General features: G+C 35.6%; 4 protein-coding genes across 7 annotated transcripts; 1 reads left to right on the top strand and 3 right to left on the bottom strand.

Annotated features, from left to right (window-relative positions):
• Positions 1 to 22,480: 22,480 nt before the first annotated feature.
• LOC137243394 (probable cytochrome P450 4e1) lies at positions 22,481 to 56,329 on the bottom strand. 3 transcript variants are annotated; one of them, XM_067771140.1, is made up of 9 exons: positions 55,903 to 56,329; positions 28,078 to 28,187; positions 27,725 to 28,004; positions 27,228 to 27,297; positions 26,369 to 26,495; positions 24,438 to 24,614; positions 24,111 to 24,351; positions 22,876 to 23,049; positions 22,481 to 22,786 (listed from the first exon to the last, which is right to left on the bottom strand). In XM_067771140.1, exons 1-9 carry the CDS (start codon positions 56,066 to 56,068, stop codon positions 22,569 to 22,571), a joined length of 1,563 nt encoding a protein of 520 aa, XP_067627241.1. In that variant the 5' UTR covers positions 56,069 to 56,329; the 3' UTR covers positions 22,481 to 22,568. The 3 variants fall into 3 exon arrangements, with proteins under 3 accessions (XP_067627241.1, XP_067627242.1, XP_067627243.1); XM_067771141.1 differs by lacking the exon at positions 55,903 to 56,329 and adding an exon at positions 39,154 to 39,582; XM_067771142.1 differs by lacking the exon at positions 55,903 to 56,329 and adding an exon at positions 38,684 to 38,858.
• LOC137243396 (larval cuticle protein 2-like) lies at positions 31,920 to 32,788 on the bottom strand. Its single transcript, XM_067771143.1, has 2 exons — positions 32,630 to 32,788; positions 31,920 to 32,564 (listed from the first exon to the last, which is right to left on the bottom strand). Exons 1-2 carry the CDS (start codon positions 32,639 to 32,641, stop codon positions 32,082 to 32,084), a joined length of 495 nt encoding a protein of 164 aa, XP_067627244.1. The 5' UTR covers positions 32,642 to 32,788; the 3' UTR covers positions 31,920 to 32,081.
• Positions 45,224 to 46,329, top strand: LOC137243397 (larval cuticle protein 2-like). Its single transcript, XM_067771144.1, has 2 exons — positions 45,224 to 45,620; positions 45,702 to 46,329. Exons 1-2 carry the CDS (start codon positions 45,609 to 45,611, stop codon positions 46,062 to 46,064), a joined length of 375 nt encoding a protein of 124 aa, XP_067627245.1. The 5' UTR covers positions 45,224 to 45,608; the 3' UTR covers positions 46,065 to 46,329.
• A 6,049-nt stretch (positions 56,330 to 62,378) lies between the features above and the next one.
• CSN7 (COP9 signalosome subunit 7) lies at positions 62,379 to 135,777 on the bottom strand. Of its 2 annotated transcripts, none has more exons than XM_067771137.1 (5): positions 135,458 to 135,777; positions 135,137 to 135,389; positions 64,799 to 65,019; positions 64,301 to 64,445; positions 62,379 to 62,587 (listed from the first exon to the last, which is right to left on the bottom strand). In XM_067771137.1, exons 1-5 carry the CDS (start codon positions 135,650 to 135,652, stop codon positions 62,511 to 62,513), a joined length of 891 nt encoding a protein of 296 aa, XP_067627238.1. In that variant the 5' UTR covers positions 135,653 to 135,777; the 3' UTR covers positions 62,379 to 62,510. The 2 variants fall into 2 exon arrangements, with proteins under 2 accessions (XP_067627238.1, XP_067627237.1); XM_067771136.1 differs by having other exon boundaries at positions 64,120 to 64,445; positions 135,458 to 135,775.
• Positions 135,778 to 138,539: the final 2,762 nt, after the last annotated feature.

Below are 138,539 nucleotides of genomic sequence, written 5' to 3'. Positions count from 1 at the left end.
GTTCTAGATTGAATTAAAGCGATCCCAGCCTTCGACCTCATATCCTTCTCTAATCTTCCCACTCACCGACGTCATTGGCTTTCTATTCTCTTTGCAATCGAATATACCTTAACTTTGCTATACTCGCGCATTGGTCTCTGAGACCGACGAAACAAATTTTTGTAATTATTTTAATGCACGAAAATCTGGATAAGCCGAGCTCTATGCTAGCTGTCGGTTTTGTGGCTTTTTTCGTTTTAGTGCACGCGCTGCGTTCGTGCGAAGCGTGCGTTTTGTAGCATTTGACGCCAATCCGTCCGTGATACCGACGCGAGTACGCCCTGATTGTTATGGTGAGGCTCAAAACTAAGCCAAACATAGATAAATATATACTTTGGTAAGTATTATTTTAAGAAGTTTATTTTGTTTTTAAGAAGTTCAGATTTTATTTTTGTTTTCCTATTGCTTAAGTAAAATATCTCAAATTTGAAGACTGATTTGTGATAGACTGAAAGTTTGTAAAGTAATTAATAACACTATTTAGTTTCATTATGCTCTAACTTTTAAAATAATGATAATATTAAAAAAAAAGTATGTAAAACAAGTAAGGAAGGCTAAGTTCGGGTGTAACCGAACATTACATACTCAGTTGAGAGCTGTGGAGACAAAGAAACGGAAAATCACCATGTTGTAAAAAGAACCTAGGGTAACCCTGGAATGTGTTTGTATGACATGTGTATCAAATGGAAGGTATTAAAGAGTATTTTAAGAGGAAGTGGGCCATAGTTCTATAGACGGACACCATTTAGGGATATCGCCATAAAGGTGTTAATGAGTATTTTAAGAGGGAGTGGGCCTTAGTTCTATAGGTAGACGCCTTTTCGAGATATCGCCATAAAGGTGGACCAGGGGTGACTCTAAAATTTGTTTGTACTATATGGTTATCAAATGAAAGGTGTTAATGAGTATTTTAAAAGGGAGTGGGCCTTTTCTATAGGTGGACGCCTTTTCGGAATATCGTTATAAAAGTGGACCATGGTTGACTCTAGAATGCTTTTGTACAATATGGGTATCAAACGAAAGGTGTTAATAAGTGTTTTAAAAGGGAGTGGGCCTTAGTTCTATGGGTGGACGCCTTTTCGGGATATCGCCATAAAGGTGGACCAGGGGTGACTCTAGAATTTGTTTGTACGATATGAGTATCAAATGAAAGGTGTTAATGAGTATTTTAAAGGGGCGTGGGCCTTAGTTCTATAGGTGGACGCCTTTTCGAGATATCGCCATAAAGGTGGACCAGGGGTGACTCTAGAATTTGTTTGTACGATATGGGTATCAATTGAAAGGTGTTAATGAGTATTTTAAAAGGGCGTGCGCCTTAGTTCTATAGGTGGACGCCTTTTCAAGATATCGCCATAAAGGTGGACCAGGGGTGACTCTAGAATTTGTTTGTTCGATATGGGTATCAAATGGAAGGTGTTAATGAGTATTTTAAAAAGAAGTGGGCCTTAGCTCTATATGTGGACGCCTTTTCGAGATATCGCCATAAACGTGGACCAGGGGTGACTCTAGAATTTTTTTGTACGATATGGGTATCAAATTAAAGGTATTAATGAGGGTTTTAAAAGGGAGTGGCCCTTAGTTGTATATGTGAAGGCGTTTTCGAGATATCGATCAAAATGTGGACCAGGGTGATCCAGAACATCATCTGTCGGGTACCGCTAATTTATTTATATATGCAATACCACGAACAGTATTCCTTCCAAGGTTCCAACGGCTTTTGATTTCGCCCTGCAAAACTTTTTCATTTTCTTCTACTTAATATGGTAGGTGTCACATCCATTTTACCAAGTTTTTTTCTAAAGTTATATTTTGCGTCAATAGACCAATACAATTACCATGTTTCATCCCTTTTTTCGTATTTGGTATATAATTATGGCATTTTTTTCATTTTTCGATATCGAAAAAGTGGGCGTGGTCATAGTCGGATTTCGGCCATTTTTTACACCAATACAAAGTGAGTTCAGATAAGTACGTGAACTGAGCTTAGTAAAGATATATCGATTTTTGCTCAAGTTATCGTGTTAACGGCCGAGCGGAGGGACAGACGGTCGACTGTGTATAAAAACTGGGCGTGGCTTCAACCGATTTCGCCCTTTTTCACAGAAAACAGTTATCGTCCTAGAATCTAAGCCTCTACCAAATTTCACAAGGATTGGTAAATTTTTGTTCCAATTATGGCATTAAAACTATCCTAGACAAATTAAATGAAAAAGGGCGGAGCCACGCCCTTTTTGAATTTTTCTTTTATTTTTGTATTTTGTTGCAACATATCATTACTGGAGTGGAATGTTGACATAATTTACTTATATACTGTAAAGATATTAACTTTTCTTTTAAAATTTGAATTTAAAAAAAAAAATTTTTTAAAAAGTGGGCGTAGTAATAAGAGTAACGTCCCTGCCAAATTTAATCATGATATCTTCAACGACTGCCAAATTACAGCTTGCAAAACTTCTAAATTACCTTCTCTTAAAAGTGGGCGGTGCCACGCCCGTTGTCCAAAATTTTACTAGTTTTCTATTCTGCGTCATAAGTTCAACTCACCTAACAAGTTTCATCGCTTAATCCGTATTTGGTAATGAATTATCGCACTTTCGATTTTTCGAAATTTTCGATATCGAAAAAGTGGGCGTGGTTATTGTCCGATATCGTTTATTTTAAATAGCGATCTGAGATGAGTGCCCAGGAACCTACATACCAAATTTCATCAAGATACCTCAAAATTTACTCAAGTTATCGTGTTAACGGACAGACGGACGGACGGACGGACGGACATGGCTCAATCGAATTTTTTTTCGATACTGATGATTTTGATATATGGAAGTCTATATCTATCTCGGTTCCTTTATACCTGTACAACCAACCGTTATCCAATCAAAGTTAATATACTCTGTGAGCTCTGCTCAACTGAGTATAAAAATATATTGCAGGGTATGAGCTATCGGTCTGTGAGACCGTACGCGAGTATAGGAAGGTTAATAACATACACAATAAACAAACAAAAAACAACCACAAAAGAAACATATCAATTTACCCTGCACCTCTTTAATTCCTTTTACAAATTGTTGATTTGAGCCACAAATACATGATCAGAATTTAGCAAACTCATCGCAATTTTTAGCATTATTTTTCTTTTTATTTATTTATTTATTTAAAATTATAGTCGACTCAAAAACAGAGCGGTCGACTGCTAAAAATTTAAAGTATAATATATATAGTATATATAAGATTAATATAAGTGTCCCCAGTGGCGGGTCGTAGTGAGGAGCTCAGAAGGGAGCTTACGCGAGGTGCTCAGACAGGGGCTTGGTGCCCATAAGAAGGCTGACGCGACGTGCTCATAAAGGAGCGCGATGCCCAGTAGGGGGAACGCGCGAACCGGTTGAAGTAACGATGTATCGAATCCATCCTTATACGATCGTGCCTGTCTTCTACGGAAGAAATAATAATTCCAGCTTTTTTAAAAAATAAATTAGCTTGTATCTCTTAGTTTAGATAGGCGAATATTGCATTACGTATAGTGGCAAAAGTACATTGAAGACTGATACAGCTATACAAGTTATTGTAGTGCGAGCACCAGATAAGCAGAGGGTTATTTTTAGCAAAGTTTCGACGACAAAGGGGTAAATAAAAAGGAACGTAGTGTTTGGAAACCCTAGGAGGAACTGCAAAAAACCATCGGCTGAGAAGGTCAGCAGAATCAATTTCTCCAATATTGGTCTCCCCAGTAATATTTTTCGGTTTTCCAGAGTGGGTAAGCTAATAAGAAGAAGTATATTTCTGTATGGTGGAAGGTGGAGACTTGAGTCCAAGTTAAGGCCACGTAATACGAATATCACAAATTGCTTTTGAAGTGACTCAAGACGCTTTATATGATTTTGAGAAACAGGGGACAAAACGCATAAGCAATACTCGAGTATTGGGCGGACCAGCGATGTGTAAAGAATATTAGTGAGATACGGATCATCGAACTCTTTAGCCCATCTCTTAACGAACCAAAATACTCCCAATGCTTTGTTGGCAATAGATGAAATATGCATGTTGAAACTCAGTTTCGGATCAAAAAGAACACCTAGATCATTTACACTAGATATACGCTCCAAAGGGGTACCATCTATTACATACGGTTTCAAAACTGGTTTCACTCGGTGAAATGTCATATGCTTACATTTAGAGCAATTTAAAGATAGTAAATTTGTTGTGCACCAAGATTGGAACGAGTGTAAGTCGGCTTGAAGATGATCCAAGGGACTCAAATCGGTAGGACAGTAAGTGTAGCAAAGTTTTACATCATCCGCATACATTATAATATGGGGAATGTAATATTATCTGTGGCAAGTCGTTTATGAATAGGGTAAACAGAAAAGGGTCTAGATGACTTCCCTGTGGTACCCCGGAAGAAACTTGAAACGATTCCGAGACATTACACTTGAAAATAACTTTTTGGATCCGGTTAGAAAGATAGCTTTTCAGCCACATTAATAAGTCAAACGGAAAGCCCAGTAAATCAAGCTTATGAATAAGTAACTCATGGTTGACGGTTTCGAATGCTTTGCTGAAATCAGTATAGATGACATCCGCTTGCTTGTTCGCTAAAAATTCTTCCATAACTAAAGAGGTAAATACTAGCAAGTTTGTAGTCGTTGACCTTTCACGAATGAAGCCGTGTTGGCATGGAGATAAAAGAGCACTGATATTTAAGTTGACTGGTAACAATCTGTTCAAAAAATTTAGGAATAGCCGAAAGTTTAGCAATACCCATGTAGCTCTCAACTTTTGACCTACTACCTTTTTTATATAGTGGTATAATAAAAGACTGTTTCCAAAGTGACGGGAATGACGCAGATCCCAGAGAAAGCTCAAATAATTTTAAAATAGGTTCATATATGTTTTCAGTGCAGTACTTAAGCACACAACTAGGAACACCATCTGGTCCCGGAGAAAGGTTTGACTTCAAAGATTGAAGACTCTGAAGAACAATATTACCATCAATAGTAGGATTCCTAATGGAATTCGAGCTATCTAAGTGATAGGGGTATTGACCGGAATGAAAACCACTGGATGAATACGTGGACTTAAAGAACTCCGAAAATAGTTCAGCAACGCGGTCATCAGTGCAAGCTTTTTTGCAACCAAAGGTTAATGAGGAAGGATACCCAGAAGTTTTCCGTTTTGAATTTACGAAACTGTAAAACTTTTTTGTATTTTGAAAAAATTTAGCTTTACAATAACTTAAGTAATCTTTATAACAAAGCTGATTAAGACGGTGGAAGTTAGAACGAGCTATTAGGTATTTAGAGAAGTTTGCAGATGTTCCAGTTTTCTTGAATCTCTTATAAAGCCTAGATTTAATGTTATTAAGTCTCATAAATTGCCTTGAAAACCAATGCGGCTTATTCGAACACAGGGTATAGCGAGTAGGAATACAGGTATCAAAGAAGCCGTCAAGTGTACTGTCAAATATGGAGATTGCCGAATCGACATCAGTGCAAGCATAGAGATCCGACCAATCATGGGAAGCCAACAGATCATTAAGCATAATGAAATTCGCTTTGTAGAAACATCTAGAACGGGGTCGATCCTGTACTTGAATCCTGCGGGGTAGACTGATATCAAGTGATATCTCAAGCGTAGGGTGCAGAGGGTCTTCTTGAAGGGATAAAGGTGGAATTTGAGTAGGGGCAGTACCCACCGAGCCATCCACAAATACTAAATACAGCATTTTGTTTCTACTATTTGGAACGTTGTTAATCTGAAGAAGAGATGAGTCTAACAGGCAATTGACAAAATCGTGTTGAGCAGTGGGAGTTAAAAAGTTTGAATCACTCATATGAACCCAACTAACTGCTGGCAAGTTAAAATCACCAACAACGACAAGTCGATCATTATCACCTAACTGCGAATGCAAATCGCAGATGGCCGAGCTATGACTAGCATAAACATCCATATCCGAACAAGGTGGAATGTATGAACAGCAAACAATTACGCTAGAGGTACCGAATGAAAGCCTAACTGCTATAAATTCGTTATGGGGGATATTGTCCAGTAAAATCAACTCAGATGAGAGGTTAGAATCAACAGCAATAAGGACACCTCCCGCTCTAGAAATACGGTCACGCCTATAAACAGCATATTTATTTGAAATCATTAAATTTGTGAAAATTCGATTTATTATTTTTTGTTATCATTGTAATATGATCAAATGATTTATAAATGAAATCGGCCAAATGTGGCTTCTTGAGTTTTAACCATTATTATTTATTTTTGCTTTTATCCGCGTATCATGGGCTTCAGCTAAGAATCTTGGGCCGAAGGATGCACAGTGGGTTGAAGTTTTATCAAAATGGCCATGAATTGAAATTTGGTACATATAAAATAGAGATCTAAGCTTTGCTCGAAGTTCCAGGGCTCTAGATTATTGGAAAGTTATTTGAAACTTGACCACACTTGCCGTATTCGGAAACACTTCGTGCTTACGAATTTATATAAAAGAAGTAAGAAAATGGAGAAAAATGTTTAATTACAATACCACACCGATGATTTTGGTTGCAAGCCCTAGGTAAATTAACATCGGAAATTAAAAAAAAAAAAAACAGTTTTTTTCAATTAGAAAAAAATTTTTTATTCCCTCCTTGGCAGTGAATTCTGAAATGAAAAGCTGCTCAGTGAAAACTCATTTGCCACGCAGATGCCTTTCGAGTCGTCATAAGACGACATCTTTCTAGCGGTGAATTAGCTAGATGCGATTTGATAGTTCACTGTTTCCTTCTATACATTTTGTTGGTTTTTTGCATGCTTCTAATTTCTTTGATTTTCTTACTAAGGGAAACCCGGGAAGAACATAGTGGTTAACGACGTATCATGTGTGCATTAGTGCTGTATCGGAGTTATAAATAGCATCTTCTACACATTTCTCAAGGCCAACTGAAAACCCTACGAGAAACTCCTTTGTATTTTTGATATTTTTTCTTTCTTTATCGTACTATTATTTAGTCAATTACTTCAGTACATTTTCTTGTGATATATTGGTGTTCTCACACTCGAGTCTTGCAGGGAAGGTTAAACGAAGCCATTATAAAGGCTTTCAAATTACTTAAGTATGATATAACATTTTTACTGGTCAAATGCGTACTTCGAAATAAGTCATTGGAAAGCGTTTACATTGGCCATTCGCATATCGCTCAACTTCCCTGCGAGACTCAACTGTGGGGACATCTGCCCATAGCAAGAAAGTGCACTGACGTAATTGATTAAATAATAGTACGATAAAAAAATACCAAAACTACAAAGCAGTTTCTCGTAGAATTGTGAGTTTGGCTTTAAAAAATTAAAGGAAACTACTATTTATAACTCTGGTACAGCACTAAGATTATGATGCGTCATGTAACCATTGTGTTCTTATTGGGTTTCTTTTAGTAAGAAAATTTCAAGGGCGTATGTGGTTCGAATATTATATTTCGCTTGCAGGTCAAATGCAGTGAAATGCGCTGAAATAAGTAATTTCGTAAATGTATAGTTTTCAACCCAAAATGACGCATTCGGTGCAGTATAAATGTAATATTACTCACGGTAACGTTGAAGACGCTGCATTTAAAAATTATGCTTCATCTGTCCCAGTTAAAAAAAAAAAAAAAACATTTTTCACCTTATTCTGGCAATTCAACCCACTGTTATTCACAAAGCGAATTTACGCTAAATCAACGGCATACCAATTACTCATAAGTTGAGCAAAAAGCAATTCATGTTTTTTTCGCAGGGGAGGCACAGGATTGTGAATGATAACTAAGTGTGATATCTTCTGCATAGACGTCAAAATTCAAAAGTGATTTGATCACCTGATTTTTATTTGACTATCGCTGTCTCATTCTGTATCTCTTTCTATCACCCGCTGAAGATAGGCGCCGCCATATTGAACACCCTGTCAAAACGCTAAAAAGTAGCCATACTGAATATCCTCTCAGGCAGTTGACAGATAAGATAGCACACTTAGTTTTCATTCACAATGAGGCACATAGCTAATAAACATTTAGAATGGACAAAAAACAGCTGGTGAGTTAAACCTTTTTTCATACAGTCATTGGGTGGTAAGTGCATCCTGAATAATGCGGTGGATAAAAATTTTGGTGTAAACTAATAGGAGGAACACATTTTTGCCGAGAAGAATATTTTACTGATGATGTTGTTAAGAAAATGTATCACACTTAGTTCGCGGGTTCGAATCGAGCTCAAGGCCTAACAATAATTATTTTATCATTATTATTGTTATGATAAAATTTTTGTTAATTGAAAAAATTATTAAATTAGAATATAAGAAAGAAAAAATTTAGACAACTGCCAAAGCTCGTTGTATAGATCCATTTCGGGAACTGCTAAATTCCTTCATCGGCAACGTGTAGGCGCCGCTGCTATAACCATTCAGCCATCACAGCGGTTTTTTGTTTGTCCTCATTAATCCTACTTCTATTCTGGTTCTTGCCAATTGATATTCACAACTCTGCGACATCTGTTGCAGAATGAATGTGAAAATTTGAAAAATAAATTTTATTTCTTTCTTATATTCTAATTTCATAATTTTTTTCAATTAAGAAAAAATTTATCATAACAATAATAATGATAAAATAATTATTGCTAGGCCTTGAGCTCGATTCGAGCCCGCAATCTTACAAATCAGTAGGCCGATATAACAACAAAAATTGTTAATACATCTCAGAGCACGGGGAAAAAGTGTCAATAAAATATGACACTATGGCGGCATTGCCAACAAACAAGTCCAATTTTCACAGCCATCCTGCAACAGATGTCGCAGTGTTGTGAATATCAATTGGCACGAAACAGAATAGAAGTAGGATTAATGAAGACAAACAAAAAACCGCTGTGATGGCTGAATGGTTATAGCAGCGGCGCCTAAACGTTGCCGGTGAAGGAATTTAACAGTTCCCGAGATGGATCTATTCAACGAGCTTTGGCAATTGTCTAAATTTTTTCTTTCTTCTATTTTAATTTAATAATTTTTTCAATTAAGAAAAAATTTACCATAACAATAATAATGATAAAATAATTATTGTTAGGCCTTGAGCTCGATTCGAACTCGCGATCTTACAAATCAGTAGGCTGATATAACAACAAAAATTGTTTACGCTTAGTTATTTAACTTATTTGGGTACAAAAACTAAAACAGAGATGCATGTTTTAATAAAACAAGCACACTAGTTTTTTATACTTCTCTAACCTGCATAAATCACCGGAACGGTGCGGTGGGCGAGCTGAAGACTGCTGCCGTCTAAGAAATGAATAATCTACTCGTTTTTCCAAAGCAGGGTGTTCGTAGAGGAAGCTTTTGACCGTGTCTTGGCAGGCTCCATAACCAAAAAATCTGCACCCCTCATTGAAGGGTATCCACATTCATCCTGAGTGGCTTAGAGCTTGCGAAATAAAAAAGAAGGAGCCAGTATTCATATCAAGCAAAATTAAGGTAGGGCATGTCAATATAAGAATCCGAAGCCATGACATAGAAACGCTACCAACAATAAAGTATCTACGGATAACGATAGGCAGTAGATTATCATTTAAAACCCATCTCGAATATGCTAAAGAAAAGGCAGTGAGATGATGTTAAATGCACGAGGGCCAAAGCAAAGACGGCACCAATTACTTGCAGGCGTCGCAAGAGAGTCAAACACCCTATGTCGCTCCTGTTTAGCACCACGCCAGAGAGTACTTCTCATACTTGCAAAGGCGTTAAATCAACATACCGCCTGTGTGGCTCCAAATTTGCAGTTCTTGTAAATTGTTTCTGACATAGCAGCGCTATTAATTAATCGCAGGAATATATCCGATCGATATATTGGCAAATAATGATTGGCGATGATTTCTAAGAAAGAAACTACATGCCTTGAAGCACGAGAGATCAGTATCCGAAATTTGCGACTAAGATCGAATAAATAGACAAAGGGGTGCTGGACATATGGGGGCATTTCCGCCATGAAACACAGGCTGCCACGAACACATAATGAAGAGTATCCCTTCCTAGCCCAGCTTCTAGTTGGTCCTGGATATTTTAAGGAGTATCTCCACCATTTCATAAACGAAGAGGGTAACATATGCGATCATTCTAAAGGTGAAGTAGTAGAAGGTGTATACCATGTTTTTTTTCGAGCGCCCAAAGTTCTATGGTTATAGATGGAGACGGCGCCTCATATTTTTTGGAGAAGATTCCACTTTCGAGACATTCCGGAGGCATATGGTCGAGAACAAGGAATAATAGATTGGGGCGCGCGACGTTATTGCAGATGTTATGAAGTAGAACCAAGTATGAAAAGGCTCATCCCGGAGATGGCGATCAAGTTACCTAAAGAGGTCCAATACACGAAGTTGGGACACAGCCTTTCCAAACAAAGAAAAGGCAAGGAAGGAATCAATTAGAAATTTCATAGGTACGGATTGGAGACATGGCATTAACTAGCCCATATGTGCTTCCTAACGATTCAAGAAATTTCTCATGCAAAATAAAATCAATTATAAAATTGTTTAGTAAAATAAAACACAGTTCTAAAATATGAATGTAGCTAGCAAGTTTGGATTTAAAAAAAACATAAATGCAAGACGCGATAACCTCCGAAGAGATTTTTGACCCAGGTTGGCTGTATATATAGGACCCATATGTCTTATGGCGATTTCAAACGTCAGCTGAAAAGGAGATGAGTTTTCACTGAGAAGCGTTTCATGGCAGAAATTTTAGCTAAATCACTTCTGAGGGGCGACCCCGATTAGGAAACTGTTTTTCTAATTCAAAAACTTTTTGCTAAATATTTGATGTTACGGGAGTTGAACCCAGGATCTTCGCTGTGGGCGGCGGAGCAGGCTTCCACCACACAAAGGCGACCACCGTATACGGGTTTTGACCCCAGTTTATCCAACGTCGTGCGGCTGAGAATGTCCTGCAACGTCAACCCAAGAGACGTAGAGCCTAGTGCTCAACCAACCTCCGTGCAGCGTATTTGAACGGTAGTACCGGGGGAAATTGGTAGTTAGACGGTAGGAGTTTTAGTACTGGTTACGGTCTCATACTGAAAATTTGAGGCTGCTGATGCTTTCTCCTATGCGAAAAAAAAAACATTTTTTACGGGTGTATCTTTCATCTTACTATCCTCCTATTAAATCAGTGATGCCGTACATCTCTTTATTGGATCCATTTAGCAAGCCCTCAGTTCTCTTTGTATTGCAATTATATCATACTTGTTAATTATTAGTATTAATTAAATGTGGTAATCATTTTCTACTGTTATGTATGTCCCTTTATAGGACGTAGGCGAGGAGTCAAGCATTCATTCATATACCGCGTCATCTTATTTAATAGTCTATCAGATAGCCTTTGGTTAGCAAATAAGTACATAAATCCACTTGGAATATGAAAAATGAGTTCGGTGAGGTGCACGAAACTCTGCTTATACGGCGCACTGTGAATCTGTGCTTACACAGCGCTTTCAAGATTATAGACCCCGTCTCCTGTGCACAGTAAGATTACATATTTTTCACAACCCCTGCCAACAGTTTAGTCTGTCCTCCAGGGAAAATGCAACTGAAGGTGTTTGCACAGTTTCAGTTAAGGTGAGAGGTGGTGTTATGTGCGTAACGTTACAGTTATTCCCACTTCAGTAACACAAATGTGGAGGCCCAGGATGATGTAAGGCATATCCATTAAACCCCACCAAAGTTCTTTTGTTACCTACTGTGCAGGCACGTTGTATCGCATTCAACATTTCAATGTCATATTTCCGGTCTAGGGTAAGGCACAATTATATCGGCCAGTATGATAATAAGCTTTTATTTACTGATTATAATAAGGTTTTGTTGTTTCAACTTGGAGAGTGGTTGTCTGTGTTATTGCCATTTTTTTCTTCGCGCAAACGAAAAGTTAATTCATACTATATTAATCGAATAAATTTGTCATGCAATCATTTGCCCTTGTCCATAGTCAATGCAATAAAGGAAACATCCTTACCACTGTTAATCGTATCAACATTATTTTACAATTAACGCCAAGCTTCTGGAAACAATTGTCGTCATTTGGATTACATATTAAAAAAAATCGACATTAAGCTCATAAAGGACATACATATATGAATGAATTACTTACTCGTTACTTTCCAAAAACAAGCATCAAAATATTTTAGTAATATTAAGAATCAGAGTAAATTGATTTCGCTTTAAAGGAAATTCCATTTGTATCTTGTCATATGCAAATGACAGATCAGCTCATTCTGCTATCCTTACAAGGGATAGCTTATAAGTTCACGTTTCTACTTACCAATCGCATGAAAATGGTTGCTGAAACTCAAAATATATACTCCTGACTAAATGAAAATTTTCATTCAAAGCATTTATATCATTCGAAAAAAGGCGTGAATACCAAGTATTTTATATAGAAAGAGGCTATTGTTTATTTGCGCATTTCAAAACAGCATATTTACGAATTATTTTTTTAATTGTTGACAAACATGCGTGCATACGTCTCGTCTCGTTGCTAGTTAAACAACGACTAAACCACTACAATGACTTTACTTTTACCAACACAGTCGCAGCTTAAACATTTTTTTTATTTGTTTTATTTCTTGTTATATTTTGTTTTATTTATTCTTTCCTCTCTCTCTGTAATCTTCTTTCTCCTCCTCCCTTTTTGCCTCTCCATCGCACCATCTTTCCTCTCCTCTCCTCTCCTCTCCTCTCCTCTCCTCTCCTCTCCTCTCCTCTCCTCTCCTCTCCTCTCCTCTCCTCTCCTCTCCTCTCCTCTCCTCTCCTCTCCTCTCCTCTCCTCGGCTCGCCTCTCCTCTATCCTCCCTTCCTCTCCTCTCCTCACCTATCCATCCTCTGACTTTGACAGATAAAAAACATAAAAGCAGTTATTGGATGTAAAAATTAACGTTCACCTATATGTGATTGAAATACGGTCCTTAAAGCTGCAAATACAATATTGTAACGAATTTACTGCAATTCCGCTTATCTCACATCTTCTACTAAGGATCGAATCACTAAACTGTTGAATAAATAACACCACTATTCAGTAATGCAAAATGGGCTTTATTAAAGTACTTCACAATAAATAACACTACTATTGCTCGACAGATAGCGTGCTTAATCAAAACTGATTCTCGCGCCTCACTGTTGTCGCCTTTTATACTGTCTGGTTTCCTCGTTGCATACTTCAAGGCTTTTCCATTCCAGAACTTACTAGTTAGTTATCAGCTACAAAATCACCAGCCACAACTCATATGCGCGTGAGTAATACTTGCACAAATTATTGCCCTCCCTTGTGAGCATCTCAGATAAGATATATGCATGTGTTTGTGCGTTGCTTTTCCACTGCGTGTACGTACATATGTGTAGACATAATGATTGAATTATTGATGTGCATAACAGTCGCTGCTTAGCATCGGCTTAGAGATGGCCGTACCCCTTAGTGCTGCTAATATTCGTTACACTGCCCTCCACCTAAGTCTGATCGTCCCGATCAGACAAATCTCTCGATCTAAACGCTGCTAGCATCTCCAAATGTACCACTCTTCTATTTTGTGGTTTCCCAATGGTTTGTATGCGGTACATGGTATCACTGATCACAACTTTGTACGGGCCTTCCCAACTGCACCGAAATTTGGATGGAACACCTTTTCGCCGGTTAGGGTTGTATTTCAGTGCCAAATCTCCCTCCAAGAAAACTTCCGAACTATTGTTCTTATCGTACCTGTGTTTCATCCTACTATTCATTATCATGAACCGTTCCCTCACACTCTGTTGTTTGGACAATGAACTACTTTGTAGGGCTTGATCTTGACGAATTGACTTTGTGTCATCAGTATCGTCTTGACGTTTTAAAACAGTAGTGCGCGCTGGCTTGAAACCACCCTTGCATTCTTTCTGGAAAATTCCATCAGTCATTTTAGTGCGTCTATTAGGGTTTGTCAATGCTAATGTTTTTCTCGGATTTTTTTTTCAAACTGTAAAATTTTTGTATCTTGTGCCTCCAACTTCGAGGACATACGTCCTTCTTACTCTTCCAGTTGAGCACAGATCTGCGATGATATCTGTGTGAAATTTGCGCCGACATTTCGGATAATCGTGCCTCTTTTGCTTCAATCTTTGCTGTTATATGGTTCTCCTGCGATTCCAGTTGTGAGTTTCCATCTTGGATGTAATCTGTGTCGACATTTCTGACATACGCGTCTCCTGTGCTTCAATCTTAGATGTTATGCGTGTCTCTTGCGATTCCAGTTGGGATGCCATATTTGTGGATATTTGTGATGACATTTCTGTTATGCGTGTTTCCTGGGTTTCCATTTTTGCCGATATCTGTGCTAACAAAGCCAATATCGCATTATTCTCGCCGCTTGCGACTGGACTCGAACTTCCGTTCTTCTCTTCAATTTGTGTTGTTGTCTCGTCCCCATCAGGATAAAAGACATACTCGTCCACATCAATTCCTTGCGACTCCATTACCTTTCGTAGCCGTGCTTGAAGTTCGATCTTATTGCCGGTTTTATTCAATCCACTGCTCTCCAACTCCTTCTTCAGTTGCTGGATCCTCAACTCACTCAACTTTGCCATGTCCAAGTTGTATTCGAAGTCTACGGAATTTATTCAACAATTCCTCTTCTGACACTAATTGTAACGAATTTACTGCAATTCCGCTTATTTCAAATTTTCTACTAAGGTTCGAATCACTAAATTGTTGAATAAATAACACCACTATTTAGTAATGCAAAATGGTCTTTATTAAAGTACTTCACAATAAATAACACTACTATTGCTCGACAGATAGCGCGCTCAATAAAAACTGATTTTCGCGCCTCTACCGTTGTCGCCTTTTATACTGTCTGGTTTCCTCGTTGCATACTTCTAGGCTTTTCCATTCTAGAACTTACTAGTTAGTTATCAGCTACAAAATCACCACCCACAACTACGTTTATAGCGTCTCATATGCGCGTGAGTAATAAATAAAATAAATAAAAAGTAAGTAATACTTGCACAAATTATTGCCTTCTCTTGTGAGCACCTCAGATAAGATATATGCATGTGTTTGTGCGTTGCTTCTCCGCTGCGTGTACGTACATATGTGTAGACATAATGATTGAATTATTGATGTGCATACAGTCGCTTAGCATCGGCTTAGAGATGGCAGTACCCCTTAGTGCTGCTAATATTCGTTACAATATGCAATATTTCGCTGTGATCGCGTGCATGTTATCAGACTTGGCATACGCTGTAAAAAATCTGTCAACTTAATAAGTAACAGATTTCAAGTGATCAAAAATTTATTTATAACATAGGATTCGAATTCCATAAGAGTTAAATTTTAGGCAGCAATTCCTATACTAAACGTTTTTTTTTCTTGTTTCAGTGGTAAGGCTGCCCCTCATGCAGCTACAGTCTCACGTTTAAAACTGAGTGGCTGACTTTATAAAAGAAGACTCATAATAAAATGCTGTATAGGGATATTAGATTTTCCTTTTTATACGGCGTATCGAACATCGACTCGTCAGAACTGCTGCGGTGTTCTTTACAACACTTTTTGTTGGATATGATTCGAATTCTCTGTGGGAAATTCCACAAATGTATAGAAACGGATTGTATCTTTGCAAAGGTAAATACTACCTCATGCTGTGTTCTCGGCTAAGGACATTACATGAACGTTTGTCATTCATCAGTACATCGGGCACTACACGGAGAAACAAGACCCGGTATTAGCTATGGTTAAAGTAGTAGTAATTATGGGAGTGGACACTTTTTTTACAATGTCACCAAAATATCATCCAGAGAGCAGACGCTTATATTGAAATATCGCCATTAATAGTCGATACAATAATCACTTACAGGTTTGCAAGCCAAAGTTTCCTTCAGGGAAAAGCCATATATTTTGTAAGTACATACATATGTATGTAGATGTCAGCTATTCTACTATCATTCCGCTTACTTCGTTTTCATTGTTTATTTTGATTTACTCGTATTTTAATTAAAATATTGTCTGCAAATGACAACAATATCGTGAACAGCAGGACCAAAATTAACAAGAGAAACAAGTAAGGAAGGCTAAGTTCGGGTGAACCGAAAATTACATACTCAGTTGAGAGCTGTGGAGACAATTAAGGGAAAATCACCATGTTGTAAAAGGAACCTAGGGTAACCCTGGAATGTGTTTGTATGACATGTGTATCAAATGGAAGGTATTAAGGAGTATTTTAAGAGGGAGTGGGCCATAGTTCTATAGGGATATCGCCATAAAGGTGGACCAGGCCTGACTCTAGAATTTGTTTGTACGATATGGGTATCAAATGAAATGTGTTAATGATAATTTTAAAAGGAAGTGGGCCTAAGTTCTATAGGTGGACGCCTTTTCTAGATATCGCCATAAAGATGGACAAGGGGTGACTCTAGAATTTGTTTGTACAATATGGATATCAAATGAAAGGTGCTAATGAGTATTTTAAAAGGGTGTGGGCCTTAGTTCTATAGGTGGATGCCTTTTCGAGATATCGCCATAAAGGTGGACCAGGGGTGACTCTAGAATTTGTTTGTACGATATGGGTATCAAATGAAAGGTGTTAATGAGTATTTTAAAAGGGAGTGGGCCTTAGTTCTATAGGTGGATGCCTTTTCGAGATATCGCCATAAAGGTGGGCCAGGGGTGACTCTAGAATTTGTTTGTGCAATATGGGTATCAAATGAAAGGTGTTAATGAGTATTTTAAAAGGGCGTGGGTCTTAGTTCTATAGGTGGACGCCTTTTCGAGATATCTCCATAAAGGTAGACCAGGGGTGACTCTAGAATTTGTTTGTACGATATGGGTATCAAATGAAAGGTGATAATGAGCATTTTAAAAGGGCGTGGGTCTTAGTTCTATAGGTGGACGCCTTTTCGAGATATCTCCATAAAGGTAGACCAGGGGTGACTCTAGAATTTGTTTGTACGATATGGGTATCAAATGAAAGGTGTTAATGAGTATTTTAAAAGGGAGTGGGCCTTAGTTCTATAGGTGGAAGCCTTTTCGAGATATCGCCATAAAGGTGGACCAGGGGTGACTCTAGAATTTGTTTGTACGATATGGGTATCAAATAAAAGGTGTTAATGAGTATTTTAAAAGGGTGTGGGCCTTAGTTCTATAGGTGGAAGCCTTTTCGAGATATCGCCATAAAGGTGGACCAGGGGTGACTCTAGAATGCGGTTGTACAATATGGGTATCAAATGAAAGGTGTTAATGAGCATTTTAAAAGGGCGTGGGTCTTAGTTCTATAGGTGGAAGCCTTTTCGAGATATTGCCATAAAGGTAGGCCAGGGGTGACTCTAGAATGCGTTTGTACAATATGGGTATCAAATGAAAGGGTTTAATGAGTATTTTAAAAGGGTGTGGGCCTTAGTTCTATAGGTGGAAGCCTTTTCGAGATATCGCCATAAAGGTGGACCAGGGGTGACTCTAGAATTTGTTTGTACGATATGGGTATCAAATGAAAGGTGTTAATGAGTATTTTAAAAGGGCGTGGGCATTAGTTCTATAGCTGGACGCCTTTTCGAGATATCGACATAAAGGTGGACCAGGGATGACTCTAAAATTTGTTTATACGATATGGGTATCAAATGAAAGGTGTTAATGAGTATTTTAAAAGGGCGTGGGCCTTAGTTCTATAGGTGGACGCCTTTTAGAGATATCGACATAAAGGTGGACCAGGGGTGACTCTAGAATTTGTTTATACAATATGGGTATCAAATGAAAGGTGTTGAGTATTTTAAAAAGAGTGAGCCTTAGTTCTATAAGTGGACGCGTTTTCGAGATATCGCCATAAGCGTGGACCAGGAGTGACTCTAGAATGTGTTTGTATGATATGGGTATCAAATTAAGGTATTAATTAGGGTTTTAAAAGGGAGTGGCCCTTAGTTGTATATGTGAAGGCGTTTTCGAGATATCTACCAAAATATGGACCAGGGTGATCCAGAACATCATCTGTCGGGTACCGCTAATTTATTTATATATGTAATACCACGTACAGTATTCCTTCCAAGATTCCAAGGGCTTTTGATTTCGCCCTGCAAAACTTTTTCATTTTCTTCTACTTAATATGGTAGGTGTCACACCCATTTTACCAAGTTTTTTTCTAAAGTTATATTTTGCGTCAATAGACCAATACAATTACCATGTTTCATCCCTTTTTTCGTATTTGGTATATAATTATAGCATTTTTTTCATTTTTCGTAATTTTCGATATCGAAAAAGTGGGCGTGGTCATAGTCGGATTTCGGCCATTTTTTACACCAATACAAAGTGAGTTCAGATAAGTACGTGAACTGAATTTAGTAAAGATATATCGATTTTTGCTCAAATTATCGTGTTAACGGCCGAGCGGAAGGACAGACGGTCGACTGTGTATAAAAACTGGGCGTGGCTTCAACCGATTTCGCCCTTTTTCACAGAAAACAGCTATCGTCCTAGGGTCTAAGCCTCTACCAAATTTCACAAGGATTGGTAAATTTTTATTCGACTTATGGCATTAAAAGCATCCTAGACAAATTAAATGAAAAAGGGCGAAGCCACGCCCATTTTGAAAATTTCTTTTATTTTTGTATTTTGTTGCACCATATCATTACTGGAGTTGAATGTTGGCATAATTTACTTATATGCTGTAAAGGTATTAACTTTTCTTTTAAAATTTGAAATTTAAAAAATTTTTTTAAAAAAGTGGGCGTGGTCGTTCTCCGATTTTGCTACTTTTTATTAAGCACGCATATAGTAATAAGAGTAACGTTCCTGCCAAATGTCATCATAATATCTTCAACGACTGCCAAATTACAGCTTGCAAAACTTCTAAATTACCTTCATTTAAAAGTGGGCGGTGCCACGCCCATTGTCCAAAATTTTACTAGTTTTCTATACTGCGTCATAAGCTCAACTCACCTACCAAGTTTCATCGCTTAATCCGTATTTGGTAATGAATTATCGCACTTTTTCGATTTTTCGAAATTTTCGATATCGAAAAAGTGGGCGTGGTTATTGTCCGATATCGTTCATTTTAAATAGCGATCTGAGATGAGTGCCCAGGAACCAATACCAAATTTCATCAAGATACCTCAAAACTTACTCAAGTTATCGTGTTAACGGACAGACGGACGGACGGACGGACGGACATAGCTCAATCGAATTTTTTTTCGATACTGATGATTTTGATATATGGAAGTCTATATCTATCTCGATTCCTTTATATCTGTACAACGAACCGTTATGCAATCAAAGTTAATATACTCTGTGAGCTCTGCTCAACTGAGTATAAAAATGTGTCACAACAATAACAACTGGTTACCCATTCCTTATATTTTTAGTGTGCCGGTGCGTATGAGTAATAAAATAAAACCATATATGTAGATAGAAACATACATGCAGCATCGAACATAAAAACAGCAGTTGCAGTTTTTATAAAATTTCGTCAATTAAACTCTTCTTTTTTAATTTTCGATATTTTAAGAAAACGTTCCCTGAACTTTGTAACTGAAACTACGCAAACTAATCTCAAAAACAGCGGAAGCATGTGTCACTGATCCAGTTCTGTTCAACGCGTCTAATAATGTTCCCCACAGTTTTGGTTTATAGGTATATAGTATTCATACACACCAAATTGTGTTTAAAAGGAACAGCGGCAAATTCAAATGGCTTAGTGAGTAGAGGCAAATTTTGTTACTTTTCTCTGAGATCGGTTTCCAACCGAAAAGTGGTACCCGCGGCGATATATTTAAATATTTCGTACCAAACCAGTAACTTTTCTTCCTTTATTAGCATATCATGGCCTTGCCGTCACAGCGATTATGTTTTATTGGTTGGACTATATTGATGTCTGCGTGAAGCTTATACAGCTCACTATTAAATCTTCTTCAATACACGCCTCCATGCGAACATAGGTGTTTTTTTTTCTTTTTAAAACAACTTCGAAAAACTATCTGCCTCCCCATATGCGCAAACAAAATTTTTATTTTTAACAAAGCATCTTTTCGCTATGGTATTAATGAATCGAGTATACAGTTTGGTAGCTATTGAGTTGGGAAGCCCGCTGGTACTCATAACTAGTGATACAACGATACGAGTACTGAGTGAGTAGTATCGATACTTTACCAAAAAATACTCGAGTAGTTTGTACTCGATGCTATTTACCAAGTGCTGAGTAAAGTATCTATACTTTACCACGATACTTGCCCCCCCCCCCATACTTTGCCGTGTAGATAGTCCAAAGGTTTAATTAGGTTCAACAAAGTACAGTTAATTAACACGATAACTTGGGGAAATTGTTTAACTCAAGATATCATAGACGATGCGGACGAAGCTGCTAATCCACCTTTCATTCAAACCGACTTTTTGAAAATGTTAGAATGGCAGCCGATTTCTGCACATGGTGGTTAAAGCAAATACTGTGTTTATTATCCAGAATAACAAAAAATTTCTAAAAAGAAAACCTGCTAGCTTGAACCTATTTATAAAAAGCTGGTAACCCAAAATTTTGAAAAAATTTAAAATTTGGAATGCCGAGTAACGTTTTCATTCGATTAAGTTTTTTCATTCATTAATTGTCAAAATTTGAAAAAGTGTAAAAACTTATTCAAAAAATGCCAAAAGAATCATCTAAACGATGTATATTGGAACACGACGACGACATATACGGGAAAAGCAACATATAATTTGGCAAAATTCTTTAAAAATACAACATTAACACACCATTCAAATCATCGAACAATCTAGGGCGAAAACTAAGAACTAACTATAACTCAGAGGATCCGTTTATCAGCCACGGCGTATACAAGCTTACCTGCGGATGCCAGCATAGTTACATAGGACAATCAGGACGGCAAATAAGAACGAGGTTCAGAGAACATATTAGAGATTACAACAAAAAAATACGGAATCCAAACATTATACCCGAGTTTAACTTCGAGAATCACATGGTCGCGAATGAATGTTCCCCAGCAAACATCAATAAACAGTTAGGGTTCTTCACATATAGGCAAAAGGCCGACGTCTCAACGTACTCGAAAACATGGAAATCTACAAACAGAAAACATTCGACGGTAGAATAATAAACGAACAGATAAACACAATTTCTGACACAATATTCGAGCCTTTAAAACTTGTTTACAAGAAACAAAGTAATCGCACAGGTACAACAGAGAAACACACAACAACAAATAAACACAAAACAATTAACACACCAAAACAACAAACCCACAAAGAAGGTCAAACGACTAAAATCACGGATTTTTACCTACCCCAGTCAGCCATACAAATCGATTGGTAAACCACCCTCGGTTCTGAATGAACACACAGCACTTACATATAACTAAATATACACAAGCATCAATTTTGACAATACCTGCCCATGTCCCTACGAACTATAAATACAGGACAAACGACAACAACAGGTCAGAACGAAAATCGACACTGATGATGGCACAACGCCGAAACCGGTTTGGCTCAAAACCAAATTTGACAAGGGATGACGGAAAATCGTTCCAATATACATCATTTATCCACCCTGTCGGAAAATCAACAAAACAAGATAATTCAATAATCTAAACCTTTTTTGTGCTTTCAAATTTGATGCATGAGGAAAAAAACTAACTTTCGACATGCTATATAATCGCAATCCGTTTATATTTCGATCAGTTCTTTTGCACAAGAAGGGTGCATTTCCTGATAACATTTACACTCACAAGGTATGACGGATTTTAAAGATATAAATTTTTTCGAGTGGGAACACGTCACGTGAAAAGCACATATGTGATGGCACATATCTTGGTATATAATGCTTGATTTTGTCCGAGTTTAAGGTTTCTTACTTGTTTTCTACTCAATTTAAAGCAAGTTTACGATCCTATTTAAAAAAATATAAAGTTTCTTTGAAATTGGTAATAAACCCTAAGTAATCACTTGGATCGAGTATAATCGATATCTTTTACTGAGTATGAGTAATATCATTGATTCTTTGATCCGAGTATTTTAAATGAGTACCTTTCTTCAAAACTTCTATCAATACTCATAACCTAACAATTTCACATTTTTGATTTAATTCCCTCTTGATCTAGGTGTGCGATATACATACATATGTAAGAGATGATGTAACAACCATACAAGCTTTATAATCAATACCAGAAAGTATGCAATTCAAGTAAAACGATCGTGCGGAAATTTGAAAATATTTCAGAAAAAATTGCCTGATTTTAGGCGTTCCTGATCACTCAAGCGAATTGGTTGGTCACATATCTAATTAGAGATGCGGCAAAAAATTTGAGCATACGTAAAACAAAAACTTAACAGAATAGCAGAATAGGCTACGCAGTTTTCTCACTTTTGTCTTGAAATATTAATTAAATTTGCTTTGCATTTGGCGCTATTTCATTGTGATTAAAAAATTGCACAGAAATGTCCCCATATCAAAACCTTAGCTATAAAACATTTTATTTTATAAATAAACTAATTAACTACATAGGTACATATATAAATATATAAAAATTTAATATATTCTACGTCTCAAACGTATATTTAAACCATTTAATGACTTTAGCGTTAAAAAGAAACCCAATCGTGTGTCATAAGGATTATTGATCTTATCATTTGGATCAGTTGGATCATGTATGCCTGTGGATAATCCATCCACCGCTGGTAGTATTTCAAAGTGTCGTATTATCTTCGATATGGTAACTTTTAATTCCATCATTGCAAATTTCTGACCTATGAGAAATTTAGAGGAGAAGTTTTACAGAAAATACAATTGTTAAACACCAATCATGTGACATCTCAATATGTAAGTGTTAAGATACCTATACAATTTCGTGGACCAGCGCTAAAAGGTACATATTCATAAGGATTTGAAGTGTTTCGCTTCTCAAAGCGTTCAGGTTTGAATAAATATGGTTGCGGAAAAGTTCGAGGGTTCGTTCCAAGAGTTATAATGCAGCAACCAAGCGCAGTACCAGCGGGAATTTGATGCCCACCTAGAAAATTTCGTAATGTTGAAAGAATTAAATTTCTATAAGTTTAAGGGCCATTTTCTCAAGTTAACCTTAAGGTTTATCCATCCGATAAAACCACTTTTTTGCACAAAAATAAAATAGGTTTTAAAGTTCATATGAGAAAATAGCCCTAAAGATTTTTAAAGTATTTGTAGAGGAATTTTTTTAAATTTTGTTTTTTCAGTATTTTTGCCTATTTAGTACGTAAAAAAAAAACAAAAAAAAAAGTTTCAGGAATCTAATTAATTGGTAGTTTCCAACAAGGTTTCACGAAAACTTATATATAAATTATATATAAAAAAATGCAAGTAATAATAAGATACTACCGATGTGCTTATTAAAACAATCCGAAAATGTTCTCGAAATAGTTAATTACTCCGAAAACAATCGCGAAATAATACCAAAATGACCGGAAAGCCACGCCAGATTAATCACTAAACGGTGCCGAAACTGTCACAAATTATCAAAAAAAAAAAAATCCCTAAATGGCAGAGAGATAGTCTCGAAGTTAGTCTCTAAACCATCCTTCAAATTCTCACAATTTTTCACAAATCATCCCGAAAACAATCGTGAAACTGTTCCAAAATATTTCTGAAACAGAAACTGACAGAAGCAGATCAGAAAACAATCACCACACAAACCTTTGAACTCCTGATCTCGAAATAGTCTAAGACTGGTTCCAAAAACAATCGCGGTATATTACCAAAATTATCATAAAACCTCGCCAGGTTGATCATGAAACGGTCCCGAAAAGTCACAAGTTATCTAAATAAAAAAATATAGAACAAGCCTTGGTGTAGTATCGAAATTTTCTCAAATGTAACCTTAAAACTGTCCTGAAACTGAAATATTCCCGAAATCATCACTGAACAAACCCCGAAACTTCTCCTAAAACTATTTTGTATTTTATTTTGTTCGATTGAGCTCTATTGGAATAATTGAAAATTCTTCTGTGCTACCTTTTATTAAACAGGAACAGCTGTCTTTTGAGGTTTCTTTTGAAGCAACACTTTTTTTCGTGTCAATTTATTCTGAAAACTTACCAATTTCTGTTTCTTCCAATAGCGTTCGTACAATGAATGGCACGCTGGGATATAATCGCAATGACTCCTTTAATATTAAATCCAGATACTTCATATCATTTAATTCTTGAAATGTGGCATTGCGTTTAACGTCATTACCAAAAATTGCTAACTGTTCTTGAAACGCACGATCCTGTATGTGCGGATGTCGAGAAAGTAGATATACCGTAAAACCAAGTGAACTAGCTGTGGTGTCATGACCCTACGTCAAAATGGAAGGAGATAACAAATTATTGTTACTAATAGCTGATGTTTATCAGTTTAGTATTTACACAACAACACACTTACCTCAAAAACAAATGTTGACACTTCCTCAAATATATCTTGAAATGTCAATGGCTTACCTTCCACTTCAGCGGTTAGTAAGTTATCTAAGAACGCCATTTTTGGACGTTTGCCTGTATCGTCAGTCTTTAATGTCGCCGCTTCTTGTTTTTTGATTAAAACGCGTCTTTTATCAATAATCTAATGAATAATACGAAGTTAAGATATTATTTATTATTTGAAAAAGTATTGTTTGCTTTTTGCTGATCAGAAACGCTTGTATTGCACAAATTTTTATTGAAACAACACCTTGACAATTTAGGTACCTCCTACAATTCTAACAATATTTTAATGCAATTATTATTTCATTTGTCAATTGAATTATTATTTGATTCACCTACCGATTAGATAGTATTTTTGATCTATTTATTGATTATTTTATGAGCATTTAATTTTTCCCAGAAAAAAAAGTATTTATGTGTGGGATTAATCAAAAACGAATATAACTCAAGTAATTTTGAAATTGAATTATCAAAAATTTCTCATTAAGCTCAAAAATTGGTATGCTGTTAAAAATAAAATTAATTATTTTATTCGAACTATGGCGATTAATACATTAATTTGCTTTTTAAACTTACTTTTCAGAAATCAAATATACAAATTAATCGATTAATTGAGTAAACAATAGCACTTCCAAAATCGCTTTTCTTTATAAAAACAAACGTTATTACATTTTTTTAATATTTTTAGTTTGATTGCTTACATTTTATTTTGTTACGGTTTTTAATATCTGTATAAGTTATGGGTTTTTGAATATTTGTCCAATTGCTTGGAAAATAATATAAAAAATTTAGTTAGTTATTCAATTGATTTGCTCTTTAAACTTACTTATGATTAATCAAATTTATTTATTATTTTAATTTTTTTGCGTATACATATTTAATTACTTAATCCATTAATTGAGTAATCTACTTTGGATTTATCAAAACTTTCTTCACACATTTCAAATAGAAATTATAAAAATAAAAAAAATAATTTATTTCTAAAATTTATTTATAAGTTTTTTTATTTTTTATCTTTTGCTTATGTAATTGATTTTTTTATTGTTTTTAATATCTGTAGAAAATTTGTATCTGGAAAAAAAAATATTTTTAAGTTTTTTTATTTTTATTTTTTGCCTATAGATGTGTAATTGATTTTTATTCCTTTTTTATTGTTTTCAATATCTGTGGAACATTTATATTTGGAAAAAATTCTTTCATTCCTTTGAAAGATAATTTGAATTTTATGGTATGGAAATAAACCATTAAATGGGTTTCACGAATATAATAAACTAAGACGATAATCATAACGATAAATAACAATTACGATTAATAATCATTACGATAAATAATCATAACGATTAATAATCATAACGATTATTAATCATGACTTAACCAGTCTGTTGACGTGGATCCAAGCACGGGACTGTAATGTGCATGTGTAGGTTGGCCTAATAAAGTTAGTCCTATCATTAAAAAGAGAGGGCTGTATGCTCTAGTCGTCTATTCTGATTGGAAACTGCCTTCAGGCATCACATGCTTTTAAATTAGGCCTTTGCACTGATAGCAAAGGAAGTGCAAGTTGGAGGAGGAACGATCGTGCACGTTTCGGGCTCGTGTCCTGTGCTTGCTAGGTTAAGAGTCTAGCTATTAGGAGCGATACAGCTATAAGTTATAAAAGCGCCAAGTGGGATAGGTCCTCAAAAGCTGCTAGAATTTCCAAGAGGACGGAGTTATTTTATTATATGGGTCCTGGCTTTCGATATGGCTTTTCAAGTTTGTTCCAGTCTGTTCTAATTTATGTGTGTATGTACTTACATATGTATAGTAAAGTGCTTGGTCCGGAAATATTTTTTTTTGTAGCGCAAAATGTTGTTGCAGTTATGCATTTGAGCAACACTACTGCAGACTTACCGCGGAAAGTTCTTTTCGTAGAATTGCCAAAGCTTTTTCCTGTTTGCGATATGCGCTAGTCCAAACGAAAAAGAAATCAAAACGATTAAAAGCGCTAAATATCCGTTGACGCATTACATCACAAATGCTAGAAAAGATGATTCACAAAAAATTATTAAAAAAATATTATATGAAAAATTAAATATATTAGGAATGACGATCTCGCGATCCCTAAGTCCCGAATATTCCGAAATTTTTGAATATAGCGTGTTTGGTAATGATAACTAGTGGTCTTTATTGCACAGAACCTAAATCTGAAAACATATTTTCCAAATAGGTTCAGCTTTTCAAGATATTCGTATCTAAAATTGCGAAAACCCCTTTTTCTGCTTTATCACAGGCCGAGAAAAATCTGAATAAATTTTGTAACCAGGAACAGGACTATACCTTCTCGAAGGTTTCGATGTAGTGAATCCGAATCTGGAGTCAAAACAGTCCCGAAAATACGTTCTTTAGGAACATTTGAGGTCAACTCGTTTCTAGAATTTTTTTTTTAAATCGTTAATCTACTTGAAATTTACGTTCGAATATCACAAAAAGTACTTTTTTCGTATTGAGGATACTCGTTTATTGTAAAATTGATTTTAATCAAACTTGCCACAAAATTACTATAGCGCAGTGTTATCCTTATGCGTTCGCAGCGGAAAATCTAATTTAAAAAAATAAAAACATGAACTACTATAACTTGTGTTTTTGTATTATATCTACATATGCATGTGTTGCAATTTTCGTCTAAAATCATAAAAAAAATTATACGGGCTTAAATTCCAGGCAAAAAGTCCCAAAAATCGTCAACCCTAATATAAGTTATATTATTTACTCAGCAATTGCTGGCACAATAGGCGAGGTGGGTCCTTGTATTGCATTCACTGGTACACCCATGGCGGCTTCTAAACAAATAAAAATACAAATTTTATTATTACTATTTCAAGTGTATGTATATACATGGAATAAAACCTTATCTCGGGTGCTGCTTCGGAAAGGCCCAATTTCTGAAAAGTTCTTAATAACGCCCTATTTAATAATTTGTTTCAAAAGCAGTCTATCGCAGAATTCGGCTTAAGAACGCCGTAACTCAGAATTTGTTTCAAAAACGCCCTATCTGTGCTTCAATACATTTCGACATTAACTGGGGCGATTACGTAACATATCTGAAATAAGATATGAAGTTTTTGAAACAATCTCTGAAAAAGAGTGCTTTTGAAAAATATTCCCATACAGGGTATTTTCATGATGGCACCTGAGATAGGTTGATATTCTACTCAGCTGTCGATATGCAGTCATCTATTGAACTTTATATTACACATTTTAACGCACCACATATAATATCTATTGTTGAGCGCGTTACAACTTCCTGAAAATCGAACATATCTTTTTTCGTCGCATAATTGTTTAGTAGCTCCATAAAACGATCTGTTGTTTCATTCATAATTTTAAGAAAATCTTGTAATATTGCAAAATGGAATGATGGTGTGATCATTTTGCGATGATTAAGCCAATGTTTGCCATTCGCTGTGAGTAGCCCCTGACCCAGCCAAGGCCAAAAGAATTTGTATGGATCATATTTGTATGTAAGTACTGTGCTAGAGAGTACTTGCTGTATAATTGATATTTGAACATTAGTAACATATAGGCCTTATTCATATTATTATAAAAATTTATTTACTCACCTCTGCTACTTTGGGATTTGTGACCATCAAATAAGCTTGCCCGCCTCCATACATACGACTCAATTCATAATTGTACTCATGAGCCCAGCGACGAATTTGAAGTAAATGATCTTTTAGAAAGTAGATAATTTGAATTAATAAAATGTGTACACTTAGTTGCAGGTACTTATTCAAGACTTTGAAGGCATTCCAGTCGTTAGAGGCGACTAAACTCCACAAATTCAAAGGTTTCAGGGGTCAAAAAATCATTCTAAACAGTCGAGCCAGAAGGTGGTGGTACCTGAACGTACCGGATTCATATTCGGCACAGGACTGCTCACATCCGCAACCTTGGGATAGTATTTTGCCTAAACAACAACAGTATCAACACACGTTGAAGACGTCAAGAAGGCGAAATCTTTTGGCTCATAATGTAACGTGATGCTGATGCTGAAACATTTTGGACGTGATGTACCTTACTAAGTAACGAAGGGTTTTCACCTGTCTTTCTTCACGCTTGTCATCTCCAATATATTTATATACAGCAGGGTACAGAAAAATAGCAGCAGCGACTTTATTGAAATTCGTAAATAAAATAAATCTTTTAAACTTTCGATACTTTAAGAAAAAACATATACGAATTTTATAGCTGAAACCAATCTCAAATACGTTTTTCAAAAAATTTAAAACTACGTAAAATTTTGGAAATGGAGTTCTCGGAAAATTTTTGATAATGCAGCTTTTTGGCCCAATCAATTCTATAAAAAAAAAATTTACACTTTATATGGGGGGAAATCTAAAACACACTTTGGAAAAAAAAAATTCAAAAATCAATGATAATTTTGAAAGAATTATAACAAGTAATTTGTTGATTAAAATTAAAAAAGTGTTCATAGTTTTAGTATAATTTTCTCGAATTTTTGATTTTTTTCAAAATCGTTTTTGAGATTGATTTGCATAAGTTTAATTAAAATATTTCTAGTATGTTCTTCTTTGAGTACCGAAAATAAAAAAATAAAATTTAAAAATCTTTGTAATAATTTCCACTAGGTACTATTTTTCTTTCACTATCACGAAACCAAACCCTCGGCAACCTTATTTACGACACGGACGTTGGAAATGTCGGCAATATTGGACGTCCATGTCGATGGTATTACGCTAGCGACTATCCAATACCCAAAAGTACTGGGTATAACGGTCGCTCAGGACTGGCATTTTGGCGAGCCCTCAGCCGCAATTGCAGTTAAAGCAAAGAGCCGTAACAAAATCCTCTAACTAGTCTGACAGCACTCGGGCCAAGGACAAAGAAATGTTCATAGCTACTAATACAGCATCCAATATGGTCGTCGAAAGAAAAAAAAATAAACACTTTGGTAGAAACTGCAGGCCTATGAAAACACCGCGCTCAAAACAACCACGAGATGTGTGTTTTATATCACCAGAGCATCATCTACACATCGAGGCGAGAATTCTGAATACTCAGAAACCTGGGCATCCCAAGGTACGGCCTCCTAGGGACTTAAGGAGCCGTCACCTCAAAACACTACGAACAAATCCGGCACAAAACCATTCAGGCGTATGAACGAACGAACAGGTCCAACCCTGTTGAAAGTGCCAGTTTTCTTGGACTGGATCGCATGGGTGGGGCAAGGCACTGCCACAACAACAACAACACACAAAAAACAAATGCTTAATCAACGGTAAACTGCCCGAACGTTACCGCACATTAGTTTGTCAACTCGTCGACCCTAATCAGTGAAAGAATGCGTCCTACCTAGGGAAACATTGGTAGTTCCTTCTTAACCCAGGCTTAAGTGAAACATTGCAATGGAACAAACTATTCTAACAGAAAATCGTGAATAAGTACTTGGGCGACTTTTCCGAAGAAGCATGGCGAAGTACAGCTAAAATAAAATTAAAAACGAATATCGTCCATTCTTGAAATTCTGGCTTACAAAAACATAGACCGACAGTTTAGTTTAAGGAAAACGTGTAAACAAAACATCAGCTGTTTTTAGAGTATTCACAATGAATTTTCGCCATTTGCTATACCATGGCGAAACCACGAACAGGTGACCGCCGGAAATCAGCTGATTAGTACTTTTTTAATATGATTCAACTTTCGGTGCAGTACGATTTTTATATTAGTCCATCAATTTACAAAAACAAAGTACATGGATTTTGTATTTATATATGTATTTATGTCACCGTGCTGCCACCTTGTAATTGGCCATGGCGGAACTATACAATGTGGCAGCACGGTGCCATATACACATATATAAATACAAATTCTATGTACTTTTTTTTTGTAAATCGATGGACTAATGTCAAAATTGTACTGCGCCGGAAGTTGAATTATATTAAAAAAGTACCAATCAGCTAATTCCTCAATTGAATGTCGAACGCTCATTGAGAGAATCTCGATTTGTATACTTTCATTGTTGCGGTTGCTCAGTAAGTAACGCCAGACATCCCTGCTTCGCGATAACAAAAAAGGAGAGGAACCAAGCCACATATTGTCTTTCTCCACATGTCCCCACCGACTCCGTAGAGACCACCACTTTCTCTGCTTCCGAAGATAGGTGTCGGACCATGTTCATACCATGATACAAACAATGGAGGTAGTTCCATTTAGTGTGAAGTTAGTCACTTGACTTTTGCGGGGACAATGACAATTTCACCAAAAACAAGCAAACAGATTGAAAAATGTTACGAATTTTTCAATTTTGATGGATTTCGTATTAACGGATACGACTAAATTACTTTCATAGTTATTTTAAATAAAAAAGAAAAAGAAAATGAGCCCCATGCCTTGGAAATATTTTAATACGAAATATCAGCCTTGAAAAAAAGGTTTTTAATAAGTTTTCCCAGCTCCCGAACATTTTTTTGGTGGAAGAAACATGAATCGAAGTATGCAAAGCAAGGAAATATAGCCTTCTTAAGTGTTCGTACGTGTGCTCAGAACATTTTGACAAAACATACACGTTTGTCAATTGTTTGCTCAAAGTAGGTCCTTATAAACCGACACCGCAATTTATTGATAAATTGGTTACAAGTCCTCATTTTTTATTTTTTTATTTATTGTATAATTCAAGCATTGCGCTTTAGGAGGGAATTGTTAAACAATTTTTTAGGCAGAACATTACCCTGTAGCTCTGCAGGTTAGACACTAGTTATGAGAGTGGTTTTGCCCGTTGTACCAGGGGTCACCTTGGGGCAGCCCCACCTATACACAGTCTGTGCCCTTTTAGCATTGACATAGATGTGCAGACTTTGAAGGTACACTTTTACTCAACATGCCATGAGAAATATCCACTTTTGGGACATGATAATAGGGCCATGCTAGAACAACAGGATTTTTCGTGTATTTTTTTTATGTCTAGGGATCAAGCTGCCATAAAGATATGACTCATTAACCAATGTACGAGTCGTTATCCACTATTTTTCAATAAAATTGCATGTTTTACTGTATTCTCAATCGATATATGTATATGCACAAAAATCGTGCTAAAGCATATTGTTATTGTCGCAGATGACAATTTCGTTTTCATTCTAAAGGAAATTTCCATCTCGAAAAACCACAATTTCGCCTTAAACAGTAATGGTAAGGCAACGCTTCTGACAAAACAACAAACAAAAATCCCCAAATACGTCAAACAATTCTGAGTGACACTACCTTCTTTTTTGTATCATGGTCCATACCTTCACAAAGGCAGCAAAGGTTTTCTGATTTTATTATTTTCGCTGCTAATGCTGATTGCGATACAGACGAAGCCCTTCACAGTATCGAATTTATACCAGTCAAAATTGACAAGATTGTATGAGAATAACCAATGAAAAACTTTCTAGAATACGAAAAATTTATTTAGCAATTCAATTTTATTTTTATTTTTAACAAAAATTGTTCTCTAGAACCTAACCAACACACAAAACATACCAATACCCTTACAATATTTATGCTGCATGTCGTAAATAGCAACAGATGATTATAATAAAGTAGACCTTTTGTCCCTCATTTTAGTTTAATAATTGCGTCGGTAATTAAACTTTTTAGGAGGGGCTGTGTAAGCAAATGCTGGCCTTGACGCGCTAGGGTTTTTGTTTGCTGGCTCCTCTTTTGGTGGATGTGTGCGTATATATTCAAGTGATCTGAGAATTGCATCAGGAATTGGTGGTGATGTTGGCAAAATATCGCCCTGTGGTTGATATCCATTCTCATCGGCTACATAAGATATTTGCATATGTTCACCTTCAGGTGAAACCCATTGGAAATTACCCTGCATATTTCCATTGGCATCACCAGATTGCGCAGATTGTATACCATTGCTAGTCTCGAGATCATATCTGAAACCATCTGGATGTACTTCGGAATGTAATACTTTAATCTCTGCATGCGCTTCATCGCTCGAAGCGTAGGAGTTAGAGCTGTGACCATGGTTCTGTTTTCCATATACAGGACTACGAATAGCAGCTGTGCTCAAGCCAATGGCGGCAATGAAGACGAGCTAAAAAATTATTGTTTTATAAACATTTCTTTTACACTTCTTTCAAGTTTAACCAAAAAACTTACATATTTGAACATTTTGCTGTACACTGCCTTTTGGAACTTCACGGCTTCAGCAAACTGTTTAAAATGAATATCTTGGAGCTCTCACTGTCATTGCTATTTATACTGCTAAATAGCTCGTGGTTTGTTCAAAAAACAAAGAGTTATACTTTGTGTGCGAAAATTGCCTTATTTTGAGGTCATAGCAAGCAGATTTATGACCATACTAATATTTAGACTTGACATGGCCAAAAATTGACTAATATTTGAAAAGAAAAAAAAAAAACGCTATAAAATAGCTCAACATGTTTGGGTGCATTTCAGCTCATCTTTATATGGATGTGTCATACGTAAACTAGCACCAGGGCCCGTGTCGTGTTATATGATCACGTATCGAAAACCAATTTAACTCAAACGATAAATATGAATATATCGAGCTTTTCTTAAAAATTATAATACACAATGAAAGTAATAAGTATTTGTAGCCACTATTTCACGAATCACCTCAATCCGAATCACCATTTTAGTTCTATTGCGATATAGAAAATTTAATTCGATCACGGATCGTATAACACGAGACGGGCACAGATTTATTTGTCTCTGACGACACTAAGACTTTCAAAACATGGCTCATGGAAAGAACTTAGCACTTAAACTGATATTGTTTTTATAAGCTTTCCGTACAATAGCATGATTTCTGTTTAGAGCATAGGATACTCGTACATCAGAACTAGCGTCGCCAGTAGCATTCTTAAGCATCAAGTGCTTAAGAATTTTATTAAGAACTTTTTTTTCATACAAATTTGCGAACCTATGGGTTTTAAATCGATCCTGTACGGCATCTCCTTAGGCAGACGAATTCGCTTAGCAACTTTTCTTGGCATAAATACACACGAAGAGTTTACCAATTGAACCAATTTCAAAAGTACACACAAACCGGCCCAAACCTAATTTTTCCCAATTGTTTTATTTGGAATTTAGCTTAATACGGCCGAAAATTGGCAAAGAAGGCAACACTGCTTCCCACTCACTTTCTTCGTCACCTCTCTCTCGCTCACTCTCTCTTACGCTGCCTGTCATTGCTATTTTTCCTTTTCCAAATTGTATTACAAAGAAATATTGTTTTCAAAACAGTAGAGTCGCTACCGTTTCCCTGGCAGCTATGAAGCTATCCTTTAAATTTTATTAAATTAGCGCGAGTACATAATTCCCGCGTTTGAGAAGTGAACCCTTCTTTCTCCTATCAGACTTTACCCCATCCTTCTCTATTTTTCCATTGCTCCTTATTGGGGGAGTAAGGGGTCAGAATATTTCCGCGGGTGGTATACCATTCCTAAATGGCGAACAAAATACCAAAAAAGGCTGTCCAATCCTGAAGGGTAATAACTCGAAAAGGAACAATGCGGGCACGTGCATCGTTTGCCTGACACTTCCACGGTCAATAAAAACTGTACCGCGGCGAGCAGCATAAGCTAGCTGAGTTCACCTTCGGAAAAGATGACAATAAAGCATACTTGACGATGCTTAGCAGTCTCTTCTCCGCTTAAGTTGCCAATTAAGCATTTTCTTTGGAGTAAAGCGGTCACTTCAGCCTTCGAAGTAGACAATAATGCAAGTTAGCAATAAAGCTTTCCTTTGGTTCGCTGCCTCTATACTTATGCTAACCTAAACATAAATATTTAAAAAATTCTTCGGTGCAAGGTCAAACAAAAGGTTGAAAACATCTCTTAATTTTTCGGTGTGTTCTGGATGTTAATGGTGATAGAAAATGCTTATCGTTTGTGGATAACAGTTGATGTTGTGAGAGTGGATTTTTGCTCACTCTTCTTTTTGAAATGTTTTGAAACTGTATGGTTGGCACTCAGATTTAGAGTAAATATGATTAGTAGCTGGGATTCCCCTTACTCTACAACGAATGGACCTTTTAGTTCGATGTGACGGACAAATTGTATACACTTCCCTTAATTGTGATGCAGGGAATCCTGGTGCTCAGAAAAGGCTGTTCACATCCCTCAATACCCGTCGACTACCACCACAGCACTACTCCCACCCGCGTTAACACTCTTACTCCTAGCCCCACTCCTACTTCCACTGCAAAACCACTCCCTTTACTAGTGTCGCTCTAACAACAACTAATGCCTCCCTTTCTCTCCCCCCAACTCCCAATCATCTCAATTTTCTCATATATGGAGTGCCCATACACAACGAAAACTCGAAGTAAAAACGAAAACTAATTAGGCGTGATTATTTTCACCACGGCGACTACAAAGCGACATCTGTAAAATTATTTTTACACATGTTCTTATGAGGGTCGTTATTTTTGGCACAACAGAGCAGCACGACAATCAATCACGAATGCCGCTGTCGCCGAATTAAACCTAATTCTATTAATGGCAAGCGACAGAGAGCGGCGTACTTTTAATTTTGCCAATGGCAAAATAGAAGTAAATAACAGATACTATGCATAAGTTAAAATCTTTCTTTTGCACTTTTTTGAACATAATATATTTGTGAAAAATTTTTCCCACCATATGCTATAATTTATATTTGCGGCTGTCGCGCTCAAAGTAATCAAGCATCCAATTGTTATCGTCAAGCTTTGCTTTTTATAAGCTTTTATTTACTTTCACTTTTGTTGTCTGTAATGAAATCTTGCAAGTTAAATTTGATACACTTCCCGGTGTCCGATTGAGCTGAAATTTTGCACACATGTATAACTCCGATGACAATGCAATATTACTTTGTTAGAATTCGATAAATTAATCGATAACACAGTTATCGGTAAAGATTTGTATTTACTTTGGCATAACAGCCTAAGTCCCATACAAACACGCCGGTACCTATCCGTGGAGTGTGATATTTGGACGTGGTGAATCACGTGTCACGCGTGGTGAATCTCATCGCTTGCGAAAAGCGGAGACACAACCCTCTGTTGTATTTCTGTGTATAACCAACATAGCTGAATTTTTAAGGCTGTTTAACCCTGTAATCTTTTCTGTAATTTATTTTGCTTTTGGAAAAATTACCTATTTGAAAAAAGCTGGCTGAAAAATATTGGCATAACAGCTTAAGTTAAATCAAGAATGGAAAATCTTTGGAAAATTTGAGCAGATGTGGCAATTTCGCGCGTCCGTTGAACGAAATATTGACAATCTGCTGATCATCGCTAAGAAATTAGCGACATTCCATCAACTAAGCAGCACTTTAGCAATACTACTGTTATTATTTGGCCGCTCAAACACACAAATATTAATTGTGCATTAAATCTAAAATATACAAATACACCATAATAATTTACACGGCCAAAGCCATAATAATTCACACGGGTCATCAATTCTTTCTCTGATTCAAAATCTGAACTACCAGCGCTACCGTCAACAGCTCAGTGTCATCACTGCCAGTAGCGCCAATAACACCAAACTCATGCCTGACACACAAAAGTCGTTTCACTCAATAGCGCAAGTAAAATGTACTACGCACTCACTACTAAGAAGCGTCAAAAATTCGCTTGGAGTAATTTCGTCAATGAGCTACCATTGAGCTGGCACCGCATTGGCGCTGGCGCCATGCAATTTACATCACTAAAATTGCGCGAATGCCCAGGCTCATGACTTCAATACTTATATTTACAATGCTTTAAACTTTAAATACACCTCTGAAGTTGCTGCGCATAAAATGTGTACTAATAAATTCCAATACGCATTATACGCAGATGTAACTGATATATGTGTTTTTGTTTCACCCCCTATACTTATATTTAAAGCTTTTATAAGAACAAGCTTCTATTACTTGTTAATAAAACGAACTAAAAAGTAAAAAATAAAATTAAAGAAAAAAAAACTTTTTTAAAAATAAGCTTTTATTATTTTGGTTAATAAAATTAACTAAAAAGTAAACAATAAATTGACTCTAAAGAAATATAACACATTATAAGTTCATTGTAAGCTTAAACGATAATTAGGCTTTTTCGTCTGCGACAAAAAAATTCTATATTGTACATAATTATATATTTTTAACATTAAAACTTTACACCTAAATTATTAAATCTTACTGTTTATATCACAGTCCTAATTGTTCTAATAAAAGCGTGTTACATTGCGATAGCAAGAAAAGGAGATTCTAAATGTTCTTAATTATACCATCAAAATTTAACACGTTTTTTATTAGAACAATTAGGACTGTGATATAAACTGTAAGATTTAATAATTTAGGTGTAAAGTTTTAATGTTAAAAATATATAATTATGTACAATATAGAATTTTTTTGTCGCAGACGAAAAAGCCTAATTATCGTTTAAGCTTACAATGAACTTATAAAGTGTTATATTTCTTTAGAGTCAATTTATTGTTTACTTTTTAGTTAATTTTATTAACCAAAATAATAAAAGCTTATTTTTAAAAAAGTTTTTTTTTCTTTAATTTTATTTATGATTGTGATCTGCAGCCGACGTGTTTAATATAATCAGGCCTATTGGTGGCCTTTATTATGTTGTTTGCGCCAATTTATAAATATTTGATTTGCTAAAATGAGCATTTGTGGCCTGTTTTACTGAGTCATCGTCGCTGCGCTCACATCACGAATAATTTTCTGAAGTCACAAAATGGTCACAAAGTCATCAATATGTCACCAAAATCGCAAATGTGGCTGTGATGGTAGGAGTAAAATCATTGTAGTGGAAGTAGCTAAGTCGGTGATTAACGAGCAACGAAACAAGACCTATGCACGCATGTTGCTTAACACTGGAAAAAATATTTATAGCATATTATAAAATTTCTATATTTTATAGTTTGCGTCTTACAAAAAATTTGAAATAAAACATATTGCTACCATTAAACAATTAAAAAATTGTATGCATGAGCGTTTGTTTGCAAAATATGTTTTTTGAAATGTGCATACAATATAAAGCCGATCTTTAGAACTTGACCTCTTGAGATAGAGAGAGAACATGGGAGCTTTCTAGAAAAATAACAAAGTAGGACATGTCCTTATTAGGGTGGTTTTGCAATACATGGTATTTTTTTTCTCCGCAATTTGTATACGCTCACTTCTAGAAATGTTCTACTAGATATAAAAATACAATTGTAAAAGTTTCAGCTCAATCGGAATTCGCCTTCCCGTGCCGAAAGAGCCTGGAAGTTTCACAAAATCCCAATTTTTATCCAAAACTCGAAAATTTTTTCTTTTAACCGCGATAAGATATCCGTATTGCAACAGGTGTATTATTAAAAGAAATAAAATTTAATAGACTTTAAAGTATATAATAACATTTCTTCTCTAAAACTGGACAGTTGACAAGATATTTAACATTTGGTGGACAAAGATTGTTACCTGGTATGGTATTTCGCTGTTCCTCACAATTTCGAAAACAATTTTACGTTTACTGATATCTTAACTTATCCGTAATCAACGGTACTTATTATAACCGAAAAAACTGGAACTTAAGAAATTGTTGTAGTTGTGTATTTTCAGACTTTGATTAATGAATACAATGTTTAACAAAATGGTGAGATGATGGTTGCCATTCTAGAGTTCACATTCGAAGCAAGAATTCATTTTAAAAACAAAAGCTAAAAGGATTAAAAAAATTAAAAAATGTTGAATTTCAATTTCAATCATCGGATACGGGTTGAGAAAGCATACACTATGAAGCATCGGGGTAAAGCCGCCGATAATCCGCCACCACCTGAAGCTAAAATTGGGTCTGCTCCTCGTCTTTTGTAAGAGTGTTATTAAAATCTTGAATTAACTTAACTCCCCTCTCTGCAGTGTCGTTTACTACTTTTATGCTTCTAAAAAAACTTTGAAGTTTCAAAACGTTAAAATACTAGAAAAATACAAGAGATTGGTCAGAAATAAACACATCAACGGAAACATTTTTAAAAACTTCACAGCTTCCTTTTTAGAAACTTGTACTCTCACTATACTTGGGGATCTTTCATCTTCTGTTAAACCCTTGTATGATAAAATATTTTGTGAAATTTTTCCCCTAAGTTCTTTTGAAACATATTTATCGAACAGACTGAAGCAGATCAATTCCGGATTTAGATACCACAAGTGATGCAAATATTTTCCCAATACCTTTCCTGATATACTTCGACTCCTTATGACTCCTTAGGACTCCTTATGTTATATGACAAATGATTTTTCAAAGTGCTAGTTTTCGTGTGGAATTTTTTTTTTCGTATGGCATTTGAAAATGTTTTTTTTTGGTTTACTCTCTTAACGATGTGCTTATTTTTTTATTTTACCAACAAGTTTGACAAATCAGCAACCGCGCCCACAACTCAAATCTTTGTTTAAGAATGAGAAGTGTTGCAGAAAATATTTTATAATCGTTATAAAAAAAAGTTAAAAGATTAAAAAAAAAGTTTTTGGTTTAGTTATTAAAGTGAACCGGTTTTCAGATTTACAAAACAAATATCAACACAAACACAAACTAGTAATCATAATAAAAAAACAATGTTAATCATTCAAATAAATACATATGTATATGCATAGGTATGTTTAGTACTTCAGACAGTTTCCAAAATTTATTAAACATATATTACTGATATAGCCAGGTTAGGTTAGGTTATAGCCATTGTACAGAAATGTTCAACAAAAAGCGACCGCCGTAGTGTGGTGCTCCGCCTACCACAACGAAGATTCTGGATTCAAGTCCCAAGCAAAGTAAAAAATTAAAAAAAGAAAGTATTTTGAAACTGAACTTTCTATGAGGCAAATCCCCCAAGTACTTATTAACTCGTTTTATTGGTGGGTCTATCTTCAACAACCAGTTTTTACGTAGTTTTTTTTCACACGATCTAATGGTAATATATTATTCACACCGAAAAGATGCCACTATCGCTAAAATGCCAAAATGTCGCGTTTTAATTTAATAAAGTTTAATTAATTGCTTGTTTTATAGCACTCAGTACGACAACTAAATCAAACCAAATTTACTAATTAAATAAATCAATTGACAAAATAAAATATCAGCATCTACGTTGAGTAGGTAAGGTTGAACTGGTCTAAGCCACACTTAGACTGAATGGCTGGGCAGGAAAGTGTACATGGAAGACATAAAGAAATACATATATATACACTAGGGTGGCCCTTATTTTCCAAAGTGTTCCGATTCTTGATCTCACTCCCTCAAAATATGCGAATAACTCAAAAACGAATATATACAAAGTTTTAGGCCAATCGAAAAAGATTTAGAGGTGGCGCAAAAAGCTTGAAGTCCTGAAAAATTACGTATTTTTAAAATTTCTTAAATTTGGTCAACCCTACTTCATTTGTTATGGGCGAAACGTAATTTATCGTGTTATTAGCAAGTTCTAGAGATACTTGACTTTCAAATAAATCTAAAACAACAAAAATTGGTCAAATAATAATAGTGATAAAATAAATAATACCTTAAACACGGTGTCATTACTTCAAGAATGCGTATATAATGAGTATACGTAAATGAGTTTGTTTCAAATTTTTTTATTACAAATTCTTTTGAAAATACATTTTTAAAACATATACATATATTTTGTAAAACTTTAGCTGACACGTATATAATATTATATTATTTCCTAGGATCTAATTAAGGATGATTTAGTATGTGATTCAAATTGTTTTTTGTAATCAGTTACAACTTGTAAGAAATATTGTTTTTCTTGTTCGTCATTTGTAAGTAATTTATTATATTCTTCCATTAGCTTTACTCCCCGTTCTGCTGTCTCGTTAACTACTTTTATATTTATAACAGTATCCTAAGCGTTTTTATAAGTTCCTGTATCCCCCCAGTATAGTTGATCTACCTCCATAAATTGAGATGATATCCCAAACCTACCAAAAAATCAATTGTATTTCCTGTTACAAAATCGTGTAGTTTTTTTTCTATGAATTTATTGATTTCACTGGGCCTTAAGTGTAACCTCTTTAAATTTTCTGTTTCCTTGTCGCAGTTGTTTTTTTTTTTTGATTTTTTCCACAATCTTTTTCTTCATGGTACAAGAGACGTCATCATCGAACAATGCCAATACAATACATTCTTTAGACAGGTGCTATAGGTGGTTACAAAATTTTTATTGCAATGTCAAATATTTTTTTATTAACATTTCTGTATTTATAAATTTTTTTAATAACAGATAAGTCTTGAAGAGGTGCTCTATGAGGATTGTTGAGTAAACCCAAAGCTTAACATAGAATTGTATAATAAACGCGCATATACTTGCTATAGAATTCTCTTCATACTCCGTTAGTTTAAACTGTTCACGAAATAAATTGATTTTTAAGCAATACAATGCCTTAGACATCCACCGAGCATGATGAGTGGGCTTTGGTACACGAAACTTTATGCCATCACTTGCTCCTAGACATATAAACGTCAAATTCAATAATTCCCTATAGTCATCTCTTACTATTTTCTTTTTCAACTATTCCTTAGATGGTTTTTTAAAATAGTATCTTTGCTATCGGTTAAAAGTAATTTCAATTCGTTATTTTGTAGCAAATCTCTAAAACTATTTTTGTCGATGTTTTTGCAATTTTCTTGAAATCGCCGAAATAACTGAACGTCCTTACTAGTATTTGCTGGAAAATAACTTCAGCAGAGCTTCATAAATATGATGACGACACGGCAGATACAAAAGTTTTCGCTCAAGTTTTTTTTCTAATAAATTTGCAGCTCCTTTTATAACGTCTGTGTTAACCTATGTCGTATCAAAACAACAGGCCACAATATCATCCTTCAGATCCCATTCAAATAACAGTTCATACAACGTATCAAGTATTCCCGAGCCTGTTGTAGCATACAATTTTGGAGCTCCTATTAACTGTTCGCCATTCCTGTAAGTAACAACAACTGGAAGTCGTTTCAACTTTTCACGACCTGTTATTTCTGGAAGTGGTTTTCCATCCCAATGCAAAGTGCCGCAATTTATCTATTTAAAAAAAACCTACTATTCAAAATTTGTTCATTCAAGAGCAGTATAGTTTTAATAAGAAAACGTCAAAGAAATTTTTTGTAGTTGTTTGCAATTTTAAAATATATATTTTCATTTCTTTATACTTTTTTTAATTTTCTTTCGAAATGCTTGTTGCAAGAACAAGTTGCAGTGCAGGCTTAAATTTGTTGTGGCATCACGCATTTCGAAAGAAAATTTATAAAAAAATATATGTGTATACTTTTTTTAATAAATAAACTTCAAGTTTGGCTTCAATGGATATATGTATTTGTGTATAAAACTGTTTATTTGAGCGTTTTTTACCCGAATACCACGATTCACTGATAAACACATTTGCACAGACTTAATTTACTTTTCGTATTTGTTTGTCGAAAGCAATATATATTTTGCCCTGTAACTCTGTTACTGACCGACCGATTTTGAAGATTGTGGCCATTTTACAAAAGTAAGAAAATACAGATCTTATTATTTTGTGGAAAAGCAGTAAATTTTCGTAGGGTTTAGAAATATGGAAGCCTGAAACACGAAATTGTAAAAATTCGTAATTTTTCAGGATTTCAATCCCTTTGCGCCACCTCTAAATCTTTTTTGATTGGCCTAAATCTTTGTATATATTCGTTTTTGAGCTATTCGCATATTTTTAGGGGGTGAGATCAAGAATCCAAACACTTTTTTCCCCCTCCATACAACGAAGGGCCACCCTAATGTACACATTAATAAATATTGTACTAATTAAGTGCAAACATTTATATGTAATTATAATTTTCGCACCGTTCCACAAATTTATGTAGTGACAAATAATACATCAAACTGATGTGTAAGGTCTTAAATTTAGCAAACAACGTCTTTAAGATTCATTGAGCAACTAACATATCCTAAAGCTTGTAACTTCCTCTTGAACAAAAGATCAATTGACATTATGGCCGTTGACTGACAGTGATCAAAAGATCAATGGACGCTATGGCCGTCGACCTAGAGTCACTCTTGCCAAATTAAAGTAAACGACTGGCATATATCCGATTTGGCTAGTATTTTTCATGCGGAAGTTCTGAGTAATAAAAGAGCTTGTTCGTTCCAGACAGTAAAAGGGTGCATTTTCTCAGATAGCTAGGCAGCACTCAGAATGCTTAACTACCCCATAACTTCATCTAAGACCGTTAGTAGGTCACTTAATGCCGCAGCTGACATCGCTAAAATAATGTTTATATGGGCTCCTGGTCAAGGAACATTGAGCGCCACGAGAATACAGACTAGCTTGCAAAAACTGGGTCACTGTTGGATTCGACGGAGTCGGTCGATATACATAGCAATTTTTAGGAGACAGCGGTATCTTGCTGGTACTACTCTGGCACCTGTAAGGTAACTTGGTCGACTTATGATAGCATCAGAAGAGGGGACCAGCTAAATAGGTCAAGAAAAGAAATCTTTATGATCCACTATGACCTGACACAGGTCGCTTGGCCTGCGCGCTAAGAGAATTGGGATCCCGTTGAACAGCATTTTTTACTACCTTAGTAATGTAATGTGCGGAAAAAAATCAAACACGATATATCTCTGCATTGTAAATGGCGATACGAAAGAAAAGAGAAGAGAAAACAGAGAAAATGGGAAGAAAGAGTAGAGAAAATAAAGAGAACAAGAGGAAAGTGAGAGTAAAAGTTAGAATAAGGGTAATATTTTGAGAAAAATAGTAAGAAGAGCTTAACAGGAAGATTAACATGCCAACCTAATAAAACCGCACTGCGTTTTTTTAGCGCACGCAAACAACCGGCGTTTTTTGCCCTAACCCAAATAAGTATGCGTTACGACAATGTAAAGCACGTCTGCAAACGTCAAATCTAAATGTCACGCAAAACAAAAATTGGAAATCGAGTTAGGTTTTCACGCAGCAAATTCAATTTGGGTTGCTCTCATACAAGTTGTATGTGCATGGGACATTTTTGACAGAAAATGACTTGCGTGCGTTTATATTAGGTTGAGCAGTAAGAATAACAAAAGTGTACTTATAAAGAGTAAAATGTGGAGTTAGACCTAGACAAGAGCAGGAGGAAGAGAAGGAAATAAGAGAGGGAGAAATGGGCTAGACAGGGGAGAGGCAAGAAGACAGATAGAGAAAGTCAGAACATTGTTTGTAGGGTTCGATTATAGGTCTGGGAGTATTCATTTTTGTCTAAGCATATCCAGGGCTAGCCAGAGGTGTTAAGAAAAAAATCTGATAAGCTTTAGATTTCTCGTTTGTCACCACGTGAATCTATAAGATCTGATTATTTGGACATGGCTATTGGGCTATTTATTTTAACACCAGCCGGCTCTTTCTGTCCGATGAGCCTACTTCTTAACGCTTGGTTTACATGAATAAATGTAGGGCCGTATACTGTCTCCGAGATACTTATCCGCATGATTCATGATATTGTTCCAGATAGTCAAGCATCACATTGCCTTTATATTATGTTTTCATATTCCTTAGTAATGAACAATGTGATACTCTAAATATCCAGCTAATCAGTTCCGTTAACTTAAACTTTTTCATATCGTCTCAGGAAAAGGAAATACCACCCACCACAAAAGGAAAGACAGAACATATGGTGTTATTTTACTGCACATTACTTCATATATCAGAAAGGTATTATTGTAGTATCAGTTTATGATACTGAAAAAGTCAATGCTGCAGATCAGTCAAGAAGCAACACTTTAATATATTGCCAAAGGCGACTCCATTTCTTAGTATTGACTTCACCTGTCTGGTTTATTGCATAATGAAAGATACCAATAACTCCGTATTCAGAAAATATTAAAGACACTTTTCTGCATTGTGAATTCAATATAAGGTGTTGTTATCCCAACAGCTGATTGCTTCTTCTTGCTTATTTTCCATACAACGCCTTGTACTACAACATGTCAGTTAATCGGAATCCAAGGCGAATCCAGTACCAGGTGTTTTTATCCCAACAGCTGATTGCTTCTTCTAGATTATTTTCCATACAGCGCCTTTTTACAACAACAAGGCGTATTAAGGACCAGGTGTTGTTATCCCAACAGCTGATTGCTTCTTCTTGCTTATTTTCCATACAACGCCTTGTACTACAACATGTCAGTTAATCAGAATCCAAGGCGAATCCAGTACCAGGTGCTCTTATCCCAACAGCTGATTGCTTCTTCTTGATTATTTTCCATACAACGCCTTGTACTACAACATGTCAGTTAATCGGAATCAATGAACATTTTCTTTTGACTTGACATTCTTCTGCACGGCGAATTGGTTGAATTCGCTTTGCCACCACCTGGTATGGAGTCGCCTTGGTACAACAATATGTTAGTTAATCAAAAACCAAGGCGAATTCAGTACCAGGTGTTGTTTTCCCATCAGCTGATTGCTTCTTCTTGATAATTTTCCATACAAAGCCTTGTACAAAAAAATGTCAGTTAATCGAAATCTGTGAAAATTTTCTTTTGACTTGACATTCTTCTGCACGGCGAATTGATTGAATTCGCTTTGCCACCACCTGGTATAGATTCGCCTTGTCAAAAACAATGAAAATTTTCTTTTAACTTGACATTCTTCTGCACGGCGAATTGGTTGATGCGCTTTGCCACTACATGGCATAGATTCGCCTTGTCTTGTATAGATTCGCCTTGCTTTTCTGTATGCATTTTGTATACATTTGCTAATGAACTGAAAGGGAAAATTAAAAATAAAGTAAATGAAGTGTTCCAGATTAGGTGATGAAAAAAAAAACAAATTTATTTATTGTACAACTCCAGTTATTTTGGAAACATGTTCAACCTGATTTTATTAAAGAACGAAAAAGTCTACAGATGAAACTGCAGTAAACAATAAATTAATTTTACATTAAGTCTTTGCACAAAATCATATATATGCATGCCCATATGAAATCAGTCTGACGTAAACTCATCTTCCCGGTTTTTTGTGTAAATTTAACTTAAAATTCAATCGAGTAAAATATGTCATTATAAAAGGGCTACAGCATTTGACAGACAGTATCACAAACAATTTAGTATTCTTATCATACAGACATAACTGTCTTAACGGATCCTCCAACAAAATGTTTAAATACGTAAGTGAATGATTAGAGCAATGAAAGATTAAACTAAATATTTTTTAATTACCTAAAAACTGTTTTATTTTCTCGCTTTAGGCGTTGATCCTCGCTTTTGTTGCTTACGTCTCCGCTGCTGCTGTTGACAGCAAATCCGATGATGCGCATGCCGAAGTTAAACTTCAAACCGCTAATGTACGCGCTGACGGCTTCGAAACAGCTCTAGAAACTACCAACGGCATACATGCGGTGCGCGCTGGTGATGTACAAGGCAATATTCAAGGCGAATTCTCATGGTTATCACCCGAAGGAAAATTGATAAAGGTGACATACGTTGCTAATGAGCAGGGATATCAACCACATGGTGATTTACTGCCAACACCACCACCAATTCCATTAGAAATCGCAAAGTCCCTGCAATATCTTAGCACTCATCCTCAAAAGGAAGAGAAGAAGAACTAAATTAATATTTAATTCGATTAATGACTGATCAGTGGATTGATTGCATATATGGATTGTGGAGTAGAATGGCGACATAAGTGGTGATAACGGCACAATGTCATAAACGTGTTTATTTCTTCTATTGCAGAACAAGCTCTCCCATTTATTGTCGACATTGTTTTCGTTTTTTTTTTTTATGGTTGTTAGATAAATAAATAAAATAATCCAGCTAATTGGTAAATCACATATTTTTATTTTAATCCCCATGTGTCATGAATTTTGGTTATTAGCAGCCTGGCATTTATAATGAATTTATATGAAATCAGTGAATTTTAATAATAGGTATCATTTCTCAAGCTAAAAAATGGTTTTCATTCTAAAGGGGGGGGGGGGGGGGGGAGGGGGGGCATGACCTCAGGCCAATAATCCTCACAGCTTTCGTGTTAAAACACTTCAGATAATACTTCATAGGGGAACTTCTTGAAGGGACTCCCCTTTACACAGCACACCGTGCTTACCTGAGAGAAAATTCACAGAGACAGCGCTACATGAGGTGGTGCGTACAGTGGATGAATACTTTCTGCATGAACAACTTACTCTGACCGCATTCGTGTAAGGCGCTTTCAACAACTTCAAAACTGACGCATTGGGATCAGCCCTCGCTAGGGTAGGGCGAGATATCAGCTAGGAGGAGCGGAAATTGGTGAGCGGATATGTAGCGGCACACCACAAGGTTGGGGGTGCTGTCATCTCTACTAAGGCTCATTACTGTTAATGATATCATAGTATAACTCGGTACAAATGGTGTAAGAAATTTGGCGTACTTTGATTTTATAGTGATCCTGATTTCAGGCCCATTCTCTTAGGTGATGAGTGAGATCATACAAAGAACGTTGGTAAAACTAGCAAGTGGGCACAAAGGTGTGGCCTTAGGCTTAATTCGGAGAAGGCGGAAGTACGAACCACCTACCTTTTAAAAACCAAAGCTAAACAGCCAAAAGTTATAAAAAAATAAAAACAAGCCCGATTACCTACGAGGAGTTTATTGGGCCGAGCTTTTCTTCCAATTTGCGTCATGCTCCTTTAATTGTTCTTACAATTTGGCGGGACGGGAGCTACATGTTTAACACCCGACCTGGAACGGCATATGAACGGTAGATGAGTACCAATCGATCATAAACTCAAGAAGAAAGCGTGAATATGGAAAGCCAGCATTACTTGCTACGCCTGTAAGTCAACGTTCGGTAAAAAAAAATGATAGTGTGGCTGTACCATAGCGTCCAGTGCTGACGTCTAGTGTGGTGGGAAGCTAATAACGGTATAGAAAGCTACACCGGCATCTCTGAAACGGACTCTGAAATGGGGGCTGGAATATATTCGCATACTCTAGACATTTTTATTCATTCAAGGCAAGCCTGAAAATCACTCTAGGTTCAGAACAGTGGAAAGCTATATACATATATGTGCTCTGAAAGCCAAGTAGCAATAAACGCTCTAGCTGCACCATATACTAGCGCAAAGCTGGTAGAAACATGCAAGCTGCATTAACGGAGGCGCTAGAAATATCCGGTATTTGGATTCCAGGTCATTAGGGGATCGCAGCAAACAAGATGTCAAATGAGCTGGAACGTTGAGGCTTAGCGAAAGGAAATGAGAGAATAACCAGAGTCGAAGTATGCCTATACCTCTAGAGACAGAGAAGAGGGAAACTCAAAATTTTTACAGGTACAAAGTTTACCAAAATGGAAGAGCACTTTGACCTGTGCAATTTCAAGAGGTGCATGGTACAACTACAATGACAGGAGAACGAAAAGTCTGCTGAGTAGATCTAGAGCCGAAACCATAAACTCATAGCGGTCTGTGACATTGTGCTTTAGACACGAATGCGGAAAAGATAAGTATTTCGCATAAGGACCACTGTAGATGCTGTAAAGTCGTAACAACTAAAAAGATTTTTCAGCACTTTCTGCGTAAATGCCTGACTCTAGCTCGAGCACGTCTAATTCCTTTCCACAAAATGTGGGTAGATTATCAGAAATATGCTTTCCAAATATTCTTGCTTTTATAAACAGCTCACACATGTCAGATGTAACATGGCAGCAAAGCGGCTTTTTTTAGCTACTCGGGTGAACTGGGTCGCAGCCATTATACCTACCCATATACCAATTGCACGCAAACATATCTGTACCACTGTAAGATACAGGCACCGGTGGTTAATGTAACATTTGTTACCATTGCAACGAAATTGTGACGTTTTTCTTAGATCACACTTTCTAGGTAGCCGATGGAAGGTAATTTAAGTGGTAAACAGGATTAAGCGTCAACAAAGAAACCCTCAAGGTACTAATATGTGCCCTACTACCATTCACTATCAAACTTATATTCCCCGAGTGAAACAAGCTCCCCTCTTCGAAAGCAATCATTACTTATTTACATAACTGATCCTAAATACATATAACATAATACTTGCGCCTTAAGGAACATTTTTTTACTAATGAATTTTTTTGGGGACACACAAACCGCTTGACACTACTCTTACTTACTTAGTTAATTGGCGCTTAACCGTCTAAACGGTTATGGCCGTCCAACAAGGCGCGCCAGTCTCGCCTTCCCTCCGCCAACCGGGGCCAATTGGTTACACCAAGGGAGTTTAAATTGTTTTCCACCTGGTCCTTCCAACAGAGTGGGGGCCACCCTCTACCTCTGCTTCCATAGGCGGGATCCGATAGAAACACTTTCTTGACCAGAGCATCATCTTTCATTCGCATAACATGGCCTAGCCAGCGCAGCCGCTGCGCTTTAATTCGCTGGACTATGTTGATGTCTGCGTATAGCTCGTACAGCACATCATTAAATCTTCTTCGGTACTTGCCATCGCCAACGCGTAGAGGTCCATAAATCTTTCGAAGAACTTTTCTCTCGAACACTCCCAAAGCCGCTTCATCTGCTGTTGTCATGGTCCATGCTTCTGCCCCATATAGCAGGACGGGTACGACAAGTGACTTGTAGAGTATGATTTTCGTTCGCCGAGAGAGGACTTTACTTTTCAATTCACTACCTAGTTCAAAGTAGCATTTATTGGCAAGATTGATTCTTCGCGGGATTTCAGTGCTGATGTTGTTGCTGGTTCCCAAATAAACGAGTCTTTTACTATTTCGAAATTATGGCTGACAACAGTAGCGTGGTTGCCAAGGCGTGTATGCGCTGACTCTATGCTCGATGACAGCAGGTACTTCGTTTTGTCCTCATTCACCATCAAACCCATCTTTACCGCTTCTTTTTCCAATTTGGAGTAAGCAGAACTAACAGCGCGGGTGTTTAGGCCGATGATATATACACTATTCTAGCACTGCGGAATACTCTAAACTAACTCGAAGGTATGCGTGATATTGAATATGTTTATATCACATCTTACTTCTCCTAAAATATGATATAAGGCAAGAGAAGCTTATTAAGGGAAGTTTTGTCAACTCCTACTACTTAATGCATCTAACTACATGTGAAGTACGTAGCAAAAAGTACAGTAAACATGTGCCCTATACTTAAGAGTATCCAAAAAGGCAGATAGTTTAGAATCCATATAGATAAGTCAATAGTAATTGTGGAAACTGTGCCGATTATTACCCATCACACAACTCGCTAAACTACACAATACTACAGTACACTGGTTAGGAAATAAGTGAGTCATATTATGACGAAGCAAGTGCGTGCCAAATTGAATGATTTAATTAGTAGTAAGGTCTAGAGGCAAAAACATACATGCATACATATTGCAAATTAGCTAAATATGCTCCCTGTTGGAAGCTTGACAAATGACGGTTTAATGGGGCTAATTTAAAACTATTTATTTGCATTTAATGGATTGACTTAAGTCACTCAAAGTGAACCTGTTAAGATAATAAATATAATTAATTCTCCTTTTTTCAGTACAGGTTGTATTACTATCGATAAGAGGGCCAGTTTCGAATATCATACGAAGCCAATTAAGAATATTTAAAGGGTGCTACGGATGTTGCGATGTAAAAGTTTAGAGATGAAATAATACCAATGATTATGGATTGAAACTCGTCTAGAAAGCGCGACAAAATCATGCCCTCTAGTAAATCGGGATGTAAATTTTTGCTTTCACACCTGAAAAAGAATGAAACATTAACTTCCTCGCGAGAGTTAATAATAACCCATTTTACGACTTAAAACAAATTCTGATATTAAGGTTATCTGAGGAATGGCTGCTGTCAAAAAAAGCTACCAATCTATACCACTAAACGCTCCGATCCATTTGAAATCAAACGTGCCTGCAGACAAGATACAGAGATCCATTGTTTAATTTCACCAACCTCATGCAGAATAGATCTCAACAGTAAGGATACAATCTATTATAAGAGCGTGCACTTGCAGGCGAAAGCTGGTCGTACTGATATCATTGCGTTTAAAAGAAACTCTACAATTCCTTTTTTCTCTGGGTGGACGATGTAACAGCGATGTCGCGATGCCGTTTGAGTATCCCAGAGAGAGCACTACGTAATATTTATAGTCCTATACGTTCTACCAACAGTATACATTGACGGGGGTATAAGATGAGCTGTATCATCTTTACGCCGATATGAGTGCAACTAATAAAAGTGCAAAGGCTTTGCTCACGTTATGCGAATCGAGAAAGATACTCCCGGCGGAGAGTATCCTAATCCGCACCGTTAATTGCAAGCAGAATAAGAGAGAGAAACCAACACTGAGCTGGGAGTCACAAGTTAAAAACTTGATCTTCTTTAGTGCTCCCAATAGGTGTGTTAGGGGGTTAACTCCTGATCTCTTTCACGACAAGGCAGCTGCTATTACTTAAGAAAACAAACGCATTTCAATAGACGATATGTAGTATACGTAATTTCGACAGAAAAACATATGACAAGGGCAATGACCAAAATCGCTTGAGAGGTTTGCCGTCCGATACAACGTGTGTGTATAGCAACTTTATGGTAAAGATACCCACCAGAGATTATTGGGTAGAGTCGGATCGGCGCTTCGCTACTAACAGCAGTATTTCCATATACAGCAGCATTAGCACATATACCGACGTTTCTAAACTAAACGTTAGGGTTGGAGAAGCGATGTATTCAGAGGACCGAAAACTCCAACTCTTTGAGACTACCCGATCATTTTAGTGTATTTCAGGCAAAAATATCAGCCATCATGGAAGCCGAATCTTCAACTAAGCATATTCCTCCTGACAAAGAGTGCTTAGATATATCCTTTGCCACTTGCAAGCTAATATTAAAAAAGAAAATTTACCATCAAGCCAACAATATATGGCTACACACTCTAGAATGTCAGATATCTAGGATCGTGTCACGTTAACTCCCTAAATAGTTATACAATTTCCACATTTTCACTCAGCCACTCAGCCATATGAAATCCCTACTGCACGCTTTTTAATTCGACTGCTGAGTGGAATATTATCCTATCTCGGCTGCTGTTTCCAAAACGCCATAGCTTAGAAAACTTTTGGACAAAGCCCTATCTAAGAATTTGATCGCAGAACGCCCTATATCAAAACTCATTTCAAGAACGAACGAAGTGCAATACATTTTGACATCAGCTTCGACGTTTTTAAATATCTGAAATAGGGCGTTCTGCAACCAAATTTTGAGATAGGGCGTTATTCAAACGTTCTCTGAGATTGGATGTTTTCGTAACGGTAGCCGAGATAAGATGATATTCAACTCAACAGTCGAATTTGTCTCAAAGTATTGCCTGTTTATGTTACTATTCCTTTTATACACAATTAGGTACATTAAGTACTACACATACTATATATTTTTTGAACTAAATTGTGTGGAATATTTTCATATTTTCAGTCGCCTTCAATAGAACTTGAATAGTAACATTGGATTTTCAGTAGCTATTAGCAATGCTCCTGCTTTTCACTATAATATCAATATTATTTATATGTATTTAATAAGCGAGACAGGCTCATATTGCATTACAAAAAATTTTTTTTTGACAAATTTGACATGTTTCAGAATTTCACTTCTTCACCAGCTTGCTTTTCGAGAGCTAAGTTTGGAACCGCAAACTGCTGCATTCATACATATGCCTTTATGTGTCTATTGACTTTTTTTTTGCTATTCCTTTTATAAAAAATTAAGTACATGAGTATACTAAGTGTTTTTTAATCCAATTTGTGTGGAATATTTTCAGGCGCGTTTTTTAGCAAAAAAAAATAAATTTGCTAAGCAATATGAGCACGCCTTGCTAATTAAATACATAAAATAGATTTGGCTACAAAACTGCATACTCAAAAGAAAATTATAGATCTAAATAAAAAATTCTAATAATTCTTTTGGTTTGCATAGTTACAAATTTCATAACAAATTTTTCTTAAATCTTCGAATATAAAAATAGAAGAATTTTAATGTCAAACTTTTGATTAAAATTGCTACAATTTACTAAACAAAAAATGTATTTATAAATTTCATTGTAAAATCCAGCTAATTGAAAATGTTTCCTAAACCTTTCAAGTTGCATTAACACTTGGCGCTAAAAAAATGTAGCTCTAGAATTCAGTTATTTAATATGACAACACTGTGTTTGCTTTTTCTAAAAAAATAAATTTTGCTTTACTTTTATTAACAATAACACGTGTGTTGTTGCTTTTTTATTAAATTAACTTTCAGCCGTAAACACGTTTTTATATATCTCTTTTGACAATGATCTTGAATTCGTCATATAAACAAATATATGTATGTACGTAATCCAGCGATCCGGTTTGCTACCCACGTTGCCGTTTTGATACAGTTTTATATTTTTTGATAGGCTTTTTTTGCATTTTTATACTTTGGTAAAATTTTTTTTTATAAAATGTACTAGTTTGATAAATTTTTCTGATGCTTGAAAAGTTGAATTCATTAAAAATGCTCTGTTACTCTGAAGTGTTTTTTTTTTTTGTTTCTGCTTCCGCTCTGAACATGAACAGAGCATAGAGCCGAGCCGTAGCATAAGAGTGATAGCATTTCTTAGGCTCTGCTATGAACTAAAAGACTATAACTTTTTTATGCTACGGCTCTGCTCTATGCTCTGTACATGTCCAAAGCCGGAGCAGTAGAAGAGCATATTTTTCGTTGTTTCTGCTGCTATGGAGTAGCAAATGCAAGCACTGGTTTTCCATATTCCTGCTAGAAAATTTTCAATGGTTAACTCAGTGATCACAATAGATCAAAATCGAAAAAACTGCTGATGTAAACTTCTGGCAAGAGGGCGACGATGTAAAGATACATTTTAAAAATATAAGTACGTGTTCTTCCAAATAACTTCTATTATACCTGTTTCAATAAAAAAACAAGTAAGGACGGGACTGTCTTCCGCTGTGCCGAAGACTTCATACCTTTCATGAATGGGGCTAAACAATAATCTTATCCCGTTCGTAATCTCCAAATAATCGGATGTATAAGATAAGAAATATATAGTGAAGAGATGTACATGCCTAAACGATTTTTAAGATAAATACAAAATAAAAAATGGCAAAAAACCCCCTTAACTGAACGATCGGTTGTATGGGATATATATTATATATAGTTCCGCTAGAAATGATTTTTACAGGAAATCTTCTATGATATATTAGAATATATATCACCAAGTTTCACGTTTTTATATTGGAAACTAAGGGAGAAATGGCCAAAAATCTTTCTATCTGAACGATCGGTTGTATGGGATAGGTATATACTAAATACATATAGCTCCGATCAAAGTGATTTTTTCAGGAAATTTTCTATGATATATTAGAATAAATATCACCAATTTTAACGTTTTTATATTGGAAATTAAGGGAGAAATGGCTAAAAATCTTTCTATCTGAACGATCGGTTGTATGGGATATATATTATATATAGCTCCGATGGAAATGATTGTTTCATGAAATATTCTATGATATATTAGAATAAATATCACCACGTTTAACGTTTTTATATTGGAAATTAAGGGAGAAATTGCTAAAAATCATTCTATCTGAACGATCGGTTGAATGGGATATATACTATATGTAGCTCCGATAGAAGTGATTTTTTCAGGATATCTTCTATGATATATTAGAATATATATCGCCGATTCACGTTTACACTTTCTAAATTGCGGCAGGAATGGCCAAAATCGTCTTATCTGAACGATCGGTTGTATGGGAGATATATGTTATAGTGGTCCGATCCTACTGGATCCGACAAATGTCTTATATAATACAAAAATACATCCTTGTGCCAAATTTCATTGAGATATCTTAAAATTTGAGGGACTAGTTTGCGTTCAAAGAGACAGACGGACGGACAGACGGATATGGCTATATCACCTCAGCTCGTCGCGCTGATCAATTCGGTATACTTAATGGTGAGTCTATCTTCTATATTTCTCAACGTTACAAACATCGGACCAACGATAATATACCATTTCATGTTCATGAAAGGTATAATAAATAATTTATTTATTTACGGTTGTTGCGTTTGATATATTTTGATACATTTTTTGCTTGGAAATTTATACATTTTTGCTAAGCTCGCGGCAACACTGTTCGGTACAATAAATTACGACAAGATATTTGTTGCGTTGGATGTTACGTTTAAGTGTTTATTACCGCATAAGATCCCATTCAAGATCTTTTTATAACATGCATTAAATATACAAATAACAAATGTATGTAAAGTAAAAAGAGAGTAATTTCTGTGCAAAATAAAAAAGAAAGAAAACATGAATAGATCTGCAGAGACCGCCTATAATCAGTGTATTTTAATTACACCTTAATGAGATGAAATGTTATATTAAGTTTGTCATGAATTTCAAAATTGTAAGTACTTAAAGGAGAAGTGCTAAACCGACCAATAAGTATGCCGCAATGAGCAGAACGTTGATCTATGCTGATTTAGCATTGTCCGTCCGTATGTCTGTCTGTCTGTATGCCTGACTGTTTGAATGCTTTTATTTCTATTTTCTTTAATTTTTGAGACTCCTTCGTGAATTTCGGTGAACGAGTACATTTTGGTGGCCGATTAGGCCGTTGTCATAACCGACCGGATCGGACCACTATAGTATATCGACTGCTGAATGAAATATCACTCTATCTCAGCTACGCCGAGATATGAAGTCGAAATTTTTTGATATGTCCGAAGTGATTGGTTTTCCAATCGATCGTCCCTTTCTCATAATTGGAAAGGTAATAGCACATGTTATTAATTAAAATTTTATAATCGGTAGTTTATTATTAACTTATAAATAATATTGAATATGTCGTTCTTTCCTAATAGAAAGGTCGTAACGTAAAGTTTTGTTAACAAGGACGTTAATAAGGCCGAATCTCAACGAAGTGATAAGCAAAGTCGTATTTCAGTAGACCGGTTAAAAATTCTGCCACAAACAACTGAAACTTTCTTGAATTTCAAAGTTTGATCTACGGGCACTTAAGAAAAGTGGTTGAAATCGTATAGACGGCCTGAAGGGGACGTTGAACATAATCTCACTAGGCAAAATGGGGCTGCCCCCATGCCATTGGTTAATTTCGTAATGAATTAAATACCAAGCATTTCCCAGCGACTCTGTAACGTACGTGGGCTTAAAAGTTTCAGAAGGATTCAATAGGGAGGGAGATTGCGTTCTGGATCGCATGGCAAAGCACTCATTCCATTTTATCACAATGAACCTTATAACGAGGGTTCCATATTACTGAAGTGTATTCGTTTAATCATTCAAACACTCTGATCCCCATACCAGAAAGTTGAGAACTTTGCTTGATAACTTGTAAGCCTTAGTTTTTTTTTTTTTTTAACTACGCAAACCACCTTCGCCGTAAGAGTGTAAATATTATCTTCGCATAACGCATACTTACGTTCAGGGTTTAGTCCGAGTTGTAGTATATTGCCGAATATCCAATAAACTTTGGGTCCGGGCAACTGTTTAAGTAAATGCCACCCTGTTTTGTATTGCACGTACGTCCAGTAGGCATAAGTTGCGGCGAAAAGTGTTGTTATTATTAGCAAGATTATTGTTATCATTTTGAAGCGAATTATTATATAAATTTTTTTTTCTTTTTATCGATATAAGCCGTATAATTAACTTCAGTTTTATGTTGATTAATCTCACACGTATTATAAATTTTTCATCATTATTATTTATTATTTAAATTTTGTTCGCTTTTTTAAACTTTCTTCCGTTCTAAATACCTTTTTGGCACGCATTTACCGCTAAACTAATCTTATCTACTTCGATTTCAAGTAAGTAAAAGTTTTATTTAATTTTCATTGCGACTTTCCTGCTATATTGTTTCGATTACTATTTAATTGCGTATACATCACCGTTAGCGTTCTAGTTCTAGTAAATTTGTGTTAATATGTAAATATTAAGTTCTCATGTTACTTGATTGAATGCGTTTAGTTAATGTCGAAAATCTCCTCATTTCATTCCCCGACAATGCCAACAATTGCACTTCGCTATCTCATTGTTTTTATTTTTAGGTTTCACTGATGAATGCAATCAATGCAAATATGAATTTATTTGCCCTACAGAAAAAAATTATCAATCGCTAAAAAAAAGCTAACTAATAACTATTTTACCGGACTCCTGAAATTGACGGTATTTGATTTAACTACAAAAACTTAGCTATTAACTAGTTGTAAACCAGGCCTCTCATATACAATCGATTATTCGCTCAAACGACTAGTCGATTGGTCGAGTAGCAGCTGTTGCATTGATTGAAAATTGTCTAGCTATTATTCAATTCATAATTGCATAACTGTCATTATTTGAATACTGCCTATGAAACTTATTTTCTTATTCCGAGGAAGCCAAAGAAGCAAATTGGAAAATATGTGAGCTGCAAGTGAATTAAAATAACTCTACAATGGCTTTACAAGTAGCAAAACTCATTTTAAATTTCGATTCGAATCTGTCACTAATCGAAAGCAAACAACAAGTCAATTTGTCATAATCAAATATTCGACTAAACAATTTTTGCTAAACGACTAATCGATTACTCGAATAGTCGATTATCAAGAGCTCTATTATAAAGTCATAGAGCACTACCATGGCAATTGGAAAAACAAATCGTAATATTTCTAAGTCATAAAATTTCAGGAACGTAGCATCTAAGCCCAAAAGAAATAAACAAGGGGTGTCGTCATAGGGTGGTATCTTATCCCCGCATGATATATCAACAGGTCCCGACCTACCCATTGATGTGCTGTGCAATAAAATAAACGACTATCTTCCTAAACTCTCCAGTTTCTTCACCTCGCGCAACATGACATTGTGACCAACCAAATTCTCGGCGACGTTATTTACAACGTGGACAGAAAAAATGTCCATATCGGACATCTACGTCGATGGCTTAACGCTATCGTCTTGCATCCAAAAAATACTAGGTGCGACGTTCGATCAGTATCTTAATTTTGGTGAGCATGCATTCGCAATTGTACCTTAAATCCAGAGCCGTGACAAAATCCTCGAATCTCAAGCCGGTAAAGTTAAGAAAACAGTCATTACCACTAACAAAGCAAAGCCGAGCCTAAGAGATACACACTGTATGAAATTACAAGTCTGTCAAAACACCGCTTTCAAAACTACTACGGGCTGCCACATATAAGGTCCTGTCAAGCGTATTGTGCTAAAGATTGATGACCACTGTGAATCGCCTATTTGGACCTCATCACTGCGGCTTAAAACCTGATAAATCCACTATGACCATATTTTCACTATGTGTCAAACCAGCAAAAAAAATTTACACACATCACCTCTTCGTCGATTTTAAGGCAGCCCTCGACACCACAAAAAGGAGCTACCTATATGCCGCTATGTCTGAACTTCGTTTTCCCGCAAAACACATACGGCTGTGCAAAATGACGTTGAGCAACACCATGCGCTCAGTTCGAATTGGGAGAAACACCTCCGAGCCGTTCGAGACTAAAAGAGGTTTCATAAGCATGCAACATGACAACATCAGGTGAGACGGACGTCTACGCGTTGGCGTCAGAGAGTACTAGAGAAAATTTAACGATGAGCCGTACGAGCTTTACGCAGTTATCAACATAGTCCACCGAACTAAAACACAGCTGCTACGCTGGTTAGTTTATGTTATGCTGAATGAAAGATTATGATCCGGCTAAGAAAGTATTTTTATCGGAACCCGCCTATGACTGCTGAGAAAGAGCGCAGCTCCTACTCCGCTGGGAGGATCAGGTGGAAAGCCAGTTAAATTGGCTTTGTGTTACCAATTGTCGCCAGTTAGCACAACGAACGAACGACTGGCGCGCCTTGTTGAAAATTATAACCGTTTAGACGGTTTAGCGCCAATTAAGTAAGTAAGTAAGTAAGTTGACTATAATTTAGTCGACCGGTAGTGCAAAAAATAACCACGTCAGATTTTTTTTTATATATAAACAGATAATAGTGTAAGTTAGTTTAGCGAGAACCTACTTGTCGTTAGCTGCTTTTCCTGCTGGGTTGCTACAGATATATTTGTATTTATGAGCGCTTGTTTTAAATATATAATTAGGTAATTTAATCTAAATTGTAAACAAAATTATATACTTTTGCATGCTGATTAGAGTAAATATTGATAATAAAGCAGTCAATGCCATGAGATTAGGCGAATTTAACACTTGCAAGATTAACATTTTCCCATCTACCTCACGAGGAAAAGTATTGCAGATCTCATCTAGTTATGCTTAGGCAAATTATTTACGATATGCTTTTTTATTAAAACCTGTACACATGTGTAATATAATCAATATCCACTTAAGTTGAACATTTTACGCGAAAATCGCGAAAATTCAAGGTCGAAACACAAACTTTTAGTAAAATTTGAACATTTTTACTATGAATTTTTCTGAGTATGCAGTTTTGTAGAACATGTAGAATTTGAGTGAAATAAAGTGTTAAAGTCCGTGCACACTAAGCGACACGACACGTACCGACAAAATATTCTTTGCATGTATTCTTATGGAACCATGCACACCTAGCGACAGTCGGACGACACGACACGACCAAGTTGGCCAATTACGCAAAAATTCCGCGAATATTTTGTGGAACGTGTCGCTATGTGTCGCGTCGCTTAGTGTGCACGGACTTTAACACCTACTATATTTACACACCCTCAAATGCGTACCATTGTAAATCATAGAAATAGCGCAACTAACAGCTGATCGCTGAAAATTCGAACATTGACACGCACAGTTCTCGACTCAGTTTCAAAAAAAAAACTTTAGATTATTTAGCTCAAATTTTAAAGTTATACTATGTTCAAACAGAAAAATAAATTGAAGCCATTTCGATTTAAATTGAGTGGTGTTCATACAACTCTATTTAGCTTACACAATAGTAATTTGATAGCTGGTTGGCTCATCTCTACAGTAACAACATATCTTTGTTGAGACTGTCAAAATGCGCGTGTTGGTATTAGTTGAATGGAATGGAATGAAAACTAAAACTTTGAAATTTTTTTGTGTGTTGTAAGAAAATGTGTTCAGTGTTTTGTTTTCATTTTGATTTTGCCATCTTCTTTTGACAGTCCCTACTCCAGTGAAATGAAAGACATAAAATCAGTTGATGAAATGAGCCAACCATATAGTTCAGCCATGCGTAAGTGACGTTTAAATATACTCAATAAACACACTTTACAATGTTGCATTTGCAGGTTGAAACAATTTATTACGCAATTTTTTTTAAATTGGCAATTTATTATTACAATTTATTATATGACAAATTGCGTAATAAATTGCTCAAACAGTATAAATTGCCAATTTGGTGTGTGTTTGAACCTAGTATTAGATAATCCTTACGAATTTCGTATGTATAGAATATATAAGGCGTTTTTGTTGTTATTAAAACAATATTTTTATTTATATAATATTATTATATGTCATTCGACTGCCTATTTAAGTTGCCAAACTATATAGTAAACAATGATGCGTACATCCTAGTTAGTGATTTGAAAGCTGTTTACATTGGTCTCATTCGCATCTGTCTAAAACTTCCCTGCAAGACTCGACTGCGTGAATACCAAAATAAAGCAATAAAATTCACCGACGTATTTGATTAAACAATAGTACTATGAAAAAAAAAGAATATTGAAAATACAAAGCAGTTTCTGGTAGAAATTTCCCTAAAAATCGAGTTTACAACACTCGTAAAGCACTAAGGTTATGATACGTCATTTAACCGATATGTTCTTGTAGGGTTTCTTTAAATATAAAATGTTGAAATCATGTGTGGATCGGATTGCATTTGCAGGCAAAATGCGTAAATGCACTCAAATGCGTCATTTCGAAAATGCGATTTGTAATGGGAAAATGCGAGTGTACATTTCACATTTTTTTTCCATATTCTTTATAACAAGTTTGGCAAGAAATGAGTGCAATTTTTGAACTCACCACTGCTCTCCAATCGCTTAAATAATTGGCATTTTGCTTATTTTCATTCTTATTATTTATTTATTTGTTTTTTTTTTTTTTTTTTCAAATAACTGAATTGCCTATCTGGTGCGAAACAATTTAATTTGTAGGGCATGAGAACATCAATTGTGTCAATAACAGCGAAGCGATAATTAGACCGATGTCAGATAGAACTTACGACAGAACTCCACAACTAGCCCCTCGAACGTTTTATGCGCGCTTGGTAGGATTTTACGTTTTAAAAATTTAAAAAATGTTTTACATGAGGCGCACTTATCTGTCAAAATTTAAATATTTTGGCGCAAGGCGAATTCAGTACCAGGTGTTGTTATCCCAACAGCTGATTGCTTCTTCTTGCTTATTTTCCATACAACGCCTTGTACTACAACATGTCAGTTAATCGGAATCAATGAAAATTTTTTTTTGACTTGACATTCTTCTGCACGGCGAATTGTTTGATTTCGCTTTACCACCACCTGGTATGGATTCGCCTTGATTTGACATTAAGATGATAGCTTTATTCGCCTCATATTTTGTAAAGTTATGACCAAGGCGAATTCAGTACCAGGTGTTGTTATCCCAACAGCTGATTGCTTCTTCTTGATTATTTTCCATACAGCGCCTGGTACTTTAATATGTCAGTTACTCGAAATCAATTCAAATTTTGTTTTGACTTAACATTCTTCTGCACGGCGAATTGGTTGAATTTGCTTTGCCACCACCTGCCATCGATTCGCCTTGATTATTACTTAGACTGTTTTCCTCGCATTATTCTAATTTATAATAGCATAAAGTTCTATCTGACAGTCGCATAGAGATTATTTTAAGTAGCAATCTTTGCCCAAACAATTGAGATCGCTATCCATAAATTGTTAGCCGATTACAGTTATCAACAATGATGCCGGATCAAACAATTGAGATCGCTATCCATAAATTGTTAGCCGATTACATTTATCAACAATGATACCGGCTACTGCATCGTAGTGTTAGAAATGTTTGGCAAATGTGCATAAGTTTAGTATTCACACAAAGAAAAAGTAAATTGTGAACTGTTTAACACAACACTCAAGAAATGTAAACGTTTTCGGCGTCAAAGATGCCATAAAGGCCTCGAAAAAACGTGATGTCTGGTCAGGACAACCGCCAACGCTTTCCTAGCTCATCCTCCTTATTATGCTTTCGAGCCAGCTTTATCTTAAGGACAATACCAAGGAACATAACCATATCGGGTCAGACCAGCGTTACTCACTCAATTGAGTGTGATCCAAGTCTAGGTACCTTGTACCTTCGCTTGAACAGAATCAGTTTGCCTTTACTAGGGGTAGCATGTTTCACTAACGTTCACTAGTGACTTCACTAGAACTTTTCCTCTGACCAAATTCGCAAAGTCTCTAGATCATCTTTACCAATCACGACTTTAGGCTAGCCAGCCCCTCGTCCGGAAAATTCAGTGTAAATATTACCGAAAGCTCAGAAAATCTAAAATTGGTACCTATTTTTCTGATATGTCACTTATTTAATATCAGAAAAAATTCTTTTTTTCGTTAAGCTTCTGGCTGTGGGATGTGTTTGTGTTAATAGCGATACACTTTCGGTGCTTGCATTAATTAGTGTTTCACCTAAAGTGGAAAATACGTCATGCATAACGAATAAAACTATTTATATCTCCTCATAATTCAATTAATATGTTAGGCTTCTCTAACTTAAGGAATGTTTTTGGCTCTCTGAGCTTAAGTTGTACTTAGCAAACTTGCGATACTTTAGAGCGGCATAATCCGCTTCGTTGGGTATCAGACAGTGTAGATAAGCCGTTTTTAGATTCCTCGAGTTTTTTTTATACATTATTTTATCTTGTATTGATCGAGCAATAAAACTTACCTTTGTTTACCAAAAGACTATTTCCAAATCATGAAAGATAATTTTGAGTTTTAATATTTATTATGAAATTGTTGTATGTAATGTAAAAAGGAAACTTTACAGAGCAGCTGGAATATGAAATGCAGATACAATGGCGACTCACAATGTTGTTATTCAGTTCTCATAATCGCATTTAATTTAAATATTTCATACTGCCAGATGGAGCATCTGGCTTTTTCGCTGGCAGAATGCGTCGACCTGCTGACACTTCTACATTGTGAAGATGTTTTTGGATTATACATGAAAGGAGTGCCATATCCGAAAAATAAACAAACAAAAAATTTGCAAATGAAACAAAATAAATATATTTTTAACAGACAAATAAAAAGCGATGCAGCTTTTATAAGATTTACAAGAGATCATTCACAATGAATCGCGAAAAACGCAAATTTTTGAGAAAACAGTTTTTCGCAAATTACAACTAATATTACACTTTTAAATACCTCAACACTAAACTTGCAAAATTATGCAGTAAAAACGGGACCTCGTTTTTTGCCAACAGATCGTTAAATTAAAACAGGGACGAGTGCGAGACTGTTTCGTGAACATTTTGTGATGACTACAGTGACATTTGGCGATTATTTTAAAGATATCGAGATTATCACGGTGCACTTAGGGGAAATTTCAGGATAACTTATGGATAATTTTCGGACTCTTTCTTAAACTGCTTCTCATCAATTTTGGAATAATTTCATGATCACTTCGGGACTGTTTTTGATATCCATTCGGGACAACTTTCATTTCTAGACAATTACAGATTCCTTTCCGAATCGTTTTGGAATTGATTCGATACTATTTCCGTGCCGATTCGGAATAATTTCGGTCAAAGTATCGGTTCAAATAATAATAGATCTTAAGCATTATTTTTATGACGGAACTTTGCTTCTCATACGGAGCACGTTTGGGACAGTAACAAAAATTTTCAGAGAATTAGCTTGGAGTCACGGTGGAGCTGACAATCCCACGGAAACGCGGAAACATGTTAAAATTATTGACCTTTTCACATAAAAAAATATGATCCTTGAATTTTTTTAGAGCTTCTTTTAAATGAAACAAAAAACGGCTGGTTGGATTGATATTTTCCACCAGCACTTGATGTTCCAAAAAAAACACTAAAAGCCCTTTTTTCTTTTTTTGAAAAAGCAAAATTTTATTTGAAAAAGTAATTAATCGTTGTTAAAGAGAATACATTCAAGTTCTTGAAACCCATATTTTACTCTCTGAGGATAGTTTTCCATTTGTAGACCGATACCTCAGCGAGAAATGGCACCTTCAAAGTGTTCGCTCTTTGAAGGGGTTACACAAAAAAAATTTCCACGCCCATACAAAAAATTAAATTAAAAAAAATTTTTTGTTGCTGGTTTTTCTAAGATTACTCAAAAACTACTACGAAATTGTAAGTTCTAATCCAAAATCTATACACTTGGAGCTAAATATTTATTTTTTTCTTGTACGATTACTTCTATCGATGGACAGGACCAGGTGGAAAACGATTTAAACTACCAAAGCAACTTCTTCATATTAAATCATAAAATAATAAAACTAAACTCGTTTAGATTTAGTAAAGCTATGTGACATGCAAATTCCATACTGAAGCAAAAGTTCTATGACTCCAGGCGTTTCACAGTTGCATTTGGAAAGCCATAAGTTAAGCTAATACATAAAAAAAAAAGTTACACCACAATCGTTGGATAATGAAGGGTAAAAAGCAAGTTCTTTCGCTGGAAACGAAGTACACGCACCTTCCTCACTCATGTTTCGCCTACTCTTTCTCAAAACTCTGTGTGAATGATTTTAGCCATGAGGCAGTAGTATTTGCTGCTGCCATAGTAACGCTTGTTACACTACTCGAACTACCAGCATTTCCACTGGCCGCATTACCAACTGCGTCTGCGGATGATGATGCCACGCCAGATAACTTACCCAATGGGGCATGATGTAAACGAGAACTTTTTGTTTTAAATGGTTTCCTACGAATATCCATAGTGGATGATTCGCGCGCATCAACTTGCATAGATTCATCGTTGTCAGTTATTTGAGTTTTCAAAGCTTTCTTTAAGTTAATTATCTGAAAATAGAGGAACAAAAGAATAAGAACAATAGTAAATGAGTAAAATGGCAAATGCAAAAAATTTTACTTTATACATAGCTGGGCACATGCAAAGGTTGTATGTTTTTATAGGTAAATAATTTATGTAGGCAAAAAAACAAAATGAAATAAATGCGTAAAATAATATGTATTATATATAGGTATTTTCAGTAAAACGAAAATTTACATAAATTTTGCTAATGGCACTCTTGTTAATAACAATGGCCGCCGAGAGCAATCAAAAAATATGGGCTCTACTTTAACGGTTTTTCTTTTTGTGCGTAGTTAGTAACACAATTTGCAAACATTTTTTTTTTTTACAAGCAACTTACCTCTGCATCGATATGTTCTTTGTTCTTCAAACTCTTGGCCTTCTCAATGTTGGCGCGCGTTATTTGCACATCAATGCAATTGGAAATGGTATTACACGAATCCACCCATTGTTGTAAAGTTTGAGCGATTTTAGTTGTATAACCTGGTGGTATATCGCGGCCTTGAGCATAATCGATTTCCAGAAAACGATTATTTTGGAAAAGTTTGCCATGGATAATATCTGGAGAGAAAAAGATAGTTATAAATAATGATCTGCTCGGGAACAAGATCTGAATATGAAACAAGTAAGAAGTTAGAAGGTTCGATAAGAAGGGGCTGCTAGATATTTTATATTAAAAACCATTTTTTTTTTTAATTTATTTAAAACTTTCAGTTTTATGGAGTTTTTAGGGATACATCCGTGTTACTGATGATCACAGCTGCTCAAACTCTATACACTTATACACTTTTGTTTTTGTTTTGTCCTGAAGACAAGGCACAGATACAAATTCATACTTTGAATATAAAAAAAATTTTCAAAGCACTCACATATGCCCTCACATATAAATTCAATTCATATGAAAGTGCAAAGAAAAAGCACTTCCATATGAAGCCAAAGGACTTCGGTATGATATTCAAATTTACGCTAACAAATTCGACACCAAAAAAGGTTTCAAAAATATCGTAGCACTGAGAAGAAAAACTTTAATTCAATATTTATTCATCAAAATTCTTAAAAAATTTAAAATAATTTTTTTCCTTTTAAAAAAGTTTCAGTGTACATACAAATTTGTATATGTATTGTGATTTGCTCTTCCATATAAAAATTTTTGAACAACCCCGCTGATGACCATACCATTTGTACTAGAGTTCGCATAAACCGCGATTTTCGAGGAACAACGTGATCGGTGACTGTCTCTTTTCAGTCGCAGAGATTTGTATCCATGATTGTGACTGAACAGTGGTAGATAAGTATGTAAAAAACAAAAAATATTGGGCGCGATAGCCTCGGAAGAGATTTGAGACCGAGCTTCTATTCCCATTTGCATCCTATTAATTTTTCCTACAAATTGGTGGAAACTACATGTTTTATGCTGACTCTGAACTGCATGTGTAAGGCAGTTGTGTTTTGATTGAGAATGTTGCTTTATCCGGGGGGTGAACGCAGGAACACATAGCGACCGCTAGATAGATAAGTGATCTTAATCGCAGTTCACGTCAAGCTTACCAACAATCGCAGTCAAAGGCCTAATCACAGATCTTTTCATAGGAGAACAATTAGCTGCGGGAACATCAATAGCTAAATCTGCAGATGTAGCCATTGATTGTAGATATATAGCAGCACAAAACACGAATTTCTCTATTCTAGCGTGTTTCCATAGACACCCGTGTACTGCTGCATCTAGTAATATTTAGCTATGGTTGAAAAGGTCGGTCAATGAAGACTTCTCATAGACTTGAATGTGCACACTTCCTGCTGCTGTTACTATCGCGGTCTAATTTACAAGCTTTTGACTCCGGAAGGCGGTGTCCAGTTAGTATGCCCATCATTAGCCTTAAATTGTATCTCTTTAGTGATACGAGCGCCTTGGTAAGTCTAATATCTACGACTTTCCTGCTTGATAGATCATTTTGATTTTCTCAAGCGACTTGGGAGGTCTACCGTCGATTCATTAAGTGTTGTACCCTCCTTTGAAAAACTCGTCCGAATTTTCGTTATCTTCTATTCCTTTATGGCCACGAACTTAGTATAGATGTATAGTCTGGCTTAAACGAAGTCTCTTCGATGCTTGTTTGCCTGCCAGGATACGTCTTGATGAAGTACTGTGTGAGACTATTACCCCAATGGCCACATGACTATCAAAATATATGTAACATATTATGTCAACAGCAGACCCGTCGCTCTCCGTTAATTTGGAACAATCGGTATACAAGTGCTTAGTTTTGCCAATAAGTTCTTCTGTGATATTTAGTCGCAGAAAAAATCACAGATGTACGGGTTCATATTATCACAGTTTACTGCAGTTGCCGTCAGCCACTCGGTCAAGACTTTTCCAAATCTGTCGCTGCGATTGAAGGTGATATTTCAATAGCTGTAAAAATCACAGGTATCTACACGAATTTTCCTACTTTATTTTGTGCTAGTTACTTTTTATAACAAAATTACAAAAAATTAACTTGACAGTTCATAATTCGATGATCGGTCTTCCTATTTATGGAGTGCTAGTTTGAATTGTTTCTTCAAAGTGGCAGAACTTATACATACATATGTTTTACCACGACTCGGAAAGGCATCTGCACAGCAGACATATTCTTGCTGACGAGCTTTTCATACCATAAATATGTTCAGAGGATTTGTGAAAGCACTGCCGAGCGACTATACCGTTTAAAAGCTTTGGAAGAATTTCGATGTTACTTTCCGCAATACTGGGATCCGGGATCTACCGTATGCTAAAACAACTCACTACCTCCATGCCACGTTGGCCACCTGATTACAGTTTACGTTTGTAAAATTGGACAGTATGTTCAATAAGCGATGGTCACTTTTCCCACACTCAGGGAAAACGCCGTTCTAAAATTCAGCACCACCGGACTCAATTCAAGCTTTTGACGTTCTTACTTTTTTATTCTTGGAAAACGAACGACCTGTTCTCAAAACAACAATCTTGTTCTGGAACTGACAACCATTTTCTTGAAGAGAGAACGGCTGGTCTTAAAATATGAACAAATGTTCAATTAATGAGAACAATGTTCTTAAATTAAGTTCAGGAAAAAAGAAACTTTATAATTCGTGTGTACTACAATGTTAAATACAACATTTGGCACAAGCAGTCGTAGTGGCCCAGCGGCTAGGGTGCTGCGGTTGCGATCGTGTGAAACGAGTTCAATTACGGTCAAACTCCTAAGTTTTTTAAAACAATTTTATTATATTTTATTTTTTTAACTCTTATTTTTCGTTGAGTTCCATTCACATATGCACAGTTAATTCTCAATCTTGTTATGCAATGTTCTAAATATATATTCAGATTGCATCATCAAATAAGAAAAATGTCTCAATAAGAGAAATATGTGAAAAAATGCATATTATGCGTTTTTTTTTTTCAAATCTTTTGGAATTTAATAATAATTTTTTTGTTAATAATATTTTTTATTAATTATTAGGTTTATTGAGCTAAAAGGCTTCAAGATGAATAAAACTTATTTTTTTAGTTTATATTCATTTATAATTTATTTGGTAGATATTTCAACTTCAATCTGAAGTCATCATCAGGACTGGGGACAAAACAAAACAATAATAATAATTAATTTAATATAAATATTACAAAACAAGGAAAGACAGGAAATTGAAAGAAATAATTTTACGGCAGTCATACATGAACAATTGAAGAATACGACATCATTTCGAGAAAAAATTGTTTTAGAGGCTCTACATTCAACCAAGAAGTTCCTTAATAATAATAAGAATGTCCTAGTACCAAATGGGGATAAGGGCAATGTAACTGTAGCGATGAACAAAACGGACTATTCGGTAAAGATGCAAGCTATAGTGAATAATATTTCAGACTATAGAGTTCTGAAAAGAGATCCGACTAACAAATTACAAGACAAGAACAATGAACTTGTAATGAAGATGTTCAACAATGGCTTCATTGAGGAAAAAGAAAAGAATTTTCTCATGTCCAGGAATGCAAATCCACCCAGAATTTATGGACTGCCAAAAATTCACAAGCAGGGCATACCTATTCGGTCGATATGCTCGTCCATTGATTCTCCTTCATACAAGCTGTGTAACTATGTTGCCGGTATACTAAAAAATGTTACAAAATATTCAAAATACAACGTCAAAGATGCCCCGGAGTTTAAAGATAAAATTAAATTTACACATATATACGATGATGAGAGCTTAGTGTCGTTCGACGTGGTGTCCTTGTTCCCCAGTATTCCCGTAGATGCAGCTATTGATATTATCTCTTCGAAGTGGGGTGATATTAAAGAGCACACTTTGTTAACAAAGGAGCTATTCCTTAATATAGTAAAATTTTGTGTGAAAGAAAACCGTTATTTTAAGTATATTGACAAAATCTACGAGCAACGATCAGGTATGCCAATGGGATCACCAGCCTCCCCAGTCATAGCGGATATAGTTCTGGAGGAGTTGTTAACTAAGTTCGAGGAAGAATCAACAACCAAGCCACGTCTGTTAACAAAATATGTAGACGACATATTTGCAATCGCTAAAACAGAGGAGTTAGCTAACATGCTTCAATTGCTCAACAAATATTATAAAACAATTCGATTTACTATGGAGGTAGAAAATGGTAATAGACTTCCTTCCTCGACACACTTATAATTAGAAATAATAATAAATTTACATGGATTGGTATAAAAAACCTACGGCGTCCGGAAGACTGATAAATTATCATTCCAAACACCAACGTAGAACTATCTTGAACACTGCGAAGAATTATATAAGAAGAGTTCTGACAATTAGTGACAAGATGTTTCACAATAAGAACATTGGGACAATCAAGAAAACTTTGGAAAATAATGATTTTCCTAAGAACTTGATCAACAAGTTAATCCTAAATCATCAATCAACGAGCGCCAAAGAACCGGTGAAAAAGGATAAAGACTGTAAAATATACAAATCTATGGCTTATATTCCAGGAGTATCGGAAATGATTAGGAGATCCGATATGTTCGACAAAGAAAAGTATCAGTTGGCGTTCACGTACAATAACACGTTGAAAACCATTTTCAGCAAAACGAAGGACAATATTCCAAGTCAGGAGAAATCTGATGTTGTTTACAGAATCCCGTGCAATGGTGACGGGTCCTACGTATGCGACAAAGTATATGTTGGGACAACAAAACTCAAACTCAAGACAAGGATTTCCGCTCATAGGTCCAATATAAAATTAAGGAATAATGCTTCGGACAACAAGACGGCTTTAACTTCCCATCGCAAGGTCACAGGACACTACCCTGACTTTGAAAACGTAGCCATTCTAGAGAATGAAAAACATTATAATAAACGATTCACTTTAGAAATGCTACATATTTTGAACACCCTAATGAACAAAGAATGAACTTTAAAATCGACACAGAAAATTGTGCACAAGCCTACAGAAATTTGGTTTTGAAACAACATCATAAGGCGGTCATTTGATAGCAGCACAACAATCAAAACAGGGGAACATGCGCACACACATAATTGTTAAACTAAGTCATGTTGTTATGTATGTTGTTATTGTATTCTTTGTTTATACTTGCGGTTCATGAAAATTGTTTATACTTTCGGGATTTTTCCAAATTGTTTATTTTTAATCTCTTTGCATTTTTACCTTGTTATTTTTCTGTGATTCCTCCAATCAGTCGATCATACATATCCATATGTGTAAGTGGTGACTTTGTTTTGAATATGTACTTAATATTTATATTAAATTAATTATTATTATTGTTTTGTTTTGTCCCCAGTCCTGATGATGACTTCAGATTGAAGTTGAAATATCGACCAAATAAATTATAAATGAATATAAACTAGAAAATAAGTTTTATTCATCTTGAAGCCTTTTAGCTCAATAAACCTAACAATTTACAATATTCAAGGCTATTAACTTCTATTAAAAATTTTTTATTAATGAAAAAAAAATCATTTATTAACAAAAAAATTAAATAAATGGGTACCACTTGAAAAAATTACCTTCCCCACTGCCCACAAACATCGTGAATTCAGAACGAAAACTGTTAAATCGACCAAAAATCGTTCTCGAAGCGTGAGAACGAAAAATCTTAAATCAAGCCCAAGTAGTGCTTGAAATGAGCACAAAAGCTTCACACATCAATACCAAAGTGGTCATAAAATACGAACGGTGTGCTTGGAAAAACTGTTCTTAAAACAAGCCCATCGGTCACGAGTTAAGAAAAAACGTACTTAACAGACTTTTGTCAACGAATGTTCTTAATTTTGAACTTGTTTCGTTCGTTAAAGAACTATTTTTTCTCTGCGTGCATAACTTGGTCATGTTTCATTTGATACAAGTGCCATGCTGTCTCGTTGTTCCGTTATTACATTTCGCCTACTCATATACTGCTATACTCAAGCCTATATGTTACTCGTATGGCAATATGCCAGTAGCGGGCAAGATTGGTGATTTTTCAAGTAGCAAATCGAATTTCCATTTACAAGCTGGATAATCAATTATGTATGCAAAATCTGACAGGAAATGATATATTATGAGTATGATGACTTGCAAATGCTGAGTATGCTTACATGAGTATTTATGAATTGAAAATCACAAAACCAACATAAAGTGATTGATACATCTAGCGAAAATTTTACTCATAATGAAACACAAAATCAGACGAGTGAATATTGTTACGCCCAAAATTGGGAAATTTTGGTAATTTTGATAAAAAAAAAAAGATCTTAGCTGTACTAATAATTTTTTGATAAATGCATGATGGTATGTGCAACTTTGATTATGTATTATGATACAAAAAATGTCCATTTATGCGATAAGTAAATTGATCTAAAATTCGAAACTGTAAAATAAATCAAAAAGGCGTGAGTACCGAGAATTAATGAAGTTTGCTGGCTAAACATACAGGTGTACGTCTAGAAAATTAATGTTTTTGGATTAAGTAAAGCTCGCCCAGAGGTTGGTGTCAAACCATAGCTAACTTTTTCAGAGACGAATACTTTCGACCTACATCAGAAAAGCTTCATCTGCTGCTTATCTGTTATAAGTGCTACTAACACGTTATTTTTTATCTGCTTGTTATTGTCGAATCAATGGCTTTTTATTGACTTCCTATCGGTTTGTTATCGGCAGATTGCAGATGCGATTCATCGAATTTACATTGAAAAAATCGATGTTTTCAATAAATGATCAATAACTTTTCGATCACTTTTTGACTGACCTTGACTTGACTTGGCCTCGATTTTCACTTTACTTTGACTTAGCTACTCGACTACTTTGACTTAACGACATCGGCAGAGCAGCGATATCGGCGCGATATTACCACTCTCTCAGCGTTCCGTCGACGTAGTAACGTCGGTGTATTGCTAGGTTCCACAGCAGAGGAGACAACACACGTTCTTTAGTGCACTCAGAGAAAAAATCGTTCGTATTTTATGACCGCTTTGGTATTGATGTGTGTGAACCTTCTGTGTTCATTTCAAGCACTATTTAGAGAGCAAATATTGCGCGCAACTTATTAAAAACATTTTGACTAGTTTTATACCCTAGAGTATTGTATGTAAATATGTTAACTATGTAGTTCGTTCACTAGTTCATGTATTCAAAATTAGTTTGGGTTTTTTAATTTAAGGTAGTGGAAAGCGAGCAGCAGGGAACATGAAAAAAGCAGTGACAATTTTTATAAAATATCGTCAATAAATTTTAATTTTTTTTTCGACATTTTAAGAAAATACTTCAACTCAAACTCAAAAACGTTAACGAAAAAATAAAGATAATAATATTGATATACTAGTGAACAGCTTATAAAAGCGCTGCTTTAAACCCAATGTTACTAAGGTCTTGGAGCGCGCCTATAATTATTCCCCCCAAAAAGGAATAAAAAGCATATAGAAAAAGTATGTACCTAAGTGGTTAATAAAGGAATAGCAAAAAAAAAGATAACACTTAGAGACCAATTGCAAAGCGGGCAGCGGGGAATTCATATGGTTGAGTGGATAAAGGCATCTGTCTTTACAGTAGTATAAAGTATAAATGTTGGAGATTTCGAGTTCAATACTCAGCTCCCGAGAAGCTCGCTGATGAAGAAGTAAAATTCAGAAACATGTCCTAGTAACGATCGTCATTTGTAAACTTTGAATTTCTCTTTTTTTCTTAATTTTTTATTTGCAGTTCTATGATTTCTTTTGAGCATGCAGTTTTGTAACCCCACCAATTTTAGTTTAAACAAGTAAGGAAGGCTAAGTTCGGGTGTAACCGAACATTACATACTCAGTTGAGAGCTATGGAGACAAAGTACGGGAAAATAACCATGTAGGAAAATGAACCTAGGGTAACCCTGGAATGTGTTTGTATGACATGTGTATCAAATGGAAGGTATTAAAGAGTATTTTAAGAGGGCCATAGTTCTATAGGTGAACGCCATTTAGGGATATCGCCATAAAGGTGGACCAGGGGTGACTCTAGAATTTGTTTGTACGATATGGGTATCAAATGAAATGTGTTAATGAGTACTTTAAAAGGGAGTGGGCCTTAGTTCTATAGGTGGATGCCTTTTCGAGATATCGCCATAAAGGTGGACCAGGGGTGACTCTAGAATGCGTTTGTACAATATGGGTATCAAACGAAAGGTGTTAATGAGTATTTTAAAAGGGAGTGGGCCTTAGTTCTATAGGTGGACGCCTTTTCGAGATATCGCCATAAAGGTGGACCAGGGGTGGCTCTAGAATGCGTTTGTACAATATGGGTATCAAACGAAAGGTGTTAATGAGTATTTTATTTTAAAAGGGAGTGGGCCTTATTTCTATGGGTGGACGCCTTTTCGAAATATCGCCATAAAGGTGGACCAGGGGTGACTCTAGAATTTGTTTGTACGATATGGGTATCAAATGAAAGGTGTTAATGAGTATTTATAAAGGGAGTGGGCCCTAGTTCTATAGGTGGAGGCCTTTTCGAGATATCGCCATAAAGGTGGACTAGAATGCGTTTGTACAATATGGGTATCAAACAAAAGGTGATAATGAGTATTTTAAAAGGGAGTGGGCCTTAGTTCTAAAGGTGGACGCCTTTTCGAGATATCGCCATAAAGGTGGACCAGGGGTGACTCTATAATGTGTTTGTACGATATGGGTATCAAATTAAAGGTATTAATGAGGTTTTTAAAGGGAGTGGTGGTAGTTGTATATGTGAAGGCGTTTTCGAGTTATCGACCAAAATGTGGACCAGGGTGACCCAGACCATCATCTGTCGGGTACTACTAATTTATTTATATATGTAATACCACGAACAGTATTCCTGCCAAGATTCCAAGGGCTTTTGATTTCGCCCTGCAGAACTTTTTCATTTTCTTCTACTTAATATGGTAGGTGTCACACCCATTTTACCAAGTTTTTTTCTAAAGTTATATTTTGCGTCAATAAACCAATCCAATTACCACGTTTCATCCCTTTTTTCGTATTTGGTATAGAATTATGGCACTTTTTTCATTTTTCGTAATTTTCGATATCGAAAAAGTGGACGTGGTCATAGTCGGATTTCGGCCATCTTTTATACCAATACAAAGTGAGTTCAGATAATTACGTGAACTGAGTTTAGTAAAGATATATCGATTTTTGCTCAAGTTATCGTGTTAACGGCCGAGCGGAAGGACAGACGGTCGACTGTGTATAAAAACTGGGCGTGGCATCAACCGATTTCGCCTTTTTCACAGAAAACAGTTATCGTCCTAGAATCTAAGCCCCTACCAAATTTCACAAGGATTGGTAAATTTTTGTTCGACTTATGGAATAAAAAGTATTATAGACAAATTAAATGAAAAAGGGCGGAGCCACGCCCATTTTGAAATTTTCTTTTATTTTTGTATTTTGTTGCACCATATCATTACTGGAGTTGAATGTTGACATAATTTACTTATATACTGTAAAGATATTAACTTTTTTTTTTTTAATTTGACTTTAAAAAAAATTTTTTTTTAAGTGGGCGTGGTTGTTCTCCGATTTTGATAATTTTTATTAAGCATACTTATAGTAGTAGGAGTAACGTCCCTGCCAAATTTCATCATGATATCTTCAACGACTGCCAAATTACAGCTTGCAAAACTTCTAAATTACCTTCTTTTAAAAGTGGGCGGTGCCACGCCCATTGTCCAAAATTTTACTAATTTTCTATTCTGCGTTCTAGTTCAACTCACCTACCAAGTTTCATCGCTTTATCCGTCTTTGGTAATGAATTATCGCACTTTTTCGATTTTTCGAAATTTTCGATGTCGAAAAAGTGGGCGTGGTTATAGTCCAATATCGTTCATTTTAAATAGGGATCTGAGATGAGTGCCCAGGAACCTACATACCAAATTTCATCAATATACCTCAAAATTTACTCAAGTTATCGTGTTAACGGACGGACGGACGGACGAACGGACATGGCTCAATAAAATTTTTTTTCGATACTGATGATTTTACCTGTACAACCAACCGTTATCCAATCAAAGTTAATATACTCTGTGAGCTCTGCTCAACTGAGTATAAAAAGTACAAGCTACAAAACTGCCATTGATTTTTGACGATTTTTTTCCGAAGGTTGTTTTAGATTTTCTTTCATTGAAAAAATATATATTTTGTATGGAGAAAGATCTAAAACACTATTCGGAAGAAAAATAGTCACAAATAAATGCGAATTTCGAAAGACTAAAACTGATTGGACTGCAAAACTGTATACATAAAAATTCCGGGAAGTAGAAACAAGAAGTCCGAAATTTTCGTAAAACTTTATCTGCGCAGCTATGGCAGGTTGTCTGAAAAATTTTCTACTTACTATTCCAAAAACAAAATACAATTTTTCAAATTTAGAAAAATTAAAAAATAACAATAATCATTAGAAAAAAATTATTGTTCTGGCCTTGAGCTCGAATCGTACCTTGAATCATTTATCAATAGGCCGCTAAAAACAAGAACAATTGTTAATAAAGCATGAGCACCTGGGAATGTCAAACAAAGTAATTGACAATAAACAAAAATCCAGCATTATCAGTGATTTGCACCAGATGGCGCAACACTGAATAAATATAGTTGGTAAAAGGGAATAGAAGTAGCAAATTTGCCAATCAAGCAAACCACCGCTGTAGAGCTAAATGGTTAGCGCAGCATGCCTAAAGCGTACTGATGATGAAGGCTTAGCACCCTTCGAAATGGATCTATCTGCGCAGCTATGGCAGGTTGTCTGAAAAATTGTTTACTTACTATTCCAAAAACAAAATACAATTTTTCAAATTTAGAAAAATTAAAAAATAACAATAATTATCATTAGAAAAAAATTATTGTTCTGGCCTTGAGCTAGAATCGAACCTTGAATAATTTATCAATAGGCCGATAAAAACAAAAACAATTGTAAAACTTTATCGGATTTTCGAATTTTTTGCAAACGTTTTTGAGACCTGTTTGCATAGTTTCAGTTACAAAATTTATAGACGCCTTTTCGTTTAAAATATCATAAAAAAACAATTTAATTGTAGAAATTTGATACAAATTGCCACTGCTATTTTTCTATTCGCTGGTGTATATGTAAGCTGGTGTATACGTAGTAAACTCAAAATTGCAAAAATTTTTCCACAAATCCTAAAGCCTGAGATTTGGTGCTCGAAAACTAATTGTCACCATACTACAAAATACAAGAACAATAATATTAAAACGCTGCAAGAACAAAAAAAAAACGTTACAATTCATTTTACTCAAACTACTTCAAATGGGAAAAAAGCCAATAAAACTCGTTTGATAATTAATTCCCTCACAATAATTTTGAAGGATTTACATAAGCTTATGCGATAGCGAGGCTTAGTGCATTTTTAAAAAGTATGCCTTATAAATAAAGGTGGATGTGTGTGAGATTACATCCTATTACGGCTGTATCTTTTATTTTTAAACGGTGCCACGCCTCCTAATAGTATAAATTTCATTTTGCTTTTTGCAATCTTGATAGAACTTTGCACAAGAGGGCGGTGTCACACCCTCCACTAGGAATAGTCTGAAGTTGCTATATCTACACACCTATTTGAAGAAGCTGCCGAAATTTTCGTGTAAATATTATATAGAGGCTGTTTTGCTACAAATATATAAGACTTTAGGGTTACATTCTGTGGCTAATTATATGACGCAAGAGCTGCAAAATTTGGGGTATATCTCGAGTCCTCTAAAAATGGCTGCGGTTTTTATTTACATGCGACTTGACTAAAGCTCGCGCGAATCCTATTGTAACGAATTCTGGGGATTTCCGATTAAACACTGTCGAATAAATAACTCAAATATTCAGTACTGCAAATGGTCTTTATTCGACTTCTTTGGGAGTATATTACTTCTCGTTCACCCATTTCTCATAAGGTCTAGTCATTTCGCGAAAATCTGTTCCAGAAAAATTTTATCTCATAGTTGGTTACCAGCTATATACATGTATAATTGTAGTTTATGCTTTTCTACTAGCCATATGCGTGTGTATGTGTGAGTATCAACTTCTGCTCTTAGCTGATGACTACATACATATGTGTATGTGAGATATTCTTCGTCGCCTTTTATGGACGTAAGTATTGCTTGCTTTAAAGTTTACATATGTAAGTGTCGTGGCTTGCTGTTTTTTGTTGTTTTGATTATTTCCTACCAGAATAGCGGTGTCAACATTCGCAATACTATTATAGACTCAACGGTTATCTAAGCGGTGGTTGGTCGGAGGGCGAAAAGTTAATTTTTTTTATTATGTTGAGCCACTTTATCTTAACATAAAAAAAACGCGTGTCACTATGTTTGAGGCCAATGGACTCCTAAACTACTGAACCGATTTTGAATTTGTTTTGCACCCCGTGTGTAGTTTGATCTAACTTGAAATATAGGATAGGTGACTGGGTGACTAGGGTCTCGATATATAGGCCAAAACGTGGACCCGGGTACCCGTAGAATGTGTTTATAGGATATGGATATGAAATGAAAGCTGTTGATGAGTGCTTTAGTAGAGAGTAATTTTCATAGCGCTGGGTAACTCGGGTCTCGAGATATAGGCCAAAACATCGACCTGGGTACCCCTAGAATGTGTGTATAGAATATGAATATCAAATGAAACCTGTTGATGAGTGCTTTAGTAGAGGGTAATTTTCATAGCGCTGGGTAACTCGGGCCTCGAGATATAGGCCAAAACATCGACCTGGGTACCCCTAGAATGTGTGTATAGAATATGAATATCAAATGAAACCTGTTGATGAGTGCTTTAGTAGAGGGTACTTTTCATACCCCTGCGTGACTAGGGTCTCGAGCTATAGGCCAAAACGTGGACCCGGGTACCCCTACAGTGTGTTTATAGAATATCGATATCAAATGAAATCTGTTGATGAGTGCTTTAGTAGAGGGTAATTTCCATACCCCTGGGTGACTAGGGTCTCGAGATATAGGCCAAAACGTGGATCCGGGTACCCCTAGAGTGTGTTTATAGAATATGGATATCAAATGAAATCTGTTGATGAGTGCTTTAGTATAGGGTAATTTTCATAGCGCTGGGTAACTCGGGTCTCGAGATATAGGCCAAAACATCGACCTGGGTACCCCTAGAATGTGTGTATAGAATATGAATATCAAATGAAACCTGTTGATGAGTGCTTTAGTAGAGGGTTCTTTTCATACCCCTGCGTGACTAGGGTCTCGAGCTATAGGCCAAAACGTGGACCCGGGTACCCCTAGAATGTGTTTATAGAATATTGATATCAAATGAAATCTGTTGATGAGGGTAATTTTCATACCGCTGGGTGACTAGGGTCTCGAGATATAGGCCAAAACGTGGACCCGGGTACCCCTAGAATGTGTTTATAGAATGTGGATGTCAAATGAAAGCTGTTGAAGAGTGCTTTATTAGAGGGTAATTTTCATACCCCTGGGTGACTAGGGTCTCGAGATATAGGCCAAAACGTGAACCCGGGTACCCCTAGAATGTGTTTATAGAATATGGATATCAAATGAAAGTTGTGGATGAGTGCTTTAGCAGAGGGTAATTTTTATACCCCTGGGTGACTAGGGTATCGAGATATAGGCCAAGACGTGGGCCAGTGAATGCCTAGACAGTGTTTATACAATATGGATATCAAATGAAAGCTGTTGATGAGTGCTTTAGTACAGAGTAATATATTATCCAGAGACGGACTGGGACTGGGATTAGGACTAGGACTGGGACTGAGACTCGGAGTGGGACTGGGGCTGGGACTGGAATAAAATACATACCACCCTCTGGGACAGGCAATAAGGGATGCAGAATAATGAGAAGAAATTGAGAGAAGAGAAAAGGGAGAAGGAGATCGAGAAAGAGATAGAATGAGACAAAGATGGAGATAGGTGAAGCGAAAAAGACGTAGGGAGGAGTGAATAAAAGGATTAGGAAAATGTGAAGAGGGGGTAGGGCAGAGTCAGACCGAAAAAGCTTATTAAAATGTATGCAGATATGCCAAATTTAGGGCAGGACAACGTCTGCCGGGTCTTCTAGTTTTGGTCTAAAAAAAAGCCAGCTTTGGAATAATAAGCTTAAACTATGTCCTTTGAAGATTTCACAAACCAGTTGAACCGCAATGGCTAATGAAACAAGCGAAAGAAAAATGTTTACAGCTTAAGTCATTCAAACATCGTTGGTACCGGGTTAGTGTCAAAGATGTTCCCACCGCGCTAATACATTGTCTTTGTGATCTTGTGTGACCCTTCTTCGCTGTACAGAGGTGTATCGATATCTTTGCTGCCATAAGGTTATGATCCAAATCACGGTTGAGATCGTTCAGTTTCAATCGATTTGGTTTTCTCTCCATTATTTGAAAAGAGGCTGTTTGCAGGTCTTTTAATGCTGAGTTTTGTTGCTTCAAATAACTACATCTCAGGGGCAGTAAATACTATCAGCTTAACAGGCGAAATTGGCGAATATTTGTACATATTTAAATAGCAAGTGGCTTAAAGTTAAGTTTTCTGTCCGTATACAAACCAATCAAATAAAAAAACAAATAAAATGTAGAACGCCAAATGGCGTAGGTTGCTATAGATATTTTGGTTCATTGAGTTTTGGGTCATGTCCCCCACCAGTAACATATAACATGGGCTCATAACCATTACAGGGCGGCATTAAAATCTTATTTTGTTTCTTTTAGACCGGGACCCCTTGCTACCTTGCGCATATCATTTGAAAATGAAATTATCTTAACAAAACCGTAAAGAATTCAATTTACCAAATTACTTGCAGATCCTTCCATGCAACTAAGTAAGTATGAAACTTTGTGAAATAGAACGTGAGAAACTGTGTTACAGTGAAAAGTGTGTAATAAATACCCATTGAATAGTGATTCAAACAAATCTGAAATGGAAAAGATTTGCAAATTGTTGAAAAGTGCTATTCACACTTCGATGCCAAACATACAATGAGCTGGTTGTTGCAGTAAAAGTATTCAGAATAAATAGTGGAAAAAAAAACAAAAAACAAAAACAAATTTCTAACGACCAATGCTTAGTGCGGATGCTTCATTTAACAAAGTAGTGAGTAAGCTTGGGTTACAAAAAAACAAAAAAAAAACGGGAATGAAAAAGCAAAATAATACCACAAAGAGGGAGCAATTAGCAAAAGGGACATTTAATTTTTAGTGCTAGCTAAATGATTGAACAATTTTAAATTAGTGTTGCGGAAGCAAAACAGAAACGAGGATATTTGCATATTGCAGTAAGCTTTTGCTTGGAAGCAACCAAATTGATGCTTAATTAATAAATGTTAATTAAATATTTCAGTAGTCCTAATTTGAGAATTCAACCAAGTTTTGAAAGTGCTTTTTGTTTTTTACAATTAAAATTATCTATAAGAAGGAAAGATTCGATACTTACTAGCGATGTGCGCACTCTGCATTTCTACACAAAAGATAGAGATATGGATAGGTATAGGGTAAGAGATAAAGATAGAGTTGAAACAGAGATAGAGATATAGATACAAACATTTACGCCTGGTACAAAGGCTATACAAACTATACGCACAACGTACACAATTTGCGGCTCAAGACCTGTACAAAATTTGCGGCTCAAGACCACTTATCCTAAACAATATTTGAAGCAGCAATTGATATAGCAGTACTTTCAGAACCGTACAAAAATACGCAGCAAGGTTGGCTCTTGGACTCAGCTCATAAAGCTTCAACTTGGATTCCAAACGAAAAGATGGCCCCAACAGTGGGCGAGTTCATGTGGGCAAAAATGAAAGGAATATACATTTTTAGAGAGTTCTTCTCGAAAGCTGCACATCGCTGAGGTTAGAACTTCTAAATTAACCGGGGAAATATACATTCGACACTGGTAGTAGACGATCTAATAAAGATCTCACGTTTACTATTAGCAAAATAGCGAGGATAGCAAAGTGGTCCATCAGTAACGTCTACACAATCAGCGATCACAAAGCTATTAGATTAGAGCTAGTAGAAACTTCACCAAGAATAGTTTCCATTGAACTACAAAGAAGAAGATGGAAACAAAACATATACGGAGGACCTGCCGGTTGAAATATCTAAGTCATTAGGTACGGCGTGTGATGCTTCCGTGCCTAGAAGGCGCGCCAAAGGAAATCGGACTCTTGTATACTAGTGGAACGACGACATAGCGGAGAAGCGTAGGAAATACACAATGAAGGGCACAGAGGGCGCGCTCATCAACACGATTTTATGAGCTACACAGTACCTACATAGCACGCAAGCAGCGCTTAAAAATGCTATAAAAAGAGCAAGAAAGCGTGCTTCAACTAACTAATAGAGAGTACCGACGTTGATCCTTGGGGATTGGCTTACAGAACGTGATGACTAAAATTTAAGGGCAGAAATCATAGCAACCTACATGCATACTAAGGAGAAAAATTTTCGAAACTCTTTTTCTGACACGAAATTACTGGGTCTATCAATGCGAGAACCTCGTAGGTATGGAATTCCCACGAATTACAGAGCATGAGGTACTGGGTCCATCACATTGATCTGCCCATAATAAGTCCTCTGGAGTGCCAAATATTGACCTTAAAGCAGCGATAAGGTCTAGAACATCAGTATTTTAGGATATCTTCAATGCCTGTATCCAGGAAGGCATCTGCTCCCGCTCATGTAAACGCCAAAGATTTACACTTTTGCTGAAACCTGGTAAGATGCCCAACCAGCCATCCTCATACAGGCCGTTTTGCATGTTGGATTCGAAAGGAGGGATTTTCGTGCGCTGTATTAGTGAGCGTCTACAGCAGATCCTGTAAATTCGAGGTGGCTTATCAAACAATCAATTTGGATTTCGAAAAACAAAATCCGATATAGATATATTACAGACAGTAGTTAAGATAGCTCGTAAAGCTATAACTTGAGTTCAAAGTAAATGGAAGCTCTGTGCACTGATAACTTTGGATATTAGAAAAAGTTAGTTCGGAATATAGCAGAATGGTACGAGCGCACGGTGACCTTAACTACCACCTCACGCAGATATTAAGTGGGCACGGCGGTTTCAAAGAGTATCTACATAAGAGTATAGTAGAGCGCAGAACACGTATTATTTTATTGCCCTCGGTTTGCTCCGAAAGACTCTCTGAACACAGAGTTTTTGGAGTAGAGCTTTTTAGTAAGAATTTATTTCCCCTAGTGATAGGTATATGGATAGAGTCTATCTATATGAATAAGGAGGAGAAAAGGAAGGATAAAATAGGAAGGAACTGGTATTTTGGATGAAGTATGCACCCAATATTTGGTATAGAGACTCCTATTTATAAATGGAGTTGGGAGTGAGAGGAGGATTAATGAGGAATTGACAAGAAGAAAGAGAAATGGTGCATAAAAAAGAAGTATATATTTCATTATTTTTTTAACTTCTCTGTGTATGTCTTATAATCAATCAAACTTGACATAATTTTTTGCAAAACCACATCATGCGACAAGCAACATCGAAAACAAGGAACTCAAAGCAAATCAGCTGATAATATACATACATACAAAAGATACTAAAATTTAAACAAAGAATTGCAAGAGCTTTCATTTGCTTTGTATACTTTTAGCGTAAAAGCGTGAGATATATTTTAATTTAAAACAAGTAAGGACGGGACTGTCTTCGGCTGTGCTGAAGACTTCCTACCTTTCATGAATGGGGCTGAACAATAGTCTTATCCCGTTCGTAATCTCCAAATAATAGGATGTATAAGATAAGAGTTATATAGTGAACAGATACCTAAACGATTTTTAAGATAAATATAAAATAAACAAGTAAGGAAGGTTAAGTTCGGGTGTAACCGAACATTACATACTCAGTTGAGAGCTATGGTGACAACATAAGGGAAAATAACCATGTAGGAAAATGAACCTAGGATAACCTTGGAATGTGTTGTTTGTACGATATGGGTATCAAATGAAAGGTGTTAATGAGTTTTTTATGAGGGAGTGGGCCTTAGTTCTATAGGTGGACGCCATTTAGGGATATAGCCATAAAGGTGGATCAGGGTTGACTCTGGAATGTGTTTGTACAATTTGGGTATCAAAAGAAAGGTGTTAATGAGTATTTTAAAAGGGAGTAATCCTTAGTTCCATAGGTGGACGCCGTTTCGAGATATCGCCACAAAGGTGGACCAGGGGTGACCCTAGAATTTGTTTGTACAATATGGGTATCAAAAGAAAGGTGTTAATGAGTATTTTAAAAGGGAGTAATCCTTAGTTCCATAGGTGGACGCCGTTTCGAGATATCGCCACAAAGGTAGACCAGGGGTGACCCTAGAATTTGTCTGTACAATATGGGCATCAAAAGAAAGGTGTTAATGAGTATTTTAAAAGGGAGTAATCCTTAGTCCCATAGGTGGACACCGTTTCGAGATATCGCCATAAAGGTGGAGCAGGGGTGACCCTAGAATTCGTTTGTGCAATATGGGTATCAAACGAAAGGTGTTAATGAGTATTTTAAAAGGGAGGGGGCCTTAGTTCTATAGGTGGACGCCTTTTCGAGGTATCGCAATAAAGGTGGACCAGGGGTGACTATAGACTTTGTTTGTACGATATGGGTATCAAAATAAAGGTGTTAATGAGTATTTTAAAAGGGAGTAATCCTTAGTTCCATAGGTGGACGCCGTTTCGAGATACCGCCATAAAGGTGGACCAGGGGTGACTCTAGAATTCGTTTGTGCAATATGGGTATCAAACGAAAGGTGTTAATGAGTATTTTAAAGGGAGGGGGCCTTAGTTCTATAGGTGGACGCCTTTTCGAGGTATCGCAATAAAGGTGGACCAGGGGTGACTATAGACTTTGTTTGTACGATATGGGCATCAAAAGAAAGGTGTTAATGAGTATTTTTAAAAGAGAGTAATCCTTAGTTCCATAGGTGGACGCCGTTTCGAGATATCGCCACAAAGGTAGACCAGGGGTGACCCTAGAATTTGTTTGTACAATATGGGTATCAAAAGAAAGGTGTTAATGAGTGTTTTAAAAGGGAGTAATCCTTAGTTCCATAGGTGGACGCCGTTTCGAGATACCGCCATAAAGGTGGACCAGGGGTGACTCTAGAATTCGTTTGTGCAATATGGGTATCAAACGAAAGGTGTTAATGAGTATTTTAAAAGGGAGGGGGCCTTAGTTCTATAGGTGGACGCCTTTTCGAGGTATCGCAATAAAGGTGGACCAGGGGTGACTATAGACTTTGTTTGCACGATATGGGCATCAAAAGAAAGGTGTTAATGAGTATTTTTAAAAGGGAGTAATCCTTAGTTCCATAGGTGGACGCCGTTTCGAGATATCGCCACAAAGGTGGACCAGGGGTGACCCTAGAATTTGTTTGTACAATATGGGTATCAAAAGAAAGGTGTTAATGAGTATTTTAAAAGGGAGTAATCCTTAGTTCCATAGGTGGACGCCGTTTCGAGATATCGCCACAAAGGTAGACCAGGGGTGACCCTAGAATTTGTCTGTACAATATGGGCATCAAAAGAAAGGTGTTAATGAGTATTTTTAAAAGGGAGTAATCCTTAGTTCCATAGGTGGACGCCGTTTCGAGATATCGCCACAAAGGTAGAACAGGGGTGACCCTAGAATTTGTTTGTACAATATGGGTATCAAAAGAAAGGTGTTAATGAGTATTTTAAAAGGGAGTAATCCTTAGTTCCATAGGTGGACGCCGTTTCGAGATATCGCCACAAAGGTAGACCAGGGGTGACCCTAGAATTTGTTTGTACAATATGGGTATCAAAAGAAAGGTGTTAATGAGTATTTTAAAAGGGAGTAATCCTTAGTTCCATAGGTGGACGCCGTTTCGAGATATCGCCACAAAGGTAGACCAGGGGTGACCCTAGAATTTGTCTGTACAATATGGGTATCAAAATAAAGGTGTTAATGAGTATTTTAAAAGGGAGTAATCCTTAGTTCCATAGGTGGACGCCGTTTCGAGATACCGCCATAAAGGTGGACCAGGGGTGACTCTAGAATTCGTTTGTGCAATATGGGTATCAAACGAAAGGCGTTAATGAGTATTTTAAAAGGGAGGGGGCCTTAGTTCTATAGGTGGACGCCTTTTCGAGGTATCGCAATAAAGGTGGACCAGGGGTGACTATAGACTTTGTTTGTACGATATGGGTATCAAATGAAAGGTGTTAATGAGTATTTTTAAAAGGGAGTGGACCTTCGTTCTATAGGTGTTTGCCTTTTCGAGATATCGCCAAAAAGGTGGACCGGGGGTGACTTTAGAATATGTTTGTACGATATGGGTATCAAATGAAAGGTGTTAATGAGTATTTTAAAAGGGCGTGGGGCTTAGTTCTATAGGTGGACGCCTTTTCGAGATATCGCCATAAAGGTGGACCAGGGGTGACTCTAGAATGTGTTTGTACGATATGGGTATCAAATTAAAGGCATTAATGAGAGTTTTAAAGGGGAGTGGTGGTAGTTGTATATGTGAAGGCGTTTTCCAGATATCGACCAAAATGTGGACCAGGGTGACCCAGAACATCATCTGTTGGATACCGCTAATTTATTTATATATGTAATACCTGCCAAAATTTTAAGGGTTTTTTATTTCGCCCTGCAGAACTTTTCATTTTCTTCTACTTAATATGGTAGGTGTCACAACCATTTTATAAAGTTTTTTCTAAAGTTATATTTCGCGTCAATAAACCAATCCAATTACCATGTTTCATCCCTTTTTTCCTATTTGGTATAGAATTATGGCATTTTTTTCATTTTTCGTAATTTTCGATATCGAAAAAGTGGGCGTGGTCATTGTCGGATTTCTTTCATTTTTCATACCAAGATAAAGTGAGTTCAAGTAAGTACGTGAACTAAGTTCATTAAAGATATGTCGATTTTTGCTCAAGTTATCGTGTTAACGGCCATGCGGAAGGACAGACGAACGACTGTGTATAAAAACTGGGCGTGGCATCAACCGATTTCGCCCGTTTTTACAGAAAACAGTTAATATCATAAAATCTATGCCCCTACCAAATTTCAAAAGGATTGGTTAATTTTTGTTCGACTTATGGCGTTAAAAGTATCCTAGACAAATTAAATGAAAAAGGGCGGAGCCACGCCCATTTTGAAATTTTCTTTTATTTTTGTATTTTGTTGCACCATATCATTACTGGAGTTGAATGTTGACATAATTTACGTATAAACTGTAAAGATATTAAATTTTTTGTCAAAATTTTACTTTAAAAAAAAATTTTTTTTAAAAGTGGGCGTGGTCTTTCTCCGATTTGGCTAATTTTTATTAGGCGCACATATAGTAATAGGAGTAACGTCTCTGCCAAATTTCATCATGATATCTTCAACGAATGACAAATTACAGCTTGCAAAAGTTGTAAATTACCTTCTTTTAAAAGTGGGCGGTGCCACGCCCATTGTCCAAAATTTTACTAATTTTCTATTCTGCGTCACAAATTCAACTCATTTACCAAGTTTCGTCGCTTTATCTGTATTTGGTAATGAATTATCGCACTTTTTCGGTTTTTCGAAATTTTCGATATCGAAAAAGTGGGCGTGGTTATAGTCCGATATCGTTCATTTCAAATAGCGATCTGAGATGAGTGCTCAGGAACCTACATACCAAATTTCATCAAGATACCTCAAAATTTACTCAAGTTATCGTGTTAACGGACGGACGGACGGACGGACATGGCTCAATCAAATTTTTTTTCGATCCTGATTATTTTGATATATGGAAGTCTATATCTATCTCGATTCCTTTATATATGTACAACCAACCGTTATCCAATCAAACTTAATATACTCTGTGAGCTCTGCTCAACTGAGTATAAAAATGGCAAAAAACCCCCTTATCTGAACGACTGGTTGTATGGGATATATACTAGATATAGCTCCGATCAATGTGATTTTTTCAGAAAATCTTCTATGATATATTAAAATATATATCACCGAGTTTCACGTTTAAACTTTCTAAATTGCAGCAGGAATGACCAAAATCGTCTTATCTGAACGATCGGTTGTATGGGAGATATATGTAATAGTGGTCCGATCCTACCGTATCCGACAAATGTCTAATATAATACAAAAATACATCCTTGTGCCAAATTTCAAACAGACAGATGGACGGACAGAAGACATGGCTATATCAACTCAGTTCGTCGCCCTGATCAATTCGGTATACTTAATGGTGAGTCTAAAAGCGTGCAATTACTGGCATATACTGATGACATTGATATCATCGGCCTAAACACCCGCGCTGTTAGTTCTGCTTACTCCAAACTGGAAAAAGAAGCGGTAAAGATGGGGTTGATGGTGAATGAGGACAAAACGAAGTACCTGCTGTCATCGATCAAAGAGTCAGCGCATATGCGCCTTGGCAACCACGCTACTGTAGGCAGCCATAATTCCGAAATAGTAAAAGACTTCGTTTATTTGGGAACCAGTATCAACACTAGCAACAACATCAGCACTGAAATCCAGCGAAGAATCAATCTTGCCAATAAATGCTACTTCGGACTAGGTAGGCAATTGAAAAGTAAAGTCCTCTCTCGGCGAACGAAAATCATACTCTACAAGTCACTTATCGTACCCGTCCTGCTATATGGGGCAGAAGCATGGACCATGACAACAGCAGATGAAGCGGCTTTGGGAGTGTTCGAGAGAAAAGTTCTTCGAAAGATTTGTGGACCTCTACGCGTTGGCGATGGCGAGTACCGAAGAAGATTTAATGATGAGCTGTACGAGCTATACGCAGACATCAACATAGTCCAGCGAATTAAAATGCAGCGGCTGCGCTGGCTAGGCCATGTTATGCGAATGAAAGATGATGCTCCGGCCAAGAAAGTGTTTCTATCGGAACCCGCCTATGGAAGCAGAGGTAGAGGGCGGCCCCCACTCCGTTGGAAGGACCAGGTGGAAAACGATTTAAACTCCCTTGGTGTGACCAATTGGCGCCGGTTGGCGGAGCGAAGGAGCGACTGGCGCGCCTTGTTGGACGGCCATAACCGTTTATACGGTTAAGCGCCAATTAAGTAAGTAAGTAAGTAAGTAATGGTGAGTCTATCTTCTATATTTCTCAACGTTACAAACATCGGACCAACGTTAATATACCATTTCATGTTCATGAAAGATATAAAAACTTTAAATGCACCCCTCCCTCTTGGCCTCAGTGTAAAGCAGTAAACGATGGCAGCTAATTTGCTTGCTGTCAGAATATAAATTTTACTTGTATCTAGATATTGCTAGGAAAATAATCACATTCAGTTTGAACATTTTGAAAGATGTTTTGCGTACGTGTGAAAATGATAAACATACATAAATCTATTTATGTATGTAAATTGTCTTTTATATGGCAGCTATTTATGTATATATATATATATATATATATGAATGGAAAATTATTACGTATTTGGTGGTAAATCGCATTGCCAGTATTTTACTATATTTCAGGGACCCAAACTGTGCATTGATTTTATAATGAAAGTCCTTCAGAAAAAAAATATTTTCGGACTTTCAAATTTTTAGTCCGAAAGAAATTATTGAATCCGGACTTTTATTTTATAAGTCCGGAAGTAAAAGTTAGATCCAGAATTTTATTTTTTAAGGACAGAATAAAAGTCCTACCCTGTAACAATGGAACGGCTCATTCAAAAAAGATGAACTTTTTTCATACATAATTATTCTGCTTACAACAGAAAGCGGTCTATCAAATTTCGAGGCTTAATGGGATCAACTTTATGGCGAAAAAGCAGATGCAAAGGTACTATGGAAAATTATTAAGTATAGTAGTGAGGGCTGGCTCTAGTTTTTCTATGAAAAATTTTTTGTATTACTAACAAAAATTTTCAAATGACCATAAAGATTTCAAATCTAGACATTTAGAAGAATTTATTGGTGCAAAATTTATTTCGTTTGGATGAGCCGTTTCATATGTATGGAGCCGGACTTTTATTTGCTTTAAAGAAATAAACGTTCGGATTTAATTTTATTCTCCGTCTTGTAATACAAATGTGGATGTTTTTGAAAAAAGTTCAAAAAATAAAAAAGACCCTTAATTCTTCACAAATATGCTATTGTGGCGAATATTAGCATCACTGTGCTGTTAGTAAATAATCACAACAACAAAAACAACAAGCAGCTAAACATACATAGAAGGCGACGACATACACATATGTAGTCCTCAGCTAAGAGCAGAAGTTGATACACACACACACACGAATATGACTACTAGAAAAGCATAAACTACAAATATACATGTATATATCTGGTAACCTAGCATGAGATACAACTGTTCTCGAACACATTTTCGCGAAATTACTAGACCTTGGGAGAGAGAAATGGGTGAAGGAGAAAACCGAGAGAATAAAAGCAGCGCAAGCAGAGGAATTAGTAATCAGTTTGATTTAAACACGCTATTAGTTGTGAAGTGAAGTATAATTGTAGTACTCCCAAAGTAGTATAGCAAAGACTATTTTGCAATACTGAATATTGGAGTTATTTATTCGACAGTTCAGCGATTCGAACGTTGGCAGGAGGTGTATAACTATCAGGAATTTCGTTACACTATGATTATTCCCGGAATCTCATTAACTTTCACTTAGGAAAACTTTTTGACCCGAACTTTTTCGACACAAAAAATAGAATAGCTATTACAACGGGTCCCTGCTATATTATTTAATAACTCAGTATGCAGCAAATTGTTTATTTGAGTTCAGTATTATGTCGTATGTTATTAGGGAATTGCCGAACTGTAGGTGATAATCGATGTAATGCAGCAAGTGGTTTACAACAACTAATACCAATACTCTGAGGTAAAGATGCAGCGACAAATTACATACATGTACATTCAGGTGCCAGTGTCCAAATCATTGCATTGTCGTGGTAAGCCGTTACGCTTGCGTTGACTTTTGAAAATACATACAAAGGACATTTCAACAGCAACGTGTCGCTTTACCACAGATAATAATATCCTTGAAGCTGCTTGACTCTCTAAGTTAAGGTTAACTGTCTGATGGGTCACAGCTACCTAAGTAGATATGTGTGTATGTTCTCACATACATACATATTCATCTTATGCACATTCATAACGACCAGCAAGTTTGCAATCAATTCAACTACATAGTATATCAGGTACATTCAATTATGGCTGACATTCAGGCGCGCAGCCAGGGGGGTTTTGGGGGTTAAGACCTCCTCCAAAGCTCCTGGTCATTATTTGAGTAAAAGCAATTTAAATAATACGTAGATATATATTTTGTTATGTCGTGTTTTGTCAGTGACATTTAATATAAATTTGGACATTGAAAGCTAAAGTGACAAACTATTTTAATATAGTTGGATTGGAACACAGTGCATACATATAAATGCGTTCACTCACAGCAAAATAGCGGTGTCAAATTTAAAGATGCCAGCAAGTTGATTACTATGATTGGCCTTAAAAGTAAGAAGATATTGGGCATTTTATTCGAATAGGTGTATTTTTTATTACGAGTACGAGAAATTTGGTATTTTAATAATAAAATCAAGAGAGGTTGATACAATTTCGATGTTGCGATAACTTTCTGTTCTCGAATTCGTGTAAGTCAGCAAAGAGTCTACATTAAAGGCTAGTTAGCTTTTTGGCTATGTTAATGTTAAGGAAACTTCTTTTCAGGGAAGTGAAGAAAGGAAACAGTGCAAAAAAATCGTATTAATGGTGCAATAATAGCACACACTGCCACATCGGCATGTTTACTGATTTCCCGACCTTTCATAGACCGCATTGCGAAGATACCGTCCCCACGACCTATGTAGATGACGTTTCAGTTACCATAAGTGGCAAATAACCGCCGACGAATGGCTTCTCTCTGGTGATTCAGGTGTTTCGGGATGTTCATGTCTGAGAATCTGACGTCGGGGTTATCGCCAGCGCCGAAAAGTAAAATCTGAATTGTTTATTTTTGTCAACCAACTTCGAAAATGTTTTCGAGTGTTCGAGAGAGTTGTAAAAGTCTTCATTAAAGTTTCAACATTTTTTTCCTTGGCCTAAGTGTGACAAAGTGCAAGTTTGAAATATCTCAAAACTCGAAAACGTTTCGAAAATTTCAGAAGTTTTTACAGATTATAATTAAAGTTTCAAAATTTTTAGGAGACTTCTTGAGTACGCAGTTTCATGAGTCTTATACTTTTTGTCTGACAAAGTTCAAGTTAAAAATCTCTCAAAAGAATTTTTTTTAAACCATTTTTTTTCAAGTTTTTAGAAAACTTTTTCGGAAATTCTAGAAGTTTTTAAAAAACCGTCACTCAAGTTTCTCAGAACCTTTGAGCATGCAATTCTTAGATCAAACTCACTTTTGCGGGACAAAGTACAAGTTTGAAATTCGTTTTCGAAAATGAGTTTTTAAAACTTTCGTTAAAGTGTATACATTTTTAGAAAAAATTTTTGAGCATACAGTTCCTGACAAGGTTGAAATCACTCAAAATTCGAAAAAAATGTTCCAAAATGTTTTTAACAATCTTCATAAAAGTTTTTAAATTTTTTGAGTACGTAGTTTCATAGTCTAATTCGATTTTGTCAGACGAAGTATAATTTGAAATTACTCAAAATTAGAAAACATTTTCGAGAATCCGAGAAGTTTTTAAAACCATTAAAGTTTCAAAATTTTTAGGAAACTTTTTGAGCACTTATTTTCTTAGTGCAATTAATTTTGTCAGACAAAGTATAATTTAAAAATAAATCGAAAATGTTTTCGAAAATCAGCGAAATTTTTAAACCTTTATTAAGGTTAGAACTTTTGCTCGAGAATAATTGTTGTTTCGGAATCGCTCTTTGCCATGAAAAAAAAAACTGTTCTTTCTTCTCTTTACAATTAACAAAAAGCCACTGCCATTCAAATACTCGGCAAAAATAAAAATTTAGAAATTATAAATTACAAACAAAATTAAAAATTGAAATTAAAATTAAAAAATTGTAAGCATAAAAAATGAACAATGCTGTCATCGGGCCGCTTGAGTTAAAAAAACCGAAATTTTTAGTAAACTTTTTGAGAACGCATTTCCTTTGTCCAATTCATATTTGTCAAAGTACAATTTTAGAATATCTCAATATTCGAATATCCCTAAAGGTTTTGAAAACCTTCATTAAAGTTTAAAAATTTTAAGGTAACGTTTTGAGTGTCTAGCGCCTTACTCCAATTCTTTCTAGCATCAAAAAGTGCAAGTTTGAAATCACATATAGCTCAATAGCGTCTCAGATTTTTGTGGAGAAAATCTAAATGGCAATAAGTACTGGGGGAAAAAATTGTCAAATATCAATGTGAATTTTAAGAGACCTTTAACTTGTATGTACTTCGTCAGACTAAAATTGATTGGGCAACAAAACTACATATGCATAATTCAGAGAACACAAAAAAAAGTTTTGAAATATGAAATATTGAAGGTGATAGTTTTCGTTGGAAGCAACGATATATGGCTCCGATCCTAACTGCTACGAAAAATTATTAATTAGACACGGATATACAACCGGGTCCAAATTTTAGCGAGAATCTGCAAAGCGGAGGCAAACGGAGAGATGAACATGGCTAAAACGAATCAGCTCTTCATACTGGCCACTTTCACACCATTTCATGTTCATTACTTAAAGGTTTAAAAATGAACAAGCTGTTTAACTAGACAAAACTTTCCAATATTCTGAAAACATGTCCCAGCTTAAAGCATGTCCAAAGCTTCAAAGCCCAGCGTTACACCTTTCGCTGTTGAATTTGTGGATTTGCGACAGCTATTTTAGCTAAAATAGCAATTTTGATGCAATTTTGTTGCAAGATTTGAATGGAATGATAACAAGAAAAGAAATAAAAAATCTACAAGCGATAGTTTGTATAAATGCGATTGTGGTTGGTAGAATAGCAGTAAGTGAGAAGTGCAAATATTCAGCTAAGCAGCGAGCGAAGAGCAGCTTAAGCAAACTTAGCAAGCTCTTAAAAAAGGAAACTCGTAAGGGTAAATATTTATATTTTTATTATTATTGTTAATGCTTTGTTATTGTGAATTGTTCACACTTGCGGTTTGTTGTGCCACAAAGAGCTTTTCAGGTAGGGGGCAAACAATATTAAGCCCCCTTGAGTTAATGCTTATAAGCACTTCAGCGGTGAATATAAAAATGGAAAAGAATACAAAAAAGGGATTGAAAAGCGCGCTAAAGTGTTAAAAAGAAAATGTTTTATTTATTTTTTAAAAAGAAACATCAACAACATAATTCGTAAAATGCTACTGCAATCATCACACATACACACACACACATAGCATGAATAACATCGTAACATTATGCAGTATCCGTGAACGTCCCTAACAAGAATAAGGCTTCAGCTTCACAACAGAAAGATGATTCTCATCAACTTTTTAATTTCCCATAAGTATAGAATTTCTGGTTTTTGGGTAGCTAAGCTTGATACCACTTGTGGCTTTGATGTGACAAAAGTCTTATTGCAATGTATGCAACACTTTCACTTCGGGCTGCGTGGCGCATTTATTGTCTGTTGGGCTTCAGTTATACTTGCCTGTTCTAAATAAGGTTTTACGCAAGCTGTGCGCAAAGCTTGTGAGATTCTTTGGTTTTAGTGAATCCGCGGTACGTTTAATGAAAAGTTATCTGGAAGGGAGATCCCAGTGGGTAAAAGTAGGTTCGGTGATTTCTGATCTGCGTCCTCTTTCCGTTGGTGTTCCACAAGGCTCTATATTGGGTCCACTTTTGTTTAGTATGTTTGTCAACGATGTGTTCACCACGTGTTGCCATGTTCAAATGCACGCTTATGCAGATGATATACAATTGTATATGTCGCGGCCTCTTGATAAGACGGATGAACTGTGTGCTGACTTCAACGAAGACCTGTCATCTATCGATTCGTCTGAACTGCACCAAATCATATGTGCTTCCAATATGTAATAGACGACTGGACTGCTCAGCCATTCCACTGCTGTTTATAGGTCATGAAAGCGTTCGTTTTGTATCAAAAGTGACTAATCTTGGCTTTATCATAAATTCCGGCCTAACATGTACTAATCACGTAAATTCTGTTATAAGTAAAGTTTATTATGTCTTGAGGAACTTGCGATATTCTGCTTCTACAAGATATGTATATGGCTTGTTAAGATATGAACACATCTCCGACCGGAAGTCTCGCCTCCTAGGATGTGAAATACTAGAGTATTTAAAGGCTAGAAATTGTATATTTCTTTTCCGTCTTATAACTGTGAAGCAGCCTAGTTACCTGTGTGTAAAACTAATTTTTCCTAGATCTTCCCGCGTAAAGGACCTTATTGTTCCTACCTACTCTCTTCTTTCCTCTACAAGACTATTTTTCGTCAATGCTATTCGAATTTGGAACTCTATTCCGGCATTTATTCGGGCAAATCTAAACAAAGGCAACTTTAAGAAAATATTATATTCGCATTCTCATTGATCTTATTATTATTATTATAATTTTTCCGTACGATTTGCTCTCTAATCTTATATGTACTACATCAAGTTATTATATTATAAGACAGTTAATTTACTGAATTTGTATAACAATTTTACATGTATTATGTATTTGGTTTGTTAGTTCAAAGCATCTCTGCATGATTTACCTGACAAATGTTAATACTTAGTTTTAAGCTCTTAATGAAACTTATACAATTCTGTCTATACCCAACTGTTGTGCTATAAAAGATCATTTTTTCGATCTTAATGCACTAATACATTGTTCTTCAAATCAATTGAAATTGAAAATAAAACGACAAGTTCGCATGAAACAAGAAACCACAAAAGAGAGTAACGGGTTATACAGCGTACTGCTAACGCATGAGTTAGTAAGGAAACATTGCGCAAGGCCGTCTCAGAAGTTGCAGTGGAGCAGGATTACAACAACAGATCGTGGCCTCAAACGAAAACTAGCACAATTCCCATGCAAAAACTAACACATTTCACTATTTGCTTGAAAAAAGCACAGTTCCTTTGGAAGTTTAGCACATTTCAGTTGAGTTAGTCTTCGACGCAAATAAGTGAAACGTAATGTGTTGGTCTTCATGCGAAGAACTAAGTGAAGATATCGGACACCCTCTTCTGCCAAACACAGGTGTCAATAGAAATATTTTCTGGACCGGAGCATCTTCATATATCCGCATAGCATGACCTAGCTAGCGAACAGTGTTCATGGCTATGTAAAGTTTTTACAGCAAATCCATTGATTGCCTTCAACAAAAGTGTTGACATTAATGGAAGGCTCATAGTCTAGAACACTTTTATATCGAATAATTCAGAGACCATTCCATCTTCTCTCTACTTTTCTTCTCGATAGGCTTGCATCAAGGGGGTGGTGAGCTGAAATGTAAATGTTATTGGTCCAGAAAGGACTTGCCTTTTCAATTGCGTACTCTGTCCGTACGCCGATTAGAAATTATCTGACACCGATTTTGTTGACGAAATCTGTTGCATTTTCGTATGCGTATAATTCAACAGCAAGTACTTCGACTTGGTATCGTTCACCGCCAGAGCAACCTTTTCTTCACTTTACCTAGGCTAAACAAGTCAGAAATTACAGGACGTTTTCGAAGGATAATGTTATCAATATAACCAGCATACGCCAACAATTATACTCTATTTTTAAAGAGTGTAATTATTAAAGAAATTACACGGTATGTATCACCTTGTGAAACGTGGTGTTGTTCAACGTCATTTGGCAAAGCTTTATAGGTCTTACTGCTATCCATGTCTCTATCTTATTTCTATCCCAAACCTTATCCTATCTTATCTATTCCTAAACCTATCACTATCCCAATCCTTATCCCTATCCCTATCTCTAACCCTATCCTTCACCCCTACCCCAGCCCTATCCATATACATTCCTAATCATATCCCTATCTTTTAAATTCCTATTTCTAACAATAAATTTGAGTGTAAATTTACTCCCTGCATTTTATTTACAGCTTTAAAGTACAATGCATTGGAGATGAATTTAAGATGCACATAGAAATTTTGTTAACTTTTTTTCTTTCTAAACTATTAAACTTGCACAAAACGCTGTTCATACCTATGCCTTCGCGTATTGTACAGTAGATTGTTTTAACTTAGCCTACAGCTGTTGCCAACACTTTCTACAACAACTAACTCTAGCTATTTGCTTGCTACAGTTTTCACACTCTTTTACAGTAACAAAATCGGAGTATCCAATGTGACGACATTGCTAGCCTTGAGGTGATGTACAGGCACTTGATGGCTGTGAAAGAAACGATAGCAATTTTTGTCAAGTGACAACTTCTCCAAAAAAAATAAATTATGGCACCACTAATATAGTTTATTATGCTCTTACATCTTAAACCTTTAACACATTAAATTACGACATATACATCTTTCGATTATTGTCTATAAAATTTATCTAAACTGATTTTTTTTGCTCTTAGCTGACGTTTTTTCGGAGTCACCCATATGAAGATACAACTAAATAACAATTTCAAATGAAATAGCATTTGCATTATATCAGCTACTGATACTCCGAACATGAGGGGAATGTTAATATTGTGGCGAATATTAGTATCACTATGCTGTTAGTAAAAAATACAACAAAAACCGCAAACAGCCACTCTTATTTACATGTACACATTCAGACAAGCAACACTTACGTACATAGGAGGCGACGAAGAGATCTCACATACACATTTGTAGTCATCAGCTAAGAGAAGAAGTATTTACTCACACATTCACATGCATATGGCTAATAGAAAAGCATAAACTACAAATATACATGTATATAGCTGGGTTACCAAGCATGAGGTGCAGCTGTTCTAGAGCACGTGTTCGCAAAACGACTAGACCTTAGGGGAAATAGGCGAACGAGAAAACCGAGACTATAAAAGCAGCGCAAGCTGAGGAACCAGTAATCAGTTTGATTTAAACACGCTACTAGTTATGAAGTATAAGTGTTATTGTGAAGCACTACTCCCAAATTAGTCTAAATAAATACCTTTTTGCAATACTGAATACTGGAGTTATTTATTCGAGAGTTCAGTCATACGAACGTTAGCAGAAGATGCAAATTATCAGGAATTCGCCAAAATTCGTTACAATACTAATACAACTTTTAAGTTAAATACCTGGGAGTAAAGAAATATGGCTAGCGTGCGAAAGTACAATGTACACCTGTGCTCATAAAAATAGTGGAAAACATTATTTCAAAATTTCATTTTTTTGTTAAATTGTGTTAGTTAAAAAAAAAAAAGGAGAAAAATACATAGCGACTATAAAACTATCAAACTTGCACTTTGTTAAGTTAAATTAAAATTGATTGCATTACACAAATTTCACACAGTGCGCTAAAAAAATAATAAGTTATGCTTTCTACGCCTCCCAATGGCGAATTCAATACCAAGTCGTGTTATCTCTTCAGCTGATTGCTTTTTCCTGATAATTTTCCATACAATGACTTGGTAGAATAATATGTCAGCTGATCCAAGTCAATGCTCATTATGTTTTGGACTGACGTTCTTTAACATAATTAAATTTTTTTTTTGTTTTATTGTTTGAGACAAAATTTAAACAACTCGACATCAGGACGGACAAGGTGACAGCTGTTTCGATTATACCTTGTAAATCTCTTCAAAGCCTTTTCTTTCGGAAGTGTGATCTGAACACGAAGTCCTGCGATGATTGGAATGTTTAGGAACGCATTCGACCAAGTCTTGCTGTTATACAATTTTTTCCCAATTACCTTCTGTTCATTTATTTATACTTCCGTATAGAACATTATTATTAACATAATTTTTCTATTTTTGCTTTAATGAAAGAAATGACGTAAGCAGCGGTTCTTTTAGTACAGGTTTTTTATTATGTTGAGTAAGAGCAACAACAATAGCTATAATGCAAAGCGGGGATTGTCCATTTGCTTTTAAATACATTCACGCATTTTTATTTTCGTAGATTTCAGAAAAATGCCCCGTGCATTTTTTAATCGTAACCAATCTTAAAATCATTCTCGAAAAAATATGAAAATTAGATTTATGAAAATTTCGAACTTCATATTTGAAGTTCTCTGTTTTTGTTTTTTTTTTTTTGTGTTTTGAGTATACAGTTTTACAAGTTATATACCTCTCAAAATGTCATTTATTTTTAATAGTATCTTTTTCGAATAGTATTTAAATTTTTTTTTCCATATAAAAATAAAATGTTCATACTTTTTTCGAGGAAAAGCAAAAACAGCCTGCGGGAAAAAATTGTCAAAATTCAATGCGAATTTGGAGAGACATATAACTTGTATTTTGACAGACTAAAATTGATTGGGCTACAAAGCTGCATACTCAAAAAAAGTTAAACAAAATGTTCGAATTTTCGAAATTATTCGAAAAAAGTTTAGAGATTATTTTGCATAGTTTTAGTTACAAAACTCATAAAAACTGTTTTATAAAATTTTGAAAATAAAAATGAAAGAAAGAAAGTTAAATACTGGCAAAATTCTATAAAAATTGCTGCTATTTTTCTGTTCGCTGCTGTATATAAACAACGAATGTTGCCAATACGCACCGGCATCTCTTTATGAACACTATGAATTCGCAGATAAACAAATTTAGCATCTCGGAGAAGGCAGACTAGGGTAATATAAATTTGATTACCCAACGGTGAACGGTGAAGGCATATTACAAAAAGCGCATTAAAAACTTTAAAGTAGTTTTTACAATAGTTCTATTTCCAACAGGGTTATAGAGAAATTGTTATTGCATATATTCATTGTATCTAAATGGCAAACATTTACCGAAATAGATAAAAGCAAAAGGGTTTGTATACATAAGTAAAGAAACCAATGCGAGTGAGTGATTGTTAACATAAAGTTAAAGGCAACAAAGGTGATTATTAAGCTGGGTTGATTTGCATGGACGAAAGTTCACCCATATCGCGCCATCGATTTTTCGATAGGTTTTGGGCTCAGGAAAAAAAGTTCCACTAAGCATATCCAAACAAATAATTTTCGAGAAAGTCGTCAAGATCGGAAAAAATTTTTTTTTTTTTTTTAAACTGCACTTACCACCCGTCTTTAGCGCATGAATTCACTTGGGACTAAAAATCGATTTCGACAAAAATATGTCCGATCTTGACGATTTTTTTAGACAACCATCTATCCCCAATACGTAAGCTTGTGGTAAAATTGTATGTTGCTAGCTGTTAAAATGGGGCAGAAATTGGACACAAATGGCGAAAACACTCTTATTGAACAATTGATTGTAAGGGAGGTATATGCTATAGTGGTCCGATCCGGTCGATTCCGACAAAAGTCAAATCCTTCACCAAAACACTCCTCAAACCCCAAAAAATATTGTTTTTTTTTTCAGAAAACTGTTATCGCCAAATTTTTTAGCGGACAATTTTGAGTCGGACAGGGTATACATGAAAATTTTAAAATCAAGTGAAAAATTTTTAAGTAGGTCATGAAAAAAACCTTAAAAATCAAAGAAAAAAAGTCAAAAAACTCAAAATTTGCAGGCTCGAAAATTATTTTTTGGGTATGCTTAGTGGAACTTTTTTTCCTGAGCCCAAAACCTTTCGAAAAATCGATGGCGCGATATAGGTTAATAAATCGACCCAGCTTAGTGAGTATAGCTATGTGTGTGTATCTTTGATTTAATTGGTTTGTTAATTAGTGTTATTGCAATTGCAACCAATTAAAATTTGAACGCATGCCGATACTGCAAATTTGGTAAAACAACATTTTTAAAAGAACTTATTTAAAAGAACTGTACTATTTCTGGAATTGGTAGAAAGTTTCGGTCAAAGGTCAATAAAAATCTTAGCAAGTTTCTGATGAAATTAAAATTAAAGAAAATACAAAAATATCAAACACCTCCCTTATATGCACGCTTGGTAGGAAACTTCCGTACATTTCACCCCGTGCGCCACCCATCTGAAAAGTTGATTGCAGGTGCCCATCTGATGGTTAAAATTTTCTTGTATATCTAAATCCATGTGCCACCTAGCGGACATTATTTCTTCCTTTTCTGCATTCTCATGGTGTCATGACTCAGGTGTATGGATTGAAGTTTCTAGCTCAATGATAAGTTGCTTAAAATCGATGGCTCAAGCGAAAGCTCTAAATATCTCTATCCGTGCCTAATCTCAAAGAAATTTGTATCCTTAATATTACCTTTTAATTTATTCAAAGCTTTAAATCTCCATCACACCGAAAAGGTTCTTCAGAACCTATCGCAAAATGTCTAGTATCGTATGAATTTTTTAATTATCTCGACCCTTGCGCCACCAAGCGGAAACTTCTTCTCCTTTTGTTACATTCTCCCGATGTCATGATGTAAGTGTAGGGATTAAATTTTCTAGCTCAATGAGGAGTTACTTAAAAATCGATCGCAATATTCCCCAAGCTCTATATGGATTTTTCCAAGATGTCTAGATATCGCGATCGCTGCTCCATCTAGTAGATTCTTTCTTTATTATTTTTAATCAATAATTCTTAGCGACATATTTTCAAAGTCTCAGCACTCTAGCTCACCGAAAAGATACTTAAAAAGTCAAAAGTGAAATGGTTGAGATGGCGAGAACGCATCGATTTTTTCCTTGATGACAGCAGATACTTGCTATTGTCCTCATTCATCGCAAGACCAACTTTTCTCGTCTCCTTAACCAGGCTGAATAGGCCAGAACTTACAGCGTGTTTTTGAAGGCCAATGATATAAATATTATCATCATATTTAGACTAATCGCTATAGAGCCAAATTTCTTTTTGCACTGTAAAAATTGTTATGTTTTCGACAAAGAGGTGATGCATGTGCCATTCCCAAATTTGGTTTAACCTGTAAATATAGTCGGTATTGGATTACCTAAATCTAAGATCGTACTGATAACACAGGCCGACAACATTTAAAAAAAATCTTGACTCAGAAATTTCCTAAAAGTTTTCGAAAAGACCGAATCAGATTTTTCTTTTTGGTTCCTGTTTTCGATATATTCTAACATAAGTGAAGGTTAGGTTAGGTCGAACTGGCCTGCCCATGAGGATCTCACATAGACTGGATGAGTACATAGTGTTACCAGAAGTTTAACGACCAAACTGAAAAACCCTATCAAAAACCAGGACCTATATTATAAAATAACTCCGTCCTCTTGGCAGATACTAGAAACTTTCTAGGATCTATGTTACTTGTTGTTTTTAGATCTGACAGCTGTAGCACTCCTAATAGCTGGAGGTTTGGCGTAGCATGCGCAGGGCATGAGCACAATACGTGTTCGATCGTTTTCTCCTCCAACCCGCACTTCTAACATCTGCTATCACTAACCAATCCTAATTTTAAGGTATGTGATGCCAGAAGGCAGCGTCCAGTCAGAATACCTGTCATGACCCTGCAGTCCTCTGTTTTTAATGCTAGGAGTAACTTTGTTAGTCTAAGGTTGTAAGATATACACATAATCTTCGAAAATTTGCCGCCCCGCGCTGGGCTCCACGCCTTTCTCGCTTTGGCGATCATGTGCACCTCTCACTTAATATCGCTCAATCAAATTGGGACGTCTAGGGAGCAAGCTTCGATGGATGCACCCTTTTTAGCTAGCTCATCCGCTTTTTAATTCCCATTATACCCATATGCCCTGGTCCCAATATAGATGTATGCTTCCCCCTTTCGCTATTCTAGGGTTGCTTACGCTCTTACACACTTTTAGATGCTGTGCTATGCGAGATTTATTGCCTTAATTGCTGCCAAAATAAAATTTGGCACGGTTGGGAGTTTTGTAGCAGATACAGTGGTCCATATATGTAGTTCCAATTAACTTAAATATTTTGTTTTATTAGTTTAATATAACTTTATTTCGAAGATTCATTATTTGTTGAACCCGCCTATATGCGGTTATTACGAGAATAACGTGCCTAAGAGTAAACTTTATGTTATATCGCTAATACACTTTAAGGGACAAACTTGTATGTAATAAGTTTGTCGACTTTCGGCTTGAGTCGTTAGTCTGTAAAGACCTTAACTTTTGAAAGGCTCTTCTAAAAAATTCCAGGAAATTTACATCTATAGATTTACTAGCAGACCCGGCAGACGTTGTTCTGCCCTCAATTTGGTCTATCTGCATACATTTTAATAAGCTTTTTCCGTCCAACTCTGCCCTCGCCCTTCTACACTTTTTCCTAATTTTTGTATTCACTCCTCCCTCCGTATTTTTCGGTTCATCTATCTCTATCTTCGTCTCATTCTATCTCTTTCTCAGTCTCCTTCTCTCTTTTCTCTTCTCTCAAGTTTTTCTCCTTCTTCTTCATATCTTATTGCCAGTCCCAGAGGGTGGTATGTAATTTGTTCCAGTCCCACTCCGAGTCTGAGTCTCAGTCCTAGTCCTAATCGCAGTCCCAGTCCGTCTCTGGTCTAATTCCCGGAAAAAAGCATTGTATATACTAATATAGGCAAATTTATATACCAAATTTCAGGCAAATCGAATAGGACGTATGTAAATAGGTATGTGTATATTATTAATTCATGTCTTTATTTCGGCTTCGCATGCATATTTATCAGTTTTGCAAGGTTGATGCGACTAAATCGATTATCACAATGAAAATTACTTTAAAGCTCTCAACAACAGCTTTCATTTGACATCCATAATATACTCACATTCTAGGGGTATCCGGGTCCATGTTTTGGCATATATCTCGAGACCCTAGTCACCCAGCGGTGTAAAACTTACTCTGTACTAAAGCACACATCAACCCACATTCTAGGAGTATCCGGGTCCATGTTTTGGCATATATCTCGAGACCCTAGTCACCCAGCGGTGTAAAACTTACTCTGTACTAAAGCACACATCATCCCACATTCTAGGGGTATCCGGGTCCTTGTTTTGGCATATATCTCGAGACCCTAGTCACCCAGCGGTGTAAAACTTACTCTGTACTAAAGCACACATCAACAGCTTCAATTTGATACCCATAATGTAAAAACACATTCTAGGGGTATCCGGGTCAACGTTTTGGCCTATATCTCGAGACCCTAGTCACCCAGCGGCATAAAACTTACTCTGTACTAAAGCACACATCAACAGCTTCAATTTGATATCCATAATGTAAAATCACATCCTAGTGTTACCCTGATCCACGTTTTGGCCTATATCTCGAGACCCTAGTCACCAATAGTTATGAAAACTACCCTGTACTAAAGCACTCATCAACAACTCCAATTTGATACCCATAATGTAAAAACACTATCTGGGCGTTCGCGGGCCCACGTTTTGGTCTATATCTCGAGACTCTAGTCACCCAGAGGTATGAAAATTACCCTCTACTAAAGCACACATCAACAGCTTTCATACGTTATTCATATTCTATAAACACATTCTAGGGGTACCCGGGTCCACGTTTTGGAATATATCTCGAGACCCTAGTTACCCAGAGGTATGAAAATTTCACTCTACTAAAGCACTCATCAACAGCTTTCATCTGATATCAATATTCTATAAACACATTCTAGGGGTACCCGGGTCCACGTTTTGGCCTATATCTCGAGATCCTGAATTTTCTTTGCTATAAACCTCGCGGAACCCGAGACCTTTCCAACAAATGCAAAACCGTGGAAATCGGTTCGTGCGTTCTTAAGTTATAGCGTCAGGAAGGAAAACCCAACTTATTTTTATATTACAGATTATCTCCACAGTTGGCAATAAACTGCTTTTCCAGCAGGGTCTTGGAACATCAAAAGCATCGAGCCTAAAAGTATGTGACAATAATTAAGGATGCGCCTACACTCAGAGCAAAAATCGTTCTAAAAGGAACTAAACAAGTTCAAAATTAAGAACATTCGTTGACAAAAGTCTGTTAAGTACGTTTTTTCTTAACTCGCGACCGATGGGCTTGTTTTAAGAACAGGTTTTCCAAGCACACCATTCGTATGTTATGACCACTTTGGTATTGATGTGTGAACCTTCGGTGCTCATTTCAAGCAATACTTGGACTTGATTTAAGATTTTTCGTTCTCACGCTTCGAGAACGATTTGTGGGCGATTTAACATTTTTCGGTCTCAATTCAAGAACGGTTTGTGCTTGATCATTGGGGGGAGTGTGAAGGTACCATTTATTTATTTTTTTATTAATAAATAATTTTTTCTCATTAATAAAAAATATTAATAACAAAAAAAATTATTATTAAAATTCCAAAAGATTAGAAAAAACGCATAATATGTATTTTTTCATATAATTGTCTTATCGAGAAATTCTTCTTATTTGATGATGCAATCTGAATATATATTTAAAACATTGTATAACAAGATTGAGAATTACCTGTGCATATATGAATGGAACTCAACGAAAAATAAGAGTTAAAAAAATAGAATATAAAAAAATTGTTTTAAAAAACTTCAGAGTTCGACGGTAATCGCACTCGCGCCACACGTTCGCAACCGCAACATCATAGCCGCCGGGCCACTACAACTGCTTGATAGCTTGTGCCAAATGTTGTATTAAGGCTGGGTGCGAGTTCGCCTAAATTTTAGGTACCTAAACTAGTATTCCACTAGAACTTTCCAGCACTGCAATAATTTAGGAAAAATCTGTCAAAAATGTGCGAGTTGATTTTAAAAACTTAATTGTTTATTTCTGCTAAGAAAATAATAATGGGAAATTTGGTATTTTTGATGCGTTTTCACGCTTAAAAAGAACAGAGGTCAATTAGGATCCACGGTAAGTACCTATCCCAAGATAGCAGTTTAAGAAAATGCAGCGGCTCCGTTTTATAAGGCTTTTTTCGGACATAGTGGAGCACGTGCACAATGACCTTTTCCACAATCTCGAATTCAATACTGTGATGTTGGTATGCCTCCAATAACTTTTTTAGGCAAATTAGTGCACTTGGCTGCCAAATATGTATGTTCAGATTGCGGTACATATTTGAGAAGGATCCAATTCCTGTATCGCCAACATCAGCTTGAACAAAATTGATCTCACCATCACGTACTATCGATCGGACCTTAATCACAGCAGGTATCGTCGCTCTAAGATCTATGATTTACTTAAATTGAATGGACAAGAGCCATGTATTTGCATATACAATATTGAAAAATCAATATTTTTGTTTCTGAAATTTGACATTTCAATTTAGGTTGAAAAGTATGCTCATAAAAATTAAAAATTTTTATTTTGCACTGCCTTACCGACCGAAAAGCTTGAATTGAGTCGGGTGGTGCTGGATTTTAGAACGGCGTTTTTCTTTGAGTGTACAGCGCTTTGTTTACTGAACTTTATGCAAATAGTGTGTTTCAAAAATGTCCTTCGTTCTGGCAAGTTTAATTATACTACTTTAAATATAAAGTATTGTATTGTATTGTATTGTATTTATTTAAAATCAATTTTTTACAATTCGTTTACAATGGAAACAGTTCCGGAAACCTTTAAGTTTAGTATTTATATTTCAAATAAAATAATTTTAAAAAATGTTTAAGTTAAATTTCTAAAAATGTGAGGCGTAGCATAACCCTATTAAGGTTCAGTTGGTCTTACTTATGACTATCAATAGAAATTTGACGCGTTCAACGCTTTTATTTAATTGCCTAATTAACGCCCTAGATTGATGAGGAGTGTGATGACTAGTACCTAGGACCTACCTAATTATTTTCTAGCTTTTAGTATTATTATTACTTCATGTAAGTATTGTTTTCAATAAAACCGTTTAACTAAAAAAATATTTTTAATTATTTTATTTTCAAGTTTTTAGTCTTTATTTAATTGCCTATTATTTCTCATTATATTTAGTTCATTTAGTGACTCATTATTACAAGGACTCTTTCCTGACAATTTTTTACAATCTAAGTCCTCAATATATAATCCTTCCAAAGACTTTACCCGACTCTGCGCCACGTATGCTTGTCCCTCCTCGAACTCCAAAATATGTTGATGTCACTTCTACCGGACTGTATGTAATATTTGTTCCAAATACAAGCCAAATCGGACCACAAATACGATTTTTTTTGAATATCTCGATGACTGCGCCACCTATCGGAGTTTTTTTTCTTATTATTGCATTGTCTTCCGGTTTTGAACTACATTCCAAGTTTCAAGCTTGTAGCTTATCGGGAAGTTACTTAAATTTCAAATACATAATTCGTGCCGGCCGGCCGTCCACCCTGTCAAGTGAAGCTAAATAAAACGATTTAAAAATGATTTCGCTTTGAGTAGTGTCACGTGTGTCAACAGCTAAATGCAAATCCCAAAGCGGCTCAAGTGCGTCATTAAAGCATTCACTTCATGGTCCAGTTGAAAAAACATGTATTATTTGCCTTCCTGTCACGCGTTAAGTAAATTTAGTATATAATTATAACGAAAAACCGCCATTCATTATACAACTGAGGCCTTCTGCTTAATTGTCTATCCGCTTTATTGAGACAAATATTCATACCATTGCAAATTAACGAGCTAATTTACTTAATTTTTACTTCAAACAGAAATTTTTATTAAAACAACCATCCTGCGTGACAAAGTACGAGGTATGCTTAATTGAAATCAAAGTACAAAAATGAATACCAAAGAAAAATTGAAAGTAAATTAAAATCATATACAAGTACGCATATAAATTTCAAGCGCAAAAGGAAAATCACCATTTTTGTTGAATTTACTTCAAGAGCAAATAAATCTAATTACATCCTTAATTGTTTTTTATTTTTTCAACGCTTGCAGCAACGAAGCAAGCAATTTAAGTACTTATGCAAATGCGATGAAATTGAAAAACTGTTTTGAGAAGCATGAAAAACCAAAAATCCTCAATTTATCGTAATCGATTCAAGTTTGAAAGGACAAACGCCCTGAGGGATTAGGTTGTAAAAGTTGAATGTCTTACAAGGCTGTAAACAAAAGTCGAGATCAGCCATATACCGAGACATGTAGACATTGATGCGAATGCATATACAATCCACCGTATTTGCTGACGAATGTTTATTCACAACATAAATTAAATAGAAATGTTAACCAAGAGCACTCGAAAGGTCGTTCAATAAAAATATCCAAATAGCAAGTAAGCAGCCCAAAACGAGGTGGAGTCTAAAAATGCTCAAGGTCAAAAGTGGAAGATGAATGGCAAAGAGTGTTTTCAATGTTCCATAGCATGTACAGCAAGATTTATGGAGCCAACTGCAGTGGTAAAGTTAAATTTTTAATATCTTGTAAACGAAAAGGTGAAAAAGAAAAACAAATCAATGCAAATTAATGAGTAAGCAAGTCTTGAAGTGCGTATACTGAATGAAAGTGCACACAGCCACGCAACAGATGTGTTTGAGCGTTAAGCTAATTTCTATGTCAACGGCAGACTAGTTCGACTAATACGGCTTAGGGTGTGTTCATATTGGAGCAACGATGCTATACATCGTTACACACTATCCGTGCACACTGTCCGATGCTATACATCGTTACATACTATCCGTACACACTGTCGTAGATATGTTACATGAAATATGGCTAAACTGTTGCTGTGTATGGCAATGGACTCATTAGAGCACATGCGTTGTAGATTTAGCCGCACACACTTGCTTCTAGCGTAACCATATTTTGGATTGTGATCCGAAGACACAGGCTCTGATATCATCTGACGTTTTCGAGCGGGCGCTACACCATATGATGTTGTGTAAGCGGTGGATGATGATGATCTCTGGTCTAATGGTATTTCACATTGACTCGTCTCTCAGTTCTACTCAATAATTTTTATAAAGGCTATTTGATTTGGGAAATAATCGCTATGAAGTTGAGAGAATGCGCTATAGTTAGGAAATGTGGGCTAGATCCCCTTGATTTACCCGCAAGATGTTTACACACCGCCCTAGTTGACATACCAAGTGTTGTTTCCACAGGAATTTGCTGTCATTGCTGTACCTCAGTTGTTAGTGTTTTTCAGGGTGAATACTGAGGCTGGGCTTCTCAACTTTTCTTCTCTACAGTGCTAAGTTTGCGCTATTATGAGACTTGTTATCGAATGAATTTTCGATGCCCAGAAAAGCGTAGAAGCACTGTCTCCTCAAATTCGAATGCATTTCTTCGTCTTGTAGCGAAGGTTCAAGTGAGTATTATCGATAGTTATATAATTCTTCACCGGATATACATAGATCCGGTACATTCCAGAAAAAAGCAAAATTGGTACTAGCCCAACCATCTCAGGAATGATTTGATATGGAAACTTCGAACCTTTTAGGTCTTCGGATGTTAGTCGCTTGAATGCTTGTAATGACAGGCTTGCTTGACGCGGGAACATTCTTAGTGCCCTTGTTTGCGAACACACTCTGAATTTCCTTTAACAGCTGGTACAAAGCTATGTCCGTTGACCTTCCAGGTCTGTAGGCGTGGTGGCTGTTGTATTTTATTTTTCTGTGGGTTTCGGTTTGAAAGAAGTTAAACTAATCGTTCTCAAGGACCTCGCCAAGGAGTAGTCCCGTTTTCTTATTTTAGATGGAAACACCACTTTTGCTTTTCTCCATATTGCGGGTATATAAGCTAGGTCCAAATCGTCTATCCCGAATAAGTTGATGCAACTTCTGCAGTAGCATTGGGTAGACAATATATAACCCTGGATGATTTCACTTCTAAAAGGAGCGCTTTCTCTGAAAAGAGGTTCTTGACCAGAAGCAATTCTATTGGATTTGCCATAATTCAAGCCGCTACAAATCATAATTCATCATGAAAGTGCGCGATTCGGGTTACTTGCAAACAAACAAAATGATCTCAACTTTATTCACTGCACATTTCCACTCACTACTTGAACATAAACACCATATATCAGTTTTGAGCCGCAGCTTGAATCACCACTCTGTGTACATCTCTATTAGCCTCCGAGACACCTATGTATATATATGAACGCACCCTTACGCGCCAAACCGCACATACATACAAGCATAATGAAAGGTTTAGCATACTTTAGGACGCACTCAAAATCAGATTAAGCTCTTCGTGGAAGATATACACAGTTTGCCATAAGTATATACGTTTATTACACGACTAGAACCTCATTTAAGCAAATAAATCAACTTGAGGAAATTCGCAAAATATTAAAAACATGCAAATAAAAGAGAAGTTAACCGCGCCCTCAATGACACGAAAATACAATGTTGGTGATACATAGGAGAAGGCAAGAAGCAAATTATGGGTAGGTACTAAGGGTTTACTGCGAAGACTAAGCCCGCTAAAGCAATTGAAAATCTGGATAGAAATAAATTTTGCTTCACCTTCCAGGTTGTGTGAGTGACGTTTATTGCGGGGGGTGTACCCGGTTGTCAGCATCACTCAGCAGGTTTTTTGGGCTTGCATTGACAGTAAATAACGACGAGCTTTGTGTGACTTTAGCAAATTAAAGCAGTACAAAGATGGGTTGAGTGGAAGGCGCGATGAAACAGCGAGCATTAAGTACTCAAATGTCAGTAGCTAATGAATTTTGTTTTAATTTAATTGAAAAGTTTACTCATTCAATTTCTTTGGGTAAAAGGAAAGATTTATTCATTTATTTGTAGGAAACTCCTTGCCGTGCCTTTTGATTTAGCCGGTTTTTGTGTATATAAAAAATTGTGATAAGTTGCTATTTCTAAAAGTATGTTAAGGTGAAAAGTGACTGCGATTAGCAGCGTTTGGGTGGTAAATTTTTGTCACAGACAACCAATATTTATATGTAGCGAGAAGGAGATGTGGCTTTTTAAGATGACAGCCAATTAATTATACAAAAGACTTTTACTGTTCATTGAAGGTGTTTACATTTATAAACGACTGCAATTACTCAATTGCGTAATTTGATAGAATTGAAAGAACGGTCTGACAGCTTTGGCATTTTTTTTTACTAAGGAGAATTTAAAGAACTTTATTAGGCCGCAGATATAACGTTACACATTTTACTAACACATTAGCTGTTTTTTTTTTTACATGTATATGCGGTATTCCATCCCATTTCGACCAATTTTGAACCCGACCCTTTTAGAATTGGCTGAAAGTTTTTCTTCTTTTTCTAGCTTACGAAAGACGTTTTTCAGATTTTTTTCAAATTTTTTCACCCAACTCAAAAAAAGTTATGAATTTTAAAAAAAACACCGTTTTTGTTTTCAAAATGATATAACTTTTTCAAAAATTTCTTTTTTTTATACTCAGTTGAGCAGAGCTCACAGAGTATATTAAGTTTGATTGGATAACGGTTGGTTGTACAGGTATAAAGGAATCGAGATAGATATAGACTTCCATACATCAAAATCATCAGTATCGAAAAAAAATTTGATTGAGCCATGTCCGTCCGTCCATCCGTTAACACGATAACTTGAGTAAATTTTAAGGTATCTTGATAAAATTTGGTATGTAGGTTCCTGAGCACTCATTTCAGGTCGCTATTTAAACTGAACGATATCGGACTATAACCACGCCCACTTTTGCGATATCGAAAATTTCGAAAAACCGAAAAAGTGCTATAATTCATTACCAAAGACAGATAAAGCGATGAAACTTGGTAGTTGGGTTGAACTTATGACGCAAAATAGAAAATTATTAAAATTTTGTACAATGGGCGTGGCACCGCCCACTTTTAAAAAAGGTAATTTAAAATTTTTTCCAGCTGTAATTTGGCAGTCGTTGAAGATATCATGATCAAATTTGGCAGGAACGTTACTCCTATTACTATATGTACGCTCAATAAAAATTAGCAAAATCGGAACAGGACCACGCCCACTTTAAAAAAAAATTTTTAAAGTAAAATTTTAACAAAAAATTTAATATCTTTACAGTATATAAGTAAATTATGTCAACATTCAACTCCAATAATGATATGGTGCAACAAAATACAAAAATAAAAGAAAATTTCAAAATGGGCGCGGCTCCGCCCTTTTTCATATAATTTGTCTAGGATACTTTTAATGCCATAAGACGAGCACAAATTTATCAATCCTTTTGAAATTTGGTAGGGACATAGATTTTATGACGTTAACTGTTTTATGTGAACATGGTTGAAGCCACGCCAAGTTTTTATACACAGTCGTCCGTCTGTCCTTCCGCATGGCCCTTAACACGATAACTTGAGCAAAAATCGACATATCTTTACTGAACTTAGTTCACGTACTTATCTGAACTCACTTTATATTGGTATAAAAAATGAACGAAATCTGACTATGACCACGCCCACTTTTTCGATATCGAAAATTACGAAAAATGAAAAAAATTCTATAATTATATAATATTAATGTAATAATTCTATTCCAAATACGAAAAAAGGGATGAAACATGGTAATTGGATTGGTTTATTGACGCGAAATATAACTTTAGAAAAAACTTTGTAAAATGGTTGTGGCACTACCATATTAAGTAGAAGAAAATGAAAAAGTTCTGCAGTGCGAAATAAAAAACCCTTGAAATCTTGGCAGGTATTACATATATAAATAAATTAGCGGTATCCAACAGATGATGTTCTGGGTCACCCTGGTCCACATTTTGGTCGATATCTGGAAAACGCCTTCACATATACAACTACCACCACTCCCTTTTAAAACTCTCATTAATACCTTTAATTTGATACCAATATCGTACAAACACATTCTAGAGTCACCCCTGGTCCACCTTTATGGCGATATCTCGAAAAGGCGTTCACCTATATAACTAAGCCCACGCCTTTTTAAAATACTCATTAACACCTTTCATTTGATACCCATATCGTACAAACATATTCTAGAGTCACCCCTGGTCCACCTTTATGGCGATATCTCGAAAAAGCGACCACCTATAGAACGAAGACCCACTCCCTTTTAAAAATACTCATTAACACCTTTCATTTGATACCCATATCGTACAAACAAAGTCTAAGTTGCGATACCTCGAAAAGGCGTCCACCTATAGAACTAAGGCCCACTCCCTTTTAAAGTACTCATTAACACCTTTCTTTTGATACCCATATTGTACAAACGCATTCTAGAGTCACCCCTGGTCCACCTTTATGGCGATATCTCGTAAAGGCGACCACCTATACAACTACCACCACTCCCTTTTAAAACCCCCATTAATACCTTTAATTTTATACCCATATCGTACAAACACATTCTAGAGTCACCCCTGGTCCACCTTTATGGCGATATTTCGAAACGGCTTCCACCTATAGAACTAAGGCCCACTCCCTTTTAAAATACTCATTAACACTCGTTTGATACCCATATTGTACAAACACATTCTAGTCACCCCTGGTCCACCTTTATGGCGATATCTCTGAAAAGGCGACCACCCATACAACTACCACCACTCCCTTTTAAAACCCTCATTAATACCTTTAATTTGATACCCATATCGTACAAACAATTTCTAGGGTCACCCCTGGTCCACCTTTATGGCGATATCTCGAAACGGCGTCCACCTATGGAACTAAGGATCACTCCCTTTAAAATACTCATTAACACCTTTCTTTTGGTACCCACATTGTACAAACAAATTCTAGGGTCACCACTGGTCCACCTTTATGGCGATATCTCGAAACGGCGTCCACCTATGGAACTAAGGATTACTCCCTTTTAAAATACTCATTAACACCTTTCATTTGATACCCATATCGTGCAAACAAATTCTAGAGTCAACCCTGATCCACCTTTATGGCGATATCCCTAAATGGCGTCCACCTATATAACTATGGCCCATTCCCTCATAAAATACTCTTTAGTGCCTTTCATTTGATTTTGATCCCTCGGTTCATTTTCCATTCGAAAAATCTCGAAAAACTGAAAAATTACAAAAAAAAAAAACTTTAAAAATTTGTTTGAATGTTTTCCGAAAAGTACATTTAAAAACAAATTTAAAAAAAAAAAGATCCCAAACGGTCAATTTTTGAAAAAGTTATAGCATTTTGAAAACAAAAACGGTGTTTTTTTTAAATTCATAACTTTTTTTGACTTGGATGAAAAAATTTGAAAAACTTCTGAAAAACGTCTTTCGTAAGCTAGAAAAAGAAGAAAAACTTTCAGCTAATTCTAAAGGTGTCGGGTTCAAAAGTGGGCGAAATGGGATGGAATACCCCATATACATATGCACTTAAACTTTATATCAGAGCCGGTCACACAAATACTAAAAGAATTGCATAAGTGTGTGTAAAAATTGAGTGACAAATCCCCACAGTGTGCTAAAAGAAAATGTGCACTGTGAAGTTCGAAATTAAAAAGAACTCTGGTTATTTGATTTCAAGCTAATCCTAACAATACTTACTTATATTCATATAACTAAGAACGCGGAGGTCGAGCTAGCCAGATACAACTTTTTTATAAAAGAAGTTATGGTGTTTCTTCAAAGCAAAATTTTCTTAAAAAATCACTTTTTCATCAAGAAAGAACTATAAAACAAAGTAAATGTAAAGATAGAAATATATAATTTCAAAACATAAAGTTATTCAATAAGAAAAAATGTATAAAAATTAATAAAACTAAGTCGAACATATAAAAAGTTACTTATATTAAATTCTCAATATTTATTAATAATTAATTAATTATTATTAATTATTAATATTTAAATTGTCAATATTAATATGTATGTTCAAAGGAACTTAATAATACTAAAGAAAACGTATTAAAAGTCACTTTAACATTGCAGCATATTTTTTATTATGTGCCCAAAAATTAGCATAGACTTTTCCTTTTGCATTCACTGTAGATTTTAGTGAGTGACCAGCGAAAGCAAACGATCGTGATCGCACATCGTTAGTGTCTGTGTGAAAATACGAACTCAAATTGCACAATGTGCAACTTTTGGCCGGCTCTGCTTTATATGGTCTGCCAAGTGCATAACTTTTTCTACACTTATGAAATTGTTTCGCAAAACATTAGTACTGCTACATTTCAGTATGCATTATACTCAGCTGCAATTGAAATGTGTCGCTCCATTTTATCTCTACACTGTGATCCACTTCTATGACCGAACAGTTTATGTGTCCATGATTCATAGCAAACGATTCAGCTATAGGTTATACATTATGACCAACGGAGGTGCGTGTCTCCGCTAATAAGCACAACCCGTTTATAGCGAGTTATTTAACCACAGACGCGAGTCTCAATAATTGCCGCCAGATGGGTCTCAAACTAAACATTATCTAAGTGATAATAAGCGTTTTTTTACCCGCAACATGTAAAAAACACAGCTATTATTGCGCTATTACCAGCTCCCAAACGATTCAACACAATATTACACAAGTAAGGAAGGCTAAGTTCGGGTGTAACCGAACATTACATACTCAGTTGAGAGCTGTGGAGACAAAGTAAGGGAAAACCACCATGTTGTAAAAAGAACCTAGGCTAACCCTGGAATGCGTTTGTATGACATGTGTATCAAAAGGAAGGTATTAAAGAGTATTTTAAGAGGAAGTAGGCCATAGTTCTATAGATGGACGCTATATCAACATTCAAAATTGATATTTTAAAAAACTTTTATTTTTGTTTGTAATATAAAATTTATTTTTGTTTATTTTTGAGTTTAGATATTTTCAAAACTAATTAGAATTTTCTTTTTTTGAAGTTATTCAAAATTTTTAATTCAACACGAAAACTCAATTAAATAGTTAACACTATATTTACTCCCCCTCCAAGAAAATTTGAAACAAACAAATTATTAATTAATATTAAAAGTAACCTTTTTTTGTTTTTTGTTGTTTAATGTATTTGTATTTAAATTAGTGTTAATAAGTATGTTTGCTGGTTTAAGTAAATCAATTGAAATATTTTTAATAGTATTTTTGTATTGAATTGTAAATGTTTTATTTTTCTTAGAGATAACTTTAAAAGGTCCTTCATAAGGTGATTCTAAATTAGATTTATGAAGAACTTTAACAAAAACATACTCACAATTTTCCAATTGTTTAGGAACGAAAACATTTTCTTTGTTATGATGAAAAACTTTAGAACGAACAAGCGAAAAATATTCTCTTATTTTATGAAGAGCGTCATTAGAAAAATCATGTTCTTTATTACTATTTGAAATAATTAATTCACCAGGTATTCTAAGTGTTTGGCCATAAACAAGTTCAGCAGATGAACATTTTAAATCTTCTTTAATAGAAGTTCGTAAACCAAGTAGAATGAATGGTAAAATGTCAGACCAATGAACCGAGTCGTTTGATGCTATAATTGCTGCTTTTAAAGTTCGATGAAATCTCTCTATCATGCCATTTGCTTGGGGATGGTAAGGAGATGTATGAATTTTATGAGAACCTAAAAGTTTAGTTAATTCCGTAAAAAATTTTGAGGTGAATTGTGAACCTTGATCTACTGTAATATTTAATGGTATACCAAATCGTGGTATATAATTTTGAATAAAAGTTTTTACTATAGTATTTGTTGAAATATCTTTAAGCGGATAAGCTTCAGGCCAACGTGAAAATCTGTCAATAATTGTTAAAATATAACAATTTCATTTGAAACTGGAAGAGGTCCAACAATATCCATATGAATATGTTCAAAACGGCCTGATGGTATTTGAATTTTTTGGATAGGAGATTTAGTATGTCTTGAAATTTTGGATTTTTGACAATTGATGCAAGATGAAGTCCAATCGTTAATCTCTTTACGCATGTTAGGCCAATAATATTTATTTTGAATTAATTTTCTAGTTGTTCTTATACTTGGATGAGATAATGAGTGAATTTTGTCAAATATAATTCTTCTCATAGAATGTGGAACATAAGGTCGAAAAGGTTGTAGAGAAACATCACACCATATGTTTAAATTAATAATTGGAATATGAATTTCTTTTAAATTATTTTTAGAATTTGGATCAGAAATGGTTTTTTGTAAAAATGTATCAGTTTGCTGTTCTTTATATAAAGTTTCTAAATTTATATCTTGAGTTGAAATTGCATTTATTTCTGGAATACGGGAAAGTGTGTCGGCAACTATGTTGTCTTTTCCACGTATATATTGAATATCATTTGTAAATTGAGCAATATATTCAAGATGACGTAGTTGACGAGGAGATCTATCTACTTTAGAATTTAGAACATGAATTAAAGGTTTATGATCAGTATAAATTGTAAAAGTTCTACCTTCAAGAAAATGTTTAAAATGTTTAATTGAATTATAAATTGCTAAAAGTTCACGATCAAATGTGGAATATTTAGTTTCTGTTGTTGTTAATTTTCTTGAAAAATAAGCTAAGGGTTCTAGTATATAATTGCTAGTTTGTTGAAGAACTGCTCCAATAGCAACATTTGATGCATCTACTGCTAATGATAAAGTACCATTTTTGTCGAAATGTGTAAGTAAAGTATTTTTGGCAAAAAGTTTTTTAACATTTTCGAAAGCTGTTGTGGTTTCATTTGTCCAATTTAATTGTTTGAGTTTGTTTTTAATTGCATGTGTTAACATTTCATGCAGAGGACTAAGTTCTGTTGCTAACATTTTAATATATCTGTGATAGTAATTTATCATACCTAAAAATTTTTGTAATTTATTTATAGAAATTGGTTTTTCAAAATTTGTTATGATTTCAATTCTATCTAAAGATGGTTTAATACCTTCGCCTGAAATTTCGTAACTTAAAAAATTTAATTTATTTACACCGAGAGTACATTTTGAAGGTTTGATATTTAAATTATATTCTTCAAGTCTTTTGAAAACTGATTTTAAATGATTTATATGTTGATCTTCATTATCACTGGCAATAAGAATGTCATCAATGTATGTAAATACAAAATCGAAATCAGAAAATACTTCATTAATAAAGCGTTGGAAAGTTTGAGCACTGTTTCGTAAACCGAAAGGCATTCTTACGAATTCAAACATTCCAAAAGGGGTAGTTATTGCAGTTTTATGAATGTCTTCTTCTGCCATTGGAATTTGGTGGTAAGCACGCACAAGATCAATTTTGGAAAAAAATTGTTTGTTTTTTAAATCAATTGTTAAATCGTGAATATGTGGTAAAGGAGACCGATCTGGTGTAGTAATAAAATTAAGTCTTCGATAGTCTCCGCAAGGTCTCCAATCATTTGGTTCTTTTTTAGGAACGAGATGAAGTGGAGATGCAATAGGAGAATTTGAGGGTCTGCATATACCCGTTTTAACTAAAAATTCAAATTCAGCTTTAGCAATTTTAAGTTTGATTGGATCAAGACGTCTGGGTTTCGAAAATGGTAAAATACATTTTGTTTCTATCCTGTGAACCGTATGGTGTTTAACTTTTTTAGTATAATCTGGTTCACAGGTAATAGACGGAAATTCATTAAGTAATTTTGAAAACTTATTTTCGACAATAGGAATTTTGAGTGAGAAAATATCAGAAAATCCAGAAGATCCAGCAACTTTAATTTTTGTAGTAGAATCCATTATTTCTTTATTTTTAATATTGACAATAATTCCGAATTTTTCTAAAAAGTTTGCTCCTAAAATTGGTGTATCAATATTCGCAATAATGAATGGAAATTCAAAATCTCTTCTTAAACTTAAATCAATTTTAAGTAGTTTTGTACCGAAAGTTTCAATTGAAGAACCGTTTGCTGCAGTCAAAGTAAGATCCGAATTTCTTTTATAAATTTTAAATTTAGAAAAAGGAATAACTGATACAACTGCACCGGTATCGATAAGAAAATTAAGTTTATTGAATTTATCAAATATGAATAGGCGACGAGTAGGTTTAATAATAGTTCCATTATCAGTCATTAATGAAATAAAATATTTGCGCAGGATCGTTGGTAGGATCGCCAATATATCAACATTCAAAATTGATATTTTAAAAAACTTTTATTTTTGTTTGTAATATAAAATTTATTTTTGTTTATTTTTGAGTTTAGATATTTTCAAAACTAATTAGAATTTTCTTTTTTTGAAGTTATTCAAAATTTTTAATTCAACACGAAAACTCAATTAAAATTATTTTAAAAATTAAAGTAAAGAGTACAAAGTAGTTAACACTATAGACGCCATTTAGGGATATCGCCATAAAGGTGGACCAGGCCTGACTCTAGAATTTGTTTGTACGATATGGGTATCAAATGAAATGTGTTAATGATAATTTTAAAAGGGAGTGGGCCTAAGTTCTATAGGTGGACGCCTTTTCGAGATATCGCCATAAAGGTGGACCAGGGGTGACTCCAGAATTTATTTTGTACGATATGGGTATCAAATGAAAGGTATTAATGAGTATTTTAAAAGAGCGTGGGCCTAAGTTCTATAGATGGACGCCTTTTCGAGATATCGCCATAAAGATGGACCAGGGGTGACTCTAGAATTTGTTTGTACGATATGAGTATCAAATGAAAGGTGTTAATGAGTATTTTAAGAGGGCGGGGGCCTTAGTTCTATATGTGGACGCCTTTTCGAGATATCGCCATAAAGGTGGACCAGGGGTGACTCTAGAATTTGTTTGTACTATATGGGTATAAAATGAAAGGTGTTAATGAGTATTTTAAAAGGGAGTGGACCTTAGTTCTATAGGTAGACGCCTTTTCGGAATATCGTTATAAAATATGATTTTGACGAACCAGGGTTGACTCTAGAATGCGTTTGTACAATATGGGTATCAAACGAAGGGTGTTAATAAGTGTTTTAAAAGGGAGTGGGCCTTAGTTCTATGGGTGGACGCCTTTCGGGATATCGCCATAAACGTGGACCAGGGATGACTCTAGAATGCGTTTGTACAATATGGGTATCAAATGAAAGGTGTTAATGAGTATTTTAAAAGGACGTGGGCCTTAGTTCTATAGGTGGACGCCTTTTCGAGATATCGCCATAAAGGTGGACCAGGGGTGACTCTAGAATTTGTTTGTAAGATATGGGTATCAAATGAAAGGTGTTAATGAGTATTTTAAAAGGGCGTGGGCCTTAGTTCTATAGGTCGACGCCTTTTCAAGATATCGCCATAAAGGTGGACCAGGGTGACTCTAGAATTTGTTTGTACGATATGGGTATCAAAGGTATTAATGAGGGTTTTAAAAGGGAGAGGCCCTTAGTTGTATATGTGAAGGTGTTTTCGAGATATCGACCAAAATATGGACCAGGGTGATCCAGAACATCATCTGTCGGGTACCGCTAATTTATTTTTATATGTAATACCACGAACAGTATTCCTTCCAAGATTCCAAGGGCTTTTGATTTCGCCCTGCAAAACTTTTTCATTTTCTTCTACTTAATATGGTAGGTGTCACACCCATTTTACCAAGTTTTTTTCTAAAGTTATATTTTGCGTCAATAGACCAATACAATTACCATGTTTCATCCCTTTTTTCGTATTTGGTATATAATTATGGCATTTTTCGTAATTTTCGATATCGAAAAAGAGGGCGTGGTCATAGTCGGATTTCGGCCATTTTTTACACCAATACAAAGTGAGTTCGGATAAGTACGTGAACTGAGTTTAGTAAAGACATATCGATTTTTGCTCAAGTTATCGTGTTAACGGACAGACAGACGGACGGACGGACGGACATGGCTTAATCGATTTTTTTTTCGATACTGATGATTTTGATATATGAAAGTCTGTATCCTTTATACCTGTACAACCAACCGTTATGCAATCGAAGTTAATATACTCTGTGAGCTCTGCTCAACTGAGTATAAAAACAAGTAAGGAAGGTTAAGTTCGGGTGTAACCGAACATTACATACTCAGTTGAGAGCTATGGTGACAACATAAGGGAAAATAACCATGTAGGAAAATGAACCGAGGGAAACCCTGGAATGTGTATCAAATGAAAGGCATTAAAGAGTATTTTATGAGGGAGTGGGCCATAGTTCTATAGGTGGACGCCATTTAGGGATATAGCCATAAAGGTGGATCAGGGTTGACTCTAGAATGCGTTTGTACGATATGGGTATCAAATGAAAGGTGTTAATGAGTATTTTAAAAAGGAGTAATCCTTAGTTCCATAGGTAGACGCTGTTTCGAGATATCGCCACAAAGGTGGACCAGGGGTGACCCTAGAATTTGTTTGTACAATATGGGCATCAAACGAATGGTGTTAATGAGTATTTTAAAAGGGAGTGGGCCTTATTTCTATAGGTGGATTCCGTTTCGAGATATCGCCATAAAGATGGACCAGGGGTGACTCTAGAACGCGTTTGTACGATATGGCTATCAAATGAAAGGTGTTAATGAGTATTTTAAAAGGGAGTAATCCTTAGTTCCATAGGTGGACGCCGTTGCGAGATATCGCCATAAAGGTGGACCAGGGGTGACCCTAGAATTTGTTTGTACAATATGGGCATCAAACGAAAGGTGTTAATGAGTATATTAAAAGGGAGTGGGCCTTAGTTCTATAGGTGGACGCCTTTTTGAGGTATCGCAATAAATGTGGACCAGGGGTGACTCTAGACTTTGTTTGTACGATATGGGTATCAAATGAAAGGGGTTAATGAGTATTTTAAAAGGGCGTGGGGCTTAGCTCTATAGGTGGACGCCTTTTCGAGATATCGCCATAAAGGTGGACCAGGGGTGACTCTAAAATGTGTTTGTACGATATGGGTATCAAATTAAAGGTATTAATGAGAGTTTTAAAAGGGAGTGGTGTGAAGGCGTTTTCCAGATATCGACCAAAATGTGGACCAGGGTGACCCAAAACATCATCTGTTGGATACCGCTAATTTATTTATATATGTAATACCTGCCAAGATTTTAAGGGTTTTTTATTTCGCCCTGCAGAACTTTTTCATTTTCTTCTACTTAATATGGTAGGTGTCACAACCATTTTATACAGTTTTTTCTAAAGTTATATTTCGCGTCAATAAAACAATCCAATTACCTTACCATGTTTTATCCCTTTTTTCGTATTTGGTATAGAATTATGGCATTTTTTCATTTTTCGTAATTTTCGATATCGAAAAAGTGGGCGTGGTCATAGTCCGATTTCGTTCATTTTTCATACCAAGATAAAGTGAGTTCAAGTAAGCACGTGAACTAAGTTCATTAAAGATATGTCGATTTTTGCTCAAGTTATTGTGTTAACGGCCATGCGGAAGTACAGACGGACGACTGTGTGTAAAAACTGGGCGTGGCATCAACCGATTTCGCCCATTTTCACAGAAAACAGTTAACGTCATAAAATCTATGCCCCTACCAAATTTCAAAAGGATTGGTTAATTTTTGTTCGACTTATGGCGTTAAAAGTATCCTAGACAAATTAAATGAAAAAGGGCGGAGCCACGCCCATTTTGAAATTTTCTTTTATTTTTGTATTTTGTTGCACCATATCATTACTGGAGTTGAATGTTGACATAATTTACTTATATACTGTAAACATATTAAATTTTTTGTTAAAATTTTACTTTAAAAAAATTTTTTTTTAAAAGTGGGCGTGGTCCATCTCTGATTTTGCTAATTTTTATTAAGCGTACATATAGTAATAGGAGTAACGTTCCTGCTAAATTTCATTATGATATCTTCAACGACTGCCAAATTACAGCTTGCAAAAATTTTAAACTACCTTCTTTTAAAAGTGGGCGGTGCCACGCCCATTGTCCAAAATTTTACTAATTTTCTATTCTGCGTCATAAGTTCAACTCACCTACCAAGTTTCGTCGCTTTAGCTGTCTTTTGTAATGAATTATCACACTTTTTCGGTTTTTCGAAATTTTCGATATCGAAAAAGTGGGCGTGGTTATAGTCCGATATCGTTCATTTTAAATAGCGATCTGAGATGAGTGCTCAGGAACCTACATACCAAATTTCATCAAGATACCTCAAAATTTACTCAAGTTATCGTGTTAACGGACGGACGGACGGACATGGCTCAATCCAATTTTTTTTTCGATCCTGATTATTTTGATATATGGAAGTCTATATCTATCTCGATTCCTTTATATATGTACAACCAACCGTTATCCAATCAAACTTAATATACTCTGTGAGCTCTGCTCAACTGAGTATAATAATAATAAACATCGTAAAGTCTACATGTGAAAAGAAAACTCACAATTGCAACGATTACTCGCCTACTGCTCCTTTCACGAATATTTTTCAAGACTTATCACGGATGGAAAACGATTTTTTAAATCACAATAGCTCGGTAATGATGAGTAGGATTAATGTCATTTGTGAACTAGTGAGAGCTCGTGATCGTTAGATCCATAATTGATTATTTTTCTATGTAATGGCCGCCATGGAGTGACGGTAGCTTGACGCACCGCACCAAAGGTCCAGGATTCACGGCTCGGGAAAAGGTAAATCAAAATCTTAGGAAGAGTTTTGTAATTAGAAAAAAATTTCTAATCGAGCTCGCCTCTCGAAAGTTGCTTGGCAAACACTCTGAGTGTATTTCTGTGGCAAAATTTCATCAGTTTGCTGATACCGTTCGAAGTCGGCATAAAACATGTACAGCAGCGAACAGAAAAATAGCAGTGGCAATTTTTAACAAATTTCTTCGACTTAGTTCTTTTCTTTTTTAATTTTCATATTTTAAGATAAAGCATCAATGAATTTTGCGCCTGGAACTCTGCAAATTAATCTCAAAAAAGTTTTTGAAAACATTTGAGAAAAATTACTAAAATTTCGAAGCTTTAGTTTTATCTTTTTGGATTATTATTTTATTTTTTTTTTATTATTATTTGAATTTTTTGAGTACGCATCTTTGCAACCTTTGGAAATTTCGCGAAATCTATACATTATACTTTTTCGGACTGAAATTGATTAGGCTACAAAACTTCATACCCAAACAAATTCAAAAACCCTCAAATAAAAATTTCGAAATGTTCGTAAAATTTTGTCGGGTTTTTGAACACAAGTTTAAAAAATTAAGAAGTAGCACTACGCAAATTTGTAGAACCTCGGCCTAAATCTTTGCGTGCTCAAACTTAAGCCTACCAAGTTGCAAAAAGAAGAGAAGCTACACACGAAAGAAAAAGGGAGGTGGTATGCTGCATGAACGTGGCGTTTTTTTTCGGCTACCGTTTCAAAAATGCCCTATCTTAGAAAACTTTTTAAAAACGCACTATTTCAGAATTTGTTTGAAGAACGACCTATCTATGTATTCGCTGACATCCACCAAATTACCAAATTATTTGTAAATAAATAAACCAGAACAAATGAACCAAATAAGGTTGAATTAATTTGCCGTAATAAATACAAAAACCATCATCATCACAAATGAAAAAATTCAGAGCAAATGAAACGCGGATGAAAACATATAAATAAATACCTATGACTTTTTGCAAATAAAAAAATCTGAAAATGTTTTTTTTTTTTTTGCTGTAAAGTTAAAACAACAGTGTGCGTAGTCAGATTAAATGATTACACGGTTGAAAATTTTGGTTTAACTCTTAAGCTTTTCGGTCTACATATATGACTAAACTGTGTTTGGTTTTAAATGCACGCCTTGCAAAGTTTAAAACGAGACAGTATTGAACTGAAAAATTTTGGTTTAAATTTTAGTTCGAAAAATTTCCATTTTTCAAACTTCTAGGCTAAAATTTAAACTCAAATATATTAAAAACTAGCCTTGGTCCGCAAGGAGAAAATAAAATATATGGGCTATTCACGTTAACCTGCTTAACAAGTTTTTGTTGAAAAAAAATTGTATGTTTAATACATATATTTTATTTTTGTAATGGAGTAAAAAAAAATAACTAAATGAGCTGGTAACCTGATAGGATCCCTAAATGATCGAAATTACCCAGAAAAATCCACGAAATGACCCCGACGGTATCGCGGACGGATCCCGAAAACCATCCAGAAATGCTCCCAGAATAGTCCCAAAAAATTCTCGAAATGACAACGCGATTATAGACTGATCCAGAGAATCACACAGAAATGATCCCTGAAGGGTACCCAAATGACGGGCTTCCGTATGGATCCCAATCACCATCCGGGAAAGGTCCCTAAATTATCCCGAAAAGTTCCGAAATGACCCCGACGTGATCCCGGAAGGATTCCGAAAACCATCCAGAAATGATCCCAGTAGGGTCGCGAAATAGACCCGAAATTACCCCGACGGGATCCCGGATGGATCCGAAAACCATTCGGACGGGATTAAAAAGTATCCTATGCCCGTCTCTTGATTCTGAGCTACCTCTACACCAATTTTCAGCCAAATCGATTCATCCGTTCTTGAGTTATAAATAGTGTAACTAACACCACTTTCTTTTATATATATAGATTAGGTTTATCCTCTCCTTATAACATAGACCAAAACAGTTTAAAAACGCAGTACGAGTAAAACTTTTTTTCAATTTTAAACTTCTGAGCGAAAATGATATGCCTGGACTAAAATTAAAACCAAGGTATCTTAGAAATTGCTTAAAACTATTAATTGGCTTTAAAAGTAGTTGAACAAGTAACAAAGTCTAAGTTCGGGTGAAACCGAACATTATATACCCAGCTGTGCACTTGAGACGCTGATTTTCAAAGCAAACAGTTGTAGCTATGAAAAAAATGTTTATGCAAAATTTCGTTCGGATTGGGCGATTTTTGTTCAACTTATGGCATTAAAAGTATTTTGGAAAGAGTAAAAAAAGGGGCGGGTCACGTCCATTTTCAAAATTTGTTTAAGTTTTGTTCTTAGCTCAACCATAACACTTCTTTGTTAAGATTAGACCTTTATGAAAAGTGGACTTTAACCGATTTTGATTTTCTTCACTCAGTCTATATAATTTTTCAAGGATGTGGGTGGTGCCACGCCCACATTTATGTTTTGCGTCATAAAGCCAATTCACCTATAACCTTCATTAGCTTAGCGGTATTAGTTTTTGAATTATCAAATTTTTTCCATTTTTCTAAAACCGATTTCGCTCATTTTCAATACCAATCTATTATGGGTCCAGATAAGCCCGTATACCGAATTTGGTGAATATATCTCACTATTTGCTCAAGTTATCGTATTAACGGACGGACATGGATTAATCAAATTTTTTTCGATATTCATAATTTTGATATATAGAAGTCTATATCTATCTCGATACATCTGGGCAAAAAAAACTTAAAATCAGCAGTCAATTTTGATAGGTTTAAAAATTAACTAAAATTGTTGACCGTGTACTCATGCCACAATTTTCCATACCAAATTTCGTACCAAAGTTCTTTTTATTAAAAAACAAAAAGTAGATGTACACAAGTGTAATCAAATGCAAATAAGAGCAAAGATTTTCAAATCATAACTAGACGCAGAGATCGCAAATAACAGTTACCGAAGCCGATATTTTTAATTAAAACGGTTATTTAATGAACACTCTTTAAATAACTGTTAAATACGGGTACTGCTGTTTTTGGCTTTTCACAGAGAACGACCGTTTTGAATGCAAATAAAGAGAATAGTCAGTGAACAACAAAAACCGATTACATACCGAAAAAATATATATCACGTTCTGTTAAGACGTTCTGTTAAGACGTGATATATATTTTTTCGGTATGTAATCGGTTTTTGTTGTTCACTGACTATTCTCTTTATTTTGCATTCAAAACGGTCGTTCTCTGTGAAAAGCCAAAAACAGCAGTACATCACGTTCTGTTAAGACGAACATATATGGGATTCAAGGGGTTGTGTAGCGCAACATATATCTTCTCCAACCCAATTGTCAACCTCACCTTCGAGCGGCGAATCCCGTTTCACTAACAGACGAGGCTCTGGCGACCCCAAGCTCCTCATGGAACTTGGGGGTGGGGAGGGAGGGATGGCCTGAAGGTTCAATGTGGCCATATAAATCGTTCCCGAGATGGTCGGGCCAGCACCTTAATGGTGCTGTGTTACCGGAGCGTATCGGATCTGTATCCGACAAAGGACCATCACATCGATAACACTCCCCAAAGCCTTCGGGGAGTAACCTAATCGCTACAGCAACAACAACAATAACAACGAACATATATGTTATATAGCATTCACATTGCGCCTTATAAACAAGTTTATGGGTCATTTTGAAGTTTACCAGTACAGTTGAACTCCAAAATGTGCCATGAACTCAAGTTTATGGAGAAATGTGAATGCTTTATTAGCTTACAGAGTTGCTCTAAACGACTAAAATACCTGGGAATGGAAAGAAAAGGAAATAAAGGAATGTAAAAAAAAGCAACGGAAAAAAGGCAGTTAAAGGGGAGAGAAAAAAGCAAAAGAGAGGTTAGTTAGCTTAGGTTGTTATCTACGGTTTATGTGCTGGTTTTAGGTTTCTAGTTATCGGCGAGTTATAGACGAGTAAGCCATTTGTTTTCAAAGGACCATAAATTGGTTATCGACAACAAACGTAATCGCTGAATTACTAGTTTGCTATCGTAAATTTATCGATTTTCAATCCAAAAAGCACCGCCTTTTTATCAAAATGTTGTCGATGTGTTTTAAAAAATATTTATTTGTTATCGAAAATATTAGGATAATCGATATGCCGATTACAAGTCCGATAATTTTTCGTTTTCCTCTATGCGTTTTTCCGATCCCTGCTAAATTATTCCAAAATCACTCCGAAATAGTCGCTAACATAATACCGTAATTATGTGCCAACCGCTCCCGAATGATTCCAAGTTGATTACGTAACGATTTTAAAAAGTGTAGAAGTACCCCCGATGTAAACGTGCAAATAGTCCTGAAACTTTCCCCTACACATTCTCAAATTAATCTCGGAATAGTCACCAAAACAATCCCGAAATGATCTCAAAATAGCCCCGGAATGATCCCAACATTACTACAAAAAAGTCATGAAACAATCCCAAAATTATCCCCGAACAGTCCAGAAATTATGAAAATTGATCTTGCATGACCCCGGAAATATACGATCGGGATACAGATTCTTTGCAGACCCTATAACAACCGAATGTTAACTTTGCATTATGTCAATTCTAACAGAGCAGTTGCGTGATATACTATCCCTGAAACCTATTTCGGTCGCAAGTAACAAGTATAAGGAACCTTAGACAATAAAACGATATCAGTGACAAGGAGAAAACATTTGAAAATAAACGAATCACTGAGGAAGACCGAAAAAATTCAAAAATATACATATTATCTCTCTGAGAAACGTTTTTTATACTCAGCTGAGTAGAGCTCACAGAGTATATTAAATTTGTTCGCATAACGGTACCCCGTAATGGCATAAACTAATCGAAATAGATATAGACTTCTATATATCAAAATGATCTGGACGAAAAAAGAAATTCATTTAGCCATGTCCGCCCGTCTAACCGTAAACACGATAACTTGAGTAAATTTGAGATATCTTAATGAAATTTGGTATGTAAGTACCTGGGCACTCATCTCAGATCGCTATTTAAAATGAACGAAATCGGACTGTAACCACGCCCACTTTTTCGATATCGAAAATTTCGAAAAACCGAAAAAGTGCGATAATTTATTACCAAACACGGATAAAGCGATTAAACTTGGTAGGTGGGTTGACCTTATGATGCAGAATAGAAAATTAGTAAAATTTTGGACAATGGCACCGCCCAATTTTAAAAGAAGGTAATTTATGTTTTTTTCTGGTTAACCGTTAAATGCAATCTCTGCTAAAAAGTATACAAATATCGATAAACTAAGTTGCCTGAGGCTATAAAACAAATCTCAAATTTTATGCACAACAGGATTAAGTTCAAGCATCGCCTCTCTACTCACACAACTTTTTACGCTGAGTATCAAATGAAGTTAGCAAGTATTAAAAAATAATAAAATAAAAATGAATGGCAAAATAGCTGGCAGGGCAAAGTTAATTTACGATAGCTACGTTTGAATACTCAACAGCATGTATATGGCGTAGATAAAGAGTGACGTGGTAAGCAGATGATTCGTTTGCGGTGTTGTTCAGCAAAATAATTTTAATACTGTTCATACATTGAAGCACCTCAAGCATAATGTGTTGTAGATTCTGCGGATATTGCAGAAAACCAGAGCCACACTTAAACCGACTGTGAAGTAAGTGCGGAAGCTAAGAATATTACAAATTCACATTAGGTCATTAATAAATGTGGGCACATTATTATGAAAGTGATCTAAGTCATTTTATCTTCTTTCAGATCAGTGGTAATTTTGGTTTGTATCTCTCCCCGTCTGCTCTTTGTTAGAGTTCAATAGCCAAAAGATACAGTTCTTATTAGTTTTTATTGGTAGAACTATCTTTATATGCATTAGGCCGGGTCGATTTGTGGGGAGGCAAAAAAATCGCCCATTGCTCTGTGAAAATCATATTCTAGGGATCAAAGTAAGAAACTTTGCCGGAGGAACCATACCTCTAAACAAATTCTGATGTCGTCTTTTCTCTTCTCTCAATTTCTTCTCATTCTTCTGCATCCCTTATTGCCTGTCCTAGAGGGTGGTATGTATTTTATTCCAGCCCAGTCCCAGTCCCACTCCGAGTCTCAGTCCAAGTCCTAGTCCTAATCCCGGTCCCAATCCGTCTCTGGATAATATATTACTCCGTACTAAAGCACTCATCAACAGCTTTCATTTGATATCCATATTGTATAAACACTGTCTAGGCATTCACTGGCCCACGTTTTGGGCTATATCTGGAGACCCTGTACGTCGATCGCAACCAAACCTATGTAGTAACTACCGCGTGAGGTTTACGCAACTTGTGTGAAAGTTTGAACAAAATCGACCGACTCATCTCTTCAAACACCGGCGACCAACTAACACACATTTTAGCCTTTCTTTTTATATATATAGATTTTTATTTTTCACACTTCACTATAATATTAAAACGAAATGCAGATTTTCGTTGCTTTTGAAAAGACTCTCCTGAATTAAAAAAATGCCATAGTACCTCTTAATCGCGGGCCCCCTTAGAAACCCCGGGCCTTAGGAGTCCATCGGGAACAAACATAGTGACACCTGATTTTTATATATTAAGATAAAGTAGTACCTACGAGATTTGCTCATAATCCAAATCCAAGCCTCTTAGATTATTTCATAAGATCAATATTGACCATATTCTCAAATTTGACCAAATATTCTTTGTTTCTGACCATAACCTAATATTTTGTACTGTGGATGTTATGTTTAATCGTGCTCCTGTTCAAGAAAGTTCTGTAGTTCTGTAGATGAAAAGCTAAAAAATTTTAATGAAAAGTTGACTGATTTATATGAGAAATATATTCCTCTTCGCAAGGCTAGAGTCAACCCATCTTGTCCCTGGTTTAATACAAAGATGCTCTCATCTATCAACTTGCGGAATAAATTATACCGGAAGTGGAGGAGGAGAATGACAGATGATGCCTAGTCCCAATATAGAGCTGCCAGAAACAAAGCTACATTTCTTATAAGGCAAGAAAAGAGAAGGTATTGTAGTGCTAAACTAGATCAGTCGCTTCCTTCGAAAAATCTATGGCGGAACCTAAAAAACCTGAAGGTACATGGTAGCTCAAAGCCAGATTTTAACATTGACCCTGAGATTTTAAATAATGTATTTACGGTTGGAAGTAGCAATGGAAGGTCTCCCCAAACCTCCTTTACTCCTAGATCCCGTGATTTTGCATTTGAAAACTATTCCAATTTGCAGGAGTAAGTGAGGGTGATGTGATGAGATCACTTTTGGACATTAAATCCGATGCTGTTGGTGACGATGGAATTTCTCTAAAATTCGTTAAGCTCGTGATGCCATTCATCCTGGGCACCATTACCCACATTATCAACCACTGCTTTACGACATCATGTTTTCCAGCTGAGTGGAAAAAGGCAGTAATACTTCCAGTGGCCAATAAAAGCACGCCTAGTACTCCCGGAGACTATAGGCCGATCAGCATATTACCAGCACTGTCGAAAGTATGTGAATCTTTGATGGCAGCACAAATTTCATCATATACTGAGCGCAGCAATTTGTTATCCCCACTACAGTCCGGTTTTAGGCCAAAGCACAGTTGTTCCACTGCGATGATGAAAGTCCTTGACGATGTAAGAGTAAAGTTTGATGATGGGTCGTTAACGCTTGTACGCCTTTTGGACGTCTCTAAAGCATTTGGCATGGTTGACCATAATATTTTACATACGAAGCTTGAAAATTATTTTAGTTTTTCGGACAGCTCCCTAAAACTTATGAGCTATCTTAGTGGCAGAGTACAAAAGGTAAAGGGAAAGAACACATATTCTAATTTTAAGGTTGTTGTTGTTGTTGTAGCGATAAGGTTGCTCCCCGAAGGCTTTGGGGAGTGTTATCGATGTGATGGTCCTTTGCCGGATATAAATCCGGTACGCTCCGGTACCATAGCATCATTAAGGTGCTAGCCCGACCATCTCGGGAACGATTTATGTGGCCACATTAAACCTTCCGGCCATTCTCTCCCTCCCTACCCCCAAGTTCCATGAGGAGCTTGGGGTCGCCAGAGCCTCGTCTGTTAGTGAAACAGGATTCGCCGCGGATAGGTGAGGTTGACAATTGGGTTTGGAGAAGCTATATATTGCGCTGGCAAGCTGAAAGGTTGCGCTACACAGCCCCTTGAATCTGGTATTTTAGTCGCCTCTTACGACAGGCATACCTACCGCGGGTATATTCTGATCCCCTAACCCGCTGGGGGCTAATTTTAAGGTGGTATCAGATGGTGTTCCGCAGGGGTCTGTCCTGGGGCCTCTTTTGTTCAATCTATTTGTCAATGATGTTTTCTCAGTGTGTAAGTATGTTAATATGCCGATGACATTCATTTGTATTTGTCTAACTGAATTGGTCTTGTTGAGGATTTATGTTATATGGTAAATTGTGATTTGTCTGCTATATCGCAATGGGCAAGTGATAACAGTTTATGCCTAAATGCGTCTAAGTCGTTTGTTTGCCAATATGTAATAGTGTAGCGAGTCTCGAAAATATATAATTGTTTATTTATTGGCAGCAGTGCTCTGCAGTTCACAAACAAAATTAGAAATTTAGGTTTCGTCATCAACTCTAGGTTGGCCTGAAAAGTTGGATCATATATACCTTTGGAGGAATGAGATTCTAGGTTGAAGTATACTTGATTTTCTGGCTGCCAGAAACTTTATGTATATATTTAAATTACTAATATGGAAATCCCCGAAGTATCTGTATGAAAAGTTAAATCCGGCGAAATCCCTAAGACTTCACAATATGAATGTACCTAAATATAACTACTTTATATCTTCCAGACTGTTTTGCATAAATGCTGTCAGGCTCTGGAACAACATCCTTCTCTCTCTATCTCTTTTATTTATTCTTATTATACACATTTTTTTTATTAATTAATGTATGTAATTTTTCTTGTTAGATATAAGATCATTTAATTATAGTTTTAATCGATGTTAGCCATTTTATGGCAATTAATTTAAGCTGATTGGTGTACTTTTACACTGTCTTATATGTACTGCCACTGTCTTATTAACTAAATATTAAATTTATTCAAATATTGTACGGATGTTTTAGAGAAAGTTTCTTCAGACATAGTCCTCCAGTGGATAGGTGGCGATTTAAACAAAATATCGGTACCTAACCGACGAAAATCAAACAAACGTAATTCATGTTGCTTATAAGTTGCTGTTTAAGTTAAGTTTAGTTAAACAATAACAGGAAAAAACGACACTGATGATAGCACAATGCCGTCCCCGGTCGTCTCCGCATTACGAGTACTCTTTTCAAAATAAATCAGATTGAATGCCTATTCTATGACCTCTCTTAGATCTCTCGCTTATCTAATTACGCGTTCTATTATTTTTTGTTTTATATAATCTAATCTATTTTTATTTTTGCTTTTATTTTATTAACCACATTTTTTAAAATATTTTTTTTTATTTATTATTATTTTTTTTTTTGCTAAATTTTATTATTTCATAAAATTTTTTGTCATTTTATTCAATCTAACTTTATTTAGTTTGATACAGTTTATGTAAATTTGATATATGTAATTTAATCTAATTTTATTACATATTATTTTGTTTTAGTTTATTATATTTTATTTTACATTCTATTTTATTGTATTTGATTTAATTAAATTTTAGCTGATTATATTTAATTTTATGTTATTTTATTTCACTTTATTTTAATTTATTTTATATTAATGTGTTTTTTTTTCATTTATTTTTTTTTAAATATTTTAAATTTTTTTAATATTTTTTATTTATTTTTTTTTTTTATTATTTTGTCTCATTTCATTTTATTTTACTTTATTTTATTTTTTCATCGTTTTATTGTAATATACTTTATTTTATTTTGAAATAATTTATTTATTCTTTTTTTTATGTTTATAATTTAATTTAATTAACTTTTTATTTTAAATTTTTAGCATATTTTTTAATTAAAATTTTTTTTTAATTTAATATTATAAGTTTTATTCAATTTTATTTTACCTGATTTAACTTGTTTTATTTCACATTATCTTACTCTGCTTTATTTCTTTGTATAATAGTAATGTAATTGTACTTTATTATATGTATTTCCCATTTTATTTTAATTTATTACATTTTATTTTATTTTTCATTTGACTTCTTTTTTTATTTTATCAAATTTAGGTTTATTTTATTTCAATTTATTTTATTTTATTGTATTTTATATATTCAATTATATTTTATACTATTTTGTTTTTTTTTTTTTTTTTTTTTATTTTATTTTACATATTTCATTTTCTTTCATTTTATTTTATATTTCATTATTTTTATCTAATTTTTAATTTACTTAGTATATAGCAGCAATTGTAATATAAAAAACCTAATCGAAAGATTTAGGGGAGTGTAACTGATGACGGCAGTCCTTATCCAGATGAAGCCGATATGCGACGGTAACAGCAACTAGTGGTGTAAGCCGGGGATTCAAGGGGCTGATAAGCGCAATACAAAGCTTTATAATAGCTTTTCAGCAAACATCTTAACGTACACAACGTACAAGAAACATTTATGGCGAAAGTAAAAAATCCATTGAAATGAAATACATATTGCCGAATATGCTTTCATAGTCTTGTATGCATTTATAGGTGTATATACATATGTATATTAGTACAAACTGCAAGATACTTATTTTTGGTTTTGTTCGCGTTTGATTTCCAAAACGCAGCAGAAACTTTCACAATAAACACATATTACTACCAAACTGACACTGCTACAATAACAACTACCAAACTGATGCTGTAACTATCGCAATAATGCTATCACTCTACACCGACTCATAATTAAAATTGTACGTGAGCTGTAAACCATAGAAGTACGATGTATTTCTGATATATGTATACTTACACACATTGTTGAGAATTGTAATGCAAAGATGAGAATTGTAATGCATACAAGAGATATGTTTTTATTATTATTTCTTTTAAAACCCTTACATTTTAATAGATTTCGGAAAAATTTTATTTTAAATTTGTATGTGGCTTAACGAAACAACCAAAATTAAAAAAAAAAAAAAATAAATAAATCAAATCGATTATTTTCTGCCTGATTGCATCGCATCTTTCTAACGGAACTGTTCGCATTTATTTTCTTCAGCTAAGCACTAAAAAGCACGCATGCATATCTATCACATAAAATGAGAGTCTCATTTATTGCCTTGTAGGTATGATCTCGATTTTGGATTTGAACTCGCTATGAAAGTAATCTGATAGCAAAAGTCGAAAGAAATTACAGTGCAATAAATTTCGAAAGTAGTAAATTTCTTCAACTTTGGTGAGAACTTCAACGCGCTACTTTGGAAATTGTTTTTGCATTTCCTACCTCTGTTGACATGAAATTTGAGAGAGACACAGCACCACACCCATAAGGACAGCTTTCAAAAAGTTTATTACCACTGGAGAAAAGTAGAAATGGGCAGATAGTAGAAAGTAAAAAATCTTTAAAAGAAAATGATTTGATTATAATGGTTTGGAGGGCTGCGTTGTAAAAACTGTAGATAAATACCGCGAGAGCAAATGTCAACTAGTATAACAGTGTATCGAAAAGTTTAAAAGATTGATTTGTATGTAGTGAGTAATTAAGTTGCGCGTTGTTGTGATTACTATAACGCCAAAAAATATCCCCCGAAGTTGGGCATATTTTTCTGAAGCATATAAGCGCTACCGTTACCTTAGTATACTAACATATAGGTTTAGAGCGGCGATAATTTAAAACGGCCTTTTATCAAGCAGACAGCGAATCTTATCATACAGGATGCACTGTTGTTTTTGTTGGAACGGAAAATACCGCGAAAGATTTTGAAAAGTACTGCCTGAGTATTAATGAGAGCCGCAGATGTCTAGGTTGTTGTTGTATTAACGATAACGACACTCCCCGAAGGCTTTGGGGAGTGTTATCAATCTTGATGGTCATTTGCCGGATTTAGATCCGATACGTTCCGGCACTAATAAGGTACTAGCCCGACCATCTCCTCACCCACTAGTTCCATGAGGAATTTGGGGCCACCAGTGGCTCGCCTGCTAAATATGTGTATGATAGTCATATTTGTAACAGGATTCCCCTCGCGTAGGTGAGGTTGACAATTGGGTTGAGGAAGCTTTGAAGATATAAAGTTTTTTATTACGCTTATCAACCCCTTGAATCCCTAGGTATAAACCCATTCTGATGCTTAAAACCGACCGCAGGGGAAAAACGCGGAAATCCCTAGCAATTACTGCTCTAATTTTTTTTTACGCTACTTTATATCTGGACTATTTAATTAATTTCCATGTTTTCCAATATAAACTCCGACTAATTCTTAGCGTTCCTGAGATTGTAGGGCTAGTAGCTTTTTGCTGTTTTGTTACCGGAACGTACCGGATCTGTACCCGGCAAAGGACCATCAGCATCGATAACACTCCCCAAAACCTTCGAGAGTGTCTTTATCATTAATACAACAACAACTAAATCTCAGCACATACTAAAAAGGAAATCTTATGAATTGTCTAAATGTTTCCCACAGGCTCCATATTTCGACTTCAGACGGCATCTGACAAGCAGTTGACTTTTGTATTCGGATGGCTTTGGTTTCAATGATTTTTTCTCGTTGCTCAAAAACACTTGCCGTAAAATTGGACAAGACCTTCGCTTGATTGAAAAGCACTCCAGTGGATTTTGGGGAATTGAATATTTCTTACAAACCCTAGCTCCATATATCGACCACGTACAGCATTAGCCAAGCAGTTTACTTTTGTATAAAAAAACGTTTCATTAAAAAAACTCTTGTCGAAAATTTTAACAAGACCGACGCTGAAGTTGACACCACCTAAGCGCATTAAGGGTATTGTCATAAGAGACGACGACAGCAAAAACAACGACTTAAATATAGAGACAAGCACTTTAAGTGGTTAAAAAAAATCGTTCCCGTGGCAGTCGGGTTAGTAACGGAGCTTACCAGATCAAGCCCGTTCTCAGCCTTCAGGGAGTGTTTCTACGGTTACAACAAAAACTATAACCGGAGACCCATTTTGGGAACTTTAATATTTTAACATTTCACAACATACTCCTATTATGTAACTTACCCGCATAGATTGCTTCAATTATAACATCCTCTAGATGTCGTACGTTATTGATTTCTAGCTCTTCCAACAATACCTCATATGGGATGCACTTATTTTGAATAGCCAAAGAAACAATAGTCAAATGTTGTAGTTTCTTCTGCATTAAAGCGGTTAACTCTAAATATTCCCCAGGTTGTTGCTTATATTGTTTGTATGTACCATAGGCAAAGAGATTTAAAGTATTTAAGTATTTGGCGTGCGGTCCACCTTTAAGCTGCAAAATGAAATTTGAGGAGCTCATTAAAATTGCACACGTTTCTTTTTAAGCAACCCACTATTTACCTCCTGCACATTGGGCAAAGCTAACAATTCACCAAAAACGTAAATCGATGGCGCTTCCAACACTTGTCGCAAAACCTCCAAAAGTTGTGCGCCTTCCGCACTCTTGGCTGTAGCACAATATTGTTTTAGCTGGTTGCTTGATGCATCGGTAGTAGGCACCGTCTCATCGTTGCTCATTAAAATATCCTGTGTCATATTTCTGCCTTTTAGTTATCTCTATAAGTTGAAAAGTACAATTTTTACTTATTTTTTACACAATTTTATTTACGAATGCAACCAATGAAATTTCATAAACTGTAGCCGAACAGCTGATTGTAACAATCATGAAACGTCAATTCGAAGGGTTGCTTAGAGCGCATGTACAGTACGAATGGAAAGTACGAAAAGGCAATAATGCAATACCCAAACGGAAATTTGCGAGTCATTGCAACAAGACATTTGTATGCTTCCCGTTTACTGTGTCTCAAAAATTTAAAATTGAGTATTTATGTATGAATGTGAGTAGTAAAAATGTATTATTTATTTTGTGTGCAAGTCTCTCTTCAAACTTTGGACATACGTTGGTATCTTATCTACGTATAATTTATCGAAATTCTCGTTTTCTCGGGAAATGTTTTTATTTCCCTGTAAACCAAACTTGAAATTTTTCATTTGAAAATATGTCTCTCCGTTTTTTTTAATAATTTCGTTTACATAATTTCTTCAAAGATGCGTGCTGTAAACATGTATATATGCAGGCTTGCAAATATCCTTTGAGCATTTCTTGGACCCCTGAAGATGTGCTCAAGAAATGCAGATTGCAATTGATGTATGCATAACGCATTTTGAACAAAATTTTGTAAAGAAAACTAATAATAGCCGTGTTTTTTTTACACACGTATACGTTTCGTTTGCGCGTGAAAAAAACGCCTATCCTCGCTTAGATAATGCTTAGGGGACCCATCTAGCGGCTGTGGTCAAACAACTACCCTGCAAAAATCGTTGGATCATGTGGTCCATTGGAGTACTTACCATTGTACTCCACTGTAATGCAGCAATGGACCAACTCATATTTCTACACGAACATATTGTAAGCCGATCATTGCTCGTTTTTAACGATTGTAATCACTACACGATGTTTATTGGACTGTGGATACTCCATGGATTACTCTGATTTTTTTATTATTTTATTATTATTAGCTTCTTTATTTAGTCGTAGCTATTTAAAACTTTCAGGTACAGTTTAGTAATACAAAATCGGTAATCTTAACAATAGCTAATTGGCTCATTGTGAGCTATAATGTTCTCTAATATGATTTATTATCAGTCTTTTAAATACATTAATATTTCCTTCGTTTTTTATATTGCTTGGCAATTCATTAAAAAGTTTTAGGCCTTTATACATTAAAACATTTTGTGCCTTATTGGAATTATAAAATTTAATTCTATTGGCTCGTTAAGTACTTTGGTAGTAGGTGATATTTAATTTTAAACACAAAAAGAAGTAGGTTCATAATTGTTCTTTGATTGATATTTAACCATTTCAGAGTTTCTAACATATATGTGATTGGTGTCAGCCTATTACATAATAGTATGCACCGTTTTTGCAGCCTGTTTTTCATCTGTGTGGATCCCAGGAATAAAATGGTCGAACAGTATTCAAAATGTGGGTTGATCATTACATTAAATATCTTTACTGCGCTGTTGATAGGTATATTTTTGCGAATTCTTCGGAAAAATCCCATTTTTTTTTTTTTTTTCGAGATTTTACTGCAGATATAATCTATATGCTTATCGAAATTTAATTTTTTGTCGATGACAATGCCTAGATATTTAATTTCGTCAACGTTATCTATTATTTCATCATTAGCTACAATATTATCTTCCGATTCGCCGTTGATTACAATTGCTTTCGTTTTTTTAACGTTGATTTTTAGCTTGTTCATACTAATATAGTTATAGATAAATTTTAAGTTATATTTCAACCTAGCAATACACTCCTGACATGAACTTCCGGTAGTATATAGTAGTGTATCATCTGCAAATTGACAGATTTCAACTCCTTGTAGTATATTTCCCATATCATTAATATATATTAAGAACAGAAGAGTACTAAGCACTGCACCTTGTGGTACGCCTAGTGTTATTTGTGCAGGCTCCGAGATGCCTTTTGCGACTTTCGTCCGTTGCCATCTGTTACTCAAGTAGCTTTCGAACCACTGATTTTCGACTCCATCAATTCCATACCTTCTCATTTTCTCTACCAAAATAGACCTGTCAATTGTTTCGAATGCTCGCTTGAAGTCCAGAAATACAGCAGCTATGCATTTTCCCTCATTCATTTCTGATTTCCAGTGAGAAATTATTAAATTTAACGCTGTCTCACAGCTATGCCGCTGCCGGAATCCTGATTGGTTTTCGGATATCAGTTGATTCTTCTCATATAGGCTTCCAATTGCTTGTATACCACTTTCTCAAGTATTTTACTTTCTGTCATTATCATATTAATTGGTCGGAACTCTTCTGGATTCACCGCGTTTTTTACTTTTTCCACTGGTACCACCATGGACATTTTCCAGTTGCTGGGAAATTCACCACTCTTTAGAGCATTATTAATAATTTTCAGGAGGGTTGGTCCTATTATTTCGAAGGCGCACAATATAATTTTTGTCGAGACGCGGTTGCAATATTTTTTATTGTTCAAGAATTTAATAACAATAATGTTTTAAATTTAAATTGCTTTCCACATGGCTTAACATAGTTAGTATATGACACTTGGGGAATTTCTCTGTTGAGCTCTTCAACACTTTCAATAAAAAATGTATTAAGCTCATTAGCTATTTCCACTTTATTTTTCAGTTCATGGCCTTTCACAATTATTTAGCCTATTTCAGTTCTTTCTTCGTTTAATACGAGTTGCTTTATTGTTCTCCATATTGATTTTTGGTCTTTTGAAGTATCAATTTTATTAGATATATATTTGTTTCGCGCACTTTGGAGCTCCTTAGTATAGTAGTTTCTATAATCTTTATAATTTTGCCAATCCGCAAACGAATTGTTCCACCTGGCTGACTTGTCTAATTATATTTTAGTACGCTTCATT

This window comes from Eurosta solidaginis, chromosome 3 (genome assembly GCF_040869045.1).
Source record: "Eurosta solidaginis isolate ZX-2024a chromosome 3, ASM4086904v1, whole genome shotgun sequence".
Lineage (NCBI taxonomy): Eukaryota > Metazoa > Arthropoda > Insecta > Diptera > Tephritidae > Eurosta > Eurosta solidaginis.
Note: the sequence above shows the minus strand (reverse complement) of the source record. Positions and strands in the feature narration are given on the sequence as shown.

Coding starts and splice junctions, on each gene's coding strand:
- CSN7 (XM_067771136.1), bottom strand. CDS start 135,652: ATGACACAGGATATTTTAATGAGCAACGATGAGACGGTGCCTACTACC. Junction 135,390..135,457: donor CTTTGCCCAATGTGCAGGAG/GTAAATAGTGGG, acceptor TTCATTTTGCAG/CTTAAAGGTGGACCGCACGC. Junction 65,020..135,136: donor AATTGAAGCAATCTATGCGG/GTAAGTTACATA, acceptor TTTTCTCTCCAG/ATATTATCCATGGCAAACTT.
- LOC137243394 (XM_067771140.1), bottom strand. CDS start 56,068: ATGATAACAATAATCTTGCTAATAATAACAACACTTTTCGCCGCAACT. Junction 28,188..55,902: donor ACTCGGACTAAACCCTGAAC/GTAAGTATGCGT, acceptor ACTTTCTAAAAG/ATCATTTACTTCAAATTCGT. Junction 27,298..27,724: donor AACAATAGATATTATATGTG/GTGCGTTAAAAT, acceptor TTATTTGTTTAG/AAGCCGCCATGGGTGTACCA.